Raw genomic sequence first — 144179 nt, 5'->3', positions numbered from 1 at the left:
GAGCAGAGCAGGAGCCGGCACCTCTGCACAAAGCCAGGCTCTCCAGCCTTTGCCAGGTGTCCCTTTCAGCTGCCCAACTGGGAAGGAGCATTTTGGCTCACTGGTGTTTTCATCCACTTCCAGGTGTTACACACATCTATTTCCAGTAACAATTGCTCACTTACATGAAAAAAAAAAATCCTTGCTCTGGAGCTGAAAGGCAGAACCATGACCATTATCCCAGGTCCATAGAGAGGAATTTTAATGAAAGTGGAATTAGCTGGTAAGGAGGACAAAGCTCATGTTACCACACAGATGGGCTGGCAGCAGAGCTGCAGGGCCCAGGGGCCATCCCAGCGTGATTCTCACTTAAAACTGAATTAACTGCACCCAAGGCCAGCTTAAAACTTTTAGAAGCACTAAGTACTGAAAAGATTACAGGCCCCCGATGATCTGTAATGAAAAAAAAAAAAAAGATTTTAAACAATAGTAAATTATAAAATAAGTTCAAGGATGTTAAGTAAGTTTCTGATTTTCCCCAAGACTACTCAGGTGCTTTTTTGGGCAAATAACAAATATCGAAATAACTTGAATTTTTTTCCTTGACTTTTTCTGTCACATTTGTGTTGCAAAAGCAGTATCACAATGTTAAAGGAAAAGATTCAAATAACGCTTATAATAACACAATGCTAACACAGCTACTTATTTTTGCATGCTATTTTTCCATATTTTGCCTACTCGGAGACTTTTTTGTTGTGGTAAAATACACATAATATACAATTTACCATCTTAATCATTTTTAAGTGTACATTTCAGTGGTATAAACACATCCATATGTTGTGTAACCATCACCAACGCCGATCTCCAGAATTACTCTTCTTGTAAAACCAAAATTCTATACTCATTAAACAATAATTCCCCATTTCCCCATCCCCCAAGCCCCTGGCAACCACCCTTGTACTTACTTTCTCTATGATTCTGACTATCCCAGGTCCCTCACATAAGTGAAGCCATACAGTGTTTGTCTTCTTATGACTGGCTTATTTCACTTAGCATGATGTCCTCAAAGTTCATCCATGTCAGAATTTCTTTTTTAAGGTTGACTATTTTGACATCTTTTTACATAGTTATAATCACAGTGTACACCTGCAATTTCTTTCAATCATTTTCCCACATTGTTAACCTTTATAATTATCATTTGTATTCTATTGGTTTGATAATCTGCTCAATTATGTTCCAAGTGTTAGATGGACATTCAGGTTTCCAGACTGGCTGTGGTGGTTGTGGTGATTCTTACAGACATTTCTATGGAAGTAGAAAGTTCTTTAGGATTATTTCTTTGCAGCGGGATTAGCAAGTCAAAGATTCTTGCTATGAATTTTTTTTTTTTCCAATCTACGTGAACCCGTCAAGTATAGGAGTCTAATAAATGGTTTGGAAGCAGGTGGAAGTTACAGAACAATGTCATGTCTTCTTTGAATACGAATGAGACTCCCTGCCCTGGACCGTTCACCCTAGATGGTACCCAGGCACTGCCCACACACATAGATGTGTTACAGCCACAGGCAGGCGCTGGTAATAACTACAGCTGCAGGGAATAATGAGTAACCCATAAATCAGCATGTTTTCAAGTGGCACTGTGAAGATAGTCATTTATAACTGGGTAGGCGTATCTTCAAAATCAGTCTTCCTTGATTTTAAGCATTTGTATGTGTGCGTGTGTCTTTGCCTAAACAAACCCAGTCTGACTGAACCCATTAGCACTGTGTCAAATGGAAACTGGTTCTTCCCAACAACCCTGTCCAGTAGGGATTACTTCCCGAGTGAGGAAACTGAGAACTAGTGAGTGTGGATATGTATCTTGTTTTACTAATGAGGATGCCTATAAAAATGGGGGTGGTGGTGGTGAAGCAACACCCTTTAGGAAAGGGATTTTGGCAAATGCAGAAGGTTGGACCTGGTAATATCTAAGATTTTGAGCTCACTTAGTTCACCCCTCTTACTCTGCCAGCGCAGACACTGGCGTCAGAGAGCAAAGCGACTTGCCCAAGGCCACACGCTGTATTATCACTACGGCAAGAACCCGAACACAGGCCTTCTGCTGGCTTTATTTTCCCTCTGTTCTGATAGTTTGTGACCTTCAGTTCATTCTCCAACTGACCTTTTTTCTGCCAAGCCTCTTAAACCTGATCCCAATTCACTAGGGCAAGTTAAACAAAATGAACTCTCCCCCCAAGGACACAGGTGGGGTCTCTTTAGTGCCCCTTTGGGAAGCCTGGTCTCTTCTGTATTAATGGTGCTAAAATTTACAGACTCTGGAATCACGTTTACAAGCCTCACTGACAGAGTCACAAGGCTAGGAACACCCTGGAAAATGTCAGGTGACACAAGAGTCTGAATTTTCAGAGCCCACGTATCTTCTACCCCCAACCATGGGACTGGACTAAAGGAAGTAGGTGCATTCTGGAGAGCTCGAGAAGGTCGTATTGGGATTATTTTCATCACAAGAGGGCAGCACGTATCCAGCAGTTAGTCCATTATGTAAGTGGCCTAAAGGATTCAACTGCTTAGGAGGCCTGATGACTGACCCAATGTTCTACTTACATAAAAATCCAAAGTACATGGTGTTAAGAGCAACTTCATTGTAAGCCCATTCATCCATGACTTCAAAGACAGTGTTAAGTTAGGGAGAGTTGGCCCCAAGGCATATAAACAGCAGAGTTACAGCAAGCTCTGTGGGTACTGAAGATCTGGGTTCAAATTCCAGTGCTACCAGAAGCTGTGTGACCTTGGACAAGTGACTTAGCTTTTCTGTGCCTGAGCTTACCATCTGTAATAATAGTGCTCCCTTTGCAGGGTTGTTTGGTTATGAGAAGTAATTAATATATGTAAAGCACTTAAAACAGTGCCTGACATGTAGTAGAGCTCCAGAAGTAGCAACGTTGGTTATCTAATCAGACCTTTCCCTTCTAGCATGACCTTAATGAGCATCAGGGATAGGGCAAAAGAGGAGACTGTGCTAGGCCATCCTTCCCACACTTAGGAGCCCCTCTGAAACAACACTGCCATTTTCGAACTCATAGCAAAGTCTAGACTTATATGCTGCTGAGAGACCAGAAGCCATTTCCAAGGCCAAATACCTGTGGGGTAAGAACTAACCATTCCCTATACCTGATATTGTCTTCATTTTTATTTTGTTAAGGACCTGCATGTCCAGGTCCTATTCAGAAGCAGGGATTAGGAAAGCTAAAAGTCTACTTGCATTTTAATCTGATTTCACAGATGTTAAGAGTGTACTATCTGGCTTTCCACACTAAAATTGTATGGCTGAAGGTCACTTCTTTCTTTGATGTCAGCATGTGGTTCTGTGTCTAGCATTCTTTTCATTCAACATTGCTACTGATCCCCCTGCCTGCAGCAGAAATGAATAATGGGAGTTTTGAGAGGTAGCAGGAGAGAAGAGTAGGGAGGGAGGTAGCTAAGAACAGAACACAGCAAAACAAATCGGGAGGGTGGAAGGTGGGTGGTTTAACTACTGGAATCCGAACTCCCACCCAATTCATACTGTCCTATTGCCGTGTCCAGGAACTGGCTGCGTGTGTCTGGGGCCATCAGCCTGGCCTCCTGGGCACTGAACCTGTATGGGGCCAGAAGCTCATCACCTACTGAGCAGCTCTGGGGGACGGCCCAGCTGCCCACCGCTGCTTTTAGATCTCCCAGTGGATACTCACTAGACAACATGTGAGATCTTTTTCCTTCTGCTGAGTCAACACGCATTTCCAGTTCGTCTTCCCAGGGGGACCCACTGGTGATCAACAAAATCCTTCCATTTGAATCAACAGGTCCAGTGTTTCTCAACTTTTTTTTTTGTTACCGCCCTGTAAGGAGACTTTTAAGACATATTTACCTAAAGCCCTTTGCCACCATGAAATTCTAATACCACAAATATACTGTATTTCTGTTTAGGTACCCTGGCCATGCAGGCCGTTTTTTGTCCCCCAAGAACCAATTTTTACCCCCTTGGGGTGATATCCCTCCTGTTGAGAGTCAAACCCTAGATAATTCTTGTCACTCTTGTCAACTCCAAGAACCCCTCTGTCACCCTAAAGGCTGTTTGCCTTTCTACACAATTATTCAGTTTCTAATTCTAGAAATCTTAATAGTTGTACATTTAATATTCTCATGCATTCTTTTCACTCTTTTTATCTGTCCTGAAAACAATTTTATCCTATGTAAAACTTTGCTTAGGTTACTTTAAAAAATGCTGTTTGTAAAAGGGGAACAGTCCATCCTTACAGGGACAGTTAAAGTCTGAAGCACTCTGGCACCAGCAGCTTCAGAGATGAACTTCTATGGTGTGTCCACAGCGACCGACAGCAGGCTTCGGGCAGATCTTGAGGCTGAGCAAGCGTGCCTTTGCTGTTATCCCACTTCTCTCTCTCACTTCCTGGTTCCCCCACCTGCACACCCTCACTTCCTGGTTCCCCCACCTGCACACCCTCTCTAAGAAACCCAGGAATATCCAGAATTCCCCCTTCGAAAGAGAACCCAGGCCTCTGCCCACCACAGGCTGCCGACCTCCCACATCAGCCCTCCCCACGCACCACCGCTACACTCAGCTAAATATTAGAACATTACGCCAACTCAACTAATTCAGAATAAAATGGAATTAATAGGATTACCTCTGTCAGATGGTTTACATTTCAGAAGAGACGCTGGCTGATCAAAATACTCTCCAATTAGACACATAAACCCAGAGAAACCTCAGATCAAATTAATGTTCGCGTTCTCTCAGCTGTCTCCCTCACAATCCCAGAACCTGGTTGGCTCTTCTGAAAGGTCTTATCCCTGCAATGTTTTGGCAGAGCTGAGAAAGTCCATCCGTCCATCCAGCCATCTCACAAATAAATACTGAACACCTACTTCATGCCAGGCACTGTGGGGCTGCTAGGAATATGATGGTTAGTGTCGAGTCTGGGACTGTATTTTAGTCCACTCACAAGTTATTTAATAAGTCAGACACTGTTTCATGGATGCTAGCATGAGACCTGAGACTCCTGGGTCAGAGACACAGTACTTTATTATTCACAGAACAACAAACAGCCAATGGTGAATAAAGAGGTTTCAATAAGGAGATTACAGTCGAACTGCTGAATGTTTTTGTAAGTCAAAGTAATAACGTTAGTCCTAAAAAATGCCCGAGGATTTAGTGACATACAGTTTATGGGTCACCTTAGTAACAGCTGTTTTGTTAAACTGACAGCAGGGAAGCCACTGGAGTGGGCTGAGAAGTAACTGGAAAATGAGAATCTCTTTCAAGAAATATCATGTGAAGCAGAAAAGATAAGACAGTAGCTCAAAGGGGAGATGGAATCTAGGGAGGGTTCCCTCGTCCAACTTAAGATGAGAAGGAGTTAAATGTTCATGGAAAAGACGTAATTGGGAGGGAGAGGTGAGTACAGAAGAGAGAAGGAGTAAATGAGAATGCAAGGTTCCTCAGAAGATGAGGAGGCTGGGATCTCCAGCACAGGTGAGAGGCTGACCTTCATACAGGAAGAAGGGCTGTGCCATTTCAAGAGTGAGAAAGGAGAAGACAGTGCAGACTAGATGGGCCTGTGAGGTTAAGGGTAAGGTGTTGATGCCACTACCAACGTCCAGGGCTAATGCAAGGTTTTACTGTTAAATAATTATCTTTTCAGGGGGAAATCAGAAAGCAAAAACAGAGTAGAACATATTTATTCTAAACGTGGAAACATTTTTCAGGAGGATTTTTGCCCACTTCAATTCCTTTTGTGTTCAGGGAAAAAAAAAAAAAAAAAGGTATTAAGTAAGAAGCATTTGCAGTCTTCTCCCAACTCCCTCTCCTCAGGAGGAAGGCTCCAGGGCCTATCACCACTGAACAGAAGGAAAGACGTGAGGGACACCAAGAGATTATTATTATCATTATGGCAAATTCCTACAGAGGCTGACAATATACCAGACCCTCTTCTAATCATTTATAGATACTCATTGTTTCTTTACTCCTTACGATAACCACAGGAGGAAACTGAGCTACAGAGAGTTTAAAGTAACTTGCCCAAGGTCGCACAATAAGTGAGATGGCAGATACTCTAACAGACAGTCCGGCTCCAGAGTTTGTATGTTTAACCACTTACACTAAGCTGTGGCTATTAACACGTACATAATAAAGAGATAACCTGTAGATGAGGAGAGACAAGGGGCCCTGCAAGGGAGAGATATGAGAGACAATTTGGGGGAGATAACAGAGGGAGGAAGAAGAAATGAAAAGAAAAATGAGACACTGAGAGAACTGGGGAAAGTATTTCCATCCTACCTCCAAGTTTTATTACGAAAGATTTCAAACCTACAGAAAACTTGACAAAATACAATGAACATTCATATCCTACATATATTAACAAGTATTAACATGGCACCATATTTAACGTTCTATATTTTCCACATATTTTTTCTTTTTGTATAGCATTTGAAAGTTGCTATACAACTTTCAAATGAGACTTTATCTCAATATTTTAGCATGCATCTCCTAAGAAAATAGGCAATCTCCTACAAACCTAAGTTTATAATGTATTTGTAAATATTTCATTCTCATATATAGGTCTGAAGAGTAAAAATAAAATTGTCAATTATACCTCAAGAAAGCTGAAATTTAAAAAGAAAATCAGTATGACCTCTTATAACCTGGGTTAGGCTCTGAACTAAGGGCTTTTTTAGATACTTTATCTCATTTAATCCTCACAACAGCCCTATGAGTTAGGTTGTGGTAATTATTCCCATTTTATAGGTGAAGAAACTGAGGTACCGAGTAGTTAACTTGGCCAGGGTCACACAACAAGCAGAAATGACAGGATGTGAACCTGCACATTCTGGCTCCAGAACTCAGGCCTTTAACCACCATATCAATAGCATTGTGGAGGTAAGGCACTGCAGAGTACTTTGCCCTGAGCAGTGGAGGAAAGCATTCTGCCCTTACAGGTGGTTAAATGTGGCCTAATAAAGGAAAAGTTAAGGAAAGTGAAGAAGTACTGAACTTAGAACTTAATCATTTTCTTACAAGTTACTCTAAATAAGGGTGAAACTAACCCTTTAAAGACTGTTTTAAAGTATGGATTTGGCTACAAATCCATAGGATCTTGATAAATTGGATTCATTAAACCTCAGGTAAATTTAGGCCATAAGCTACAACATCTCTGTTATAGTGCCAATGCTATGAATTTATCATGTATTGGTAAATATTTCACTTCTTATATATAAACCTGAAATGTAATTTTAAAACAAAATCAATATAATTTTTATTAAAACCAACCCCGATATTACAACTTGATTCAAGGGTTATGAAAACAGCCTTAAAGCTGCACTCTAGGGTTTCCCTGGTGGCACAGTGGTTAAGAATCCGCCTGCCAATGCAGGGGACATGGGTTCGAGCCCTGGCCCGGGAAGATCTCACATGCCACGGAGCAACTAAGCCTGTGCGCCACAACTACTGAAGCCCGCGTGCCTAGAGCCCGTGCTCCTCAACAAGAGAAGCCACAGCAATGAGAAGTCCTTGCACCGCAACTTAGAGTAGCCCCCCACTCGTCGCAACTAGAGAAAGCCCACGCACAGCAACGAAGACCCAGCACAGCCAAAAATTAATAGAAAAAAAACAAAAAAAGCTGCACTCTATTGTCAAATATGCGACTGAGCTGTTGTACATATGTGAACGATTTGCCTAATTTGTGCATTAGTACTGTTAGTATATATGGGAGAGTGCTGCAGTAAATGCTCCTTAATAAATTACATTTCCCTCTACCTCTGTGACTTGCATTGGATAATGGTACACTGGCAAACACACGCAAGCAGAAGCCTGAAAAGTACTTGCAGATCGGGGCTTGCCCGCTCTTGCTGCAGAGAACACTTCCACTACCACGTGAATAACCCCAGGCAAACCTGCTGGAGACACGTGGTCCAGCCAGCAGCCATTCTTATCTCCAGGCATGTGAGGCAGGCAATGCTAGACCAGTCAGCCCCCAGCTGACCCACCTGCTGATTGTAGTTGCATGAACAAGTATAGGCAAGAGCCTAAGTTTCTGATTCACAGAATCATGAGTTAAGACTGTGGTTTTAAGCCACTAAAATTTTGAGGTGTTTGTTACCCAGGAAAGCATAATTGAAATAGTACATAAAAATTAAGGAAGGCTAACTACTGTAATAAATAGACCCCTAAATACATAATGGCTTAAATACAACAGAAGTTTATCTCCTGCTCATATAAATAGTTCAAGGAGATTTGAGATTGGTGGCAGGGGCCTCTGTCAGGGACCCAGGCTGTCGGTTTTTGCCATCGTCAACATGTGGCTTCCAAGGTCACTTTAGGCCCCATAAACTAAATAGCAGAAGCAGAGCATAGAGGACAGCAAATGGGAAATTTTATTGGGCCTGGCCAAGAAATAGGGCATAACTCTTCTGTTCACCTTTTATAGGTAGAACTCAACCATGTGGCCAAGCCTAACTGCAGTGAAGGAGTCTAGTCATGTGCCTAGCAATAGGAGAAAACGGTTTGATGAACAACTCACAGCTTGATGCTATAGAACTGTATTGGATTTTTAGGAAACAAAAATCATGCCTGTCAGGTCCAGCATGGCAGAGTGGGAAAACAGACTGAGGAGTAGAAAGATCTGGGTAGGATTTTGGTTCTTATTAATTGTGTAACCTGAGCAAATGACCTAATCCATGTAAATTCTTATTTCTTCCTCTACAAAATAGGGAAATTACCGTCCTCAGTGGGTTGTTGTGAGGTTTAAATGTCAAGTATTTGGTAGAGTGTCTGGCACGTGATAGGCATTCAATAAATGGGAGCTGATGGCATTATTATTATAACTAAATTGAGTAGTGTGAGAAATCAAAGAATCTGGAGAGAAATAAAGAGCAACATTAAGGTATCTACATAGCAGGAGGACTGTCGTGACAGTTCCAAGTGTAAATCATGAAAGTCTAACAAATCAGTCTTATCACAAAAGGAGGGGATTTATTAGAAGGACAGAAAGACCGGGTGTAGCTCTCAACGTCAGACAGACCTGCTGAACTGGAACCTCTTCCAGGACTTTGGAAACTAAAACTTCCTTTTTCATGTTATGTAACTTTGCTTCATGCTCCTCGATTACAAATACACCTTTTGCATGTTTCAACAGCCTCCAGAATTGCTTATTTTTAAATGTGTGATAATGTTATTGTGGTTATAAAGAGTCTCTATCTTTTACACATACATATTGAGTACTTAACAGATGAAACTGTATCAAGGTTTTGCTTTAAAATAATGCATTTAAAATACATTTGGGGAAGGAAGGTGGAGAACATACATTGCAGGATTGGCCTTGGGCTGATAATTGCTAAAGTTAGGGGATGGGTACATGGGAGTTCACTATTGTATTCTCATTACTTTTGTATACATTTGAAAATTTCCACTAAACAAACAAATGAGGGAAAACAAAAGCCCAAGACCGACCTCATCTTGGCCTAGAGATTCAAGAAGAAAGAGGGATGGACTTGATTGGCCCACCTTACTGTTTTACCTGTGATTTTCTGCTTTGGTGAAAACTTTATCTAAAAGGGAAGCACTGCTATGCTATGCATTATCATCTACCTGGCTACAGTCTTTCTGGATTTTGAGGGATATGGCTAAAATGATGTATAGAAATCAAGACTTGATAGGCCTAGGTGAACTCAATTACAACCTCTCCTAGGCCTACTGATTGCTAGAACACTTCCCCATTCTCCTCACATCCTATCACCTTAAGAAAAGCAGACAGGGCTTCCCTGGTGGCGCAGTGGTTGAGAGTCCGCCTGCCGATGCAGGGGACACAGGTTCGTGCCCCGGTCCGGGAGGATCCCACATGCCGCGGAGCGGCTGGGCCCGTGAGCCATGGCCGCTGAGCCTGCGCGTCCGGAGCCTGTGCTCCGCAGCGGGAGAGGCCACAACAGTGAGAGGCCTACGTACCGCAAAAAACAAAAACAAAACAAAATTTAAAAAGAGAAAAGCAGACAGCTATTTTGGCAGTGCTTTCCTCAAGCACCATCATGTTTAATGGAGTCTCAGGAGAGAACAGGTTGGAGAAAAAAGCATGAGAACCACAAAAATTATGGATCTACTTTCTAGTGATGGAAACAATAAGCTTTCAGAATAGTCACATTGTGTATTGAGGGCATCGAATCGAATCAGAATATCCAGCACATAAAAGATCCTCTGGTCAGCAGCACAAAACAAAAGGAGAAAGCCTGAGAACTAGTTACTATTTCTTTCTCATAAGATGTATTTTCTGAAGGAAAAAAAAAATCACTTTCTCTTTATGACACCCAAGGTGTGCATAGGTTTTGTAATCATGTTCTAGGAAGTGGCTGATCTCATCTGTTACAATGATCACATAAAAAATAAGGACCGGGGGGAAAGATATTGATAACTTTAGAGAAAAAGTCTAGGGATACAGGGAGCAAGAGTTTGTTGGCCACAGTCTAGTACTTGGTCCAAAAGGAAAGAGTGTATTTGGACTATTAAAAAGTTGTATTTTTACAGTTAAAATCTTTGCTAATTAGTCTCAAAATCATGTTTTATATCCAAATCAGATTCTTAATTTTCACAAATGTGGCAGATTGTCTTTCCTAAAGATGGATACAACAATATATCCCATTCCACGTGCCCTTTTTTTTTTTTTTGGACTGTGTAACATTGATGTTTCTTCTACTGGGTGGTGGGGTCTACACCTTCTACCTGTGAACCTAGGAAGACCTCTGTGTCCTCCTCGACCAAGAATGTACAGTGGAAGTGACTCTACGTGACTTTGAGACAAGGTCACAAGAAACTCATGCACTCCTTTCTGCCTTGCTCTCTTAAGACAACTGCCCTTGGAACCAAGCCACCACACTGTGAGGAAGCCAAGCAGCTACATGGACATGCTATGTGTAGGTGCTCCGGCAAACAGCCCCAGCAAACAGTCAACATCAACCACCAGATGTGACTGAGCACTCAGTTGACTCCAGCCCCAACCAGCTGAGAAGCTCCCAGCACTAGCTAATACTGCATGGAGCAGAGATGAGCTGTCTCTGACAATCCTAGTCCAAACTGCAGATCTGTGAGTAAAATGACTGTCATTATCTTAAGCCACTAAGGGGTGCTTTATAACTGGAAGAATAAATATGACGAATTAAGTTAGTAAAGCTTTTGACGTTTTGTACTTGGTGAAATGATAAGAAAATGTCAAATGAATATGAATAAAATGTAATATTTTGAAGCAATCAGGAGATATAAATTAGTTTATGTAGCAGCACAGATCTCAAAAACACAGTAAAAAGTTAATAATCATTAATTTTCAATAATAATCATTGAATGATATACAATGAACATTTATTTACATTTTAAGAATGCACTCAAAGCAATCCTATGCATCTTTCAAAGATTCATAAAAATCTATAGAATCTAAATATATGGAAGGTAGATCTGAAGGACACATATTAAATAATAAGGTGTATGTCTTATGGGAGTGGGAATGGGGATAAAGAGAGAAAATATTGTTTTAAAAGAAGAACAACAAAAAGAGTGTTATGTAATTACTAAACTTAATTCACATTTCCTTCTGTCACACAGCTAAAATCTACTTCCCAGCCTCTTAGGTGTAGCCACATGACTGTGTCCTAACCAATGGAATGTAGGCAGAAGTGATAAATGCTGTCTCCAGGCCAGGCCCCTAGAAAAGGAAAAAGAGCCTTGGCTACTAATAGAAAGGCTAAACAGTCCCATCTAAATATAAACAATGGTCACAATATGTCAACAATGATCAGAAAAGGCAGCTCTGTGAACACAGTGGACTGAGACAGAGCACAACCACTCAGTGAACATGTCTCAAACAAGAGACAGACAAAGCCACAAAAGTAATTATATACCTCCTGCTTCTGACATGACTTTTCTTTTTTTTTTGCCAACAGTAACTCTAGCTCTGCTTTAAGTGTACTGACTCCTAGATAAAATTACCAAGGTACACAATCACTGAATAGCCCCAAGCTCCTGACAGCACCCAAATCACTACCAGCCTCCACTTTTATTAACCCTTCTTTGAATCACAAGTCCAAAACCTCTTATAAGGATGCCCCTCAGGTCCTCACCTAGCTAAAAAAACCTCACTTTGACCTCAGTTCTGTTCATGGTGGACTCTGGCTGGTGAGCTTTGACAACAGTGGATCTTCCTGAGATCTGGCTTAGACCCTTCCCTGACACAAACCATGCTTGACTTAGAAATAGTGTGGAAATCTCAAACTCCTTGAATCTCCAGTCTCAAGGCCGTCCTTGCCAAGACAACTGCAGCTGAATGTGAGTTCCAAATAATTTGCTGAGTCCTTCAATGTTAGCCTTATATTTGGTTCTTGGGACTTTGGAATTCTGATCTTGTACTGATCCTTGGTAAAATTCGGCTGCTAAGCATTTAACTCAGCATTCCTATTATCTGCCCAGTTGTCCACTTTTTTTTTTTTTTTTTTGGAGGATAAAGAAAGGGTGGCTTTATTCTTTGCCAGGCAAAGGGGAGAACACAGCAGGCTAGTGCCTCAAAAACTGTGTCCCCACTTTCTTGACAATTACTCCTCTATAAGAGAAAAGCCTATAGTGAGGGACACATACCAGATAAATTGTCAGTGAGGCTGGTTCTGATGGCTGCTAAGTTCAGAACATTTCATCTCATCAGCCCTGCATCCTTAGAACAAACTCTGCCTTGGGTCACTGTATTACTTGAATCCTTCTTAGCTTCTGGTGGTTGCTGCAATCTTTGGTCTTCCTTAGCTTATAGCTGCAGCCCTCCAATCTCAGCCTCTGTCATTACATGGCCTACTTTCCTCTTCGTGTGTCTCCAAATCTCCCTCTCCTTATAAAGACACCAGCCATTGGATTTCGGGCCCATCCTAACCCAGTATGACCCCATCTTAACTTCACCCTATTTCCAAATAATCTCACATTCACAGGTACCTTGGGGTTTAGACTTCAACGTAACTTTTTGGCAAACAATTCAACCCACAACAGTCACCTTTCAAGATATTTTAAGACTTACTTTCTATAGTTGTGTCTTCCTAGATCTGCGTTTTTCTTTTTCTTGTTTTAAAACCAGCCCTCAGTTGGCAATCTGGTCCATGACCATATTCTGGAGACATGCAGTTGCACAAGCACATAATCAATGCAATAATCCTCATGAGAACTTTTTAGTCTAAGTTTGCATTCCCTTCAGGCCAAATACCTTTTCCTTCATGATACCTGTTACATTGCTAAATCATGTACACATCTTTCCAAGTTGCATAATTTCATCAAGGACAATTAGGTATTGCAATGGTCACTTTGGAGAAATCTGACATAAACAATGTTATTCATCTGACAGGCACTTTAGCACGAAAAGGAAACAAAATCCCAACTATCCAATGGTCTGTTTCTACATTCCATTTGAAGTGGCATAATGCAGATAGTGGTAGACTGCTACATATAACTTATTTATGCAAATGTACAATAACCACCTAAAAATTATACAAAGAGATACACTTATTAACACTGTAAATCAATTTAAATGGAATACTAAAAAAATGTTCAAGTAACTCATAAGAAGGTAGGAAAGATCAATGAAAAACAGAAAGAACAAAGAGAATACAAACTAGCAGACTTAAATCCTAACATACCAAAATTACATTAAATGTAAGTAGTCTATACACGATTTAAAGGAAATTGACCCAATAGATAAAAAAGTATTTTTCTATCTACAAGAAAGAGATGAGACAAATTACCAACATCATGAATGAAAGAAGAAATATCACTACAGACTCAGCAGACATTAAAAAGATAATAAGGGAAAACAACTCTATGCCCATAAATTCGACAACTTGGATAAAATCAACAAATTCCTCAAAAGCTACAGCTCTCCAAACTCACCCCAAATGAAACAGATAACCTGAATAGTTTTGTAAATACTAAAAAAATTGAATCCACAGTATAAAACCTTTTGATAAAGAAATCTCTGGGCCAGATGGTTTCATTGCTTAATTGTATCAAACACTGAAAGAATAAATAACAGCAATTTTACACCATTTCTTCCAGGAAACAGAAGAGAGGAAAGCACTTAAAATTGAGCTTTACAGGTCTGCAAGATACAAGATTCACACACAAAAATCAATTGAATTTCTATATACTAGCAACAAACATATCAAAAATGAAATTAAAAACACAAAACCACTTACAATTGCTCCACAAAAAAATGAGAAATGCTACAGTCTAAATCCAACAAAAGATGCACAGGATTAGTATGAAGAAAATTACAAGACTCTGATGAATATATTTTTAAAGACCTAAATAAAGAGAGAAATCTACTGTGTTTATGGATTGAAAAATGACTTAACACATTAAAGATGTCAAGTCTCCCCCAATTGATCTACAGGCTTAATGCAATTTTTATCAAAATCTCAGAAGGATTTTTTGTAGACATAGAGAAGCTTTCTAAATTTATATGGAAATATAAAAACAAAACAAAAAATTTCAGAAAGAAGGGGACTTTCCTGGTGTGCAGTGGTTAAGACTCCACGCTCCCAATGCAGGGGGCCCGGGTTCAATCCCTGGCCAGGGAACTAGACCCCACATGCATGCCACAACTAAGAGTTCACATGCCACAACTAAGGAGCCCATGTGCTGAAACTAAGACCTGGTGCAACTAACTAAATAAATATTTTAGAAATTTATATATATATATATAAAAAGACAATGTAGTATTGGTAGAGGGACAGGACAGAAAAGAGTGCCAGAAATAACCCACCAAGTACAGATTTTGACAGAGGGGCAAAAGCAAGTCAAAGGAGAAAAAATGGCTTTTCAATAAATGGTGTTAGAATAACTGTACATTTTTAGGCTTCAACATAAACCTCACATCTGACACAAAAATTAACTCAAGATGGATCATAGATATAAATGTGAAAAGTGAAATCATGAATCTTTTAAAAAACAACATAGGAAAGAATCTTATGGGTTAGGTACAGTTCTTAGCCATGACACCAAAATCATGATCATAAAAGAAAAATACCAACAAATTGAATTTTATCAATATCAAATCCTTTTGCTATGAGAAAGACCCTGTTAAGAGGATGAAAATATAAGATATGAACTAGGAGATACATTTGCAATTCACAGTTCTCATGTGAGACCTGTTTTCATAAGATATAAGGAATTCTCTAAATACAAGAGTAGAAAACAAAAAATTCAATTAGAAACCTACTAGAATGGCATGAAAAAATCCACAATACCAACTGCTGGTGAGGATACAGAGCAACTGGATCTCTCATACATTGCTGGTGGGAATACGAAATGATACATCTACTTTGGAAAAATGTTTGGCAGTGTCTTATTAAGTTAAACATAGACTTACCATAAGAATCAGCAATCATACTCCTGGGTATTTATCCTAGAGAAAGGAAAACACAAAAATCTGTCCACACAAAAATCTGTACATGAATGTTTACAGCAGCTTTATTCATAATCTGAACTCTGGAAACAATCAAAAATGTCCTACAAAAAGTGAATGGATCAACTTTGGTACATCCATACAATGGAATACTACTCATCAATAAAAAGGAATACTACTCATCAATAAAAAGGAAGGAACTATTGATACCTGCAATACATTGAAAGGATCTCAAGGCTATTATCCTGAGTAAAAAAAGCCAATTTCAAAAGGTTATACACTGTATGATTCCATTTATAGAAATTATAAATTTCCATTTTGAAATGACAAAATTATAGTGAGAAAGAACAGATCAGTGGTTGCCAGTGGTTACAACTATAGAGAAGGTATGATTATAAAAACGTTAGCATGAGAGAATTTATTTGTGGCAATGGGAACGTTGTGTATCCTGATTGTTGTGGTAGGTATAGGAATCTATATATGTGATAAAATGTCATAGAACTATACATTTAAAAAAAAAGAATGCGTGTAAAACTTGGTAAAAATTGAATAAGTCTGTAGTTAGTTAAAAGCACTGTACCACTGTCAACTTCTTGTTTTTGATAAGGAACTATGGTTATATAAGGTCTTACCACTGGGCCATCTGGGGAATTCTGGGTGAAGAGACACAGGAATTCTCAGTCCTATTTTTTGCAATTCTTTGTGAGTATAAAGTTACTTTAAAATATAGCTAAAATTGGTAGGAGAGGCTTCTAAATACAGTCCACATTCTAAAATTTCCCTAAAAGACTCTTTCCCTAGACCAATAAAATGTAAAAAATTAAAAATCTGCCTCACCTGTGGATTCACCTAAACCCTGTTCTGCACTTTCCAGTTTGTTATCTTGCCTTTCTCTTCTCTCCTTTTCCATCTTTGGAATGATCCATAATAATTCAGAGTCCCTTAAAATTGCAACCTTTATATGAAGAAGTCCCTAATATGTCAACTTCTAATCCAGGTTATATTCAGATCATTGTGCCATCATTAAGGACTTCCCAAGTCCTGTCCTGGCCCATATACTCCAAACTTTCTTGACCTCATTCAAGCACTTCTTTCCATCGATGGGTCCAGGAGATGCAAGAACTTGACACTGTAAACCACTGGAAAATTCTCCCATTCTAGCCAAAAAGAGGAAGAACTAGAAGCCTCTAGGCGATCATAAAGGGGGCCCAAGGGAAACTGTAGCATCCAAATCCCAATGATTCTCTTGGCCCAACAAGATGATTATCTCTGACAGAAGGATAGAAACAATCCTTTCAAATGGACACAGGTTGTACTATAAATCCTACAGCTCTTTCTATAAATATAAAATTATACTTTTCAGAATTATATAATTACCAGATAGTAGATTAACTTTTCCCATCTCATCTGCCTATAGCTGGCTCCCTCCTCCCCCACCTCTTTTCCCTAGGAATTATTTTTTAAAAATTAATCAAAAAGTTATCTGTTGTTACTCACATATTCATCTAGTCCAGATAAAATTCGAGTAAAATTTTTTAAAGTCTCAAGCTTTACACATATTGCCTTTTCAATTTTTTCTTGCTAAAACTAATACAAGAGAAAAAAGTTAATTGTTAGTTTGAGTAATGGCATTAGATGCTAGCCTATCAGATTCAAAAAGCCAGAAAGTTAAAACTTTTGACATAATATAAATTTTTGGTTTATGGATGCAGAGGTTCATCGTATATCAGAAATAAAGAGTTAATACTAGAAAAGAGTTCACGTAATATTCCTGATCATATCCCTCTGGACAAATTGGAATGACTTCAGTTTAAAAACAGCTCTCGGTCTTCTCACTGATGTACCATCACGTAAAAATCATCTTAGTGCAGTGTACTGGTTTGTATAAGACTTGGATTTAACGTTTTTATGATTTGAACTTTTCTAAATCGCTTGCATTTTAGGTCAAGTTGATTTAGTCATGTGCAATTCTTATTATGCTACAAACCTTATAAAGACTTAATGTGTACACTTAAATTGCAACTTCCCAATCCATAGTTAACTTTGTTAATAACTTAGGATAATATTAAATTGAGCTAAATTAATAAACAATCTTTGGATACCTTGACAATTTCTAAGAAAAAGATACAAAATGCTGGTCATGTAATATGGTTTTAATTTATGCTTGTTTCCTATTTTTAAAATTATAGAATGACTAAAGAGTAAGTGCAGTTGCATTGGAAAATATTTATTTTTGCAAAATCTTAAAATCTGTAAAAGATACAAAATGTGCAGCCATGCATGGAGAAAAAAATTTAAACACTTTTTGGTTTTATGTATTCTAGTTGTTTGGAGGAAAATAAAATGAGTTATTTTGGTTAAGGCAGTAACTAATAAAATGGTTGAGACTATATTATAGTATAGTAACAAAATAATACATCTCATACACATCAGATAATGAATATGGTTTAACCATTTATCATTGAAACTGTTCATTTTACTAAGATGGTAAATTCAATGTAATAGGTAATCCTATTTTAAAGGAGAACTAACACTTTAAATTACATGTTTACATATGTCTTAACAAATATTTAGGAAGGCTTTAGAAAGTTGCATTAATGAAAGGCAGACAGAGCCTTCACTGTGAATCATTATTTGGGTGATATAACGCAAGAATCAAATTAAAATTAGGGTTTTCTTTCTGTAAAATGACCCAACTTATTTTGTGCCCAGGTAGTAGTTTCTTCTTAAAGATAAAAATATTGTGAAATCTATGTGTTTTTGGCATACTCTTAAATAATTTTTTCAAAAAGAAGAAACTGTGTTAAAGTTTCCTATAATCATCACTTATTGCTGCTGTTTTTACATTGTCAACTTGTAAAAACTGCAGTTAGATACTTCTTACTATGTTTCTATCTTGTCTCCTTGTCAATCTTCTTTATTTTTGCCTTTCCCAATTTGAGAATACTAAAACTTCCAATGTGTCTTTTACAACTCAGTGTTTTTTGGGTATCCTGTAATGATTACAAGGTAACTTGTGATTTGCTTCTTCACATTATAAAAGGAAGAAAAGTAGAAATAATTTGTTTGGTAATTTGAATTTTAACTAACTTAAAAGTATTTTGAGAGCTCTCTTTAATTTTCAAAACTAGGGCTAAAAGAACAAAAACATACAAATCATAATAGAAATTTTAAAAATGTTTTAATATGAGAAAAAATTATCAATACCTTTGAGTCCTGATGAAACAGACCTTTCCAGGAGATCTTAAGCTCGGGTCTTAACAATCCTCTAGGAGCAGATGATCTTCAGATGAAGACTGCCAACCCAAGGTCCTCAGATCAAAGAGATGACGACAAAGTAGACAGCCTCCACCCAACATGGTGGAATAAGATTAATTTCCTGATATCTCAGATTTTCTTCTTTACTGCTAATCTTATTTGTTACCGTACTTTGGTGCCCCCTAGGTATCACCTAATGTTTTCACAGAATGCTTTCACAATTCTTACTGCTGTATTTTCATTCTCCCACTGTCTCTGTGGTATAAGAAAAGGCAAAACCCCTCATGTGTTCTTCTCAGTCCAGTTACTGCTCTACATCTGATTGACTCCTAGATTATTTTCACCCCCAACCTGACCTCATTGACAAGAATTTAAAGCGACAGCTGTTACTTTATATGCATCGGATGGCAGGTCTTTTATGATATTTGAATTTTCCTCACATTTATTAACCCCAACCCTTCAGTCTTATAAAAATTGGAACCTAACCTCAAGTCAACAAAATACTTCTGCTGAAATCATTACTGTACAAACATTATAAGCTCATTAGGAGTGGGAACAGATACTGGCGCTATGCTGGTGGCAATGGTCAGTCTGTTCTCTTCAGAGACTCTTCAGCCTGCTTTGGAAGAATTCTTTGTCTTCACTCAGGGAATCTGTCTGCCTCGAGAGACAAGCAGTGGGCTCAAGTCTAATGTGATAAATGTTATTTATACTACCAATATAGTCTGCCCCCATCCTTGTTTTCAACCAACCTTGTTTTCAACCAGCATATCACAGTTTGTGGGATACAGCTAAAGCGGAGCACAAAGGAAATTTTACACCATTCTACACAAACTCTTTCAGAAAATAAAAGAGGAAGGAACACGTCTCAACGTCTTTTAATGAGACCTCCATTATCCTGCAAAGATACTGCAAGAAAACTATAGACCAACATCCTTCCTGGCCATAGAAAGAAAAAAACCCAAAAACAAACAAACAAAAATCCTTAACTAATATTAGCAAATTGAATTGAGAAATATATAAAAGGTTGGTTCAACATTCAAAAATCAGTGAAATTCATCGTATTAGCAGATCAAAGAAGAAAAACCTTATAATCATCTCAACAGATGAGAGAAAAAGCACTTGACAAAATTCAATATCCATTCATGATAAATTGTCTTAGGAAATAGGAACAAAAGGCAACTTCCTCAATTTTATAAATGGCATCTACAAAACACCTAAGCTAACGTAAACTTAGTAGTGAGACTGAAGGCTTTCCCTTTAAGTTCCAGAACAAGCGAGGTTCTCAGCTTTCAGCATTTTCATTCACATCACACTGGAGATCCTAGCCAATGTAATAAAAGGGAAGTAAGGAACGGAGAGAGGAGGGGAAGGAGGGAGGGAGGAACTAGAAAAACTAAAATATTTGGTGAAAAAAAAAGAACAAAGTTGGAAGACTCACACTACCTCATTTCAAAACTTACTACAAAGCACAAAGCTACAGCAATCAAGATAGTGTAGTACAGGGGAAGGGCAGAAACAGGCAGAACAGAGAATCCAGAAACAAACCCACAAATGTACAGATAATTGATTTTTGACACAATATAATCAAAGAACAGCCTTTTAAACAAGTGGTGCTAGAATAATTGTTCATATACAAAAAAAAAAAGTGCCTCAACCCATACTTTGTACCACAGTAAAAAAAAAAAAAAAAAAAAAAAATTGGAAATGGATCACAGACTAAATATAACACCTAAATCTTCTAGAACACGAGTCAGCAAACTAAGGCTCATGGGCCAAATTCGTCAAATATGTGATACAGAAAAAGAGTAAGGCAGGGTAAGGAAAACAGGAGATGTGAGGGTGAGGGGAGCTCAATGGGCTGGTAAGGTATTCCTGTTTTGTACTGTATGGTTAAGGAAAGTCTCTCTGATAAGGCAACAGCTGAACCAAAGCAAAAAAAAGTGGAAGAGGATGCTTGTGAGACCTGAAGGAAGGTCACAGGCAGAGAGATGAGCAAGTGCAAAGGCTCTGGTGCAGGGGCTTGCCTGCTGTATTTTACGAACATTAAATGATCAATATGGCCACAAGGGAACAGGAGGAAGAGCGGGGGAAACGACTTAAAGAGAAAGAGCCACTGGAACGCATACATCTGTGTATGCATGCACACACTCCAGATGTTATAGGGTCTTTTAGGTCATGGTAAAGACTTCAGTTGTAGCTTTGAGTAAGATGGGATCCATGGAGGATTTTCAGCAGAGGAGTAACATGATCTGATATTACATAACAGCATCCCGTGAACCTACAGGCATAGAGTAAGAGTCTGGAATGATATATACCAAAAAAAACAAATGATGTTTTCTCCTTTGTGCTTTACTCGTATTTTTGAAAATTCCTACAACAAATATCCAGTATTTTGCTGAAAATTTTTTATTTTAAAATATCTAAAGGATTAATTATTAGAACCATCACTAAAATAACCTTTTTCTTTGCTTTACCTTAAGCTCCAAACAATTATACACAGCCCATTTCAGCTCCTAGGACATTAAGCAAAAATGAATATTAACTAAGCAGCATGTATGTGGCTAACAAATATCTAGAATGAGCCACTGACATTCAGGAAGGGCTTAAAGAGAATAAGGTTAACTGTCCTCAACAACTGTTTTAACTTGTACTACTTTCCTTCTTGCTTGAATTTAGTAGTATCTTTATTGATTTAACTTTGCTTGCCCATTTTTGGAAAGTTGTCTGTACATTTCTTGTAACTGCAAGGATTCCAAGAGCATCAGGATGCTGAGACAAAGAGCAGCTTTTGTAAGAGCCCTGGTCAACAGAGGATTTAGAAAAAACACATGCCATGGGCACTGCTTGAGAAGCAGCCAAACATGAAGATGGTGGACCATCCCAGTGGATGTTCTCCAGTGTTTCTAGCAGAGGTCTCTGCTCTAGTGACTGCTGTGTAACAAACCACCCCAAATTTAGTAGCATAAAACACAAATATCATGTATCATCATCTCTCACAATTCTGGGGGCTGAATGGACTCAGCTAGGTAGTTCTCACCCAGGGTCTCTCGCATGGCTGTATGTAATCTGATAGCAGCTGGCGTTGGAGTCATCTAGAAGCCTTCCTCACTCAACTATCTGGCAGCTGATATGGCCTGGGCTTCCCCAGAGCATGAAAACTTGGCCCCATGGGAAAACTTCCTGAGAGAGCCAGACAGAAGCATACTGCCTTTTTTAACCAAGCCTCAGAAGTCCTACAGTATCACTTCTGCTGCATTCGTTAGAAATTAGGAGGTCCAGTCCACACTCAAGAGAAATGAAGTTGGTATTCTACCTCTTGATTGGGGACACACCAAAGAATTTGTGGACATGACTTAAAACTAGTTCACCCTCTGGCTTAAAGGCTATTAGATGGAATCAGACAAGAAAATAAATAACTAATGAAGGGCATTAGGCTAAGTGTGATGAAGGAAGTATTTATAAATTATTAATTATGGGGTGTGGTTCATAATAGGTTTTAGCACAATCAGAAGCAGCTTTCTCTAAGAAAGGACATTTTGAAAGGTCTTATAGAATGGCAGAATGTTCATAAGAAAAGATATGAGGGAAAAATAATCTAGACATCCATTCCCTTGGATTGCTACAAAGGTCTTTTGAAGATATAGCAAATGATTTTGTTTAACTGGGGCTTAGGGTACATGGAAAAGAATAGTGTATGTGGTTGAAAAGATAGAGTTTGGTTACAGTATTGAAGTACTGTATTTCAAATCTGAGGCGTTAAAAGCTCCTAGGCACACTCAGGTGAGGTTTACTAAGGGCCTTATTCTCCTCAGCTACAAATTAAGTGCCTAACTAAATCTGTAACCCTGTAGCCCCTACAACTTCTCCAAACTGTCCTTCAACTTAGGTCCTACTCCCCCTCATTGGGCTTTGAGGTTTCCAGTCAATCTGCCTTTGGAGACAGAGGATCCTCAAGGTCCTTGACACATCTGTTCTCTCTGTTTAACCTCTATTGAGGCATCCCATGACTAATCAAGCAACCTACTTACTATAAGATAGCTTCACTGATCAGCTCCATTAAGATAAAAGGGTTTGCTATTTCTGATACTAGGAAATCCTAGACTAACATCTTATCAACCTCTGCTTTTATAACCTCTCTATAATCTTCTGGTGGTACACTATCAAATTTCTGGAGCCAGGAACCCTAATATTCATAATCACAATTTTGGTTCAGTCACCTACCCATGGTTTTCTCTTGGTCAAATCACTTAACCTCAAGCTTCCTCATCTATGGAGATAAGGATGAAAATCCCTTTCTGACAAGGCTGTTGTAAGCATTAAATGAGGTATCTGTGCTTAGCATGACTGCTGGCACACAGTGAGTGTTCCAAAATACGAGATATCACTTTTATTAGCATAAGCTCATTACACAAAACCCTAATAAAAAGAACTATCAAAGGGCTGTTGTGAAAAGCTTAATTAATAGTTTTATTTTTATCATCATGTGTGGTTAACCTATGCCCCTGGCATTACACGACTCCACAGTTTCAATTTATACTCAATTATACTCTTCAGTTGCCCTCTTTTTAATTTATAATTTCAAGAGATATTGGTGGATTAGTGAACTTCTTTCACACAACATCTTAACAGAAGAAAATTAAACAGGGAAGAGGATATAGAACAATGGTAGATACAGCAAAGATAGAAAAATAGTGACAAAACTCAGTTTTGCCCAAAGTAAAATTTGCACTTACGTGTCCTGTTGGTGGGAGTGTTAAGTTGGATAAAACTTGAAATTTCAATGGACAGATCATCCAAAATGAAAATAAATAAGGAAACACAAGCTTTAAATGATACATTAAACAAGATGGACTTAATTGATATTTATAGGACATTCCATCCAAAAATAACAGAATACACATTTTTCTCAAGTGCTCATGGAACATTCTCCAGGACAGATCATATCTTGGGTCACAAATCAAGCCTTGGTAAATTTAAGAAAATTGAAATTGTATCAAGTATCTTTTCTGATCACAACACCATGAGACTAGATATCAATTACAGGAAAAGATCTGTAAAAAATACAAACACATGGAGGCTAAACAATACACTACTTAATAATGAAGTGATCACTGAAGAAATCAAAGGGGAAATAAAAAAATACCTAGAAACAAATGACAATGGAGACACAACGACCCAAAACCTATGGGATGCAGCAAAAGCAGTTCTAAGGGGGAAGTTTATAGCAATACAAGCCCACCTTAAGAAGCAGGAAGCATCTCGAATAAACAACCTAACCTTGCACCTCAAGCAATTAGAGAAAGAAGAACAAAAAAACCCCAAAGCTAGCAGAAGGAAAGAAATCATAAAAATCAGATCAGAAATAAATGAAAAAGAAATGAAGGAAACGATAGCAAAGATCAATAAAACTAAAAGCTGGTTCTTTGAAAGGATAAACAAAATAGATAAACCACTAGCCAGACTCATCAAGAAAAAAAGGGAGAAGACTCAAATCAATAGATTTAGAAATGAAAAAGGAGAAGTAACAACTGACACTGCAGAAATAAAAAAGATCATGAGAGATTACTACAAGCAACTCTATGCCAATAAAATGGACAATCTGGAAGAAATGGACAAATTCTTAGAAATGCACAACCTGCCAAGACTGAATCAGGAAGAAATACAAAAGATGAACAGACCAATCACAAGCACTGAAATTGAAACTGTGATTAAAAATCTTCCAACAAACAAAAGCCCAGGACCAGATGGCTTCACAGGCGAATTCTATCAAACATTTAGAGAAGAACTAACACCTATCCTTCTCAAACTCTTCCAAAATATAGCAGAGGGAGGAACACTCCCAAATTCCTTCTACGAGGCCACCATCACCTTGATACCAAAACCAGACAAGGATGTCACAAAGAAAGAAAACTACAGGCCAATATCACGGATGAACATAGATGCAAAAATCCTCAACAAAATACTAGCAAACAGAATCCAACAGCACGATAAAAGGATCATACACCACGATCAAGTGGGGTTTATTCCAGGAATGCAAGGATTCTTCAATATATGCAAATCTATCAATGTGATACACCATATTAACAAATTGAAGGAGAAAAACCATATGATCATCTCAATAGATACAGAGAAAGCTTTCGACAAAATTCAACACCCATTTATGATAAAAACCCTGCAGAAAGTAGGCATAGAGGGAACTTTCCTCAACATAATAAAGGCCATATATGACAAGCCCACAGCAAACATCATCCTCAATGGTGAAAAACTGAAAGCATTTCCACTAAGATCAGGAACAAGACAAGGTTGCCCACTCTCACCACTCTTATTCAACATAGTTTTGGAAGTTTTAGCCACAGCAATCAGAGAAGAAAAGGAAATAAAAGGAATCCAAATCGGAAAAGAAGAAGTAAAGCTGTCACTGTTTGCAGATGACATGATACTATACATAGAGGATCCTAAAGATGCTAGCAGAAAACTACTAGAGCTAATAAATGAATTTGGTAAAGTAGCAGGATACAAAATTAAAGGACAGAAATCTCTGGCATTCCTATACACTAATGATGAAAAATCTGAAAGTGAAATCAAGAAAACACTCCCATTTACCATTGCAACAAAAAGAATAAAATATCTAGGAATAAACCTACCTAAGGAGACAAAAGACCTGTATGCAGAAAATTATAAGACACTGATGAAATAAATTAAAGATGATACAAATAGATGGAGAGATATACCATGTTCTTGGATTGGAAGAATCAACATTGTGAAAATGACTCTACTACCCAAAGCAATCTATAGATTCAATGCAATCCCTATCAAACTACTACTGGTATTTTTCACAGAACTAGAACAAAAAATTTCGCAGTTTGTATGGAAACACAAAAGACCCCGAATAGCCAAAGCAATCTTGAGAACGAAAAAAGGAGCTGGAGGACTCAGGTTCCCTGACTTCAGACTATAATACAAAGCTACAGTAATCAAGACGGTATGGTACTGGCACAAAAACAGAAATATAGATCAATGGAACAGGATAGAAAGCCCAGAGATAAACCCACGCACATATGGACACCTTATCTTTGATAAAGGTGGCAGGAATGTACAGTGGAGAAAGGACAGCCTCTTCAATAAGTGGTGCTGGGAAAACTGGACAGGTACATGTAAAAGTATGAGATTAGATCACTCCCTAACACCATACACAAAAATAAGCTCAAAATGGATTAAAGACCTAAATGTAAGGCCAGAAACTATCAAACTCTTAGAGGAAAACATAGGCAGAACACTCAATGACAGAAATCACAGCAAGATCCTTTTTGACCCACCTCCTAGAGAAATGGAAACAAAAATAAACAAATGGGACCTAATGAAACTTCAAAGCTTTTGCACAGCAAAGGAAACCATAAACAAGACCAAAAGACAACCCTCAGAATGGGAGAAAATATTTGCAAATGAAGCAACCGACAAAGGATTAATCTCCAAAATTTACAAGCAGCTCATGCGGCTCAATAACAAAAAACCAAACAACCCAATCCAAAAATGGGCAGAAGACCTAAATAGACATTTCTCCAAAGAAGATATACAGACTGCCAACAAACACATGAAAGAATGCTCAACATCATTAATCATTAGAGAAATGCAAATCAAAACTACAATGAGATATCATCTCACACCAGTCAGAATGGCCATCATCAAAAAAAGAAACAATAAATGCTGGAGAGGGTGTGGAGAAAAGGGAACACTCTTGCACTGCTGGTGGGAATATGAATTGGTTCAGCCACTATGGAGAACAGTATGGAGGTTCCTTAAAAAACTACAAATAGAATTACCATATGACCCAGCAATCCCACTATTGGACATATACACAGAGAAAACCAAAATTCAAAAAGAGTCACGTACCAAAATGTTCATTGCAGCTCTATTTACAATAGCCCAGAGATGGAAACAACCTAAGTGCCCATCATCGGATGAATGGATAAAGAAGATGTGGCACATATATACAATGGAATATTACTCAGCCTTAAAAAGAAACGAAATTGAGCTATTTGTAATGAGGTGGATAGACCTAGAGTCTGTCATACAGAGTGAAGTAAGTCAGAAAGAAAAGGACAAATACCATATGCTAACACATATATATGGAATTTAAGAAAAAAAAATGTCATGAAGAACCTAGGGGTAAGACAGGAATAAAGACGCAGACCTACTGGAGAACGGACTTGAGGATATGGGGAGGGGGAAGGGTGAGCTGTGACAGGGCGAGAGAGAGTCATGGACATATACACACTAACAAACGTAGTAAGGTAGATAGCTAGTGGGAAGCAGCCGCATGGCACAGGGATATTGGCTCGGTGCTTTGTGACAGCCTGGAGGGGTGGGATAGGGAGGGTGGGAGGGAGGGAGACACAAGAGGGAAGACATATGGGAACATATGTATATGTATAACGGATTCACTTTGTTATAAAGCAGAAACTAACACACCATTGTAAAGCAATTATACCCCAATAAAGATGTTAAAAAAAACCAAAAAACAAAAAAACTTGAAATTTCAACAATAAGAGTATTAATGAAATTATAGTTACTTCAACAGTGGTATAATGCTATCATCAAAACTATGAAATACATCTGTATTTAACAACAAAGATATCTATGATATATTTGTTGAATGTGCAGACTGAAAGAAAACATGTATGGTATGACACTAGTTATGTAAAATTATGTTTGCACAGGTTGATAAGTGATATATTCACCAAATATTAACAGTGGTTTATACTGTAAGATCTGAGGTAGTATTACTTAAGTACTTACATATTTACTTTTGCAATTGTCTCAAAGATAGATTTTATTTTTTTATTCCACCAGGTATTTTTAGATTGAAGTATAGTTAATTTACAATATTGTGTTAGTTTCTGGTGTACAGCAAAGTGATTCAGTTTATGTAAATATATAAAACTGTCTTCCATAGTGGCTGTTCCCACCAACAGTGTAGGAGGGTCACCTTTCCTCCACACCCTTTCCAGCATTTGTTATTTATAGACTTTTTAATGATGGCTATTCTGACTGGTGTGAGGTGATACCTCACCGTAGTTTGGATTTGCATTTCTGTCCTAATTAGGGAAGTTGAACATCTTTTCATGTGCCTATTGGCCATGTGTATGTCTTCTTTGGAGGAATGTCTATTTAGGTCTTCTGCCCATTTTTTGATGGGACTGTGTTGGTTTTTTGTTTGGTTATTGGACTGTATGAGCTGTTTTTATATTTGGGGAATTAAGCCCTTGTCAGTTGCATCATTTGCAAATATTTTCTCCCAGTCTGTAGGTTGCCTTTTCGTTTTATGGTTTCTTTTGCTGTGCAAAGGAAGCCTGTAAGTTTGATTAGGTCCCATTTGTTCATTTTTGCTTTTATTTCTATTGCCTTGGGAGACTGACTTAAAACACTGCTACAATTTATGTCAGAGAATGTTTTGCCTATGTTCTCTTCTAGGAGTGTTATGGCATTATGTCTTCTATTCAAGTCTTTAAGCCATTTTGAGTTTATTTTTGTGTAGGGTATGAGGGAGACATCTAACTTCACTGATTTACATACGGCTGTCCAGCTTTCCCAACACCACTTGCAGAAGAGACTGTCTTTTCTCCATTGTATATTCTTGCCTCCTCTGTCGAAAATTAATTGACCTTAGGTGTGTGGGTTTGAGGCTCTCTATTCTGTTCCACTGATCCATATGTCTGTTTTTGTGCCAATACCATGCTGTTTTGATTACTTCAGCTGTGTAGTATTCAGCTTAAGTCTGGAGGGTTATGCCTCCACCTTTGTTCTTTTTCCTCAGGATTCCTTTGGCAATTCTGGGTCTTTTATGGCTCCGCATAAATTTCAGGATTATTTGTTCTAGTTCTGTGAAAAATGACATGGGTAATTTGATAGGGATCACATTAAATCTGCAGACTGCTTTGGGTAGTAGGGCCATTTTAAAAATATTAATTCTTCTAATTCAAGAGCGTGGGATATCTTCAAAGGAAGATTTTTTAAAAAGCTGTCCTGACTTGACTGTCAGCTAACAAATCAAATACCAGCAACCATCAACATGGTTTGAGGTCTCACCTTGCTAGAAAAGGTAAAGTACAGTATAGTATTTATGAAAATACTATCAAGCAAAAATTCGTCAACTCTAATAGTGGAAGAGTGCCCAATCAAGGATCTTCCTACCATTTGGATTACATCATCATTTACTGTGTACAAAAATGTAAAGCTATGCTAATACTTACAAACTGGTATCACCTTATCTTTAGGTCAACTGCCATGGGAAACTTCCTACATTTCTAAGCCAAGTACACTTCCCAGCTTCAAAACACATTACAAACATATAGTGATCAGGACTGTGTGATACTGGCAAAAGGACAGACATAGATCAATGGAATAAAACTGAGTTGAGAAATTAATCCATACATTTATAGTCAACTGACTTTCAAAAAAGGAATATCTTTTCAATAAATAAATAGTCTTTTCAATAAATAGTGCTGGAACTGGATGCTTACACGCAAAAGAATGAACTTGGACCCCAATACCTCATACTATACATAAAAATTAACTCCAAATAGATCAAAGACCTTACCTAAATGTAAGGGCTTAAATTATAAAATTCTTAGAAGAAAACATAGGTGTAAATCTTTCTAACTTTGGATTAGGCAATGGTTTCACAGATGACACCTAAACACAAGAAGCCAAGGAAAAAAATAGATAAAACTGTATTTCATCAAAATTAAAATCTTTTGTGTTACAAAAGTCACTTTATCAAAAATGTGAGAAGACAACCCAGAAAATATTTAAATATTTGCAAATCATATATCTGATAAGGGTCTAAGAATCCAGAACATATTAAAAAGAATTCTTGAAACTCAACAATAAAAAGACAAATAATTTAAAGACAGGGAAAGGATCTGAAGACATTTCTCCAAAGATATACAAATGGCCAATAAGCACATGAAAAGATGCTGAACATAGTCATGGAAATGCAAATCAAAGCCACAATGAAATACCACCTCACGAAGTCACTAGGATGGCTATATTAAAAACGATGAACAACATGTGTTGGTGAGGATGTGGAGAAATCGGAACCTTTATGCATTGCTGGTGGGAATGTAAATTGATGCAGCCATTTTGGAGAAAGTTTGGTAGTTTACAGAAAGTTAATCACAGAGTTGCCATATATATGACCCAGCAATTCTACTACTAGGTACATACCAAAGGTAATTGAAAACATACTTTTACAAAAAGACTTGTACACAAATGATCGCAGTAATACTATTTAAGATAGTAAAAAATGGAAACAACCCAATGTCCATCAAAAACTGTGGTATATCCATACAATGGAATATTATTCAACCATAAAAAGAAATGAAGTACTACTATGTGTTACAGCATGGATAAACCTTGAGAACATCATGCTAAGTGAAAGAAACCAAATACCAAAGAACACATATTCTATGATTCCATTTGATGAAATGTCCAGAATAGGAAGATGCATAGAGAGAGAAAGTAGTTTAGCAGTTACCAGGGGCAAGGGGGAAGGGGAAAATGGGGTGGGACTACTAATGGGCATGGGGTTTCCTTCTGGAGTAGTGTAAATGTTTTGGAATTAGACAGTCGTGGTGGTTGCATAACCTTGTGAATAAACCAAAAACACTGAGTAGTACCCTTAAAAATGGTGAATTTTATGGTATACAAATTATGTCTCAATTAAAAATTTAAAAAAAAGAACGATGGCAAACTTCTTGCCTGAAGCTATGTAAGAGAGAAGATGATGAAGCAGTATCTTTAAAGTACTGAAGGAAAAAAAAATTACAATGTAGAATTCTATGCCCAGCGAATTTTTTTTTCAAAACTGAAGGTAGGGCTTCCCTGGTGGTGCAGTGGTTGGGGGTCCGCCTGCAGATGCAGGGGACGCGGGTTCGTGACCCGGCCCGGGGGGATCCCGCATGCCGCGGAGCGGCTGGGCTCGTGGGCCATGGCCGCTGGGCCTGCGCATCCGGAGCCTGTGCTCCGCGGTGGGGGAGGCCATGGCAGTGAGAGGCCCGCGTACCGCAAAACAAAACAAAACAAAAAACAAAAACTGAAGGCAATGATTTAAGACTATAAATCTACAATAATCAAGACAATGTAACATTGGCATAAGACATATAGTTCAATGGAACAAAACAGATCCCAGAAACAGATCCACACATATCATTTGATTTTCAACAAAATGCCAAGTTAATTTCAACAAAATGCCAAATTAATTCAACAGGGAAAAGAGAATCATTTCAACAAATGATCTAAATAAGCTGGAGAGTCATATGGATAAACATAAACCTCAATACTTACCTTCACACCATATACAACAATTATCTCGAATTGTATCACAGATCTAAATGTAAGAGCTATGGAGAAAGATCTCTGTATTAAGCAAGGATTTCTTAGGACACAAAAAGCATAAACAGGAAAAAAATAAGGAAATTGAACTTCATCAAAATTGAAAACTTTTGCTCTTTCAAAGACACTGTTAAGAAAATGAAAAGGCAAGCCATAGACTGAAAGTATTTGCAAATCATGTATCTGATTACAGATTTGCGTGCAGAACATACAAAGAACTCTTGCAACTCAATAATGAAATGATGCACAACCCAATTTAAAAATAAGCAGCCCTGTGAGACTTTAGGAATAACTAGGTAAGAAGTATGGCAAATTTCATCCCCACAAAATAATGACAAAATTTGACAAAACTATCATTTCAAAACTGGAAACTGACCAAAGGCATGCAACAAACAGGCAACATTTACTTAAGAAAACCTACTGAATCTTGGCAAAATCAGTGGGAGCCCAGCACTTCAGCCTGGAGCAGCTCCACCTCTCCCCAGAAATCTCCCAAGTTGGTGGCACTGTAATTCGACCAGAGTGGGCAGGCTGTATCTGCAGCCTTCCTGCTGGAGGGGTTAGACTGATTTGGAGCAAAATGTAAGAAAACTCATGCTCAGGGGTATTGTTGGAAAAAGTATCATCTTGGGGGCAACCAGAGAAGGCCAAACATTACAGCTAGCCTGAGGATGAGACACTACTTGTGCCAAGCAACAGGTGAACAGAACAGCAGAAACTTAACATAGTGATATGCGAATAACAGTGAGCCTCCAACATAACCTCAGGCTGGGATGGGATGACAACTGCATGCATATAGCCCAACAATTCTACTTCTAGGTACTTACCTAAGACAAATGAAAAATATATATCCACACAAAGACTTGAAGGCGAATGTTTCTAACAGCATTATTCATAACAAAAAAGTGGGAACAATCCAAATTTTATCCATCAGTAAATGAACAAATGTGGTATATATCAATACGTACAACAGAATACTACTAAGCAAAACTAGGTAAAGAATAATACATGCTAAACATGTGTGAACCTCAGAAACACGTTAGGTGAAAGAAGCTAGATGCAAAAGACCATATTTTGTATTATTCTCTTTATATGAAATATCCAGAAAAGGGAAATTATGGAGACAGAATATAGACTAGTGGTTGCCTAAGTGCTGAGAAGGGGGAAATGAGGAGTGATTGTTAATGGGTATAAAGTTTCTTTATGGTGATAAAAATATTATAGAATTAGACATGTTGAGGATTGCACAACTTTGTAAATATACTAAAAGCCATGGAATTGTGCACTTTAAATGGTTGGATTTTATGGTTATGTAAATTATACCTCAACAAAACTGTTAAAAGTAATAGGATAAATATTTGAACAGACCTTTCACTAAAAAAATATGAGTGGCAAATGAGCACATAAAAAGATGCTTAACGTTATTAGTGGTTAGGTCAATTCAAACTGAACCAGAAGATACCACAACATACCCACTAGAATGGTTAAAATTGAAAAGACAGTGATGTGGCAAAATCCTCATGCTGGTGGAAATGTAAAATGTAAATGTAAATGTAAAATGTAAAATGGTACAGCCAACTCTGGAAACAGTCTGGTGGTATCTTATAAAGTTAAACAAATATTTACCATACAATTCAGTCATTCCACTCATAGGTATTTATTAAAGAGAAATTAAATCACATGTTCACATAAAGATTTATATATAAATGTTCATAGCCACTTTATTCATAATAGCCCCAAACTAGAAATAGCTCATGTGTCCACCAACAGGAGAATGGATAACATACTATATGATACTCACATTCATATACTACTACTCAGCAATAAAAAAGAACTGATTCAAGCAACAACACTGCTGCCTCTCACAAATATGCTGAGCCAAACAAGCCGGACACAAAGTACACACTGAATGTTTTCATCTAATCTATAGTGGCACAAAGCAGATCAACGGCTGTCCAGGCCTGAGGGTGGATGGGTGGAAACTGACTGCAAAGGGGCTTGAGGTAACTTTTGAGGGGGGATGGAAATGTACTCATCTTGGTTGTAGTGACAGTTTCAAAAGTGTATGTGTGTGTCCAAACTCATCAGATTGTATACTTACAATGGATGTTATTGCCCTATGTAAATTATAAAGTATTAGTTGCTTTTAATATGCTGAGAAGAAAAAAATTTGATTAGAAATATAACACTGTTCTCATTGAGGAAACAGGCCTCTAAAAATGGAAAGGAGTTAACAAATCTGTCTGCTTGTCTTTACTGTAATCCTAGTGTTTGGAGCACTTTCATCTGTTTTCACCTTTGTTTTAGCAGTACTGACACATACCCAGGTTTGGCACAGGGTACACAACTGTTACCAGATGCACAAATATTTTCTGATGACTTTAATAATCTTAGGCCTTGAAAGATCTGACACAAATGCTTATTTAAGAACCAGGCTAGAAGGTGGTCAAAAGGCACAAACTTTCAGTTATAAGATAAATAATTATTAGGGATGTAATATTCAACATGATAAATATAATTAATACTGATGTATTATATATGAAAGTTAAGTCAGTAAATCCTAAGAGTTTTCAGCACAAAATTTTTTTCTTTTATTCTGTATCTACATGAGATGATATATGTTTAATAAGCTTATTGTGGTAATCATTTCATGATGTATGTAAGTCAAATCATTACGCTGTACACCTTAAACTTACACGTGCTTGATAAAACTGGAAAGAAAGAAAAAGAGCTAGATTTCATGCATCCATGTTACTTATGCATCTGCTGTGCCATAGCTGATTACCAACCTCTGCTATAGGAATACTGAACCATAAGCTCCGTAAAGGCAGGATCTATCTTTTTTCCTGATCAGTGTTCACGCAGTGTCTCACACAGTATCTTCCATCTCTCAAATGTTCAATCAATATGTGCTAAATGAATGAACCACTTCAGTTTACCCTGCATTCTAGTTCAAGTAACTCCCACACATTCTTCATGGTGAGAAAGACTTCTGAAGATTACCAACATTAAGAATGAAAACTATACGAGACTATAGCTACTCACATGCCCACACAGTTACCACAGTGCTTTCTAGTGATTGATGTGAGTGTAATAAAACACTATCTTTGAATTATTAACTGCTACATTTTTCATTCCTTGCATTCCTGGTTGCTATGGCAGCTTACTCAGTGACTCACTGGCAGCTGCTGCTTCAGGAGGGAGAGACAATATGGATTAAAACAAAGACAATTTCAATTTCAAGTGTCAAAGCTGAGTTTTTGAAAGCCAAAGGAAGAGACGGGAGCCTGAAAGCCAAAGGGCTTTTGATTTATCAGAGCCGTGTTCTGGAGGCAGAAAGGGCTTTTAAGAATCTATAAACTTTGCTGTGCAAATCAAGGATGTAAGCCTGGCTGGATAAAGTAGTTTATTCTACGAACCACAGAGCTGGGAAGAATGCATAAAAATACAGGAGCAGTTTTCTCATTCAAAAGATCCAAGAGTTCCATCAAGCAGGAAAGAGAATTGAAGGGGATGAAGCTAGTTGCAGAGGTCTGAAACATGTCTGGCACTCTCCTCCTCAACAGCTGACACCCTATTTTGGGGGTGTGAGGAAGCCCTAGATAAGGGCTGTACACTGGCTACACAACAGGATCACACCAGAACAATCAACTCAAGAATCTCTGGGGTGGGATCTTTAATATCTTTAAAAAGCTGCCTCTGCCTTCCCTTCCTACCTTCTGAGTTGATCTAATGTTTAGCCAAGTGCTGAGAATCACTGGCTTATGAGGATCCCAAAGCAGAAGAGTATAATATCTGTCTTCCCTCGGTGTAGTCCATTCTTGCAGACAAACTCCCTGGCAATCCCACCCCGACTCCTTTCAACAGCACACTTGAGCACAGAATCCCACACAAACTAGAGAACATCTTACTGAAGAGAGCTTAGAACTGACTATTGGTGACTCTCAAGCTGGATTTTGAAGAGTCTCAGTTTTGTGAATGAGGGTCAGGTGAACAAGTTTAGAAGTTTAAGCATGGATGTGGTAAAAAAGTCAACTACTGGCTAGAAGGCCTGAAACTCATGAAACTGCCCCCACAGAGCTCAACACAGGGGACAACTTAGACTAGTGCTATCATCAGCACTGCTCACAATTCCTACTGGTCATTTGGCTAAAACTTCATACGCTAATTCCTAACTATCAAACTGACCAGTTATTCAGAGCCTGTGTGTGCTCACCAAGAAAACTGATGATGACAAAAGCCAGTGACATCTATGAGAGCACACAAAGAGGATTCATTAGACCATCGACCTTTTCAAAATATTTCCAGCCCTCTTCACTGAAAAAAATCTGGCAACTCTACCTCAATTTAGTAACAACATAGGACCAGCTCTGCTCATGCGTTGTAGCTACATTAACTTTGAGAAACTCAGGTCTTCACAAAGTTGGAATTACAAGGCTTTCAAAAATATTCAGGTTAAGGACAGAGTCGAAAAACAACCTCCCAGTCATCTAGACCTGTGCGTCCAACACGGTAGCCACTGGTCTCATATGGCTCTCGAGCACTTAAAATATGGCTAGTTCTGAATACAGATGTGCTATAAATATAAAATTTATATCAGATTTCAAAGACTGAAAAACAAAAAGAATGTAAAATACTTCATTGGTAGTTTTTAAACTGATTATATACTAAAATGATAATAGTTTGGATACTGAAATACCTCAGGAAGGCCTTTATAGCCTTTGCAATGTTTGAGTTCCAGCAATGGTTGAACCATATACCGTTCGACTTCCTTGACGGCTATCCTCTGAATACCTGGACATGAATATCCTTAACATTTACAGATTTAATAACATTTCAAATATTAATGAGTTACTCTGAAAGGCTCATGACATACAGTAACTTGATATTTTCCCAAAATACAAATTTACATTGCTAATACTGTACAGTTTGCTTTCAGTTATCCAGCTACTAAATGATCAAGACAATCCAAAAGCATTTAAATCTCAAACTGATTTTGTTGGAAAGATATTTTTTGGTCAGGTACTTTTAGAAATCTCATAAAATAGTGAACACGGAATTCATAAGTTTACAGGAAAGAACCACAGAAATAAGGCACTGTATGTATAACAACTCTGTCATTAAGGTACTTACTGCAGAAAAACTGTTTTCACTCTATGTGGGAAACCAAATTTTAAATCATGTGGCAATATTTATGAATATAAGCATTTTTGACATTTTAGAACAATTCCGTTTCAGGTGTTAAGCTTCTATTATTCTCACAGGCTTTCCTTGTAGAAACTCCTGGTCTAAAGTTCCAAGTTATCTTCAGGAGCACCTTTGAAACAATTTGGAGATTTTGTGAAAGTTCCCATGGATACGCCGTATTAGATTAGTGAATGGGGGGGCGGGGCTTGACTCCTTGACCTAATCTAATACAAGGATATCCCAAGGTACTTCAGGAACTAATAAACCTCTTCTGGCCCTCCTCTTGCATAGCCTAACCCTCTCATCCCAACAGCAATATCCATCAGGCAAGCAGGATTCATCCTTCCTGTCTATTACTAAAAAGACTCTGCTTCCAAGAGTTGTGGAAGACTGGTACAATGCACAGGGTATGGGACAAATGAATCAAAGAGAAAACCTCAAGAATGCTTCAGAAAAAAAAAAAAAAAGAATGCTTCAGAGTACATCTTGGCATTTCACTAAGCAAAACTACTTAGTGAAATGGCCCTACTCCAACAGGTATCTGAGGTTAAGGGAGAGATTAGTGGTGGAGGAGTCCAAGTCATCCAACCCAGATGTCGTTAAACTAGTTCAGTGTAGCCCACTTACCACGCACTTCTAACAGTGTTGGCCACATTTCTGTCTAGACACCCCTTGAACTCTAACACACACACACACACACGCACACACACACACACACACACAGAGCAAGCAAATCCTGTCTGGCTTCTCTCTCAAAGCTCTGCCTCCCATTTAAGATCTTTCATGTTAGAATTGTTGTTCTTTATCTCTAGCTCTCCAGCAGATACCTCTGGCATAATTGGCTTTTCCCTGGGAGAGACATTCTGTCCTTAAGTTCCACCCTTCAGGGACTTCCTCTAGTGGCGCAGTGGTTAAGAATCCGCCTGCCAATGCAGGGGACACGGGTTCGAGCCCTGGTCCGGGAAGATCCCACATGCCACAGAGCAGCAACTAAGCCCGTGAGCCACAACTACTGAGCCTGCGCTCTGGAGCCCGTGCTCCGCAACAAGAGAAACCACCACAATGAGAAGCCCGCGCACCGCAACTAAGAGTAGCCCCTACTCACCCCAACTAGAGAAAGCCCGCATGCAGCAATGAAGACCCAACACAGCCCCCCCAAAAAATAAATAAATAAAATAATTAAAAAAAAAAGATTCCACCCTTCAAGATGTGGAAAAAGTACAGCTGGGAGTTGTCTTGGTCTTATCTGTCATCCCTTACATCTAAATGACTACCAAGGCGAGTTAAGTTCTTCCATCTTTGCTTTCCCTATTGTCATTGCTTTAGTTTTGCCCCTCATCATCTTGCCTGAATTACTATAAATTTTCTACAGGTCTCTCTGCCTCTAGTCCCATTCGTCTCTAACCTGAAGGGTAAATCTGATTGTCTTTTTCCTGCTTAAAATCCTTCAATCATAGTTTGGCACATACATCTCTTCATGATTTGTCACCTGCTTACCTCTCTAGACATAGCAACCCTCCAAGAGTGCCATGCTTGTATGTGCTAAGCTTTCTGCCTGGGAATCCCATTCCCAGTCTCCTGCTCCACATGACCTTTTATCCATATCCCTAGAGCTATGATTATTTCTCCTTAAAGGCTTAGTCATTCTCTTCCCTAGTCTGAGTTTAATGACCCTTCTCATTACCTCCACAACAGCCTTTGTGTGTACCAATGGCTATCACGACATTTATTACTCCTTATTTGCATCACCCACTAAAGATTAAATTCCTAGAGATCAGTTTTCCTTGATTTCTGTATTCTTGGCTCCCTAACAGCCCAGAACCAAGCAGTGCTTAATATATAATTGCTGAAATAATAAATCTCTAGATTTCAGCAAGAGCAAGATCAGAATCTGCACTGTCCTCTGGAATACTTAGGTTTCTTCAACATATCAGTTAAGGTTTATGAATTACTCCTACACATCATGAATGAAGAGAATAACAAAATTTATTCACAGATGGGCACAAATATATTTATTGTTTATAAAAACTACTAACATTATTAAGTGCTTACTCTGTGCCTGGTGCATACATGTACTTTCCCATTTAATCCTCACAACAACCCTGAGGTAGGCAGAAGTATTACCTCTTTTTATAGGCGAAAGCGAGGCACAGAGTAGTATCTCGTCCAATGTCAAGGAGATGGCAAAACTAGGCAGTCTGGCTCCAGAACTCATGTGGTTAACCATTATGCTACAAAATTCAATACATCTTCCATCATGAAAATTGTGCTTCAAAAGACTAATAACTCTCCCTTTAAAAACATAATGGAATGTTACTAAAATACAATCTAAATTTTAAAAGTTATGATTGTGCACTGACAGACCATCCCTCCCCAAAACTTAATAGCTCTCCAGTAATATTTCAATTACAAATTTACAAAATAGGTTTTACGTTAGAAATTTCAGAGTACATCTTTCCTAATGGTTATGGTAAAAAGGCCTCTTTGTCCATTACCACTACAAACAGTCGTTTATTAAGCTATTGCAGAATTTCAACTAATATTTTTAGATCCAATTTTTGTGGTAATGGGTTAAACTGAAAAAAATCAATTTTTTCTGTATACAAAAATAAACTGTGACATCAGTTAATTCATGGTAACCTTTCAGCACTCAGGTAATTCTGTTTTACTGTAATGCACTGTCAACTTCTAGACATAAGGGTGGATATGATAAACTTCCTTGAAAACATTCTTCTCTTATTTTCTACTTCTAAATAATGGGATAATTTGGCAAGATCATTTTGAAGTCTTATTTATTAAAATATCAATAATGAATTGTTCCATTTTAGTTTAGAACATACTAATACAAGTTGTTCCTAACACATTTTCTATATTTCTTGTGATTGATGCTTTTGATACCTTATTTAACAGGAAAGTATTTTCTAATAGAGGAAATTATAAAGTATTACAGAAGAGTTGAGGAAACCATGAACAGAGCAGTAGAGGTAAATATCTATCATTATCATGATTTTCAAATAAGGAAACTCATATAGTCATTGGAAAGCAATAAAATGTAAGGGACTGCTATAATAAAGATCAATATCATCATCCAGTTCCAAAATCTCTTTTGTATCTCTCTATAGGGTCTGCTAACTGTATTACATGCACACAGATGCTCAAAATGCTTCTGACTAATAATGAAAGCTTTTCAAGATGCTGGCACCAGATTCACTGGTAACAGGATTCTGATAGAACTCTAAGTTTATAAATATAAATCATCAGTATTTATCAATCTCAGCATACCAAATCAAAAAGGAAGCCATGAGAATTTAGTAATAGAAGAAATTAATCACTTCTGATTCTAAAACTCGGGGTCCTGAAAGGTGCCTCACAGTCCAGGGCAGAGTTAAGAAGCACAAGGCTGGTTAACAGATACTATAATATCACTTTCTAAAATTTCATTTATTTCTGGGATGTGAGTTTATGCCATGCCACTCCTTGCCTCTCTATAAACAAGCAACCAACAATCTATCTTATTATTAGCTATTGGTCTAAAATTAATGATGGCTTAAATATCTGAAAATATGCCAACTCCTCTAAGTATAGTAATGTTGCATTTTCAATAAAACTCAAAATTAACGTATCTGGTTTTCATTGATGCCTTTTACTTCCCATAGAGAATCAGATAACTTAAAAGACAAGGTATTTCCCATTCATATAATACAGGAATTCTGTGATTTGAAAAGAACATCCAGTTTCTTAGCTTAAGCACAGCATTCACAGAATATGGTATTCGAAGTATTGTCTGGGTAAGTTATTACCAAAAAAATTTTACCAGCTGTTCCTGAATAAGGATCACTACTAGGAGCATACCAAGTAGCAATTTCCTGTAAAGAAAACAAGTAACAATTTAGTTTCAGAATGAAAAGATCTGGGTAGAGAAGGAAAGTGGACAATAACACAGATAATGTAACTACCATAATGTTCCTCACAGTATGTTGTAGCAAAGAAAAAGATCAGAAGCTACATACTTCAGAAACAAAGGGGAATGGGCCAAAGACAAAATATTGGCATGCTAGAATATTTTTTACCTTAGAAAATATCTAAGAAAGAACAAGGGACACTTCACATTTAACCACTCACTGTCAATATGTTCTGAGTTTACCTCAGGATAAATCAAAATGCAAGAAAATGGCCCAAATGAGTTAGAAAACTTCCTGCAACTAACAAACTGTTCTCATATTTAAAGCAATATTTACCTCTATGTAGTTTTATAAAATTCCTAATAATCTGATTTATATGGAAACTTTCTTTTTGAAAACATAAGGACTGGATATTAATATCAACATATAATGTGGATGTCAATCAGATGGTAAGTTCAATTATTCTTTAATTTTAAAAAAGAGTTTCATGCTTTGTTCAAATGTAGCTTATTGTTAGAAAATTTCCCTTCTTTAACTCTCTTTTAGTAAATAAAATTAGGTAATATTTACATTAAATTTACAGTCTTTTTTCATTTAAAGGAATATCCCTGTGACTTGCTATAATATGTTAAACAATTGCTCTTAAACTTCACTAAACCCAAATTTAGCAAGCGAACTAAGCTCTGAAAGAAAATCTGGTATTTTCATTAACTCATTTAAACTGGAATCTTTTTGAAATACATATTCCAAGTATGCTCCTCAGGCATTCTGGGGCTACATTCTAGTAGACTGTTTAGTAGGTGAAAACTGAAATAACTGTATAACATTTAAAAAAAATAGAAGACTTGCACTAAGAAACTAAAACCTACCCAGTACCCAACAGTTAACAACATGACTTTTTTTAGTTGTTTTGGCTACCACAAAATAATGAGTTACGGAAACCATTATTTATATTTCAATCAGACACTGCTATACACAATTGCTATATATAGATTGCTATACACAATCTGTATCTGATTTATAACCAGATCTGAAAAACACAGATTAAGACTATTCTTAGTTTATTTCTCTGGGAAAGAGCCAAAAGAAGACAATAATTGTACTCATATACATTCTTACACTCTCTTACACATTTAGGGGGAAAAAGCCAGATCACCGTAAGATGAGTCAAAATTGGCAATAAACCCATTATGAAGAAAAGAGCGGCACTGAAGTGAAATTTCAGAACACATTGCTTTCTATATACCCAACTGTGATCTTATTTGAAAACAAGTATTTACAAAGATTCTAGAAAACTATAACCAATTTGATAACTAGGGTTTCATTCTTTATTTTATCTCCATAATATTCAGTTGTCAGTAGTTTCAGCTACACGTTTAAACATGTAACGTGATTTTATGTCCTACTTACACTATGCAGTGTCTGTATATAAATTTACAAATATTATAAGTGACATTATGTACAATATTACTTATAATATTTTCCAGATTAGCAATTTTGACTTTAAATAAAAACTGGAGCATCTGGGCTTTAAAAAAATTTCAATTTCTAAATTCTTCTTTTTAGGAAGTCACTGATGGAGACTGAATTTAAAGTAAAAAAAAAAAAAGCCTACCTTTTGTAAATTTTAACAAAAAAGGGATCACTATAAACAGATTTAAGTAGATACTGTTCTAGACAAATAATCAAGTAGCACTTGACACTGACAAACACTGAACTTTCTCTTAAACTACAGGAGCTTCTACTGTAGGAGCTGCAGCACAGAACCTTACGACAAACAAAGGCTAAGTGAATACGATTGTGAGAGTATGGTACAGGATAAAGAAGGAAAAGGGAATTTAGGCCAATAAACTTTAAAAGTCAATGAGTAAATTATACCAGAAAATCAACTTCCAAGAGAATATCAATAGTTAACTACCACAGCTATAGTAAATCTTTTCCTTTAAGAATGGAAGACAATAATTCTTACCATAACAATATACCAGTAGAAAAAAAACTATTCACATTCTAAGAGGTTTTTCTTGTGTGTGTGAGAGAGAGAAAGAGGGAGAGAAAGCTTACAAAATTGAAAATGTGAACTAAAGTGTATTCATATTAAGATTTCGTGATAACAGAAAAAATTTAAGGAAAGAATATTTTCTTTGAGGGAAGAATATTTTCCGTAACTGGTTAAAAAAAGCACCTATGAAACTGTGCTGTCAGCTGTCACAATGGAGGTTTTGGACTCTTCTATCAACTGCAGCATAACAAAAGACATTTCACAGTAAAACTTTAGGGAAAACATTACCTGGTTTAGAATCACACTGAAAGCAATGAAAAACTCTTAATTGTTTATAATATACATATTTTTCTGGGTAGCAGCAGTTGCTCCTGTACGTGCCCTTTTAAAATATATGAAACAGAAGCAATAGAGTAGAAAAAAAATTGAGAAGACTAGCAGCAATAAACAGAAAAGCAAACAAATACATTAGAGTCAAGAAAGCTTAAAATAAGGAAACAGTACTGTGTAACTCTCAATTATACTGAGTAAAGTGCACTGCTTAAATTGTTCACTGATAATATTTTCCCTATGTTGAAAACATGAAATCTATTTATTGGTATTTTTGATATAAAAAAAAAAAGACATTCACTGTTGCAGCCCTGATAGCTCTCCTCCAGTATTTTTTAACCATTCAGATGTATTTTGTGGGAATATTTATTCACATAATTTTGCTTAATACATTTCTTTCTAAACAAGACTGAATTTAAAAGTCTCTGTAACATTTTCAATTACAGTAATAACACATTAATAAATTATAAATTAACAAAATCTTCATGTTTGCTTTAAAAAATCATTTATCAAATGCTAAACCCCAGATTACCTGGAAAATTAAAGATGCAAATTGCTATAAATCTGGCATCCCAATTAAATTCTGATTTTTAAAAGTATATAAAAATGTCCCTCAAATTATTCCAAGTTCCACTCAAGAAAATTTTATTTTACCCTTTTCATAAGTTATTAAGTTTACAACCTGCTAAATATTTTACCCAAATGTAGGAAAACTGCATGGAGATGCAAAGCACAATAAAATAATTACATGAAAAGAACAAAAATACCCGTTAAAACAAAGTTACTGTAGCTGGAAGCACTTAAAATTGGTAATTAGTATTTTTTTTAAGTTGCATAGCTGCAAAATGATTCATTGCTGATTAACTGTTGAGCAGTTTTATTTAAAAAGGAAACAACATATTTAATAAACTGCAATTCTGTAGATAATCCAAATTTAATTAATTAAAATGTAATTATGTAACTTGATTTTTTTACTCTTTGGAATGCATTCCGATAATTTTAAACCTTTAATTTAAAGTATTAACATACTTTAGCTTTCCTATGTAGAAGTCTATTTTCCACTCTTGGGGGAAAAAAAAAATCAAAGAACTTGAGATCACAGTCTACATTCAGAGAATGTTTTACTGCTTGATTACATTTCTTGGTTTCACATTCAAGACTTTAATTTTTAAGAAGTAAATTACGTCGTCTTCAATTTAAGAATAGATGAATGCAGGAACATCATATTGGGGAAAATAAAGGGACCCCAAACTAAAAACCAAAACAAATTAAAAACAACTAGTTGTGCAGCTCTAGAGAACTTAATAAAAAGTAAATCAACTTTTAAATCAGTTAACTTTGGTGTCTGAATATAAAATGTTCATCAGTATTACCTATGTAGATGACTATTAAGGGATGTGCAGCATTTTCAAAATCCCTGTGTGTCCTTTATTCATGTTTGGTACACTGAGTTCTGTGACAATTGTCCTCTCCTCAGCAGGATTTTTTTTTCCTGTATGATTGTCCATCTCTGCATTACTGAGTCTCACAGAACGTAGATTTCTGGCTGAGTGTGCCTGCATTTTTGTTTTTGCTTTTCCAGAGATAAATCTTCGTATCCTCTCAGTTTTTCAAGCATCTTGAAAAGACAAGGAAACCTGTGTAAAAGTGGATACATTTAGTTTAAGCAATGGTCCATGATAGTAATACAAATCAAAATACAACATCCATTTCCCCATGAACACTGCTTTAGACTGTAAATTTTCATACACTTACTTAGTATTTTAAAACTGATAAAATTTGTTTTCTGCAAAAGAACAAACCAAGGACACAGAAGGACCAATTAAATCTTAAAATAGTTACAAAAAATAGCCACTAAGTAACAGTCGTTCCCCCTCCACAATAAAGACTACACCGGACTACAGAAAACAAACACACACAATTAACTGAGCCCTCTCCAAGTAACGAAAAACCTCGAATTACAAATAGTGAACAATTTCCTAACTAATCAAGACCTTAGATATTCATGTATCTCTGTTTTGGGCTGACTATTAAATTAGTATGCTGAAGAGTATCAGAAGTGCTACTTACATGCTGCCTTAAAAAAAAAAAGTTTTAACAACACTGAATCCTCTTCAAACCTACACATTTTCTTTTTACATTTTTATTGGAGTATAATTGCTTTACAATGTTGTGTTAGCTTCTGCTGTACAGCAAAGTGAATCAGCTATATGTATACATATATCCCCATACCCCCTCCCTCTTGAGCCTCCCTCCCACCCAAACCCATACACTTTTAATCTAGGACAGCAAAAAGGGATAGGAAGAATTTATCATTTGACAAATAAGGGTAGTCAGAACAAAAGCAAAAATGTGAACGAGGTGAAATATTCCATGTCTTCACATTCTCAGAAATGACTCTTCAAGACCCATAGAGAAAGATTCCACTGGTTCACATTTCTGAGGGCAGCTGCCACCAAACTCAGGTTCCACAATGAAAAAAAAAATGAATAAGAAGATAACATTGATATATAGGGTAAGGAAACTGAAATACTGTTTAAAACCAACAGACATGCATATTGACCATGAGATGAGGTGCATGTTCCACATATCCCATAACCTCATTGTGACACTAAAAGAAAAATTTAGCTGATTAGACCATGTAATAAAATATTTTATATTATAAAATTCCATTTTCACACAAAAAAGTTTACTGACTAAAAAGATTTTATCTATGGGTGAAAGATTTAGACATATTATTTTGATATGTGGAATACTAAGATAAAAATTTCATTTTATTAGCATTGTGGTACGCGGGCCTCTCACTGTTGTGGCCTCTCCCGTTGCGGAGCACAGGCTCTGGACGCGCAGTCTCAGCGACCATGGCTCATGGGCCTAGCCGCTCCGCGGCATGTGGGACCTTCCCGGACCGGGGCACTAACCCGTGTCCCCTGCATCGGCAGGCAGACTCTCAACCACTGCGCCACCAGGGAAGCCCATAGCATTGGTTTTTAGTACTTAAAAAGCTTCTAAAATTTTAGCTATAGCTTTACTTTATGGCCCAGATGTAAGGTGACCCTGAAGACATTCCAAAGCATCCTCCTCTTCAAAAAACACTTTACACAGTAAAATAAAAACATACATACATGCATGTATCCTCAAAATACCACTCCATCACCACACTTCTCTTATACAGCAACCTAATCCCAATTCATACCTCAAATGTGTCAAGGTATGATCTGAATCATCTCACAGTAAAAGGTTCAAAAGCTGATACAGTTTACCCAGGCCTTCACATTTCACAGGCATAACCCTAATGTTATTAAGACAGAGGTCTCTCTCAATGTTGCAGCTCTTATTTCAGTTGCTATAGCTGCTATTAAGTTATCTCAAATATATTTTGTCAATATTCTAATCTGCTGCTATTAAATGACCCTCATTAAGAGGGAACAGAATTCCTTGAATGTGTTTATTATCTCAACACCTCAAATGTAAGACCAGGAGTTATTGAAATAAAAGGAAATGGGGGAACAGCACAGGACTAGATCTCAGGTATTATCTGCTCTAGTTTCCTGCCTCCGGTCTTAGACATTGAGAAAAGATTGTTGTCTGTGACTATCTTGAGTCTCTGAACACAGAGGTTCTAACTCCTTCCAAAACAATTCCAAGATTGGCTAAAATATTCTGCCTTCATATAAAACACAATGTTTTATATCATTTTTCAAATGATAAAGATAAAAAGCTTTTCATATACATGAAGATGGCAATTAAGTTAACTATTTTTTCAAAGCTAAATGATGGAATATGAAAAATAGCAATACTCAAGTGAGGTTTTCATTTCAATCTGCTAAACATTTTCAAAAAATGCAGAATCATGAATAAGCTACATCAATAGTGGAAAACAAATTCTGTATCTGGTTTAAAATTCAATTCAATTTTTTTTTGTCTACTGTATAGGTAGGATACAAAAGTGAAAGATTAAATTGAACGAATGAATACAAATGCAACTTTCTCAAGAAACTGTTCCTACCTAATAATAGCAAAATAGCAAAGAACACAATCTTTTGATTCAATTCCCAGCTCTACTAAGGAACTAGCTATGTGACCTTGACAAGTTTCTTACCCTCTCTAAAACTTAATCTCCTCATCATCTGCATAATGGGAGTAGTTAAGAGTACTGAGCTCAAAGGGTTGTTATACCAATTAGATGAGTTATAAATAGATGTAAAATGCTTAGACCAATCCCTGGCACATAATAATGCAATATAAATGCTAACTAATTATTACGATTAGAATTATATTATATTGCATTACCTAAAAACATACCTGGGAAGTTATGGTTAAGAGTATGGAATTTGATTCTATTGCTAACTACATGTCCTTGGACTGTTGGTGCAACGTGCTTCTTAATGTCATAGAACTTAATTACTCTGACCCTCAGGTTTCTCATTGGTAAAATGGGGTCATGATATTTACTTCATGGGGTTTTTTAAAGTATTAAACTAAAATTAAATAAGCTAAAGTGTTTTAAAGTACCAAAAATGTAGAGTTTACTTAATATATGACTCTCTTCAGGAAATGAAGAAAGTTGTTTTTATGTATCTTTTAATGTGAGTTTTCTACACAGTAGCCTAATACAATGTCTGGAACACATATACACACACACACACCTTAATTAATAAATGAGTGAATAAAAACGGTGGTTGAGAATGTATAACTCAGGTAACAGTTTAAAAAGCAATTAAAACAGAAAATGGGAGAATTACCTATAAAACAGGAAGCTGATGCTTAATCTGAAGGGTGCTCAGGGCAAGATCTATTTACTTCAAACCATTCATCTATGCAGCTAGAAAAGAAAAAAAACCAGAAAAACTGAAACACTTATGTTTAATTATTTATATCATAACAGTCTTAATAAAAATGCTTACTTCTTGACATTAATATATCTCTATGGAAAAAAAATTCAATATTTTTAATGACATATTTGGCATATAGAAATAAAAGATAAGAATATGTTTATTACATTCTGATTATTCTAAGCAGTTGGGAAATGAATCTTTGCAAAATTATACTATGAAGTACTTTAAAGTTTAAACAGAACAACCATTCCCAAAAGAGAACCTAAAGAACTACCACTTTACCAATATTCAAAATTAAAGGACAAATCTGGACAGATATTTCTCTCTTCAAACTAGTTGTTCATTTATGCAAATGTTAACCAGTTTATGCCATACATAGATCAAGCTTTTAAGCTTTAATTCTTGACAATACTGCATTACATTTTAAAAGACCATATTTATGTGATGTGAGTATTGAAAATTTAATTTAATTCTATCCCTTCCTTCCTGCAATACATATATATATACAAATAAATATACCATCATCCATTTGTATTTATAAACTATTGCATGATTTTATAGGAAGTTAAATATTAGGGTGCATATATAATTATCATTGTAGATCTGCACTGTCCAGTGCAGTAAGCCACAAGCCACATGTGGCTATTTAAATTTAAATTAATTAAAATTAAATAAAAGAAAAATGCACTGCCTCAGTCACACTAGCCACATTTCAAGTGCTCAGCAGCCACATGGCTAGCGGCTACTCTATTAGACAGCACAGATATGTAACATTTCCATCCCTGAAGAAACTTCTAATGATAAACTCAAGGCCTTAAGAAGGTTAAGTAACTTGCTCAACAGCTAGGAAGTTACCCAAGCGGATTTTAAACTGTTCAACATTCTCACTGTTGACACATTGCAAATTTGCATATGCCACAAAGCTAGAAGGCTTGGCTAATACGTTGAAGGGTAAAATTAATATTTATCCAACCTCATATCCTGACAGTTGGTTTGATAGGTAAAAATGACGGATAAATTTAAAAGGAAAGAAGGTAAAAGATCTCAACCATATGACATTCTTTCAATATCTAAAACAATTTCTGTTGTCCTTTTGCTGTCTAAATAAACATGCCCAATTTGGCTTATGACACTTTTTTCATTCGGCCTGCTCTCTATTCGACTCACCTGGCTCTAGACGTCCTCTGGTCTACCAGAATACCTCTTACAACAAAGTACTGAGAAATGAACAAAATACTCCAGATGTGTTAACAATTCCCAATACATCTGAATAGTACACCTCTGTGATCTAAAATGGGTACTTCTTATTTTACAATCATATGATTTCAGCTCATCTAGACAAAGAAACCATTTAAAATCCCAGGTCCTTCTTACATAAATTGCTATCAACCCACGTTATTTAAAATATTATATTCCTCTCTCCAAAATCCAGCAGAAAATCACTCTCCTGATTTTGGTGCTTTACTTCCTTCAGCATTTTCTTACTCTAAAACTATATATATGAGTATTCCAAAACAACGTATAGTACTGTTTCCATGTTTTAAATTTTATTTGAATACTACTATAAGGTATGCTTTTTTCTAGTGGCTTTTTTTCAGTCAATTTGAGGTTCGCAACTGTTAATAAATAAGGCTCTAGTTTTTACATTTTCACTGTGTATAATGTTCCATCGTATAAGCACACTGCAATTTATGTATCCATTCTTTTACCAATGGACACTTTCAGTGATGCTATGAACATTCTTATACATCTCTTAGCCAGTACTACTCAAGGGGTGGTACACACAGTGCTAATCCTTGAGCTATTTGTTACCAGTCCTCTAAACACACTGTTCTGATTGACTTTTTTTTTTTTAAGCACTGCACAGCTTTCTTAATGAAGACAGCACTGTATTGATTTATTTTCTGGTAGAAGCTCCTTGATCTCACCCTGTACCTGCACACTAAGTAGTAGTAGCAGCACTGTCCTGGAGCACAAGATCAAAAATCCCTCCAGAGCATACCTAGGAGTGGAATTACTGAGTTGTAGGATATGTACAGCAGACTCATTTGTATGCTTACTGGACACTTGCGGCTTTTTGTGAACTGGCTGTCAACAACTTTTGCCTATTTTGATTTGTCTTTTCCTTACAGACTTGTAAGAAGTTATTATCCAGATATTTCAGCTGTAACATAATATACACATTTTTGATGAACCTTGCTTTCTACAAAACTATTCACTAAAAATAACAGGGTTTATGAGAGGAAAAAAACAGGTTAAAGGCAGACCACTCAAATAATACAACCCTGTAATCGGAACAAAGCTGTGTTCCTTCCAAACAAATAAAATACCTCTGTAAATATAGGATTTCTTTTAAAAGGGTGAGGTTAGCTTGATATAAAGAGGATTAAGGAAGGACTGATACTGTTTGAGTTACGGAGACAAAAGCCAAAGCACAACATTTGAGAACTATGAAGTAAACAGGCACTTCCAAAATAAATCCCAGAGCCTAACTGAATTGGGTGTGAGACTACTTGGTGAATGGGCATCCTTAAAGTTACCTGTATTCTTCCATGGCTTGCTTCCATATTTGCTCTTATTTGATGGAGCAAAGCATTAATGTGCTGAAAAATATTATATATGAACCAGTATGATGTGATTATACTGTCGCCCTTCTATACCATTTACCAACTACAATGAGCTAACTGCATTACAGAAAGTTGCTGAAGGAGAGTACTGTTTCAGACAGCAAAACTTTGTTGTTATGAAAACACTCCGAGGTCTAGTTTTTAACTTTTTCACAGTATCATGACGCAAAAAAAGTTTTAAATTTTAACGTAGTCAAATTCATCAACTTGTCTTCTAACTTTTTATGGGGAGGTTATCTTAGCCCCCCAAATAATTCCTTACCATGAGGTTAAGAATGTCTCTCTATATTCTTTCCGACACTTTAGATTTTAGTTTCCACGGGCAGTTAATTTGGAATTCTTATTTCAAATGTAAAATAGGATTCAATTATTTTTTCATATCAATAACAGTACTTTTTCATAGCAATAACATATCAATCGATCCCAGTGCCATTCACTGAATAGTTCATTCTTATGAACTAATTGGGAAACTAATTTTTCCATTTATTCATGTCAAACAAACCTTACATAGCACCTATTATGTGCCAGAACTTTCTAAAAATAACTCATTTAAAACCTCAGAAGAGGGACTTCCCTGGTGGTCCAGTGGTAAAGAATCTGCCTTTCGGGCTTCCCTGGTGGTGCAGTGGTTGAGAGCCTGCCTGCCGATGCAGGGGACACGAGTTTGTGCCCCGGTCTGGGAAGATCCCACATGCTGCGGAGAGGCTGGGCCCGTGAGCCATGGCTGCTGAGCCTGCGCGTCTGGAGCCTGTGCTCCTCAATGGGAGAGGCCACAACAGTGAGAGGCCTGCGTACCGCAAAAAAAAAAAAAAAAAAGAATCTGCCTTTCAATGCAGGGGACACAGGTTCGATCCCTGGTCAGGGAATTAAGATCCCACATGCTGCAGGGCAACTAAGCCCGCGCACCGCAACTACTGAGCCCACATGCCTCACTACAGAGCCTGCGTGCGGCAAACTACAGAGCCTACGTGCTCTGGAGTCCACATGCTACAACCAGAGAGAGAAAACCTGCACACCACAACCAGAGAGAAGACTGCACACCACAACGAAGAACCCATGCCCCGCAACGAAAGATCCCACATGCCGCAACTAAGGCCCGATGCAGCCAAAAATAAATAAATAAATGATGATAATTAAAAAAACCTCAGAACAACTCTATGAAGTTGGTACTATTGCCTCATTTTACAGATTAAGGCAGAGAAAAATTAAGTAACTTGACCAAGATGACACAGTGAATTAACAGAGGGGCTGGAATTCAAACCTTAGGAATCCTGACTCCCAACAGTCCATGCTCTTAAACCTCCATGTTATGCTGTCTCTCCATATATGCATGAGTGTTTATGGACTCTATTCTTTCCCACTTACCCACCTATATCCTTTCCACACCGTCTTAATTAATAGTCCTATAGTGAATTTGTACAGGACAAGCTCCCTGTCCCTAGGATTGCTTTCTTCTTTATGAGTGTCTCGACTATTCTTGGCCCTTTGTTCTTTTATCTGTATATATTTAAGAATCAACTTGTCAAGTTACATGAAAAAATTAGTTGAGATTTGACTGGAATAGCATTAACTACATAGATTTGGGGTGAAGTGACATCTCTATGACATTGAGTTTTCCTAGCCACAAAAAGGTACCTGTATTTATTTTAAACCTTCTATAATATCTTTCAATAAAGTTTTAAAGTCTTGAATATCTTAAGATTTATTCTCAACATACTTTATTCCTGTTGTAGTTTCTGTTGCTGTTAATGTTTTTAATCTAAAAAAAAGTTATATATATTTTTTGTACTGGGATATGAATGCAGCTGTTTTTCATATGTTGAGCTCATATCTGGCAACCCAGCTAAATTCTTATTAATTTTAATATATTATCTAATATTCTTTGCTTTTGATTTTAAATTATTAATAATATAGAATTTATTAATCTGGTCCTCTTCCTCTGTTAATGTGGTAACTTATATACATAAATTTTCTAATCATACATTTCTTTGCATTCGTAACATAAATCCAATTGGGTTGAAAGGCATTACTTTCGATCTATATTGATGAATTTGGTTTGCTAGTATGTTTTTGGATTTTGCATTTATATTCATAAATGAGAGTTCCTTTTAATTTTCTTTCTTATCCTGTCCTTGTCTGATTTGGGTTATCAAGTTTATACTATTCTCATAAAATAAGTGGGAGAACCTTCTATCATCTTCTACTTTTGGGGGGAATTTACAACTGTTAACATGGTGTTCTTTGGATATCTGATAAATTTGCTGTCCAACTGTCATCATGGGCCTGTTTTTAGGTTTTTGGTTTGGTTTTTTAAAAACTATTTGTGGTTTTTCAGGGTTAGTCTTAATAACTACTTATAGTTATTAGTCTATTCAGGTTTCCTATTTTTGTGTCATTTTGGACAATATTATATTTTTAAGGAAACTGCCTGTTTTGTTTAAATTTTTTACTTGAAAAGTATAAAATTTTTCACAGAATTTTCCAATCGTTTTTAATTTCTGCCATATCTAGAGTTATGTGTTCCTTTTCATTCCTATACTGTTTATTTTTTCCTTCTAGAGACAATCTTGCCAGAGGCTAATCTATTTTATTATTCTTTTCAAAGAAACAACTTTTGACTTTGTCAGTCTCCACTCTAGTGTGTAATTTTTTCATTCAATCTTTCTTCTCTGATCTTTGTTTGCTTTGTGTTTATTGTTACCAATTTTCTAATTTCAGTAAGAACTTTGATTATTGATTTTCAGTCTTCTTAAAAATATTTTAAATTAATTAATTTATTTATTTTTGGCTGCAAAGGGTCTTTGTTGCTGCGCACGGGCTTTCTCCAGTTGCAGCAAGCGTGGGCTACTGTTCGTTGCAGTGCGTGGGCTTACTGTGGTGGCTTCTCTTGTTGCGGAGCATGGGCTCTAGGTGCGTAGCCTCAGTAGTTGTGGCGCATGGGCTTTAGCTGCTCCGTGGCATGTGAGACCCTCCCGGACCAGGGATCAAACCCATGTCCCCTGCATTGGCAGGAGGATTCTTAACCACTGTACCACCAGGGGAGTCCCTTTCAGTCTTTCTTTTAACACAAGCCTTGGTTTTCACTATTATTCAGTTCAGAGTATTTTCTAAGTTCCCTTATGACTTCTTCTTTGATCCCAGAATATTTATCTTTTGTCACTGACATCAAACTGAGCTCAGAGAACAGCTTTCTGTATGGTACCATCGTTTTGTGGTTTGTTAAGACTTGTCTTATGGTCTAGTACATGATCAATTTCTACAATACTTCATACATACTTGAAAAGAAAATGTACTAATTGCCGGGTGCAGACATACACATACATATCCATTAGATCAAATCTGTTAACTGTATTGCTCAATTTTTCTAGGTCTTAACTAATTTTGTGTATGTCTGCTTGACGCAGTGAGAAGTGTGTTGAAATTTCCCATTATCATGATGGATTTGTCAATTTTTTCTGACAGTCCTACGAATATTTTGAGACTGTGTTCTTTGGTACACAAAGAATTGAATTTTATATACTTTATCATAAAATATTAATAATATTTTCTGCAGTAAAGTTACTTTTGTCCAATATTAATTTAGCTTTGTCAGTTTTACTTTAGTTAATATTTTCCTGGATATAGTTTACTATCCCTTTACATCCATATTTTTCTATATCCCTTACGTTTAAGTGTGTTGCTCATCAACAGCATATCCCAATCTTTTGATTTGTTTTCAACTGGTTACTTTGATCTATTTGGATTTATTATAATTACTGATACTGGATTTATTTTTGCCTCTTTGTTTTGGTACTATTTACTATTTTCTCTATGTTTTCCCCAACCCCCATGCCCTGCTTTTAAATAAAATTCCACATTATTTCTTTTATTGCTTTTAAAGTTATAGTTTTCTATTCTGTTTGTAGGTTACCTTAAATCATCTTAAATCAAATTTTTCCTGAAACCAAGAACACTTTATGAGAAACCAGATGGGCTCTGGAGTCAAACAGACATGGCTAGAATCTCAGTTCTTCCATTTATTACCAGCTATGCGACCTTGGAGAGATTGCCTATGGTCTCCCAGCTTATTTCCTCAGCTGTACAATGAGATTGTTACAAGGCTTATATACGATAACCTATTCAAGAAGCTATGGACAACACCTTGATCACAGTAAATGCTTAACAAATGGTACCTTTGGGATGCAAACAGATATGGGCTTAAGTTTTAGTACTCGCAGGAAAAAGGTCATTTTTTTTTAACATCTTTATTGGAGTATAATTGATTCACAATGGTGTGTCAGCTTCTGCTGTATGACAAAGTGAACCAGCCATACATGTGTGTGTGTGTGTGTGTGTGTGTGTGTGTGTGTATATATATATATATATATATATATCTCCCCCCATATCTCCTCCCTCGTGTCTCCCTCCCACTCTCCCTATCCCGCCCCTCTAGGTGGACACAAAGCACCAAGCTGATCTCCCTGTGCTATGCGGCTGCTTCCCACTAGCTATCTAGTTTACATTTGGTAGTGTATATATGTCCATGCCACCCTCTCACTTCGTCCCAGCTTACCCTTCCCCCTCCCTGTGTCCTCAAGTCCATTCTCTACACCTGCGTCTTTATTCCTGTCCTTCCCCTAGGTTCTTCACAACCTTTTTTTAAATTATTTTAGATTCCACATATTTGTGTTAGCATACGGTATTTGTTTTTCTCTTTCTGACTTACTTCACTCTGTATGACAGTCTCTAGGTCCATCCACCTCACTACAAATAACTCAATTTTGTTTCTTTTTATGGCTGGGTAATATTCCATTGTATATATGTGCCACATCTTCCTTATCCATTCATCTGTCAATGGACACTTAGGTTGCTTCCACGTCCTGGTAGTGTAAATAGTGCTGCAATGAACATTGTGGTACATGACTCTTATTGAATTATGGTTTTCTCAGGGTATATATGCCCAGTAGTGGGATTTCTGGGTCGTATGGTAGTTCTATTTTTAGTTTTTTAAGGAACCTCCATATTGTTCTCCATAGTGGCTGTATCAATTTACATTCCCACCAACAGTAAGGCTATTGTTTTTTAAGAAATGGGGAAAGGGAGTTTCAATGAAGAAGAAATCTTTTCAGCCCTAACTACAAAAGTGTGAAACCTGAGAAAGGTCTTTTAGTCTAATATCAATTTGGTTAACATAAAAATAAACTTACCCTTTATGATATATGCATAGACAAGGCAGTCGTGCTATAGTATCTCCCTGCTGCAATTCTTCAAGGCATATTGCACATTCCCCAGCATCTTTACTCAGCACATCCTCTGAGAAAAAAGAAAATGAGTTTAGGACAATAAAACTGAAAGAATTATGTGAATGCTAACTTATGAAGAGTGCTGACTGGCATGTTTTGTCAGAAATACATAAAACTCAGCACCTATATTTGAAATGCTATTCACAAATCAGTGAATAATGTTTACCTTTACTTATGGACAGTGTCTCTCATTTCCATTTAGACTTCATTGAGGCACTGCAGTTAGTAATTAAGAACAGTATGGAATCCTCCAACTTGCAAATAACTTTGCTATAAAACTTTATCAGTAAGTCAGTTATTTGGAATTTGGAATTTATTGTCCTTATGCTACTAATCAATATTAATCTGGTGCCCAAGCTAGTTCAAAAAAGTGTATAGAGTATAACATGGCAGAAAAGACATGAAAATACTATTGTAATTTTTAAAATTCTAAAATAACAAAATTGCATAAGTTAAAGAAATCCTCTTTAACACAGGACTTTAAAACAATCTGCTTAATTCAAGAAAATACAAAGGTAAATCAAAGCTTTTGTGTAGATTCTGAAAGGGATTTTTGGAAACTTGAGGATTTCAGGCATTAGGCTCAACATTAATCCTTTTTTTTTCTTTTTAACATTAAATTTCCCAATTTTAATAACTGTACTATATTTAGGTCTTAATCCTTTCCCATGACAATGCCAAGTCTACTCCAGGCAGCAATTACACTAACTTGCAGGGTATTTTAATCACTTTGTTTAAAATATTCCTATGGTGAAACCCTTTATAAAGCAAAAATTCCTTTCGGGGGAAAGAAAAAAAAAAGGTTCTCTCAATTTATGTTTTATACTGAAATTTTAATTTAAATTACATTTTATTAACGTTAAATTTTAATTTTACAAGGATCTTGCCTAAAATAGAGTATATTAGCCGGACATACTTTGTGACTTTTTTTTTTCTTTTTCTGTACGCGGGCCTCTCACTGCTGTAGCCCCCACTGCCGCGGAGCACAGGCTCCAGACGCGCAGGCCCAGCAGCCACGGCCCACGGGCCCAGCCGCTCCACGGCATGCGGGATCCTCCCGGACCAGGGCACGAAACCGCTTCCCCTGCATCGGCAGGCAGACCCCCAACCACTGCGCCACCAGGGAAGCCCTGTAACTCTTTTTAAATGAGGAATAACTAAAACATGCCATTAAAACTGTTGAAGAGTACACATTCTTAGTAAGTTTGGAGAACAAAAAGCAAAAGCAGGAACATGCAGTATAAATTTATATCACAAATAGATAAATTACTGGTTTTGGAAATAAAACCAAACAAGCTAAAGGGGAAAGGCTGCATTAATCTCTACCTAAGTGCTTAAACACAGAGCAAGGTAGGAAAGTTTCCTAAAATTAAGTACTTATCTGCTAGTCCCATACCTCTTATAAACACCAACAAATTTAATTGTGCACATATCTGTAACAGTTCCTTCTAGAAAAATCCATTCTATAAGTAGTTCCCCCTTTAGTTATTCATTTTGAGATAGCACATTAAGATGAAATACAGACTCTATTTGGTCTACAGAAAGTAAGGTAGCAGCAGATGATTTACCCATAAGGCTAGAGGGGGTAAGAGGGCAACTTCCACAGAAAAAGGAAAGGCCTTAGCAAGAAGGCTTATGCTTTCAGAATCTAGGGAATATGGTTGAAGTAATTTAGCTAACTATTGGGTAGCTCACAAGCTAAAATATCACATCAAAGACTTAACCAGAAGATGATTTTTGGGCAAGTGGAACTGGGTAAATGGAAAATGATGCCTATTAACACTCCCCTCAAGAGTCCTCTCCCCATTTTTCTTTTCTTGACCCTGGAGGTCCCAACCACAACCCCGACCCCACCTGCAACCCCAAGTCTTTCCTCCTCCTCTTGATCTCCATTTTCCTCTTATTGTTCTGGATAGGTTTCCACAGATACGGAACCAGTTTAATGTAAAGCACCTAACTAGTGTTAAAGTTAATTGGTATATTGGAACCCACAAAATGGAAGTCATCTCAGTGGCTCTGACCACATCCCAAACCTATACCTAAGTCAGCCTAAACTACAGAAAATACCTCACTCTCAAGGAAACCCAACACCAATCACAATCCTCCAACTCAGCTTTAGCTAGCCTACTTTGCCCTAGAAAATAGAACCTGCTAGCCTTATAAGGAAACCCCCAGCCTCCTAGCCAATCATGTCTTGTTTTCACAGTGCCTCTTCTAAGGCCCCATAAAACTCACTCTTGTCCAAAATCCCCTGGGGAGGTGCTTATTAGGCACTGTAGTCCCCCAATCTATGGATTGTTTTTCCCTTGAATAAAGGACATCAAACTTGTTACCAAATTTTTTAGTTTTATTATTTAACATTAGGATGATAGCAATGAAAAAAAGAGGAAAGGATACGAAGGAAACACTAAAAGATCATAGTACAGGTATAATTCCAAATAATATGGAATTTTTTGTGGTATGTTCTCACCACTTAGATTTTTTTCACCACAAAGATATACCACATCATAACATAAATCTAAGTCGCACAACTAACTTCAAAAAATTAACCATCACTTTTTATCAAGCCTAAGACATCAATAATTATAAGATGCACCATGAGTTTTATATTTCACCAAGAAAAAAATGCTTCCGTTAAACTATGACACAAATCAATTTTAAGACATTTCTCATTTTTCAGAGCTGTTAAAATTTATAAGGTGTGTCTTAGAATTGATGGACTAGGGTATCAAATTTTCTACCTTTTGGAATATAGTAACAATGCATCTAGATTTAAGTATAAAGGAACCAAAAAATCTCTATTAACATAAATTAGATAGACCAGCTTTTAAAAAATAAAAAGTATTGCCACATTTTTGCCATATAAATCTATGTAACAGATTCTCAACACAAAATAAAAACAGGTAGAAATCCACGAAGTAAAAGCTTCTGAATTCATTGTTCACAGAAATGTAAGTGTCTTACACTGCTTTTATGTTGACCTATAACTACCAACTCTCATTTCTTTATCACAATAGGTTTTAAAAATCTTTTGAGTTGGGAAAATTTTAATATCTTAAAAGGCCTTGGTTATTCTGTTTACAAGAAAATTTATTTACAGTACAACAAAGACAAATCCAATCTGCATATATGCAAATCCATGTGCATAAATCTGCATATGTGCAAATCCATATGCATATAATTAGCAGAATATAGGGCTTCCCTGGTGGCGCAGTGGTTGAGAGTCCGCCTGCCCATGCAGGGGACGCGGGTTCGTGCCCCAGTCCGGGAAGATCCCACATGCCGCGGAGAGGCTGGGCCCATGAGCCATGGCCGCTGAGCCTGCGCATCCGGAGCCTGTGCTCCGCAACGGGAGAGGCCACAACAGTGAGAGGCCCGCATATGGCAAAAAAATAAAAGTAAGAAGAATATAATGATATGCTTTGCAGGTACTAATTAAAAAAAATCTTTTTAGTTTAATCTAGAATGACATATTAATGTCAGTCATTTTAATCAGAAGGTCCTAAAGCCCAAGTAATAAAAAATATGCAGAACTGTATTTTCTATGTTAAGATATATATATATATACACATACACATATATATATGTGTGTGTGTATATATATACATATACATATATAAGAACATTCCAAACACATTAATTTCAGTGCAGCCCAATATCCAATGTAAACAGTTTCTAATGAAATCATCTCTGCTCAGAAAATTAAAAGTTAACATTAACATATTATAGTCACTGCTCAACTGCATTTTGATAAGCAACTCTGAGTTAAAAGACAGTTCGTTCTCAACAGTTACTGCCCCAAGTAGCAAATGCTTAATTTTCAAATTTGAAAGTCTTATTTCCAATAGAATCTGTCTTTGTATGTTTGAAGGTAGTTTTTATTTTTGAAAAGTTACTATGAAACGTGATTAACTTTTGACTGGAGGTTTTCCAGAGTATGCCCCTCTCCTACCCCATTGTGACACTGTACTTTCTTTCAAAGGGAAATTTTCAGCTTAGTAATGAGATACATACAGAGTTAAATAGGGCCTAGAAATACCACTAAATCCAGGACACTGAAGCATCTTTAAGACAGCTGGGAAAAGGCTATTAAAAGTCTTTAGCTAATCAATTGAAAACATTCATGAAGAAACCATCTCAGGCAATAAGGAGTCAATGTTTTAGGACTAGAATACCTTAAGGGTAGACTACTAACTAGCCAAAATTAATATGAGAAAAGCAGAGAAGGGAACACAAATAGATTTAACTACCATGGTTGGCTAGTATGGAATTCCCGCTCTCCACAAGCACTGATTAGTGGACAGATACTCAAGACTGTGAACAGGAAACTAAACTTGTGTTGCTTTTTCAAAAGTGTTGTTGATGTCCCACCTAACAGCTGGAATCAGTGTATTCCTTATCAGTCTAATTCTTTGATTTATTCACATGGTCTATGCATTGATTTAGAGGTACCGATACAGGAAAAGAAGAATTAAACCTAGAATAGAACAATGATTTTATCAAGAAGTAGGCACCAGAATCACTTGGGTATGTATTCTGCTCAACAGAGAAACAAAACAAAAAAACATATACCTGGGCCCCATCCCTAGAGATTCTGAAATATACCCCTGCTTCAGAAAACAACTGCTATCAAGGAAAGAGCGTGCTGAAGTAGAAAGAGCGTAAGATTTAAAGCTGCAAACGATATTAGTTTGGTACATAACATCCAAAATGTTGGTCACCCTTGAGTTTCCTTTTACTCTTCTTTAATACTAGCACTAATAAAGGTATTCAAAATATTATAGAGATGAAATTTTAAAGACTCTTGTGTAAAAATTCATGTTATAAAAACACTATACAAAATATCAGTTTTTATCATTATCAGAAAAACCTTTATGGACTTCTTGAAAAACAAAGTTGGTCATTTTTCTCTTTCCTCTTCTCCCCATTCTGGTTATTCTAGTTGTTGCAATTTTATAAAATGTCATAAATAATCCCATGGCCAACAGAAACTTCTATAGGATACTCTTGACCCAGCCATTTCTAGAGACCTATTATAATTGCCAGACTGGTAACAACTCCATACAAACGATACTGCCTAATTAACTTTTAAACGTTTTGGCTTCACTCTATATTTAAAAGTACTATAAATGTCCACTTTGTTACATGCTTTTAGACGTACTTAAGTCTTTTATTAATCCTATGAGGTAACTAAGGTTACCTCCATTTTACAAATAAAGAAACTGAGGCTCAAATAAATTACGTAACTTACCAGAAGTTACTAAACTAGTAAGTTCTAGGGTCAGGATTCAAATTTAGGGTAAGTCTTTGGCCTTTCTACAACTTCATGAATTTTGCTACAAAACAATTTCACTTTAAGAGTATAAATACAGAAGCAAACTGTTTTAGGCAACGTTAGGTTTGAAATATTAAAGGTGAGGATAGCTACCTATTTAGAGGAAGTATGCTTAAGACTGGTCATATGCTTTATCTTCTGGAGTTATTAAACTGCTATAAAAACTGGTATCAGAAATGAGCTCACACTTTACCGCTTACTTCCTTCTATGGAACAGGAAAACAGCCCTGTCCAATAGAACTTTCTATGATGACAGAAATAATCTTTTAACTGTGTTGTCCAAAACAGTAGCTACTAGCCACATACGGCCTGAAAATAGCACTTGAAATGTGTGCAACTGAGAAACTGAATTGTAAATTTAATTTTTGCAAAATGTGAAATCTATATATTTCAATACAGTAGATAAGGAACACACATTTATAAACTAAAAACTTCTGGAAACTGTTATTTTACTTATAGCCTCAAGCTCTTAATTTGCATCACCCAAAGAAATTACTTAAAATTCAAGCAGCCAAATATGCAAAATTAAAATATTTAGCAAGTACAAGCACATATCCATATAGTTATTGCACATCAAGACAACATGAAAAAAAGCAGACAGCCAAAATCCTTTGGGGTGGTAGGGGAGAAAAACAACAAGACCAAATTTGTTAGAGGCAGCCAACAAAACTCCATGCGAAAATTTCATAATCATCACAACCTTATTTTCAGATCAAGCATCCAAAGGTGTATGATCTTTTCAGCAAAATACAATGCCAAGCACTATTATGGATCAGGCATTTTTACCTGAAGACTTATTTTTTGTTCTTGAACCCTCAATGATAGCAGTAGAAAACAAAAGCAGCTGAAATGTGAAATAATCCCTAGAAAAGTCAAGAATTAAAAAAATTCACAACATTAGTAAGAAGCAATTACTCAAAGAATGAAAAATTGCAGCTCACAAGGTTTATTAATAAATACTTTCAGATATAGAGTTATATCTAATGGACTTAAGAGAAGTTAACATTAATATTCTAGATTATAGATCCGTGAGATGTTACTGTACTCAAGTATCATTAAGGGGAGTTAGAAATGATATTTAACAAAGGGAAACAGTCATTTTCACTGTAAGATTAATATATCAATAAAAACATGGGGATAACCTTTACTAAACTGTCTAAAACTCAAAGTTCATGGTCAGGGTCAAATTTCACCCTGTTTGGAAACTTCTTATTCTGGTTCGATGAGAAATTGCGGGCTTCCTCTGCCTAGATGCTACTGACATTTACTGCATCAATGCTTTCTTTAGGTTAAATATAATTGAGAATTGGCTAAACACATAGCCACTTTTCATTTGCACTGTTAGAAATTTACTTTAAAATTAAGACTATTCTTCAAGAGGAGACAGAAGCTGTGACTCTTCTGATGACTTTTAAGGAAAGATGTGTACTCTTGGGAATATTTTGGAAATTGACATTTGGCACCTTCTCCAAGAAAATATAAGTAAAATAAAATGGAACCCAAAGTACATACTCCAAAAGGTAAAATATACAAAAACAACACTAACTAAAAACTTATAGATTTAGCTTTCTTGGACCTTTTTGTTTCTAACTTGCCTAAAAAAATAGCTCAGGATTAAGTATTTTATAAAACCAGATACTGGGACTTCCCTGGTGGTGCAGTGGTTAAGAATCCGCCTGCCAATGCAGGGAACATGGTTCGATCCCTGGTCCAGGAAGATCCCACAGGTCACGGAGCAACAAAGCCCGTGCGTCACAATTACTGAGCCTGCGTTCTAGAGCTGGCGAGCTACACTACTGAGCCCACGCGCCACAACTACTGAAGCCTGCACGCTTAGAGCCGTGCTCCGCAAGGGAAGCCACTGCAATGAGAAGCCCACGCACAGCAACGAAGACCCAATGCAGCCAAAAATTAATTAATTTTAAAAAAAGGTACCTAATAAGCTGCAAGAAGTTATACAAGTCATCTAAGAAATTTTTAAATTACCAACTTACTCCCAAATCTTCATACCAAATTAAGATGACTTTCCTTTACTCCGTCCCTGTAACAAATTGCTGATTTGCTAAACCCTGAATAAGTGTTTACCTAAATGAATTGTCCACATTAAAAAATTAATAAAAAGACCCAAAAACCAAACAAAAAAATACCCCAAAACACCCACATATAGAAAAGAAAAGAAAAGAAACTCCTGAATATATACAAAAATAGAATAAAATATACTTTGAACTAAAAGTTTCAGGTCCATTTTTGTTTTGAATCAATGCAGAGAGAAAAACATCAGTCCTAAAAAAACCAAAAAAGCTGATTTTCAAACTTAATTTATGATTGTATACTTTTAGAATTAGATTAATGTATTAAATTATAATGTAGGCTTTAATGGCAATAACAAAAGAGTCAAACAATCTGGGTAATATAATGTAGCAAATTTTAAAAAAGTGTTATTTATAGACAGTTCTAGGTTCAAATTCCAACTCTGCAACGGGTTTAGGAATATAATGGGGTAATAATACCTACTTCATAGGGCAGTGGTAAGAATTAAATAATATCTGTTAAATACCTACCACTGTACCTGGCAAGGAGCAGGTATGTTCTGAATACTAGCTATGTGATTACTGGCAAGAAAGGACACTTCCTCTGAGTTTGTTTTCTCCAATCTAAAGAAATGATGAAACCTGCTAGACTTGTCTCTTAGAAGTGTTATAAAGATCTAATGATATAACGCAAATGGAATGCAGTCTTACAGAAAAGAATAGGCCTGAACTTTGGACAATGCACAAAATTCTGAGTCTCATTTTCTTCAAATAAATTGCAAGTCATAATACCTGCATCTCACAGTCTTTCATATTGATGATTAAAAATAAAAGAATGAATGTAAAAATGCTTAAGGCTCTAAATGTTAGCTAAATTAAACAAAATTCTACTATCATGGGCTTCCCTGGTGGCACAGTGGTTGAGAGTCCGCCTGCCAATGCAGGGGACACGGGTTCGTGCCCCGGTCCGGGAAGATCCCACATGCCATGGAGCGGCTGGGCCTGTGAGCCATGGCCGCTGAGCCTGCGTGTCCGGAGCCTGTGCTCCGCAACGGGAGAGGCCACAACAGTGAGAGGCCCGCATACCTCAAAAAAACCCAAAAAAACAAACAAACAAAAAAATTCTACTATCATATTGAAACTGAAAAATGTCATTACAATGGTATTGTATTATAGCATACAACAAAACATATTATGTCAGAACTATTATCAGATTTATGAACTACGATTCTATCTATCATTCTGTTAGAATGAACATGAGAAGGCGTATTACTATGTGTATGTATACCTACTGAGGCTAAAGTGTGATGGTGTTTCCCTGCTGCTTCCCCGAGGCTACACGGTAATTAGCAGGCTGACTGGTAGATAAAGTACAGGGTCAAAACTCAAAATGCCTAAAGGGGGATAAGCCAGAAAACGTTCAAAAAGTAGCTCATCTTTTAACCTACTTCATAAGAAAAAAGAACAGCACAGTTGTGACAATAAATGCCAACTGAATTTGGCCTTAGTTTTAGGGGTTAACAGGTAATTGTGACAAACTGGTGCCCACAGTCCTATCTAAAGGGGCAGTTGCTACTATAGAATGCCATGTGGGAATAAAGAGCCAGTGTGGCTAGGTATATTTAAAGCAGCTGCAAATTTAGGTTTTTAGATGAAATTTCTTCATTTTCAAAATACTGACTCAAAAACATTTTTGATACTGTGTAAGCAAACAAAAAAAAGTCTGTGAGCCTAATGTAGCCAATACTTTGCAACCTCTGTATTCAAGAAGCAGTAAATTCCATGAGGGCAGAGAACCTTGTAGGTTCTGCTTACTCCAGCACGTAGCATAGTGTTTTGTACACAGTAACTGCTTGATAAATATTTTTTGAATAGCTAATGAAGCAAAAGATCTCCAAAGACTAAAGAAAGCACCAAGCAACAAATGAACCAATGGCAGAGAAAAGGCCCCAAAGCCAGAGGGTTGGTGTTTCAGTGACTTGGGCACTTCACTTGCAGTCTGGTGACTCAGCTGAGCTCAGACCTATTTTTTTTCCTATTTTTTTTTTAACTGTACTGACTTCTTCTTTATCCAGTGGTTCATATCAGCCAATCAACCAGAAAGCACTGAATATATGTGGAGTTTGCCAGTAAATAATTACAGGTTGATTAGCATGTATGGGTAAAGAATTAAAAGCACTATGTGTGCAAAGGAGAGAGATTTTAAATGTCCACTCCTAAGATAATAAAGCAAAGTGTGAAACTCAAATGTACCTGAAGGAAAAAGCAGGAAGGTGAGAACCAGTAGCTCTGACAACAGTCATGTAACATTAACAACTCAGAGTTCTTTCTTGATCCCTCTTCACCCTGCTACTAAATGACTAAATACTGTGACTAAACTACTAAAATAACTGTAACTAATTGCTGGATCCTGGAGAATCTAAATCTAGATTCATCTGAAACTTCAGATAATGAAATCTCATGAAAAATCAAGAGACAGCAAGTGTAAAATGGGTTTATAAAAAAATTGTTTTAAGAAGAGGGGAAACACACTGATTTTGAAACAGGTTTATTTCTTTCTGCTCAAAGTTTACCAATCCTTCAGTTGCCCAGGCAACTTCAGTACCTGAGTGAATCCCACTGGAACAAGGGAAGAAGGGTGCTCTGACAGTGAAAGCACTACTGAAAGAAAGAAGCTACTGAGTTGGCCTGAGGACAGAACTCTCTTTGCACCCAAGAACAGGGAAACTTCTTTCCTCACACTTTTAAACAAAAAGGGCTAGTGTGTGCCAAGCTAATGACCACAAGGCTCACAAGAGAAGAATATCCTACATTCTATCCACTTCTATTTGAGAAAGAAATAATAGTATGATCTACATGTGTGCTAACATTATGGAACAGAGAAAGGTCATACACTACGTATACACAACGATGTGAATGAAGGTGAAGCAAGCTGATAAACTGAAATAGACACCTACTATAATATCAGAACAAATGAATGAATGGAAGAAAGGGAAGGAGGAAAGGGATGATGACTTTACAAGTAGAAATTCCTAGAACCAAAACCCATTATTTTTTAATATTTCAGAAGGGAAAAAAGAAGGCCAATGCAGAAAACTAAGTTAGTAATCTAGAATAAATATCATGTAATTAAAAAATAAAAAAATTAACAAAAACATAAGACAGAGGATACATCAAGGAGCTCTAATGTTGAAATTATAGGAATCACAGGAAGAGAAAAGGAACAGAGAAAGAAATAATAATCAAAGAAATACTAGAAGAAAATAATCCCTGAGCTGACTAAACATTTGGGTTGCTAGACTGAAAACGTTTATAAAGTCTCAAGCAGGATTAATAAAGATGGGAGTAGAGTGAAAAAACACTTAAATAGATGCATCCTGGGAAAAAAAGAGAATTTCCAACCTTCAAAAAAAATTAACCTGTAAGCTTCCAAATGGAAAGAACAGGTAAGTTAAGATGAAAAAACAATGAGACCCAGCAAGACTTCACATCTGTAATACTGGGAGTAAGACAGTACAAAATTTTACAGACTTAAAGGGGAAAAAAAAAAAAGAAATAAAAATATCCTATATTCAGCAAAAGATAGTAATCATATATGAAGGTGAACAAGAAACACTTGGGAATCCAACAGCTCATTAAGTATACCATCCATGAAAGGCTTTCTAAGGAAATTATTCATGAAAATGCTTTTAACAAAAAAGAAAATTAAGAACAAAACCCTCAATATACAGAAAGTGAAAATTAAAGAGTACAGAAAACAGCAGTGAGCAATGAAATATGTTTAAGTGAAATTTAAATCTAAATAGATAATACTGTGACTGAAACTGTAATATAACTAAGGATTTTTGAAACAAAAGGAACATCCTGCCAGTGCAAAACTTAATATGTAATTACGATGTAAAGTCTAAATTATTTCATAATATCCAGGACTTGGAGATAGAGGGGGAGGGTAGTAGGGGACAGGAAAGTGAGCAAGAATAATATATTAGGGGGATGAGCACAAAGAAAACTCCTAATTTTGATAGAATAAAACAGAAGTATATGTTTAAAAATATATATTAAAGCAAGGTAACCAACAAAGGAATGAAAGATGTATAGTAAAAGTTCCGAACTAATCTGGAGGAAAGGGAAAGTAACTTGATCAATCCAGAGAAGGCTGGGAAGAACAAAGTAAAATAGACAATAAATACCAAATAAGGGAAAGAACAACACTAAATTTACCAGCTATAATGTAAATGTATGTGTGTTGAACAGTATAACAGGACATCATATAACTACTATCTAGCCTCAACAAATCAACTTATTTACTATGAATTAAAAAGAAAAAATAAACAAAACAGGGAAACATAGAGAAGCAACTGTCCTAGAACACATGCCAAGATATAAGAGCTCAGGAATGAAGATGAAAAAGAAGAGGGAAAAAAGCCTATTACAAAATGAAGGTGAAACTAGAAGGAGAACAAGAAAGAATAGACATACCTGATATCACAGTTAGGAACACAAGGGGTCAAAACTGAGAATAGTAAACTGGAAATGAAAAAAGCTTTAATAATTACAGAAAAAAATGTTACCTAAGGAAGACAAGAAAAGGAGATCCTATTACATACCTACAGTATTGTAAAAAATAAAATTACATCACAGAAACAAAAATAGATCTAGATCTATATACTTAAATCCTAGAATTGAATTGAATCCTAGAAGAAACTTATCATGAAAAATCAACACTATTTAAAATATATGCTAGTAGATATTGGTCAAAAAAAAATAGAGTTCTTTCGGCACCTTGGCAAAAAGACTGTCAATTCTAAAAGGAGGTGAAATCAGGCTGGTCTCAGATATCTCCAGAGAAGCATTTTACACTGTAAGACTGGAAGAAAGCTTATAATATCCTCAAGTAAAGGAAGCGCAACCCAAAGATTTCACACCCAAACTGTTATTCAAAAACAAAAACAAAAAACACAGACAACCAATATTAAACATGCAAACAGTCTAGTGAACTGTTTCCCATGAGCCCTTCTCAAAGGATTTATATGAGGATAAACCTCAGCTAACCAAGAGATGCCTGGAATAGCTAAAGCAAAAAGATTTGCAGTGAGAACTGAATCTACTTAAATGTAAGATTAAAACAAATGTGGGAATTATGATTAGATAATATATAACATATACCTAAAAAATTAAAAGTTCATTATTATCTACAATAATTGGGTGTAAAAAAGTATCATTTGAAGTTGACAAGGCAAATAAGAGAAGTATAAATATATTTAATAGCATAAGAGTAAAGATTAAGATAATGTAATAACTAAAATTGGGACAGAGCGGTACGAAAGGCAGAAAGAGGAAATATATTCAATTTCATCCCTGTTCATAGAAAGAAATTAATAGTGTCTAAAAATATAAACTTAAGGATACTATATAGTTATATTTATGAAAATAATCTCTAAATAAACAACAATAGTTCTTCCTAAGTAAAAGAGGCATATGGAACAGAAAAACTGGCCACTTGGTGAAACGTTTTTAAAAAGCCATAAAAACAGAAAGTATCAATACATAACGACAGAATTAAAACTAGCCATATTAATAAATGTAAATGGACTAAACCAACACAATAAAAAGGAAAGATCAGATTGGATCCTAAATGAAATTAACCCTGCATTGTATACAAAAAGCATATCTGAAACTAAAAGATGAAAGTTGAAATGAAGAGAAAACATTTATCAGGCAAATACAAACTATACAAACTAAAAGAAATAAAGAATTACAATCTTAACATTAGACAAGGCTGAATATAATGAGATGGCATTAAAGAAGACAAAGGACCGTTTATAGTACTAAAAGGTGCAACGGCACCTAAGTTATAATAGTTAGGAATAACATATTCATTCATAGCATCAGCATTCATAAAGCAAAAAAGTATAGGCAATACAGATAAAAATAGAAAAATTAGCAACAGAAGACTTTAATTTACCTCAGTCCATGACAAATAAAGTAAGAAAAAAGATGGATATAAAAGACCTTTTAAACTGAACACAAACATGGAACACTTGCCCAAAATGACCACATATTAAACTACACAAAGGAAATCTTAATAAACTAAAATATAGAAACAGTATAGATAACATCCACTGATCACAATATAGTAAAACTAGAAAATCGCAAAACCAGAGGGAAAAAAGCCCCTCAGCCCCTAACATCTAGGAATTTAAAAACACTCAACAACTTTTGAGTCAAAGAAGGTATTCCCCCAAAATACAGAATATCTGAATAAATTTTTAAAAAGTAACAATTTTTGCAAATATCCTGTATATTAGCAAATACACTCCAGCATTAAAATAAAATACTAGAAGTATTACCAGGAATACAAAGGTACATACATCCCTGACCAAGCAAGATTTCAAGGACTACATCCCATAGACATACCATACACATACAAAATACCAGGAACAACTTAAATACCCATCCACAAGAGACTGGTTAATTAACTGTGGTTCATCCACCTATAAAATATAAGGTAACTGAACATCCCTGGTGGCGCAGTGGTTAAGAATCTGCCTGCCAATGCAGGGGACACGGGTTCAATCCCTGGTCCAGTAAGATCCCATATGCTACAAAGCAACTAAGCCCATGCGCCACAACTCCTGAGCCTGTGTGCCACAATTACTGAGCCCACGCACCTAGAGCCCATGCTCCACAACAAGAGAAGCCACCGCAATGAGAAGCACACGCACCGCAACGAAGAGTAGTCCCTGCTTGCCGCAACTAGAGAAAGCCCACGCGTAGCAACGAAGGCTCAACGCAGCCAAAAATTAAAAAGATAAATAATTTTAAAAATATATACATATATATAAGGTAATAATAGTAAAGAGAACGATGAAGATCATTTGGAATAATTTCCAGGATATATAAAAAAATCTCAAGGTTCAGAATGTTTACAGCATGATTCCATGGTGTAAAGAGTGTGTGGGAACAGAACATATGTATATATTTGTTTGCATATGCATTAAATATCTCTGGAAGGATCACAAGAAATTGATAGTACTGGCCACCTCTGGAAAGGGTGACTGAGGGACTGAGGTGAGGGGAAGACTTCACAGTACATCCTTTGTACCTCTCTGCTTTGGCAAACGTGTTACCTATTCAAAAATAAAATTTAAATTAATTAAAGAAAAAAAGGAATAAGCAAAGATAGGCAAGTACAAATAAAAAGAAACTGTTGGGGTAACAATTCTCCATGGGTCTCTCCTGTTCAAGTCTTGGACTATCTTTTCAAGGATCTTTGTAGAGCAAACAGCCTTGAAAGATTCAGTGTCCCCTCCAGCGCAAGGGTGGACCTGCTTACTTCCCTAAGCTCAGGGTTCCTCTTGTATAATGCAAATCGCTGAGCATGCAGATATCCCCTTGCCCTCTTCACCATCACCCTGTGGGAACAGGGACTTCAGAAAGTGGCACAAAAAAAATGCTGATACTCTGGCTGCTGTTATGATTAATAATAATAGAAGTCCTTTGATTCTCTTTTCTGCCAAAATTCATGAAACTGTGGCAGACTGATATGTTAGCTTACAAGTAGGGTAAAATCTCAGACCCTTCACAGTTTCTGGTAAACCTAAGTCAAAATAATCTTGGAGAGGGCTTCCCTGGTGGCGCAGTGGTTGAGAGTTCCCCTGCCGATGCAGGGGACTCGGGTTCGTGCCCCGGTCCAGGAAGATCCCACATGCCGCGGAGCGGCTGCGCCCGTGAGCCGTGGCCGCTGAGCCTGCGCGTCCGGAGGCTGTGCTCCGCAGCGGGAGAGGCCACAACAGTGAGAGGCCCGCATACGGCAAAAAAAAAAAAAAAAAGAAAAGAAAAAAAAAAATCTTGGAGAAAGCAGAACAGAGAGAAGTGTACTTTATAACATAAAAAGATTCAACCCAAATAGAAAATAAGTCAAAAATAGTTTTTCAAATAACATAGCTATGAAAGATATAAAGCCAGAAAAAGATTGTTGCAAGGACACTATCACCAAAAGGAACTTAAAAAAAAATAAGAAAAAATTAGTAAAACCATGGCCACAGAGGGGACAGATACTTTAACAAACTTCTCCCCAGAGGACGCGCAAGCTCAGCGGCCATGGCTCACGGGCCCAGCCGCTCCGCAGCACGTGGGATCCTCCCAGACCGGGGCACGAACCCGTGTCCCCTGCATCGGCAGGCGGACTCCCAACCACTGCGCCACCAGGGAAGCCCCGAGAGCATTCATTTTTAAAGCCAGTTTAAATTCAGCGTAACCCAGCACAGAGTGATGGAAATATGGGTTAATCCCATTATAGTGAGAAGAGAAAAGGCTCTGGAGACAAACTTTCTACGTTTGAGACCCAGCTCTGCCACTTCCTAGCTGTGTTGACTTGGTCTCCTCTGTGATGGATGGCAAATGCTGAGCTGAAAAAACACAGATGTTTTCCAAGACCTTGACACAATGGGCTCCTGCCATTCTCTGGCTTGAATCCAGCAGCACCAGATCCATAGACAGCCTGTGAGAATCACACGGAGAAGCAACACGAGCCTTAAGGTTTGCATGGAAAACGAGGATGCCTGACTCCAAACATGAGGATTTCCATTTACGTCCTTGGTATCGAACTTAGGCAAAGTAGAATGCATGAAGGTGCTTGTTAAAGGTAAGAGTGAAAACGCTAAGGAGCATTTAAGTATGACTTCAGGATAGATTATTGTAGAAGCATGGGCCTACTCTATTTTTCAGGGTGATCACTCACTAACTCCACACACTTATTCTCGTGATGGACAAGCTTTCAGTTGTTATAAAGGAGAAACCATGTATGGAAAAAGTTAAATGGGGAAAGGAGGGAGAGGAGAAATGATAGTGACCATAAGCCTGACTTCTGGCTGTGTCAGGAACTGGCAGTGTGATGCTGGGCAAGTCACATTCTCTTGCTAGGCCTCAGTTTCTCCATCTTTAAACGAGAAGCTTGGTCTAGACCTGGAAGTGTGGCCCTGGACCAGCATTATCATCATCACCGAGGAGCTCGTTAGAAGTGCAGATTTTCAGACCTACCAATCACAAGCTCTAGGGGGTGGGACCCAGCAATTTGTGTTTTAACAAGCCCTCCAGGTGATTCTCAGAGGTGATTCCTCAAGTGTGATTCGAATTTATTCACACTCAAGCTTGAGAACAGCCATGAATAATCCCACTCTAAGAGCTTGACTCTCAGCTGCCAGAGCTAACGCTGCGGAAGAGTCAAAACAGCTCTCTTCTTGTTCCCGAGAGGTCACTTCCAAATGGTGAGTCTGTGATTCCAGTGTTTTACTTGGCTTTGTACATTGCTGCTTCCGTTTCTGTATCAATTTCTTGTACTTTCTGCCCGTAGAAATCAAGCATCTGTTTACCTTTCTGAATGCAAGGGTGTCATATTAAAAACCTTCCAGTACTATCAACATGGAGCTGTAGTTTTAGATCCAGAAAACCAAGTGTTTTCAGTCATGACTGTTCAGTGAGTGAGTGCCTTGGCTGGAGAATCAATGCTCGTGTTGGCTATCAATTCTTCCGGGTAGTCTTGGGTTTTTCTGGTCTCACCGAAATGGTGGCAGTACATCCTGATGGTATTTGCCGGGGCTCTGGCTTCCTTTTGCCTGCGTTCAAGTTGAGCTCTGCCACTTGCAACCTTTGCTAAGTTATTTTCTGCCTCAATCTTGGTTTCCCCATCTGTAAATAGGGAACCACACAGTACCTATTTTACAGAGTTTTGTGAGGATTCAAAAGGTTCATGTAAATATGCTTAGCATACTGGATTGCGTCCATTAAGTACTCCACGTTCAGCATTAGTCCACTTTTCAGTATTCTGCAGCTTTTGAATGAGGGTGGTGATGTTTTCTTGTAATAGATAACATGTAAATGATATGTAAATGTGAAGTAAAAGTAAAGTATTTGGAAAATTAAAAAAAAAAAACTTCTCTCCAAATTTGTCAGACTATGTAAACCAAACATAAGCAAGGATACAGAATATTTCAATAATACAACCAAACTCAATTTACTGGAAGTACTTATATACATATGAATTAAAAAGAATAATAGTAGAAGTAAATTTTTTACTCTACAGAAAACATATATGCTTCTCTTATATTCACGATTTACAGAGGTCAGTGAAGTACGTGGTCACAAAGAAAACAACAATGAATTTCAAAAACATAGTTATTATGGGCAGCGTTCTCTAATATCAAGATCAAAAAGACTTCCCATCATACATACCCCTCCCCTCATAAAAAAATTTATCTTCAAAATTAAGAAGGATTTTTTCTAGTTAACCTCTGAATCAAAATAGAATTAAAAATTGAAATGAGAAATTATCTAGACATTAACAAAAATATTTCATATTAACACCTCAGATACAAATAAAGCTCTTATAAGAAAATATTTCTATTTCTAAAATACTTTTATTAAAATTTAAAAATTGGGGCTTCCCTGGTGGCGCAGTGGTTGAGAGTCTGCCTGCCGATGCAGGGGACACAGGTTCGTGCCCCAGTCCAGGAAGATCCCACATGCCGCGGAGCAGCTGGGCCCGTGAGCCATGGCCGCTGAGCCTGCGCGTCTGGAGCCTGTGCTCCGAAACGGGAGAGGCCACAGCAGTGAGAGGCCCGCGTACCGCAAAGAAAAAGAAAAAAATTTAAAAATTGAAAAGAAATAAGTAGCTTTATTCAGTACATAGTACTAATAAATTAGTAGCTTTATTTACAACTCTAAAGTAGCTTCTTTAAAAATATCAATTAACATAAGCCCTTTTAACTAGCTTAAGGTTCAAAAGTACAAAAATATATAACATTAGAACGAAAAGGGCCATATAATCAAAAATATTTTAAAAATTAAAATATTTGTAAGAAAACGTTAATGCAATGCTATGGCAATTAATTAGGACATTTAGAAGAAAACAATTATTTTCTAACAAAATACAAATTCCCAAAATTGACTGAGGAAGTAGAAGAACATGAATATACTAATAATCACAGAAGTTATAAGGACTGTCAAAGATCTACCTTAAAAAAAAGGGGTTGGGCTTCCCTGGTGGCACAGTGGTTGAGAGTCCGCCTGCCGATGCAGGGGACGCGGGTTCGTGCCCCGGTCCGGGAAGATCCCACATGCCGCGGAGCGGCTGGGCCCGTGAGCCATGGCCGCTGAGCCTGCGTGTCCGGAGCCTGTGCTCCGCAACGGGAGAGGCCACAACAGTGAGAGGCCCGCATACCGCGCAAAAAAAAAAAGGGGAGGGGGGTAGATGGTTTTACAGTCAAATTCTATCTGATATGAAAAGAACAGTCCCTTCCTGGGTTTTTCAAGTTATTCCAGAGAAGAGAAAAGATGGAAAGCTTTCCCACTTATTTTACTAGCATAATCTTTAGCTAGCGCAAACTTGGTAGCATTGTTTTAAAAGATTAATAATCCATGATCAAACAGTTAAATCCAGCAACACTAGAAATCAACACAATTCAACTGAAACATCAGAAAATCTACCAACGTAATTTATCAACAAATAAAAAGGGGAAAAAGCATTTACTAAAATTAGGCTGTTTCTTGCCGTAAGTAAAAGAGAATGAGACAAGAATGACATACAATAAAGATGATTTACCAAAATTCTAAGCAAGCATCTATGAAACAATGAAACACTACAGACACATAAGACAGGCATGTCCACTGGCACCACTATTATCAACATCATTTGTAAGCTTCAAACTAACGCAGTAAGACAAAGAAACAACACATGTGCATAAACACTTGAAAATGTTATCTTCATTTGCAGATGAAGTCATAAATCTAGAAAATCCAAAGACTCGCCTACAACCAGCCTTCGTTTTCTACCAGCAAAACCAATTTGATATTCAAATGGTAAGCAAATGCCATCCATAACAGTAGCAAAACTATAAAATACTAGACAAAAATTTAACAAGTTTAACACTAAAGATATAGGTTCTCAATGAATCAAAACAAATGTAGAGATAAATCATGCTCCTTAACAGATAAACTGAAAACCTTAAAAAAAAAAGCATTGAGCAAGACAGTAAACATCTTTTCTTTGTAAGATTTAATAAAGTGTAAAACATGTACAGTCCAGTTGAGTCTTATGTTAATGAATAATAGGCTATACTTTATATTCACTCATCTGTATTCTGTATATAATAAACATAAAATGTCTGAAGCTAGAAAGTAAGACTTCATAATAGGAGCCCTTCACTATGAGAATTCCACAATATAAAAATACGAGAAAATTAACTCGCATTTTCCCTCTAAAACCTGAGGAAGAGAAAATTATGAAGTCTTTTGTTGCTGGGGCTTACAACAGTAGCTCTCATCCCCCTAAAAATCCCTTTCATCCATTACTGAAAGGGTGATAATAAACTAAGATTACGTATTTCAAGTTATATTTGTGCCATATACAATATGTCTTAGTGTGTCTTGGGGATACTTAAAATCAGAGAGCACCTACAGCCCATTAAAAAATTCTTTTAAATCACCACAAATAGGAACGTTAAATTTCTTTAAAAAAACACAACTTTTTTAAAAGAAATGTCTCTTAGGCTTAATCTCCAAGTTAAACTTTTACTCTTCTGTTTTACTGACTGATTGATGGAACCAAATATATTTATTTTATACTTTGAGTTATAATCCAATACCATGCTATATTAATTTTCTTGCTCAAATTATTCACTGGGAGCTCATTCAGGTTGGCTCCTATGCCCTCATCTTTTTTATTTTTGAACACTTCCTTGCTTTCAGACAACACAAGATCTCCAGGCTTTTATTTTCTCTGCTCCAGCCCTCGAATCAGCCATTTCTCCAAGAAGCCCTGTTTTCTTTTTACAGGAGAATGGTATTTAGAAACCAAGATTTGGGTACTGGGTGTCAAAGATTTTTCAGCTACAGAAAGGCCTCTCATACGAAAAAGCATTACAAGGAAAGGTCTAAGAACTGAGTACCAAGAAATACAGTTTAAAGGGAGCAAAATAAAAGAAATCCTAAGTAACAATAATCTAGGAGGTATTTAGAGGTCAAGAAGCCTAGAGATCCCAAAATCAGTCCAGCAAAAAAATGGAAGAAATCAAGCAAATCATAAATATTATAAATATTTAGATAGCAAAGGAGTGAAACTACCTAGAATATTTTTATTATTTTTATTGTTCTATTACCTAAATACACTGTTAAAATGTTAAGCGTTAAATACAATTCACCAAAAAGGCAAAGCCACTCTGTTAATACTGCCTTCCCTGAAACCAAACCACTCAGTATCTGGGAAGATATTTCTCAAGGCCATCTCTGAGGCAAATGCAGGGCAGTGCTGTGAATTATCAGGGCCAAGATGACTTAAAGGAGAGAGAAAAACCATTTAAAAAAAAAAGTTATACAAGTAATAAATGGTCATTGAAAAAATATTCACAAGCCATTTCTTCAATAGTCCTCTGTAAAATCTTTCTTGAAAGCAACAAAATACTCAGTGACCCTAATCCTAACCCTTACTCGTTTTGGAAAAATCCTTTGAAAAGAATCACATTTCACAATTTTCACATTTTGCAAAGACCAACATCCCTGGCACAAAGTTTAGAGCAGCTAGGTATTCTCTTACAATCTCTTTACCCAAAATTGAGTCCTCCACTGCCAATCCTCAAGTCACCTGTGACACCTCCCTCCCCATTTCCAGCACTCACTAAATCCAATTCATTCTTTCTTCACCTGTCTCTTTCTCCTCCTAATACATCATCTAACCACTTCCTACATAAAATACCACACCACTCTCCAAACTACTCTTTAAAGAAATTACATTCCTTACAAATATTTCTGCACATGAATGCAAGATTAATCTTCCAAATTCCAAATAATTTATTTAAAAACTGCCCTAAATTTATCTTCTCACCTACAATTCCCTTTTATCATGCTCTGCTCCCCTAAACTATACCTACCTAGTTGTTATTTCTGAGCTCACCCTGCATTTCTCTCCAAATCTATTAATCCTTTCAAGGTCTAGAATAAATACCTAAATAGACTGGTTTACCTTTTACTATGTACATACATATAAAATATTTTACGAAGGGGCAAAACTGTTGACAGACTTGAGCTGAGTCCTACGTTTGCTCTAATATAGAAGAAACTTAAAAATGAGATAAACTTGGAAATGCATTTTATTAATTTGCATTAGAATTTCTTTAAGATGAGAGTCTGCCAATACCACATCCCAACCAAAGTAAGAACTGGGACCAGAGGAAAAAATCATTTCCCTCTGAGGACAGCTCTAAAGGTTTACTGGGTTTTCTCGCACTCCAAAAGTCTTTTCAATGTCTCTGTGTTGTTTCTTCTGATTTCTTATGATCAGGAAAACTTGCCTTGAATGTTGGAATGATTTAAAAAAAATTATGAAAGTAATATGATAAGAAGAAAACAAAAGGCAAGACATAAAGATTTATGAAATGGAACTACAATCCTGCAGCCTGTGAAACAAAAACCACATTCACAGAAAGACAGACGAAATGAAAAGGCAGAGGACTATGTATCAGATGACGGAACAAGATAAAACCCCAGAAAAACAACTAAATGAAGTGGAGATAGGCAACCTTCCAAGAAAAGAATTCAGAATAATGATAGTAAAGATAATCCAGCATCTCGGAAAAAGAATGGAGGCAAAGATCAAGAAGATGCAAGAAATGTTTAACAAAGACTTAGAAGAATTAAAGAACAAACAAACAGAAATGATCGATACAATAACTGAAATGAAAAATATACTAGAAGGAATCAATAGCACAATAACTGAGGCAGAAGAACAGATAAGTGACCTGGAAGGCAGAATGGTGGAATTCACTGTCACAGAACAGAATAAAGAAAAAAGAATGAAAAGAAACGAAGACAGCCTAAGAGACCTCTGGGACAACATTAAATGCACCAACATTCACATTATAGGGGTTCCAGAAGGAGAAGAGAGAGAGAAAGGACCTGAGAAAATACCTGAAAAGATTATAGTCGAAAGCTTCCCTAACATGGGAAAGGAAATAGCCACCTAAGTCCAGGAAGCGCAGAGAGTCCCAGGCAGGATAGACACAGGGAGAAACACACTGGGACACGTGGTAATCAAACTGAGAAAAATCAAAGACAAAGAGAAATTATTAAAAGCAACAAGGAAAAAATGACAAATAACTAACAAGGGAACTCCCACAAGGTTAACAGCTGATTTCTCAGCAGAAACTCTACAAGCCAGAAGGGAGTGGCATGATATATTTAAAGTGATGAAAGGGAAGAACCTACAACCAAGATTACTCTACCCAGCAAGGATCTCATTCAGATTCCACAGAGAAATCAAAAGCTTTAAAGACAAGCAAAAGCTAAGAGAATTCAGCACCACCAAACCAGCTCTACAACAAATGCTAAAGGAACTTCTCTAACTGGGAAAAACAAGAGAAGAAAAGGACCTACAGAAACAAACCCAAAACAATTAAGAAAATGGTAATAGGAACATACATATCAATAATTACCTTAATGTGAATGGATTAAATGCTCCAACCAAAAGACACAGGCTCACTGAATGGATACAAAAACAAGGCCCATATATATGCTGTCTACAAGACACCCACTTCAAACCTAGGGACACATACAGACTGAAAGTGAGGGGATGGAAGAAGGTATTCTATGCAAATGGAAATCAAAAGAAAACTGTAGTAGCAATACTCATATCAGATAGAATAGACTTTAAAGAATGCTACAAGAGACACGGAAGGAAACTACATAATGATCAAGGGATCAATCCAAGAAGAAGATGTAACAATTATAAATATATATGCATTCGACATAGGAGCACCTCAATACATAAGGCAAATGCTAACAGCTATAAAAGAGGAAATGGACAGTAACACAATAATAGAGGGGGCACTTTAACACCCCACTTACACCAATGGAAAGATCATCCAGACAGAAAATTAATAAGGAAACACAAGCTTTAAATGACACAATAGACCAGATAGATTTAATTGATATTTATAGGACATTCCATCCAAAAACAGCAGATTACACTTTCTTCTCAAGTGCTCATGGAACATTCTCCAGGACAGATCACATCTTGGGTCACAAATCAAGCCTCAGTAAATTTAAGAAAATTGAAATCATATCAAGCATCTTTTCTGCCCACAATGCTACGAGATTTAGAAATCAATTACTGGGGAAAAAAATGTAAAAAACACAAACACATACAGGCTAAACAAAATGTTACTAAATAACCAAGAGATCACTGAAGAAGTCAAAGAGGAAATCAAAAAATACCTAGAGACAAATGACAACAAAAACACGGTGATCCAAAACCTACAGGATGCAGCAAAAGCAGTTCTAAGAGGGAAGTTTATAGCAATACAATCCTACCTCAAGAAACAAGAAAAATCTCAAATAAACAATCTAACCTTACACCTAAAGAAACTAGAGAAAGAAGAACAAACAAAACCTGAAGTTAGTAGAAGGAAAGAAATCATAAAGATCAGAGCAGAAATAAATGAAATAGAAACAAGGAAAGCAATAGCAAAGATCAATAAAACTAAAAGCTGGTTCTTTGAGAAGATAAACAAAATTGATAAACCATTAGCCAGACTCAAGAGAAAGGAGAGGACTTAAATCAATAAAATTAGAAATGAAAAAGGAGATGTTACAATGGACACTGCAGAAATACAAAGCATCCCAAGAGACTACTACAAGCAACTCTATACCAATAAAATTGACAACCTGGAAGAAATGAACAAATTCTTGGAAAGGTATACCCTTCCAAGACTGAATCAGGAAGAAACAGAAAATATGAACAGACCAATCACAAGTAATGAAATTGAAACTGTGATTAAAAATCTTCCAAAAAACAAAAGGACCAGATGGCTTCACAGGTGAATTCTATGAAACATTTACAGAAGAGCTGACACCCATCCTTCTCAAACTGTTCCAAAAAATTGCAGAGGAAGAAACACTCCCAAACTCACTCTACGAGGCCCACCATCACCCTGATACAAAAACCAGAAAAGATACTACAAAAAAAGAAAATTACAGACCAATATCACTGATGAACATAGATGCAAAAATTCTCAACAAACTACTAGCAAACAGAATCCAACAACACATTAAAAGGATCATACACCATGATCAAGTGGGATTTACCCCAGGAAGGCAAGGATTCAATATACGCAAATCAATCAATGTGATACACCATATTAACAAACTGAAGAATAAAAATTACATGATCATCTCAATAGATGCAGAAAAAGCTTTTGACAAAATTCAACACCCATTTATGATAAAAACTCTCCAGAAAGTGGGCACAGAGGGAGTCTACCTCAACATAATAAAGGCCATATATGACAGAACCACAGCAAACATCATTCTCAATGGTGAAAAACTGAAAGCATTTCCTCTAAGATCAGGAACAAGACAAGGATGTCCACTCTCACCACTCTTAGGCAACATAGTTTTGGAAGTCCTAGCCATGGCAATCAGAGAAGAAAAAGAAATAAAAGGAATACAAATTGGAAAAGAAAAAGTGTAACTGTCACTGTTTGCAGATGACATGATACTATACATAGAGAATCCTAAAGATGCCACCAGAAAACTACTAGAGCTAATCAATGAATTTGGTAAAGGTGCAGGATACAAAATTAATGCACACAAATCTTTTGCATTCCTATACACTAGCAATGAAAGATCAGAAAGAGAAATTAACAATCTCATTCACCACTGCAACAAAAAGAATAAAATACGTAGGAATAAATCTACCTAAGAAGGTAAAAGACCTGTACTCAGAAAACTATACGACACTGATGTAAGAAATCAAAGATGACACAAACAGATAGAGAGATATACCATGTTCTTGGATCGGAAGAAGCAATATTGTGAGAATGCCTATACTACCTAAAGCAATCTACAGATTCAATGCAATCCCTATCAAATTACCAATGGCAATTTTTATAGACCTAGAACAAAAAATCTTAAAATTTGTATGGAGACACAAAAGACCCTGAATAGCCAAAGCAGTCTTGAGGGAGAGAAACGGAGCTGTAAGAATCAGACTCCCTGACTTCAGACTATACTACAAAACTACAGTAATCAAGACAATATGGTACTGGCACAAAAATAGAAACATAGATCAATGGAACAAGATAGAAAGCCCAGAGATAAACCCACGCACCTATGGCCAGCTCATCTATGACACAGGAGGCAAGGATATACAATGGAGAAGACAGTCTCTTCAATAAGTGGTGCTGGGAAAACTGGACAGCTACATGTAAAAGAATGAAATCAGAACACTCCCTAACACCATACACAAAAATAAACTCAAAATGGATTAGAGACCTAAATGTAAGACCAGACACTATAAAACTCTCAGAGGAAAACACAGGAAGAAAACTCTTTGACATAAATCACAGCAGGATCTTTTTTAACCCACCTCCTAGAGTAATAGAAATAAAAACAAAAATAAACATATGGGACTTAATGAAACTTAAAAGCTTTTGCACAGCAAAGGAAACTATAATCAAGACGAAAAGACAACCCCCAGAATGCAAGAAAATATTTGCAAATGAATCAACGGACAAAGGATTAACCTCCAAAATATATAAACAGCTCATGCAGCTCAATATTAAAAACAAACAAACAACCCAATCAAAAAATGGGCAGAAGACGTAAGTAGACATCTCTCCAAAGAAGACATACAGATGGCCCAAAAGCACATGAATAGCTGCTCAACATTACTAATTATTAGGGAAATGCAAATCAAAACTGCAATGAGGTATCACCTCACATCAGTCAGATGGCCATCATAAAAATAATCTACAGGGCTTCCCTGGTGGCGCAGTGGTTGAGAGTCCGCCTGCTGATGCAGGGGACGTGGGTTCGTGCCCCGGTCCGGGAAGATCCCACATGCCGCTGAGCGGCTGGGCCCTGAGACATGGACGCTGAGCCTGCGTGTCCGGAGCCTGTGCTCCACACGGGAGAGGCCACAACAGTGAGAGGCCCGCATACCGCAAAAAAAAAAAAATAATAATAATAATCTACAAACAATAAATGCTAAAGAGGGTGTGGAGAAAAGGGACCCCTCTTACACTGTTGGTGGGAATGTAAACTGGTACAGCCACTATAGAGAACAGTATGGAGGTTCCTTAAAAAACTAGAAACAGAACTACCATGTGACCCAGTAATCCCACTCCTCAGTATATACCCAGAGAAAATCATAATACGAAAAGATACATGCATGCACCCCAATGTTCACTGCAGCACTATTTACAATAGCCAGGACATGGAAGCAACCTAAATGTTCAAGAACAGAGGAATGAATAAATAAGATGTGGTACATATATACGATGGAATATTACTCAGCCATAAAAAAGACCAAAATAATGCCATTTGCTGCAACATGGATGGACCTAGAGACTGTCATACTTAGTGACATCAGAGAAAGACAAATATCATATGATATCGCTTATGCGTGAAATCCAAAAAATGGGTACAAATGAACTTACAAAACAGAAGTAGAGTCATAGATGTAGAATACAAACTTATGGCTACCAGGGAGTAAGGGGATAAATCGGGAGATTGAGACTGACATATACACACTACTATATATAAAACAGCTAACTAACAAGGACCTACTGTGTAGCACAGGGGACTCTACTCAATACTCTGTAATGACGTGTATGGGAAAAGAATCAAAAAAAAGAGTGGATATATGTGTAACTGATTCACTTTGCTGTACACCTGAAACTAACACATTATAAATCAACTATACTCCAATAAAAATTTAAGAAAACAAAAAACCCAAACAAACAAACAGTGTTTCTCAGGATTTCTTCTCCCGCATTAGGTAGAACAGGATGGCTAGAGCGGGCCCGAGTTGAGTATTACCGTTCTCCCAGGTCAGTTAGGCTCTGGTTAACTAGTTTCCCTTGAGGCAAACCTTGTTAAGAGTCCTCTGGCATATTTCAAGATAGTTCATTTTCCCTTCCCCCTGCCAGAAGGAGAAGGGTATTTTTCTGTGACATTTACCATGGGAACCTGGTTCAGCTCCTAGTGGTAAATCTTAAAATATTGTGGGCATCTCCCTGGAGTTTTTAAACTCTCAGATTTGTCCATGCTAAGCCCCCAGCAATTCAACATTTACAGTCCAGGTTTTCCTTACCCTGGCACTGGTTCCCACTGAGTCTGCTGCAGTAAGCTGAAACCCGTGACTCTCTGTGTTTGCGTATCTCCACAATCTGCGGGGGCAGTGGTTTGCCCTGTGCCTTCCCATCTCTTACGGATCTAAGAAGAGTTGTTGATTTTTCAGTCTGTTTGGCTTTTTACTTGTTTTTAGGACTGAGTGGCTACTTCCAGACTTCTTACATGTGGAACTGGAAACCAGAAGTCAATTCCATCTCTTTTTAGGAGATTACTGTATGTATGGTAGATCTTTTGTTACAGGCTCCATGCCATGTACCTCTCTATTACACTCTGTGTAATTTCCTCAGATCCATCTTATACTTTACTAATTCTCCTTGCAGCTCTGTCTAATCTGCTGCTTAACCTATCAGTTGAGATTTTAATTTCAGTGACTAATGTCTAAAGAGTTCAAATCTCATCTTATTCACAATATATCTTGTTTTTTACTTCTTATTCATTTTTTAATGATTTAAAAACAAACATTTTGGGCTTCCCTGGTGGCTCAGCAGTTAGGAATCTGCCTGCCAATGCAGGGGACACGGGTTCAAGCCCTGGTCCGGGAAGATCCCACATGCCACACGGAGCAACTAAGCCCGTGTGCTATAACTACTGAGCCTGCCCTCTAGAGCCCATGAGCCAAAACTACTGAGCCCGCCCTCTAGAGCCCATGAGCCACAACTACTGAGCCCACGAGCCACAACTACTGAAGCCCACACCCCTAGAGCCCGTGTTCTGAAACAAGAGAAGTCACTGCAATGAGAAGTCCGCACACAGCAACGACCCCACTCACCACAACCAGAGAAAGCCCACGTGTAGCAACGAAGACCCAACACAACCATAAATAAGTAAATAAATAAATTTATTTTTAAAAATAAATAAAACCACTATTAAGGAATCCATATTTTGTGGTTAAAACTCAACCACAGGGCTTCCCTGGTGGCGCAGTGGTTGGGAATCTGCCTGCCAATGCAGGGGACACGGGTTCGATCCCTGGTCCGGGAGGATCCCACAAGCCGCGGAGCAACTAGGCCCGTGTGCCACAACTACTGAGCCTGTGCTCTGCAGCCTGTGGGCCACCACTACTGAGCCCGCGCTCCACAGCTACTGAAGCCCACGTGCCTAGAGCCCGTGCTCCACAAGAGAAGCCACCGCAATGGGAAGCCCACGCACCACACTGAAGAGTAGACCCCACTCGCCACAACCAGAGAAAAGCCCGCACGCAGCAATGAAGACCCAACGCAGCCAAAAATTAAAAAAAAAAAAATTAAATAATTTATAAAAAAAGAAAACCGTAAAGAACACTCAGCCACAAAAATTAGTGCAAACAGATGAACAGAGTCATCAGATCAGACAGTAGATCTTCCACAGAAGGCCAAGGTCACACAAACTTAGGCAATGATAACTACCTCCTTATTTAAAATTCTGCTCTGTAATTGACAAATATATTTTTTAACCTTAATTATAAGAGACATGCCAATTTCAGAAAGCCTCCAGAATTCAGAAAGATTAAATTGTGTGTGTTGGAGTGCCGGCGGCGTGGGTGGGGGTGGGGGGGAGGTCTTAAAACCAAGAAAATGTAGTATGTAAGGCAGAAAGCAAGTTTATAACTTAAAATGAGACCCACAACTGCCTGAAAAGCCAGAAAGCAATTACAGAGGGAGAAAACACGTACTTTCTTGCAAACATGCTACACGGTCATTAGAAGACTACATGTGCACACTGGAATCAAGCACTGACTGTCTGCTGCAACTTTTCTTCAACATCCAAGTAAGTAGATAAGATACACTCTCCCACCGACAGCACAGAAGATGAGATCCTTTTCCCTCACTTTTATTATAGCACAAGTTCGCTTCGAAATTGACTCAATCTTTGGGACTGACGTGTACACACTGCTGTATTTAAAGTAGATAACCAACAAGGACCTACTGTATAGCACAAGCAACTCTGCTCAATATTCTGTAATAACCTAAATGGGAAAAGAATCTGAACAATAGATACATGTATATGTATAACTGAATCACTTTGCTGTACACCTGAAACTAACACAACATTGTTAATCAACTATACTCCAATATAAAATAAAAATTAAAAAAAAAAAGAAATTGGGGCTTCCCTGGTGGTGCAGTGGTTAAGAATCTGCCTGCCAATGCAGGGGACACAGATTTGAGCCCTGCTCTAAGGGCTCCCACATGCAGCAGAGCAACTAAGCCCATGCGCCATAACTACTGAGCCTGCACTCTAGAGCCCGCGTGCCACAACTACTGAAGCCTGAACACCTAGAGCCCGTGCTCCACAAGAAGAGAAGCCACTGCAAGCCTGCGCACCGCAACAAAGAGTAGCCCCCGCTCGTTGCAACTAGAGAAAGCCATGCACAGCAATGAAGACCCAACGCAGCCAAAAATTTATAAAAAAAGAAAATGACTCAATCTTTCTTCAAAAATGATTACTTTAAAAGAGTAATATTCATCTTACTCTGTCCATAAAGTCAGTCTTCTTTCTGATGATTTTGAAAAGCTTTTGATTCACTATATAGGTTTATAATTAACTCTCAGAAGACAAACTTATTTCAAGTTACACCTCCTTTGGGTGCACATGCATACACAGAGTACTAACTACAAATAAAACAACACAAAGATTTCTTAAATACCGAGTTCAATCACAGAAGTCTAAAATGAAAACTGAACTTTATATGATGCAAAACATGCTATGATCCAGTAAAGTTTAAAGACCAAGAAAATCCAAGAGTAAAAATTTGCTATCAATATTTATTTCACATTTGTTTGTTCTGAGGAACAAGGAAATAGAGACTCTATGCTTGCAACATTTATATTACGTTTATAAGACCATACATCAAATTACTAGGTCCATGAACTAAACAGTGAAGCCCATGAAAGAGGGGAAAGTATATGAAGCAGGCAGTCTCTGACTTAAGGGCTATCTATCTACGAACACTCATTGTGTCATTCTGAACTTTTTTTCCATTCTGCCAAAAATACCACCTGCAAATACATAACCACTCACATCACTCTGAATCATTTCCTGCCATGATTGCTTTGGACCTCCTACCTGAACTTCTGCTGAGCCAGTTGCCTAAATCCTGAGAGCTTTCACCTGGCGAGTCAATTTTCTTCTTCAGTTGCCAGGACTTGGGTATTTGAATATATTACAGATTAAAAAACAATAAGAAAGCTTCTGTGGGCTAGCCTGGTAAATCAAACCAACATTCAGAATATCATCTCTGTGAATATGAATTTGAAACTCCGAATCACCAAGTTATAGTCAAATTTCTGGAATTCATCCTATTCAGGAGTTTGACTATAAATAATACCCAAAAATAAATAAATAAATAAATAAATAAATAAATAAATAAATAATACCCAGCCTGAAAAATAAGCCCAACTATTCTCCTTGCTAACTGTGAATGTCTGTAGACAGTTCAATTAATATACATTTAACAAATAAATTGAAAAATTATAGATCTAGCTACTTTAGGAAAGGCTGCAAAAGGTTTTAGTTGATAAGCACTACAGTGAATAAAATTCTTGTTTGAGTATTAACACAATTTAGAGACCCAATCTCTCTAATGCATCTCTCTCTACGAAATCAACTTTTTGGAATTAAAATATGAAGCTGTTAGGAGTCCAGCTGACTAAAACGATTCCATTTCAGGATTCTCCAGCTCACCTTGTTCTAAACTTCATAATAATCCTAGATTATTGCTTGGGTGTTAAAGGGGCTGGTTCTCACACAGGCTCATATCCTTGATAGATCAGATTTTGGTGACTGAAGGGTAGCAGAATATGCTACCCTAAAATATGCTTCTTTGGCATAAGGATTATTTTTTAAATGACTGAGAAATAGCAGACTCAAGAGAAGCTCTGAAAGTAGAAGTTACCCTTTAGTAAGGGAAATATACGATTTTAAAAAGCTCTTTATTTTATATTGGAGCATAGTTGATTAACCGTGTTGACAGTTCCAGGTGTACAGCAAAGTGATTCAGTTATACATATACATGTGTCTATTTTTTTCCCATTTAGGTTGTTACACAATACTGAACAGAAGAACTCTCCATTTGCAAGGGTGTCTTCCTTCTCACTACCAGGAAGAGGAGGAGGGCTGCTCTAAATCACAAAGTTTACTCCCAAGAGAATCTTCTCAGTGGAGCAGGCACTAACCTATATCCACATAACAGACCTCTTGTTTGTCATGATTTTCCTGGTGACCCCCCACAACTGGCCTCCCCACCCTCACTTTCTTCTTTGTCTTTAGCTGAAGATGCTATTTAAGCCCACACTCTAAATCACCTTGGAGATCAGCTCATTTTTCCCCTGGGTACCTCCTATGTACACCAGGAGGTATACTTGTTAATAAATTTGTATTTGTTTTCCTCTTGTTAATCTGTCTTTTATTACAGGGGTCTCAGCCAAGAACTCAGAAAGGTAAAGGGATTATTTTTTCCTCCCCTACAGGACTCTGCCTTCAAAACCTTAGAATTCTCCTAGTCTGTGATGGGAAAGTACATTACCAATCTGCCACCTCTATCTAACCTAAACCCGTCAATCACAGCTCCTCCTTTTAACTCACACTTGGCCACTGTCCACATTTAAAAAATTCAAGAATCATATATGTTTATAAAGAAGCTGTTTTTGCCTCTTGTGAATGTTTATGGACGTTAATCTATTGGTAACAAATTAAAAAATTTCAGGTCTAACTACCTTAAAGTAGGAAGCCATTCTTAAAAATGGCTGCAACTTTATTTACTTTTTGCATTAAGTTGACTAACTTCTAAATTGGAATACTGTCAAATATTTAAAACCTGAATTCTTGGATCACAGTATCCCCAAGCAGAGGGTTACATATTGCTTTTTAAGCCACCACACAAGTGATCTAGTAGAAAACTTTAATGACTTGAGCACAGTTAAATCAGGAAATTAAAAACTGCCAAATATCAACACATAAAAAGACTATATCCAAATACACTACACAAAAAGTAAATAAACAGAATACTAAGATTATATGCAAATATATTATATGGTAAAAGGAAATACACTTGGCTTTTAAAATTCAAGGCCAGAATCTTAAGATTTAAGGATATTTATTTTAAAAACACTTGTAATAAACAAAATAATTATGGAGGGTAATGATAAGATAATAGAGTAAGTATAAGAAACAAGCCCAATCAATTTTACCTCAAATTTTGAACCTGAATAAAAATGTCTTTTATTTCTTAAGTAACTGAATCTCAATTAGATTATGAAAAGTAGCCAATTCAATTTCCTAATGCAGAAAGGTTTATATATAATAATCAACAGGTGCATTTACTATTCAAAGGAAATGCTAAAAGCTACTTTTACTTATACACTGGAAAATGGGAAAAAGTGCTCAATTATTACTATTATAGTGTGGCTGAAGCACTACCTTATCAAGACAGAGATTCCTAAAACATTTTGCAAAAAAGCTACTCAAAATAACGTGTTCACTTCAGTGTTAAATTTTACCCCGACAAGATTTCTGTAATCTGAGGAGAAATCTCAGATTATTGACTAAGTGTTACTACACTGATTAACCTTTGGTTGATCCTAGGCTGTAGCATCCATCTGTTTTATTCATTGCTATATTCCAAGTTCCTAACACTATATACCTCATACCTGACAGGTACTGAAAAAACATTTGCTGATCAAGAAGTCGATCTTTCAATTGGCTTCATTGTTTACTGGTACTCTTCTTACTCATTCTATTTCAAACCAAATTTTACATTTGAAAAATCTAAAATTTCTCCACGGATTTTGAAGTTTGTCTTTTTATCTATGAAATTCTGAAAAAAGCTCTCATTTTTCCTTTATTTCATTCTATTCATCTAAAGTCACGAATGAACTGTTCCTTTTTTTTTTTTCAAGTCTATTTCAAAATGTACCAGGACTACATTGAAAATCTCTCCTACGGTTTTGAGTATCTGGAGATTGTGGTCAGGTGAGAATGGCACAGCCAAAGCACCAGACCTAATTAGGATACCAGTTAGCTCAAGGCTCATAGATAGCCCTTCCTGGCCTTTTAACTTTTACCTGAAACACGAAATTCATAAAATCTAAGATAATTCTAATTTAAAGTATTATTTTAAAGCACTGGACTTACCATTATAGGTTATTCTTGGCTTTGTTAAACACATCACAAGATGCAAATCCATTTCATCTGAGGGTACAAATTTTGAGCATACAGGACACTTAAATCCTAAAAAGTAAAAGAAATCCATGTTACTTCACTATTCTGAATATCCAACTATGCTTTTTAAAAAAGCAGGAAGAAGAATTTCAAACTTCAATATTACACTTACACTAATACACTACCTATGTGCAACTTAAGTTGGGAAAACAGTTTGTGACTATAATATCTGACTTAAATCAGTTTATAAACAGCATCTGATTTCAAATAAAACAAGCTTAAATGAGGAGAATTTAGTTCACTACAAAACTCTTGCACCCTTTTCTAATGTATGGGTCCAATCATTCTTGTTTCTAATTTTTTATGTTAATCTGAACTTACGATTTCATTATAATAGCTGTTTATTCTGACCATCCTTACGGAAAGTACCTTTCCCAGCTTATAGTATAATTTGAGTCGCAAGGTTTTATAGCTAGGTAGTACCTTAGAAACTATTCTACTCCACTGACCTTTAAAATATTTATCTAATGAAGAAAGTGAAGCCTTTCACAGAACAGCAAAATCAGGTCTAGAATCTATCCTGACTCCTAGTATAGTGGTCTTACGGCCATACCATGCTTCTGAAGTCACAATGCAAACAGAAAATAGCACCAAACAGCAGATTTCTCGTCAATTTTGATACAAATATTAGCTAGTTTCCTACAATATTCAATCTGTACTCACTAAGTATTTGCCTGAAGTACTCTATTAAAAATAAACTGGTAGACTGAAGGAGGAAATGTTATGCATTCAGCTCTATCCTGCTCCCTCACTTACCAAGAGTAACTGTCCATCCATGGTTCCCTGCTGCTTCCCTGCTGACCTACTGCTCCCTTCTCCAACATCCCCAACCTGCTTGAGAAGTGAACTGATCCAAGAAAGTCCATTTATGGTTTGGTTAGGAACAACAAACCAGGGTGGCACAAAAAGATGGTCTGGGCCAATTTGTTTTTAATGACTTAAGAAACAGCAAGAGAGTACACTGGTCAGCTGTAGACAGCTGAAGCAGAAAGGTCACATGTAGGTAAAGGTAAGAGAGACTTGGGTGGGGTGTCTATTCTGTAGTCTGAATTTATAAGAGAACAGAAACTATCAGTAAGCACAGGAAAATGGTTCACATGGAGATCTTAGAGCAGATGTGCAGAGAGGAGCAAAGTGCTGTGAAAGACAACAACTAATAAGAAGGGTGGTGAAAAAAAAAACCAGTCCCTAAAGCTGCCTCAGATTCTGGTAGCTCTCTTTCTAGTACATGTGTGTTCTTACAGACATTCTCCTCCCTTTGTCGTGACATGAAACTCACTGCAACCCAACATGTCAGATTAGAGTCATACCTCGTGCAAAGCTTTACTGAATAAGAAAAGGTTTTGGCATGGGTACTTAATCCAGTTATTCAACTTCTTAAATGAAATACATGTTTTTGAGCACGGTTTTTCACACTGTATTAAATACATTTTAAAAGAAAGGAATAAAGGTATGTTTACTTCCCACTTCTTCAAAACTACCAAAATGAGAAAGAAGAAAAAGCAAAGGGGATTAATCTAAAATTAAACTACAAAATAGCTATAATCCCCAAACACAGACTATTGCAATACTGCAAAATATAGATCAAATGGGGAGAAGACAAAGAGACTCTCAAGCAGCATTCCTATTTCCAGGACCAATAATAATCTTTTGCTTAAAATTGTAAAAACTTTCTTCCCTTGAAGTTACACAGGACTTAAAAAAAAAAAAAGGTACCCAATTTTCCAACTGCTGATCAAAATCATCTGAGTACTGGCATATAAACTCTAAATTATCAAACAAAAGTGAAATACCATGAACCATTGAGAGCCATCCAACTGCCCACAAAGTAGAGCCTAAGGAGAGAAACTATGTATAAAGAACCACTGCATTTCTAATTAAATACAATGAATTGATGTGTTTCTTTCTCCTTACACCTAAAATCTACTAAAAGTGAGAATAAATATAACAAGATAAACAACTTGAAAGGAGACAGCAGCAGATGAGAACAGATGAAGGAATTAACAGGACTGAGAAAACAGACATCCTAAGTGTCTGCAGAAGTAAGCCAATTCTCACTACATAATTCTCGAAGGACTCAGGAATCTATACCTCCAATAACTTCCCAAAACAATGGTGAGGTGTGTGGTTAAAATCTAGACTGACTGAAAGACTTAATAAAAAGGATCCCCAAGTCTCCAACCCATGACATATAGCCAAGCAACTACAGTTTCCCAAATAGAGCAGGAGAATGAAGGTCTACTACAGGGAAAAAAAAAAAAAGACCCAAAATAGATTGGCTTGAGGACACCAGGCACAGCAAGGTGAAGGGAAAAAAACAAGGGAATAAATAAATATCTATGTATGGAAAAGGGCCCTTCCCAACAATCTCCTTTTCTCTATCTCTACCAAGACACTGGTAGAGTCTTCTCTTAAATCAAAAGTTCCACAGAATGAAACAGCAAGAGATCCTTGTCTGTTCACAAGTCTTAGTCTTACATATAGAGCTTCCAAACAGCTTTTCAGGGCTTCTCTCATAAACATAATGCAATAAAAGAAAGAAATTTGCACATGAAAACACAGCAGAAACAAATTCAAAAGACTAATGAAAATATTTACAACTCTTATCACAAAAGGACAATATCCTTAATATACAAAGAACTCTTAAAAAAATGAGGAAAACCAAACACCTGTTAGAAAAATGGGCAAAAGTTTTAAACAGACATCTCACCAAAAAGAAAGATATGTAACTAACCCTTAAACACATGAAAAACTGCAGTGTCATAATGAAAGAAGCACTTTACTCTCAAGTTCTTCTGTTTATTTCTTTACTCTCATTTTAGTGTGTTAAGGAGGGAGGAAAGAAACACATGTGTTTATTTCACTGTTTTAACTAAAAATCCAGGTGGTTCTTTGTACATACTGTTTTCTCTCCTTGGGCTTTACTTTATCTCTACATTAAGATATCATTACTCTTCCCAGATTGGCAAGAACTCAAAAGTTTGACAACACATGGTTGGTGAGGCTTTGGAGAAACAGGTACTTTCATATGTTGCTAGTAGGAGTGCAAAATTGTACAACCTCTACAGAGGGTAATTTCACAACATCTAACTAGATTACATGTGTATTTACCTTCTGATCCTGCAATCCCACTTCTAGGATCTCTCCCTGAAGGTATGCCCCCACCAATACCAGAAAACACATGCACAGATAGAGGATTATGGGAAGATGGCAAAGTAGGAAGCACTAAGGGAATCTACCTCCCCACCTAGACAAAAATTGAATGGGCGGAATTTGTTTGAAGGAACTATTTTGGAAGTCTGGAATCTGTTGAAGGCTTGCAACTTCCAAAGGAAAGAAGACTTGGACAATACATTGCGGTTCATTTCACCTCTTAGCACAGAGGCAGTTATCCTTCCCCCCATCCCAGCCACATGGCAGGCAGTGGTGCACCTGTTCCTGGAGCACCTTGCACACAGATTACAGGAGTGAGGGTAGGCAAAAAGGACCCTGTGCTCCAAATACTGGGAATCTGCGCTCTGATTGCTGATTGCTGCTTCTGATCAAGGAGGTACAAAGAAAAAGGCAGTCACTGTTATTGGACCTCCCTCTATTGTTGTAAGCCCCTTCCCCTCTAGCTGAAGAGACTTCAAGGGGATTTAAAGGGATTGTGCCTCTCTGCCCCTCTTCGTTTTTCTCTTTTTCCCCTTTGGAGAGCCAGACATTAAAGACTAGCACATTTCAAAACAATTGGTTATATGAGGAAAATTAGAAAGTGACTATGCAGATTCAGGAAAGAGTCCAAAAAGACCTGAGAAGTTTATACCTCAGGCTGACGATCCTTAGCACAGAGACAGCCTACAACACCCCCAAAAAACAATAATAAAAAACAGCAGACCCCAGGGAAGGGGCAGAATCTGATTTCCAGAGTTACCACATTATTAGATTTAAATGTCCAGTTTTCAGAAAAAAACAAAAAATAAGGTATACAAATGAACAAGAAAGTATGGCCCATTCCAAGAAAAAAAAAAGAAATCAGCAGAAACTGCCCATGAAAAAGAACTGATGGCAGATATACTAGAAAATGACTTTAAAATGCCTGTCTTAGAGATGCTCAAAGAACTAAAGAAAGGTGTGGAGAAACTCAAGAAAATGATGTATGAACAAAATATCAATAGACAGAAAACTTAAATAGAAACGAAGAAGAAATTCTACAGCTGAAAAGTATAATAACTGAAATGAAAAACTCACTAGAGGGATTCAAAGGCAGATTTGAACAAGGCGAAGACAGAATCAGTGAACGTTAAGATAGGACAATAGAAGTTATCATGTCTGAGGAACAGAAAGAAAAAAGTTTGAAAGAAGTGAACAGAGTCTAAGAGAGACCTGTGGGACACCAACAAGCAAACGAAAATATGCATTTGGGAGTCTGTGAAGGAGAACAGAGAAGAGAGTAGAGAAAATATTTGAATAATAGCTGAAAACTTCCCAAATTTGATGAAAGACATGAATATGAACATCTGAGAAGCTCAACAACCTCCATGTAAGATGAGGCCACATCAGGATACATTATAATCAAACTTTCAAAAGACAAACAGATAATATTGAAAACAGCAAGAGAGAAGTGAGTCATTACATACAAGGGATCCTCAATAAGATTACAAGCAGATTTCTCATGATACACTTTGGACTCCAGAAGGCAGTTGGCGGATATATTTAAAGTGCTCAAAGGAAAAGACTGTCAACTAAGAATCTTATATCCAGCAAAACTTCTTCAAAAGTGAGGGAGAAATTTTGAAATTCCCAGATAAAACCTGAGGGAGTTTGTTACCACTAGCCCTGCCCTACAAGATATGTTCAATGGAGTCCTACAAGGTGAAATGAAAGGATACTAGATAATAACTCAAAGCTGTATGGAGAAATAAAGATCTCTGTAAAGGTCTTCAGGTCAAGAGAAACTGTTTACAAGGTGCTGTACTGGAGGAACTGCACCTAAGAAGCTTCAACCATATTTGGACTTGACTTAGATAACAAGATCCTGGACTTCAAATTGATCCCTTAATGGAATGAGACTGTCTGGGTCTTAGGAACAAAGTGAGTACGCTTTACATATGGAAGGGATGTGAGTTATGGTTGCTAGAAAGCGCACTAGCAACCTACCTATATAGAAATATACATACACACACATACACACACACACACACACACACACACACACACACACACACACACACTTATTTAGCTCAGTCCACTAAAAGAGCCTAGAAGCAATGACATTTCAGTAGCAAAAAGGATCCACCCCCAGATCTTGGGTATATCATTCCCCCCACAAAAAGCTATCCAGAGATAGCTGCTGTCAATTTCACGCGTCCTGTTCCTCACATTAAGGAGTCTAATTCTCCTCCCCTTGAATCTGGGCCAGCCTTAATAACTTGCTTGATCAATGGAATGCATGACTGATATTCTGGGATTTCTGAGATAAATCTTAAGATGGCTTGTAGCTCCCATTTGGGCCTTTTGGGATGCTCACTTTGGGGACATTCCCTCTCAAACCCAGCTGACACGCTCTGTGAATCCCAGGCACACAGAGAGGTCATGGGTAGGCATTCCAGCTGACAGCCCAAGCTGAACTCTGAGCTAACAACCAATATCATTAAGTTCCAGGCATACTGAGTGAGCTACCTTGAATGTTGAGTTACTCTGACTTTCAGATGACTCCAATCCCAACTTCCAACTGCAACTGCCTGAGAGATCCCAAGTGGGAAGCCCATCTACTGGTCCTACCTTACTCACAGAACCTCAAGACATAATACCTTTATGTTTTAATTAAAACACACACACACACACAGTAATTTACTGTGGCACTCTTTGAAATAGCATAATATTGGAAACACATAAGAGATTCGGTGAATAAACAATTATGCATTATGCAACGGAGTTACTACACAACTATAAAAAAGAAATGAGAACGGTCTCTATAAACTGATATGAAGAGATACCCAGGCTATATTAACTGGAAAAAACAATGTGAAAAAGCAGGCATATGTTATGCTAGCTACTGTGCAAGAAAGAAGATTAACTAAGAATACATGTGTACGTGTATACCTGCAAAGAGAAAAACAAGGAAGGATAAATTTCTAATTAAGGTTTACAGGGGCTTCCCTGGTGGCGCAGTGCTGGGAATCTGCCTGCCAATGCAGGGGACACGGGTTCAAGCCCTGGTTCGGGAAGATCCCACATGCCACGGAGCACCTAAGCCCGTGTGCCACAACTACTGAGCCTGCGCTCTAGAGCCCGCGAGCCACAACTACTGAGCCCATGCGCCTAGAACCCATGCTCTGCAACAAGAGAAGCCACCACAAGAAGCCCTCGCACTGCAATGAAGAGCAGCCCTCGCTCACCACAATCAGAGAAAAGCCTGTGCGCAGCAATGAAGACCCAACACAGCCAAAAACAATAAATAAATAAAATTAAATTTTTAAAAAAACTATATAAAAAAAGGTTTACATACATGTTACCTACAGATGGTAAATGAGAATGTAGTGAAAGAAAAACTTAAAGAAAGTACTCCTGAGTCCACCTTTTAATAAAGTTTTAAAAAAATATTTATAAATATTTAATAAAGTTTTTAAAAAATATTTATTTGGCTGTGCCAAGTAATAAAGTTTTTGACTTTTGAACAATGTTAATAATATATGTAGTCAAAAATTAAAAATAAAAAAGGATGAGGAAAGTCCCTAGTAAAAGTAAATATAAATGGAAACAAATGAACTTAACTATATATCAAATAGATACAAAGAAAAATACACACACACACACACACACACACACACACACAAACTTATTTAGCTCAGTCCACTAAAAGAGCCTAGAAGCAATGATACTTCAGTAGCAAAAAGGATCTACCCCCAGATCTTGGGTTCTAAATATCATTCCCCCCACAAAAAGGAACCAGGGATCCTTGAAAAAATGGCTGGTTCTAAGTCTGGGGCAGGGAGTAAAAGTTGAGCCTTGAATATCTTGTTGTGCCAGATTAAGGAAGTGCTCAAAAACTGATATGGACACACAAAAAGGCACAGAAGCCAGTTTCAAAGGGCTTCTCCCTGTCAAATTTGGACAATCTAAACATAAAAATGGATGACATAATAAATTAAATATTTTAAATTTAATAAGAATGTGAAAGTACAAATGGATAATTACACATTCTGAAATATCAACCCCAAATCACTTAATTAACAAAGATTAAAAGGTACTTTTAAAATGGAGAAACTGGCTGACATTACCTTAAACAAATGTCTAAACTTAGTATCACCAACAAAAGGGCAAGCTGACTATCTGTGCTCCCTGATATGACACACTGAGAACATGATACTTAAGTATATTACTGCCAAATATAATTTGAACCTAAGTATGAGGAAATTTAGAAAAAGCCTCCAACGTATAAGATGTACACCAAAACAAATTAATAGAAAAGGGAAACTATGATAAAAGAGTCAATGCAGAAAACAAAAAAACTTCAACACTGCTGACACCCCAAAAATCTTATAAGTAAAAGATTTCTATTTATTTTTGTTTCTATTTATTTATTTAATTTTGTTTCTATATATTTGTTTTGGTGTCCACCTTATATGTTGGAGGGTTTTTCCAAATTTCCTCAATTGTCCCAATAATTCAAGATGATACTACATCCATGAAATAAGAACAGGAGGCTGTAAAACTAGGAACAGAGAAGCAAACAAAAGCTCTGGAAAATTAAACTTTTGGTAGAAATTAAGAATTCGAATAGATGGTTAAAGTATTAACTTTGAGGTAATAATGATGCCAAACGATAATAACAATTAACATTTACTATGTACCAGGAAATTATCTAAGCACTTTGGATGAATTAACTTATTTATCCTCACATCCTTTGAGTTAGGCACTGCTATTCAATATTAACCCTATTTTACAGATAAAAAAGAGAAAGGGTAATTAACTTTTATAAGATCACAGTTAGAAACTGGCAATGCAGAATTCAAACAGGCCTTCTGGATCCAGAGCCTAATTCTTAGCCTAATCCATTACTCATCTTTTTTAATCTCCCAGGAAGTAAAACCAAAAGTCAAACAGGAGAGTAAATAATAAAATCAGAAGATCAATCCAGGTGGTCTAACATCTAATCAGCTAGAAACAGAATTGAAAAAAGAGGAAGAAACTATCAAAGACGTAATTTCCCAAACTGAAGCTCATGAGCATACAGACTGAAAGAATGTACCCATACAATAAATGAAAATAAAGAGCCATACCAAAGTACATTACCAGGAAATAACAGAGCATTAGGGAATAAAGAACAAAATCTAAAAGTTTTCAAAAAGAAAAAAGATCACTGTAAAGTATCTAAAACAGTTTCCCAGACTTTTATATTCTGTCTTTCATGATAGTAATATTTTTGGAGAGTCTAGTCCAATTGTTTTTCAAAATCAGAATGGCATTAAGTGTTCTCAACAGCAACAATTGAAAGAAGATGTGAAGCAATAACTTCAAAATTCTAAAAAAACTTTCACTTAGACTATATATACAAACTATTACATATTCACACTTGATTGATAAAAACATATTTTCCTGATTAAAAAAGCATCAAAAGCTTTCCTTCCCATGTGCACTCTTGAGAAACTTCTGAGAACATGTGATCCACTAAAACAAGGGAGCAAACAGAGCAGAGGAAAACAAGACAAAGACAGCAAGATCAAGGAAACAAGATCTCTCATAGGAGAAAGGTGAAGGAAAGTCCTTGGATAGTTGTATAGCAGGTCTGGAAGATTATTAGTCCAGATTATAAGGAGAGTAGACTGCTCAAGAAGCGGGAGAAGGCAGAGGAGAGGAGGACAGAGAAGGGGAATGGGGGGGAAGGGAGGAGAGGGAAATGCAGGGGAGGAGGGGATGGGCGAGGAGTAGGGAGTGAACTGATAAGGTTTCTTGATGTGTTTAATCATGTGGAAAACAGTACTGTACTTAGTTTTATAATTCTTTGGGCAAGGATGGGAAAAACTGATAGGAACTTAGAAAATTAAGTAAGCAAATAGATGAGGCAATTATTAACTATGAGACAAACACATAAAAGGAAATATAATCCACAGCCATAAACAATGAGCATCAATTTAAGCAAACTGTCATTTAAAAAGACATTCAAAAGGTGGAAAGATAAAAATAAAGCCAGGTGAGGTATGTAAATCCTCATCTTCCATAATAGGCAGTTAATACTTAGCATCTAAAGTAAATTAAAAACAGGAATATAGGCACATTATTTATAAATAGTAATATTCAGTAAATATAAATAGTAATATTTATAACCAACCAAAGTAAATGTTATAACCAACACCTTCAAGTGTTGAAAATAGGCGTCCCCAGAAATTAAAAACTCGGAGTTGGGGAAGGTTGACACAAGAGAACGATGATTTTTATTATAAGATTATTTTATGTTTTCAAAATATATACATATATTACATTAGTTTACTTTTTAAAACTATTTTAAAGGAAGAAAAGCATAGAACATATTAGCCAAGTGAAAATGTTTCTGTAGGAACATATCTCAACTGAAGCTGTAGGCTGCCCCAGATCACTTCCTCTGCCCCCTCTCCCCCTCCCCCACACACAATGTCTTCACTTACAACAGGCCCAACTAGAATTGGCTCCATTCTTTGATGAATAATAAGAAAGACTTCATTATGGGACCTAACCATTGAATCTACCACTTAAGGAAAACAAAAACATTAAAAAGGCAGATAAATTAGACAACTCAGAAAATTAACTCAAGAAACAGCTGTCATAGTTCAGGAAATAAATTAAATATAACAGTATACCAGTAACAGAAATAAAAACTACAGAAGAAATCAGAAGGAAGTAGAAATAACTAAGGATAACATCACTGACATGGACTGCAGACTTATGAAAAACAAAACAGAGACGACAGTGATTTGAAAAAAGATGAAATGTATGGAAAACAAAAGGCTAATTGGTTCTCTCAAAGAAGAGACTTGAATCCAAAGCACAGAACAAAATTACCAAAGATAGTAAAAGAAAGAATCCTAGTGAATATCTAGACAGAAAATGTAAGATGTCTACAATTGACAGTGAGGATGGCAGAAATAATACTGGTCTCAGAATTATCCACAGAATAATACACAGATTTTATTTGGGACACATTTTATGTGTGTGAGGGGATGGGGGTGTCTTCAGAACTCTTAAAAAGGGAAAAAAAATTAGGACTCAAGTAATCTATATCCTCAAAAGTTCAAAGACTCAAGACCCAGTCAAGATCAGAAAGAGAAAAACAAATATCGTATATTAACACATATATGTGGAACCTAGAAAAATGGTACAGATGAACGAGTTTGCAGGGCAGAAATAGAGACACAGATGCAGAGAACAAACGTATGGACACCAAGGGGGGAAAGCGGTGGGGGGTTGGGGGGGTGGTGGTGGGATGAACTGGGAGACTGGGATTGACATGTATACACTGATGTGTATAAAACTGATAACTAATAAGAACCTGCTGTATAAAAAATAAAATAAAATTCAAAAAAAAAGATTCCACATAAAAGTGAAAGAAAAAAAAAGACCCAATCAAGAGATTAAACAAAATAAAGAATTCAGGAATGGACAAGCTGTGGTGTTTTTTTTATATATATATATATATATATATATATATATATACACACACACACACACACACGCACATACATACACACACTTATATGTACATACACACATACACTGGTACTACACTAGACACATTATTACTTATTTAATTGAATAGTTATAAAGAATGGTAGGAATTATTGCTACAGTATATAAATATTAGGAATGTCAACAATGTAAAAATGATATAACTAACAAAAATTGAGATGAGAATGGCATGATCTTGTTGTGTATAAAAGGAACAAGAAAGACTGAGATGCAAGAAGAGAATGAACAGTAGAAATGAGCTAGATCAGGCTTCCCTGGTGGCGCAGTGGTTGAGAGTCCGCCTGCCGATGCAGGGGACACGGGTTCGTGCCCCGGTCCGGGAGGATCCCACATGCTGCGGAGTGGCTGGGCCCCTGAGCCATGGCCGCTGAGCCTGCGCGTCCGGAGCCTGTGCACTGCACTGAGAGACCCCACAACAGTGAGAGGCCCGCATACCCAAAAAAAAAAAAAAAAAGAAATGAGCTAGATCACCCTGTTCTTTTAAAGCTAAGTACAGAGGTATTGAAACACTAATGTTATTATTCTCTCTCTTCTACCCTAGAGAACTTCTAGGTTGTCATCAAAACCCCACACAGGAGTCCCCTTTCTCCAAGAGTCTTTCTGTAAAGGCTATAGAATGTTCCACCTCAATGCTGATTTAATCATCCCCTCCCTTTGTAGCTCTTCTGTACTTTGATGATACTTCCAATACTGCAATATAGCACATGGCACTCTAATTACTTACTTGTATGTCTACCTTCCTTACTAGCTTTAATAGTCTAGTGAAAATACAGTCTTTGAAGTCCAAAAGACCTGGGTACAGACATGGATATGTAGTTTCTACTACACACTAACTATGTGACCCCAGGGAAGGCAAGTACTTAAGCCCTCCACGTCTGATTTTTTCCCTATAAAACATTGATAATATCACTTACATACACTGGCAATCTGATGAGGATTAAAGATCACAATAATGTATATAAAGTGCCTAGAACATAGTAGGTATTCAATAAACAGTGGTTATTATTTATTGAAATTGTCCCTTTTCAATTTTTAGACAATTCACTTACTCTTCGTTAAGTTTTTAAAACAGTACTGTTCTAAAATGACATTCTTTAATGGCAAAATCCAGATTCTTTGAAGGAAAACTTCCTGTAACAATTCAGTGAGATGTACCTGCGATATTAAAGTTACTTAATATAGTAAAATAAACACCAGTAGCACCAGTAACTGTGAATACCTAACGTTTTCCACTTTGATGACTAAGGCAAAAAGATTCTTTATATTTCCTGTGGCCCAACCCTACATTTACTTAGTATTTGTACATTTCTTCCTTCCACAAGCAATAAAGGATTGCTCCTACACCCAAGTCTGGTAAATATAGTAGGCCCTCTGTATGAGCAGGTTCCATAGCTGCAGATCCAACAAACTGGGATCAAAATACTGAGGAGGGGGCTTCCCTGGTGGCGCAGTGGTTGAGAGTCCGCCTGCCGATGCAGGGGACATGGGTTCGTTCCCCGGTCCGGGAAGATCCCACATGCTGCGGAGCGGCTGGGCCCGTGAGCCATGGCCGCTGAGCCTGCGCGTCCGGAGCCTGTGCTCCGCAACGGCAGAGGCCACAACAGTGAGAAGCCCGCGTACCGCAAGAAACAAAAAAAAAAAAACACAAACAAACAAACAAACAAAAAATACTGAGGAGGAAAAAATATTCCAGAAAATAAAACTTGAATCTGCCATACCCTGGCAACTATTTACACAGCATTTGTATTGTATTAGGTATTACAAGTCATCTAGAAATGATTTAAACTGTGTATAAGTTATATGCGAATACTACATCATTTTTTATATAAGGGACTTAAGCATGGGTGGATTTTGGTACCCATGGGGGTCCTGGAACCAATTCCCCTGTAGTCACCAAGGGAGACTATACACCAATCAGCAGGAAAAATCTGCTACCACAGTCAGAATTTGTTGGGTAAGACCAAAGATGAAAGAATCAGGTCCTATTATGAGATTTAAATATCAAATCGTCACTCTACAACTGCAAACAAGTCATCTAAATGCACTTGCTTAGTTGATAGCTATAAAAATACAAAATAAAGAAACCAGCCAGAAAGGGTCATACTGGAAAAGCTATCCTCTCAACCACTACCAGAATTCAGGGGGAAAGAACAGGAAGATAAACTGTGCTGGCTGCTGTGGAGATAAAATAGATGCCTGATTTTAGTACTCTTCTACTTCAACCTTTATTAAAAATCCAAATATTCTGCCCCTCCCCAGGTGTGCTCACCCTTCTACTACCCCCAGTGGTTATCGATGTTCTCTACCCAAAGCTGGCACTCCACGTTACCCAAAATCAAATCTATTCATCTACACTTTCCCTTAAACAAAGCTCTATTCCTTCTAATCTCAATTAGGTGATTTAACTAATATAATTTCTAAAGAAAACTATAGGCTTATAACTCTCTTAGGTATATGTGCACTGAAAGTGACAGACAATGGAATGAATCAATGACAGAGGACTGTATTCTGGAGATTTTTACAGCAGGTGACCTCAATTTGCTACACCAATCTCTCCAAGTAATACAAAACAGTAGTTGCCATTTCCTATCTTCAATATCAGAAATGAAGAATATTAAGCTAAAGGAGTCTACAGACTGTCTTGGTCTAAACTGCTCATTTAAAGAGAAGAGCAGTCTAAGTGCAAAGAAATCAAGTGACAGAACTCAGCTCTTCTGATTCCTAAGCTATCAAGCTTTCTACCACAGCATCCTGACTTGTGATCTTTTACATTACTGCACACACACACATGCGTACTGTATTTTCCCCTACACTAGACTTTTTGCATAATCACTATTACCCTAATACAAACTTGGTGTAGGCAATTTAATCCTCTTCTTCCAAAAGAATACACCCATTCATACCTCTATGTCTTTGCTCTTAAGTCCATATCCTTTTCTCTTATGTATTAAAAATCTACTCCCGGGCCTCCCTGGTGGCGCAGTGGTTGAGAGTCCGCCTGCCAATGCAGGGGACGCGGGTTCGTGCCCCGGTCCGGGAAGATCCCACATGCCGCGGAGTGGCTAGGCCCGTGAGCCATGGCCGCTGAGCCTGCACATCCGGAGCCTGTGCTCCACAATGGGAGAGGCCACAACAGTGAGAGGCCCGTGTACCAAAAAATAATACTACTACTAAATAAATAAATAAATAAAAAATCTACTCCCATCCCTTCAAGCCCAGATTGTCTTACTACCTCAATAAAACCTTTTAAAAGAATTCAAAACCATGTCCTTCTCTGTCCTACTATATTCCATTTACTGATAACACTCATTTGATATATATCAGCAGCTACTACATTTCTTCTGTGTAGATTTTATCTCCCAAGTTTGATAATACCTGTGAGGCAGAAACTGTATATTCTTCTAAGTATTCTATACAACCACCCTGCCCCAGCATCCAGGTAGACCTATAGTCAAGACTTGATAAATATCTAAATGCATGTATGAATGAATTGCATAGTTGACCTAAGTTGTACACAGGCAACAGTGGTGCAATTAAAGGCAGATTAGGAAATTCTAATTACTGGTAACTCTAGCTGCAATTTAACAGTCCTAAGCATTGTCTGCAGGAATAAACTGCACCTCTTTTTTTTTAGAAATTTAGTTTAAAGGTAAAATTCTAAACATGCCAATAAAAAGAAACGTAAATAAAGCAACTTCCATAAGCAAAGTTTCATACAGTATATGACATACAGCAAAAGGTCTGTAGTGTAAACCGAGATCTCATTTGCCAGTAGGACATGTTCAGAGCTTGGCAAATATAGGATTATCTGATTTGAAAAACTTCCTCAGAAAATGTAAGCCAGTTTACCTAAAAAAAACCCAAGATAAGCTGTAGACTCTTTTCTCTCTATCACGGTTTTCTAATTGGTAAAACTTCTGCTACAAGAGAGAAGATGCTCAAGAAGTCAAAGGGAAACACTTAGGTAAAATCTATATTGTTTAAAAATGACAGCTACTTAATAAAAGACAAAAGCATCTCTAACAAAACTAAAATGGCAAGATAGCAAATGTTTCCACAAGATAGTAGAATACATTTTTTACCTTGCTCAATAGGCATATATCTCAGAGTAAATGTTTAAATATCTAATTCTATGAATCATCGAAAACAATCCTTGAGAACCTACAAAATAACATCAGTGTATATCAATTTGCATAATGAATGTTACTGAAGAGCTTAGTTTATGTCAGGATCAGATTTTAAGTCCATCAGGGAAAGTCATTATTTTCTACCATGTACCCACTTGTGATAATTCTGTTACTTTATTATTTTTTCATATACTATCTTTTTTTTTTTTTTTGAGGTACGTGGGCCTCTCACTGTTGTGGCCTCTCCCGTTTCGGAGCACAGGCTCCGGACGCGCAGGCTCAGCGGCCATGGCTCACGGGCCCAGCCGCTCCGCGGCATGTGGGATCTTCCCGGACCGGGGAACGAACCCGTGTCCCCTGCATCGGCAGGCGGACTCTCAACCACTGTGCCACCAGGGAAGTCCCATATACTATCTTTTTAAAAAGGACTATTTCCAATGAGAATGGAAAAAGGAAATGGAGCAATTTTAAGTGAAAATTATGATCTATTTTTTGTAGTCCCAAAGCCATTAGTATGCCTATTATGACACTGGCAGACATTCAAATACTGGATTGAATGAAAGGCTATCCAAAGAAGTTTTATTTTTTCATGTTAAATATGAGCACACTGAAATGTTTCATAAAATATTCTACAAAGGTACTTTAAATATGTCCTGAAGGTTTCTTTGTAGTTTAAAAAGCGGGGGAGGGGCTTCCCTGGTGGCGCAGTGGGAAAAATAAAATTATTTATTTTTCAGTATTTTATTATTTTTATTGTCTTCTAGCTTATCAATCAACTCTGTCAACTTTTTTCTCTTTCCCCCACCCCACTCCCCAAAATGTCCCATTACCTTTATTTCTCATCCTATATTTTGTCTTTTCTATTATCTAGACTATTTTAAATACATATAACCTACAAATGTGATAGATTAGAGTAACTATATAAGATCTTAATGGAGGGCCACAACTGACAGAGGACGCTTCTCTGTCACTATAATTTGTGTGAGCCCTATATTACAATATACATAGAAAGTAATTCTGTTATGGAAAATCACAGTTTTATTAGAAAATAAAGATCTTCAGCAACATGGATGTTTTCTCTGGGAAAACTAACAATTAAATCTTTCTCTTTTAAACCTGTATGACTGAATTAAGAAATTAATCTATCTTACATAAGAATGCCAAATAGGATACAATTGTCTGCTCTTTTTAAATACCTGGAAAGGGGAACAGAAGAACCAAACGATATTCAGAATGGTAGAAAAGTAAACAAACTACAGTAGTATGCAGGCAGGTCTGCTCCTGTGGAAAATTAAATAAATTCCATGTGGCGATATAAACAAGGTGTCCTTAATTTATAGTATGAGTAGTATGCCAATAACAGTATAAGGACCTAGGGATCAGTGGCTTAACTAGTACCAATGAGTCTTGTAAAATTCAATATATTCAACATCTTTGATCAGTGAACCTCAAAATGGCCACATATCCTCACTGGGGGAGGAGGGTAGTGAGACAGGGCACTGAATGACCAAAACACAGACAAAGGCCAAAGGGAGGTAATTAGTTTTTATCCTTCATTGATGGAAACAAGTCCACTATCAGAATAGGAGGATGCCCCAGTGCCAAGGGTAGCTTAGTCTCTGAATTCTCAGTTTTAGAAACTTTACTAGATACATGCCTTAGTGCAATCAGGCTACTATAACAAAATATCAGAGACTAGGTAGCTTATAAATAACAGAAATTTATTTCTCACAGTTCTGGAGACCAGGGTGCCAACATGGTCGAGCGAGGACCCTCTTCCTGATTGCAGGCTTCTCATTGCATCTTCTCATGGTGGAAGGGGCTAGGGAGCTCTCTGGAGCCTCTTTTACGAGGGCACCAATCCTTTCCATGAAGCCTCCATTCCCATGACCAAATCATCCCCCAAAGGCCCCATCTCCTAATACCATCATCATTAGGCTTTCAACATATTAATTTCAGAGGTGGGGGCCCAAATATTCAGATCCCAGCAGTATGCAAGGCACTTTTGGAACCGAGCTTCAACAGTAGTCAGAGTTTATTCATTTTTACAAATAGGACAATAATCTCTGCTCTGGAATTTTTCTGTCAGTTAGGGGAAGAGGGGAGGCAGGGGACAGAGTAATGGCATTTGCTCTGGGAATTCACATACTAGATGGAGAAATGCACCTTTGAGCCACAGCTCCTCATCCAAGACACAGTACCACTGCATAATGCCCACTAGCCTATGGCATCATATGTGACGTATAAGCCACATGTTAGTTTTGTCATGGCTCTAGATTAACAAAGGAATCAAATGAAGGGAAACAATTTAAATAACTATAGATTTAAGAATAATTATTACAATGAACTCTAACCACCACAGTTATAACTTTTTATACTCGCTGGCTTGAAGCAAAATACTATGAAAAATCTGTACAACTCAAATTCTCAATAAGCTCAATGTCCCAAAATAGTTTGCTTCTAAACAGACATGTTTCCAGTTCCCTTGAGTTGCAGAAATCATATGACCAAAGCTCTAGAAACAGTATTCATCACCTGTTTCATTTTAGGTTCTGCAAGACACACATATTGTTCCTATCATATTTACATGTTGTCTTACCATGTGTTAGCTATTCCAAAACTGATCTACTAAAGGTTCAGTTGAATTTACTGAGGCTCTTTAGGTCTTTTCAAAATGTAAATGAGATCAAAATTACTACTAGCATAGTAACCAGACTTCATTAGACAAAATTTTTTCAAGAACTACAAGCAGTTAATTATATTACAGTCTTAATGAAAGTCAAATGTCTTTAGAACTTTCAAATACAGATATAAAATATACAAAATATTCTGCTGAACTAAAAAAATAAGGAATGATTTTAAAATACATCTTCTTCATGTTTCATATCAAGATATGTACCTCTCAGCACCATGCCAAAGTACAGTAGACACTCAATAAATATTTATTGAATGAATGAACAGCAAAGTACTCCCTCTAATGTATCCTTCCTCTTGCCCAAATCTGACGATGAAGTGTGGAATTTTTTCTCTCTCCACAATTCTCTCCTTAGTGTTCAAGTTAACAATGGCAGCTCTGAAGAGCTAGCTAGATGACATTTTTAAAGCATGGCTCACTTATGTTTCTCTCTTTCTCTCCCACCCCCCCCATTCCTCCCTCCTCCCTCTACTTCTCTCTCTCCCTCCCTCCCACCCTCTCTCCCTCTGTGTTACACACAGAGGAACACCCACACACAACATGGACGTTTTACCATGCTGTCAACTATCAGAATTAAACCTAAATTAAAGACAACAAAATATGTGACACTTAATTTTCTAGAAAGTAGGAGAAGATGGAATGAACAACAGTTCACTGAATAACTATACAATAGTTATTTGGTGAACAATATCTGGCGCCTTTCTGTTGCTGTTTCAGGTAAAACATACATTTAAGTAGTTTAATGTTCCACTCAGCCACGAAACATGAGGGAGAAGCGGACACAATGAGGTACATATTCTTCTGATAAGTAATCATAGTATAAATTCTCCCTCATCGACCATAAAAACATGGTTTTCAAAAAAGATCAGGGAATGATATGCACATTACATTCTTAGAGGACTTAGTTTTAAATTTTATTTTATTTATTTATTTATTTTTTTGCAGTACGCGGGCCTCTCACTGTTGTGGCCTATCCCGTTGGGGAGCACAGGCTCTGGACGCGCAGGCTCAGCCGGCCATGGCTCACGGGCCCAGCCGCTCCGCGGCATGTGGGATCTTCCCGGACCGGGGCAAGAACCCGTGTCCCCTGCATCGGCAGGTGGACTCTCAACCACTGCGCCACCAGGGAAGCCCCCTTAGAGGACTCACTTTTTAATAAAATCCTAAAATTTTTAGTATGCACTTTATTTCTAAGGGAGATAATCTTTTATCACTCATCGTGATCAACTAAATTTTAAAATCTTTAATGATTCCATTCACTCACATGGAATTAGAAACTTAAAGAATTCCCCAAGAATAGCTACTTAAAACAAAGCAGCAAAAGAAGAAAGGTTAAGATCCAACTGGGAAGGCTTAAAGAGCAAGAGAAAGTATAAGAACCTGGTTCACTGGCTAAAGCAGAGCTGTTAGAACACAGGTGAGAAAATAGGAAGATAAAGTAAAGAATAAAAATATATCCTCTCTTCTCACTGTACTCTATACTGTCCAAAAATTAAAAAATAAAATTTTAATTGGAAATGCAAAAAAAATGTTGAAAGAAAAAATACTGGGGCACACATTATATACAGTGACAAAGTATTCAAAATATTTACATTTTTTAAGCTTCTAGAATTAGAGTTAAATTATATTTGTGCCATCACAGTTATGTCTTACACTTGAATGAGTAAACCTACTTTTCCCCATGTACTAATGTACTAATTTGAAATGTGAGACAAAAATAATAAAACGAAAATTGTAATTTAAACAGTAGCAGATATTTTAAAATATTTTAAATATTATATTGTTTTCTGTTAAAAGTAACATGGCTTTGACGTGTAGAGATTTCTTATCGACATAAATATTAATAAAGTAATTCACAAGTATGTGAAAATTTAACATAAATCTATTTATCACTTTCTTTACCAAATAACTATTTCTAGATACCCAACTGAATGCAAAATGTAGCTAACAAATTTGACAGGATTTTTAAAAATACTCTTTTGGCAATTGGGGCTTTAAAATCTTACATGTGTTTGGCTAAAAGTATTTTCTGTTATTGTCAATAATTTAATTTTTTTATGGCCACCAGGACAAGGAGGTAATTATGAAGAGGTAATTGTTAACATACATTAACAATTTAGTATTGGGAGTTCCCTGGTTGCCCAGTGGTTAAGATTCCGGGCTTTCACTGCCATGGCCCAGGTTCAATCCCTGGTTGGGCAACTGAGATCCCGTAAGCCACAACCAAAAAAAAAATAAAAAAGAGAAACTTTAGTATCAGAATTAAAATCAAATGTTAATTATAGCAGTTGGGCACCTAACTGTAATCAGTATTGCTTTTTCATAGGTAAAACTCTGCCCATTATGTTTGTACTCAAAAAATCTGACTCAATGTTGCCAGTATTTCCTAATACCATGCATACATAAATTAATTCTCATGATTTACCATGTCGAATTTGATTTACAATTAAAGGCTGATTCTATAAGCGTTTTCAAGTTTAGCAGAAGATGTGAAATCACTAGTGTATGGTATTCCAAGAAGAGCAAAGGCTACAAGAAATGCCAACTCCCAAGTACAAATCAGGTTCCTTACTACTACAATATAACCCAACTCCACTTTCTTAACACATCTGCAATTAGTCTGACAAAGTTACTGACTTTCTTTCCCATAAGTGCTGACCTCTGGAAACTACTTCTCATTGGTATGGCGTTAATTACCTCCTTAAAGATACACTTCTTCAGGGAATTCACTCTGCATTAAATATTTCCCCAGCTATACTGAGTTTGTTGGGAGTTTCCTTGTTGCTATGTGTATTCCCTGTCTCTTGGGTCCCCCCAACCCACAATGAAAGGATCAAATAATAGCATTACAGACTTAAGGATTTATGTATCCTCAGGAATGAAAGGAATTAACATCTTACAGCCTACTGGCTATTTATCTTAAAAGTTTCTTGTGAAGAAACCGCACCTGGGGTAACTGGCAAACTATGGGCCTATGAGGTAAATGCAGTCTGCTTTCACACAGCCCTTGAATCAAAAACAGTTTTATATTTTTAAATGCCTGAGGAAAAAATCAGAAGAATATTTTGTGACACATGAAAATTATGTGAAATTCGAATTTCAGTGTCCACTAATAAAGTTTTATTGGAACACAGCCATGTGCGTGCATTTATATATTTTCTATGGCTGGCTTCACACTACAAAAGTGACAGAGATCAAATGGCCTGCAAAGCCTAAAATATTTATTATCTGTCCCTTTACTGAAAGCTTGCTGATCCCTGGAATAAGTCATTAAAAATTGTTCAAAATGCCTGAATATTTGTTTCAAAGAGGGAGCTAGGAAAACCACTTCAAAAATTTTGGGTTACGACAAGAACTGTTTGTAAGCTGCCAGTGAACTTGATTAAAAAGTTTAGACTATGAAAGAATTGAGGAATAATGATGATATTCCAGTCAGGCCAATATTATTACTGCTTCCCTGAAGCCAAACCTAATTATCCTCAATCCATCACAAACCTGAGATTTTACCCCCCAAGTATCTGTCAAATTCAACCACTTCTTTAGACATCACTGCTCTGTATCTAGCTACTATATTTCCTGGACAACCGTAGTAACGTCTATACACATCTCTGCTCTAGCCCTCCCCTTCCCCAAACTGTTTTTATAGCCCATCTTCATAACGCAGACCCAATCCTGTCACTCTCCTGTTTAAAACACAGAGAGAAGGAATTCCCTGGCGGTCCAGTGGTTAGGACTCCACGCTTTCACTCAGGGGGCCTGGGTTCCATCCCTGATCGGGAACTAAGGTCCTGCAAGCCAAGTGGCGTGGCCAAAAAAAAAAAAAAAAATACAGAGAGAAACTTTCTATTCATTACACAAAGCCTGTTCCCTCCCACCTTCAGCCTCATTTCTCTCCCAACCATTAACTGGCACTTTTTAAAATAACATGTATTACATACTATGAATCTGTAGTTTCCTGATCAGCATGATTCAGTATTTAACTGAATCACAATAATGCAAAAATCAAGTAAATACTACTGAGCATTTTTTGTACTGAGTAATAACATACAGTGATCGAGTATCTAATTTTTGCCTTCTCACCTATCCTGAAAGTCACCTATACTTTCACTTTTATTCAACAATGACCAACAAACTAGACCCACTCAAAAAACACTCACTGCTGATTCATTATAAAACCATGCATGTGTTCTTAATTCTGCTATAAGTTTAGACTGGGCTATGCTGATTCAGGGTATAAACTCAGCACACCTCAACAGCAAGCCATTAGCAGATGTGGAAGATTGCATGTCTAGGCTCTTAAAGGGTTGCTTTTAAGATTAAAGAGTCAAAATATTAATAAAATTTCTTTTAGCAGCCTACTCTGGTCACCTACTAGGACACCATTACACATGTTGAGTTTTATCAGAGAAGTAATACATTTCTAAGCACTCAAAAGATTTTCTTATCCCTAAAATGATTAACTAGGTTTTACTTTTAAGAAAGCTAAATTTCTGACTTTATTGGTGAAAGAGACAATATTCAGTAAGATTATCTAATTGAATACATTAGAAGAGTGCAGAGAATTATTGAAAGACTGTAATTCATTCAAAATCTCTCACTCATAATATCCCAAATAATAACAGTTTATAAACTGTGCTTTGTCATTATTTTAGAATTTGTACACGTTTTTAATATGTTGTCTAACTTTTTAAAATAAAAAAATGGCCCTCTAAAGATAGTCTCATCATGTAAAGAAAATGGTATGTATTTCAGATATGCACATTTGAGTATATGAGGTGAAATGATACAGCATCTGGGATCTGGTTTAAAATATTTCAGAGAAAAGAGAGAGATAAAGCAAATATGGAAAAACATAATTAACTGGTAAATGTGGATGATGAGTATATAAAGCTTATTATTAGTTCACAGTACTATTTCTACTTCTAAGAATGTTTGAAAAGTTTTCTAATAATATTTTTAGAAAGTCTTCGGTAAATCTAAGAAGTCAATTTTTCCGATAAATCTGAAAAGGCAAAATTCAACTGCAATTAAAAGTGAACTCAGAAAATACTGAAATTTTAAGAAAAGCAAAAAACAAAACCCTAAAACTTTGACAATATTCTTACAGAGCAACAACAGGAGTTCTCAAACACCACAGGCCTAAGTAAAAACTGATACAACTACACTGGAAAACTGTTAAATAAAGCTGAAGGTATACATAGTCTCTAATTCAGCAATCCACTTCAAGGTATAAATCTCAGGGCAGTGATTCTCGCTCTAATGTGCATAAGATTCACCTGAAGGGCCTGTTTCAGTTCACTGGATACCAGAGATTCTGAAGCAGTAGGTGAGGGTGTGGCCCAAGAATCTGCATTTCTAGTAAGCTCACAGGTGACAACACCAATGCTGCTGGTTGGAGAGGACCACACTTTGCGTTAATACTGTCCTACAGAAATCTGTGCACATGTGCACCAGAATGCATGTTAACAAAATATTCACAGCAGCAGTGTTCATAATAATGAAATGGAAACAAATATCCAACAATGGAATGGTTACATAAATTGTGGTATATTCATAAAACAGAATGATGAAATTAACCAGCTACTGAAGGGTAGCAGAATATGCCACCTTGAAATATGCCACTTTGGTATACTGATTTTTGAGCTGTAGGCACTTGAAAAACAACCAACCCATAGAGAGACTCCCTCCGAACTCCTTTCATCTGTCTAAAGACATCCTCCAGAAGGAACTCAATTGGGGAGTTCCTTCCTCCCTCCCCCAGGAATTTCATCAACCAGAGAAGACTGACTCACAGGAGAGAAGACTAGAAGTTGACACCACATCCAGACAAACTTTGTCACAAACTATCATATCTTCCATCCATTCTTCTAAAAGCCCATTCATTTTTCTTAAAAATCATTTCTCTCCCCTGAGAGACCTACAATCCCTCTCCCCTTTCCTTATTAAGATTGACACGTAAGCCTCAATTCTAAGTCATCTTGGAGAGTTATTCATTTTTCCCTGGGTTCCTCCCATGTATACATAAAGCATACATGTTAATAAACTTGTTTGTTTTTCTCATGTTAATCTGTCTTTTATTACCAGAGTCTCAGCTAAAAACTCAGAAGGGTAGAGGGAAAATTATTATTCCCTCCATATACTAGACACAATATAAATGAATCTTACAAAAATAATACTGAGGAAAAGAAGATCCAAAATAAGAATATGATTCCACTTATACCAAGCCAGCAAAATTAAAGATATTCTTTAGATTGCATATGTAAGTGATAAAACACAAAAGCAAGGAAATGGTTATCAAAAAAATTATGATTATTCTAGGAGAAAGAAAAAGTTTCATAATCAGGAAGACACAGGGGAGGGTTTCTGGGGTACTGGCAATGTTCTATCTACTTCGGGACACTGGTGATAGCTGCATTGGTATTCATTTTGTAAATATGAATTATTCTACTTTATTCTACTATCTTGTGTATAACAAAAAAATTAAGATATTTTCTTTGATAGGATTTTATGAAAATGACTTCCCAAAGTTTACTATTTGAAGCTCAGTGCTCTAAATCTAGCCTCATCCTTTTAATCAATTAAATTATATTTCATAATCTAAGTTCAAAGAAATAAGTATTGGTCTTGGTGGTAAATGCAATGGTAATTTATCATTAAAGTACAAAGCTTTGAGGGAACAGCATAACAAATAGACATTGCTATGATAAATCCTAAAAAACCTATTTCTACCTTTTAAAAATACTTAAAAGGCTCAAACACCTTGAAACTTGAAATGAGAAATAAAGCAACACAAAATCTGATTGCAAATTTAGCAGTGAAGAGTCAATAGATGAAAGCAGTATCACTTAATGGATATTGCTCAATGGATATTGAGCAGAATCACTCAACCTATAACTCTGCCCAAAGATAACAGTAATTATGTTTTTAATTTGTATACAACAAACATCTTACAGATATCTAACTGGCAAGATTTGGAAAGATTCCAAATACTGTAGGAGGAATAAAAGTGCAAGTGTGAGAAAGATTTTTCTTCTTCCCACCCCAAAAGCCCCCCTCCTGCTCCCCCGCAACAAAACAAGAGAAACATCACTATGAAACACACAAACAATGGACGCCGTTTGACACAGCATGCAAGGATAGGAGTACCTCAAAAGTAAAGTTCATCAGTCTACACACAAACAAGGCAACAATGAAAACCTGGGAAACCACAGAGACCATCTGGAGTCTACAAAGTTTTCACCAACATAGGTGAGGGTAAAAAATTCCTCACTAGGTTAAAAACTTTGTAAATCTTATTTAAATACTTACCATTAACCTACTGGTTCCAGAAGGAATAAGGTAGCAGAGCAGAAAAAAGAGGGAAAACCCAATCAATACTAAGAATAAAAAGTGGCAACACAGTATCAACTCTAGGCACCTAGAATAAAATAGCAAATAAACAGAAAATATGAGGTTAAGCAGCCAACTTTCTAAAAGTATTGAGAGGTGGGTTATTGGTGCCCCCTTCTGCTTCTTACTCCTGTTTTGCTTATTATTTGGACACAGTTCCTTAGCAACTATACTAAAGAGCAGACTTGGGAGGGCAAAGAAGGTAAAGCCTGTAATTTTCATTAAGGCCAACAAGTCAATACGAAACTTAAATTACTAAGGGAACCAAGAATCCTTAAATTCTATTCTATAGCAATTGGGCTACCTAATATTTTTGGAAAATCACCTAAGTTTATCCAGAATGTATCTATACAACTAAAGTAGTGGTTTAACATTTCAGTGAATAAAATAGATGGTTTTCTTATTTGCTGGTATGGTTCATATCTAACCATTACACTGAACAAATGAAAGGTGACAACACTTAATCACCTTACTTACGTGCCATAAGACTGAATTTACTCACAACTTTGCTTCAACAGCTTTTATTATTTTATAAAGTATATCATATAATCTTTTACTTACTACTAGTTTTCATACCCACCATTCAAGGCAACTTGTAGATAGGAGGATTTATTATTTTGGTAATAAGCTCACATTGGCAGAGCACTTTACTATAAGCCAAGCAATTTGCTGAATGTTACATTACCTTATCTAATCTTCAAAACCACCACATGAGGCAGGTACTATTTATTATCACCACTTTAACTGAAGAAATAAGAGGCTTAGAGTATTTAAATGATTTGGCCAAAGTCAAAAAGGCCCAACTACAGATCCAAAAATGTAAACCACTATGCTACAGAATAATAAGCAACTTAGCATAGTATTTTCACAATATTTCAATGTTATTTTCTTATTCCTGTGAGTGCTGAAAATATGTATGACAGATCAATGTAACATGAATCAAAAGTTTTATGGAGAATTTTCTAATTCATTGATTTTCTGAAGTACCTGAACCTAAAGATACCAAATATACAAGTAGGAAATAACTAAACAACACTACTTTAATCTTATTTTAAAAAAATCAAATTCTAGTCATAAATAAAAATACTAGAGAAATAAAGTTTCTTAGTGTTAACTGGCCAACTTCATCCATAACACTGCTATAAGAATTAAATCTCCCAATCTCTCTCTCTCTCTCCTCTCTCTCTCCTCTCTCTCTCTCACACCCATGTTAAAAAGGACAAAAAAGTATATTCTTGCTACAAGGAACTCAATAAATGAAACTAATGGCTTACAAGAAAGACAAAGATTTATCAAGATACCTTTAAATAACGATTTTTAAAAGACTAGAACAAGTTTGCGAAAATATAGTCTACATATAAGTAAAAGCTAAATAAAAGAAGGCATATCTTCCTTTAAATTTAAGATACTTTTAAAACAATTGAGTATTTCCCTAAGAACAGTTAAAGTTTTACACATAATATTGGAAGGCCTAAAACTTCAGAAAGTAAGTACATTTACAGAGATAAAAAGCAATCGGTATCTCAAACAGCAAAATGTTATACCCAATGGTGTCCTGGTGAATGTGTAACAACTGCTTTCCACAGGGAAAAAAAAGCCCTGACTTTTGCTATTTGCTGATTTCCATGATTTCTATGTCTGATTTTAAGCCACTGAAGTGTCATCACTGAACACAGAATTGGTAAGAGATGAGCAGTAGCACATCGTTATATAGTATTTCCACCATACAGGTACAGTCAATAGATGTCAATAACCTCAAGAACACATTAATAGTAAAATGTAATAAAATAACTAGGAAGTGATGAGTTTTGATTATTTATTATCTTTCTTCAAAATGCAATTTACCTAATTATAAGTTTATATAATTTTAATGATGGCTGCCAAAATCCTGAATTTAACTATCAACTCCACGAAGAGCTGATTCCAGCACACCACCGGCATACAGTTCCCTTTTTAATTCACCCCAGTCCTTCGTTCATTTCCCTCACTTTCCTATTATACTTTTGATGGATTAGTAAGGAAGACGTAACAGTTTAATCCATCAGTGCTTTCAATTATTTCTTCCAAGCCTATGTAAATGTCTCCTAAGTCCACCTACTCTTTTTGTTCAGTTAAGCAAACCCCACCCCTAGGCCCTAAACATAAGACAATCATTCATTTCCAGTCCTCACCAAAGAAAAATGAAAGCAGTGGTCAGTTGCAATTGCTGGAAACATACTTCCCCCAACCTATTCCTTCGACATGATGGTTTTTGCCTGACATGAGCTGGAAACATACTTCCCCCAACCTATTCCTTCGACATGATGGTTTTTGCCTGACACGAGCTGTTTTTAAGTCAAAAACACCGGAACAATTTACATTTACACCAGTATCACTTACAACCCCTGTCACCTGCAATGTGTCTTGCTACTACTTTCCCTTCTGCCAATCTGACAGGAATAAAGTGCTATCGCATTACTACTTTAGTTTGCATTTCCCTAGAAAGCAATCTGGCAAAATCTATTGCATTTAATAGGGAATGCTGTTCCAGGAATATAGTAGAATAGGTACTTAGGCTAACCCTAACACCCACAAAAAAATCAAAATCCAGGATATAAAAAAATCTTAAAGATTTTTTTAACAAGCTGGCAAAAAAGATACAAATTCCTAGGCCAGAATATGAGAGAAGGCTGAAAACCCATAACAGTACAGTGAACAGCAATAGGCTTTTGCCTTGAGTAGGATACCCTCGAATGGCTACAACTTCACTATTACAGTAAATTAAAAATAACCTTCCTCTCCTTACCACCATCTCCCAAGCAACTTCAAGGAAAATCCACTGAACCTTGACACTGGGTGGGGAGGAGATGGCAAAATCACCACTGAGAATTTAGAACCACAAATAGAACTCTTGCTGCATTTGCTGTCTGAATTCATAATTCCTGGGTGGTCTAAAAACCCTACATTGAAATTCTCACACTTTAACATGCATCAGAATCACCTAGATGGCCTATTTAAACAGATTGCTGCTGCCCCCCTCCAACAGATAAATATATATATAAAATTGGTGTAATTTCCATGTTATTTTTGACCAACTGTCTATTATTATCAACTGCAATGTTTAATATCTAGAGCTTGATGGCAACATAAAATTTTTAATGAAATTTAAAGTATATTTAAAATATATTAAGTTTTATGTATAAGTACTATATAATATGCACATATGTGTACATAAATACATGAAGAGGAGTATGAAAAATTGATCAATGAAGACTCAAACATAAAAGTATGCTCCTCTGGGGTAAAATTCTGTGGGGGGAAATAAAATACAGATATGATTTCAAGGTGAAAAAGAAACAATGTAAAATATCCAGCAATTATAGACTAGATTGTTCATGGATGTTTTAAAGGATGCAAGCAAATCTCCAGACACTAGAGTATTTATATTTATATTCCATTGGATACATTTAGGAGTGATATTAATATTTTAAAACATCAATATTTTTAATATTCCTGAAATTACATCCCTGGCAACTAAACATTATGATAAAAAAAAATTAGATGCCAACTTAAAAACGTAAAAGGAGGTAGTTTAAAATTTTATTTGGGCATCAAAAAATGGGCAGAAGACCTAAATAGACATTTCTCCAAAGAAGACATATAAATGGTCAATAGGCACATGAAATGATGCACATCACTAATTATTAAAGAAATGCAAATCAAAAATACAATGAGGTACCACCTCACACCAGTCAGAATGGCCTTAATTAAAGTCTACAGATAATGCTGGAGAGGGTGTGGAGAAAAAGGAACCTCCCTACACTGTTGGTGGGAATGTAAATTGGTGCAGCCACTATGGAAAACAGTATGAAGGGTCCTTAAAAAACTAAAAATAGAGTTACCATAGGATCCAGCTACCCCACTCCTGGGTATATATCCAGAAAAAACTCCAACTTGAAAAGACAGATGCACCCCAATGTTCACAGCAGCACTATTTACAATAGCCAAGTCATGGAAGCAACCTAAATGTCCATCAACAGATGACTGGGTAAAGAAGATATGGTATATATACACAAGGGAATATTACTCAGCTATAAAAAAGAATGAAATAATACGATTTGCAGCAACATAGATGGACCTAGAGATTAGCATACTAAGTGAAGTCAGACAAATATATATCACTTACACGTGGAATCTAAAATATGATACAAATGAACTTATTTAAAAAACAGAAACAGACTCACAGACACAGAAAATAAATTTTGGTTACCAAAGGGGAAAGGCGGGAGGAGGGATAAATTAGGAGTTCGGGATTAGCAGATACAAACTACTATATATAAAATAGATAAACAACAAGCTCCTACTGTACAGACAGGGAGCTATATCCAATATCTTGTAGTAAACGATGATGGAAAAGAATCTGAAAAAGAATATATACATATATATATATGTACATATATATATACATATATATAACTGAATCACTTTGCTGTACTAACACAACATTGGAAATCAACTATACTTCAATTTTTATTTATTTTTATTTTTTTGCAGTAGGCGGGCCTCTCACTGTTGTGGCCTCTCCCGTTTCGGAGCATAGGCTCCAGATGCGCAGGCTCAGTGGCCATGGCTCACGGGCCCAGCCGCTCCACGGCATGTGGGATCTTACCGGACTGGGGCACGAACTCGTGTCCCCTGCATCTGCAGGCGGACTCTCAACCACTGCGCCACCAGGGAAGCCCCTATACTTCAATTTTAAAAAAATTATTTGGGGGATAAAAAAGCAAAAAGTTTTAAAGATCACTGCCCCAAAGTACTTGTGAACATGTGCAGCAGGAATCATGAATAAAAATGTTCACAGCAGCATTGTTTATAATAATGCAAAATGAGAAACACCACCAATTCCATCAACAATAAAAATGGATAAATTGTGGTATATTCATTCAACGAATACAATGTATCAATGAAGATGAATAAGCTACAGCTACAAACAGTAACATGGATGAAATGTACAAATAATGTCATATATTTAGAACGAATCCTATACTATTCACAACCAAGCCTATTATTTGAGGATGCTTATGGTTTAGAGATGCATAACTGAGTGGTGAAGCTATAAAGAAAGATAAGGGGACTTCCCTGGTGGCACAGTGGTTAAGAATCTGCCTGCCAATACAGGGAACATGGATTCAAGCCTTGGTCCGGGAAGATCCCACATGCCATGCAGCAACTAAGCCCGTGTACCACAACTACTGAGCCTGTGAACCTAGAGCCCGTGCTCTCCCAAGGAGAAGCCACCGCAATGAAGAGGAGCCCTCGCTCAACACAACTAAAGAAAGCCTGCATGCAGCAACGAAGACCCGATGCAGCCAAAAATAAATTAATTAAAAGAAAAAGTAAACACCTTAAAAAAAAAAGGTAATGAAAATATTTGTTTTTCTCAGAAGCAAGGATAATACAATAGAAGGGCACAGAGGGAGATTCTAAAAAACACCCATTCTATTTCTTAGAATGGGTGATGGTACAAAAGGATTCACTTTATTAGTCTTTAAAGATGTATATATGTTTTATATACTTTTCTATATGTAAAATATATTGCATAATAAAAATTATTTTTAAAAATTACCCTTTGATCCAGCAATCTCCACCTGGTAATTTATCCTAGGGATAACATCAGTATACAAAGAACATATGCACAATAATTTTTATTTGTTTGTAGTAGTAAAAAAATTGACCGTCAATAAAAACAGCTTAATAGTTTGTCCAACATCCCTACTATGGAATATCTTGCAGTCATTAAAAAGAATCTGAAGTATATTCCTTGAGGAATTTTCAAAATGTTTTAAGTGAAAAGAGCAAGATGCAGACAAGTATTCATAATACAATCCACTTTTATAATACAATCCGCTTTTATAAAACAACCACAAAATCCCTATATATGTGTATATATTATTATATCCATGCATAGCACAAAGGTTCAGAAGATAAACACCAGATTAGTTTATCTGGCAGGTAAAGGTGTGGGGGATAAAAATAAAAAGAAAACAAACTAACTGGTGTGCACATATATACATGAATAAAGAGATGTACCAACTAGTGTACCAAAGTGTCAGTGGTGTTTATCTTAGTGGATTTTCAGGTAATTTTTATTTTCTTTGTTATACTTTTATGTGTTGTTTCAAGATTTTAACAATAGAATTCAAGATTTATAAATAGCATACATTACTTTACAGTCAGGAAACACTAAAGTAGATATCATTTGGGACAAAGTATTTCTAAGCTCTAGAATAAGTAATATTCCAACTGGTAACATCTATACAGAAACAGCCGTGGATGGTCAGTTTATAAAGCGGAGAATAAGTCACATACTGCACTAGGGAAGCTTTTTTCAAGGTGTATGCTACCATCGGTGCCTCCCATGTGGTAATGTGCATACAAATCACCTGGGCATTTTTAAAATGCAGATTCTGTTTCAGTATGTCTGGGATGGGGCCGATATTCTGCATTTCTAATAAGCTCCCGAATGTAATGCCATTGGTCCACAGACCATACTTTGATTAGCAAGGTGCTGAGCACTTGGAATGTGAGCACTAGGTGGTGAGTACTAGGCACTTTTGCAAATATTACATCATTCAATCCTTACTACAACTTTCTGAGGTACGTTTAATCATTTCCATCTACAGATGGCTAAACTGAAGCTCACATAGTATCAGAAGAATACTGATGATAGAAAGGAAATAATGCCCTTTGGGTAATGTAGTTAATGAAACACCCTTTGAGGGCTCTTTCCATGCTAAACACAACTATTTCCGATTTTTTGATACCTTCTTTGATCAGGAAAACACTAGCATCATAATCTAACATAAAAGTTCTACAAGTTTACATCTCAAGGCAAAATGGGATTGCAAATCACCTAACAACGAGAATACTAGGTGTGATTCTCGGACCAGCAGCATCAGCAGCACCTCGAAACTCATTAGAAACACAAATTCTCAGACCCCATTGCAAACTTACTGAATCAAAAACTCTGGGGGTGGGGGTGAGTCTCATGCCCACTAAAGTTTGAGAGCCACAGAACATCAATAAAGGACTAATGAAAAAAAGAGTCAAATGACTGAACTAATTTGGGAAATACTGAATTAAAATGAGTTAACCAGATTTTTTTAACCGCAGAACTTTGTTATAAAACATGCTTGGGGGGCTTCCCTGGTGGCCAAGTGGTTAAGAATCCGCCTGCCAATGCAGGGGACATGGGTTCAAACCCTGGTCTGGGAAGATCCCACATTCCACAGAGCAACTAAGCCCGTGCGTCACAACTACTGAGCCTGCGCTCTAGAGCCCACGAGCCACAACTACTGAGCGCATGCGCCACAACTACTGAAGCCTGCACGCCTAGAGCCCGTGCTCCGCAACAAGAAAAGCCCCGGCAACGAGAAGCCCGCGCACCGCAACGAAGAGTAGCCCCTGCTCGCCACGACTAGAGAAAGCAAACGCGCAGCAATGACGACACAATGCAGCCAAAAAAAACCTCCAAAACTTGCTTAGCTACAGGACTGTCTCTTCCAGGAGAATCTTATGGGACCAGTGTTTAATAGGATTAAACTCTCAATGATACTGTCCCAAAGCAGATTTTGCTCCATGGGGCCTGAGGGCTAAAGGCACACACCTGAAGTCAGATAAACTGAAGTATGAAAATGAGCTCTGAAAGTATGAGTAATGGTAGTACAGGAGTAGTAATAGTAAGAATAGCAATGATGATGATACTACTACCAATACTACTACCAGTTCTTTTCTGTTTATAAAAGGTATACAGGTATTACTATAAGAAAACATATGACAAAACCTAAGAAGAAAATATAATAGCAGTATTCCTACCAGCCAGATAACCAATATTTAGTATATGGATATTACCTTCTGGTCTTTTTTCCTTATGGACACAGATATACATGAATTTGGTAACAAAATTACCAAAACAAAACCCATACTACTTTACACTTATTTTCACAGTGTTATATTTTTGTTTCCAAACAATCTGTCCACTAGACTTCTTGAGGACAAAGTTGTTTTCACCTTTGCATTCTCAGTACCAGAAAGCCTACCAAGCCTATTGCAGCTGGTACTGAATATTTTTCGACTGAGTGAATAAGAAACAAAGAAAAATCAGATGCACAGACTGTGTATGATAATAAGAACAGTTTGAGTTTCCTCCATACTCAATTTTAAAGCCAGCTAACATACAAAAGAATATCTAAGTGCTGTGCTTTGGCTTATAAAAGTCCACTGTCACATTTTCATATATAGTGTAAGAAATACTTTTTTTCTAGTCCTTGCCACTTTATAAAACTACTTTCTTAAAAAAAAACCCTTAAGACATTAAGTATGTGGATACATAGCAAAAGCAAGAATAACGTCTATGGAGTGATAGACAATTTGGTCCCCAACGGACCTCAACTTTCTGTGGCGGAAGCTTGTCAGATTTCTCAAATTCCTCCAGAGCTCTTGACTCTCCGACAGAGGAAGATTGCTTTCAGAACACCAAGGAATAATGCTGACAGAACTAGTTCACCACCCCCTCTGAAAAAAGTGAAACCACCTCCTTCTCTGAACGAGCAACAACATGCCCCTTTCTATCATTAGGACTCTCTTTAGTGAACTAACCTACAAGAGGATACTCCTCTAGGCTGTTGTCCTAATCATTTGTTCTTATACAGCAAATTTAATTACCTTTTTGGAGTTTGTAATAATGGGAACTGTCTGCACTAGTATATTCAAATCCAAGACATGGACATAATTGTAATTGTTTTTATAAGCCTCATTATTCTTTAGTCTATCCTGGAAATTGAAGCCCAAGAGAATGAAAGATGAAGGTCATAAAACAAGTTTTTTGACCTCAAAGTAGAACTTTTCTCACCATAACCAATGACCCTTCCAAAAATATTTAATATATAAAAAGTGAATGCAGCTAAGCATGCCCCAGATTGCTTTTAGGAATTTTAGTCAGGCCCCTTTACTAGCTTTTTAAGAATACTCTTCTCCATAGGTACTAAAGGAATCCCTAGGCTGAGGTTCTGCCATCCTAATCACCTTTCTCAATCCATGTAGCTTAACACATGCATCATATAAAAAATGAGCAGATCCTCCTGTTCTCATCCTTGGTGAATACGGAATCCATATTCAAGACTTGGTACATCTGTCTCATTGTCACAACAGCCATAAGAACTCCTTTTTCTGGTTCTTCTTGCATAAGACTGGAATTTCTACAATCTAGCTGTTATTTTAGATTACAGTTAAGTTGCACACAAAACTTAGTATGATCTTTGACTCATTTATACTTCCTGGACTCATATATGAAAATGAAATACATACACAGAAAGAAAAGTATGTGTCTAGCCATTGTCTACTTAATTTTTAAAAGATTTAGACTAAACCAAAAACATAATAAATTCCCAACTCCTGCATCTTTGTTCAACCACTTCCCTACATTCCTTGGACAAGTTAAATTTCTCCCATGCTTAGAAATACTGATCCTAAAAAAACAAAGTTTCCTGAACTTTGTCCTTTTCCTGAGAATTGACAATTTGCAAATAAATTAACCACTATATCCCACTTTGATATAGTGTATACCATCTAAAACATTTAGTATCATTCAAAAACTTTGCCAATGGACAAAGTATAAGGATAAATAAATTTAAGCATTAATTTTAAAATTGTTTCTCTTTGAGATATTTATACACTTAAGTATTCTATTATAAATCTATCATTAGTTAAACACTTTGGGTGTTCTTAGGCTTAGTGTCCACACATTACGGTGTTACTGTACAGTATCTGATTAGGGAAGGAGTAGCGTGAAAGGGATAGAGAAAATGTGAGTGGCAAGACAGAATTTTATTAACCTTTACAATGTCTCCCATTTTTAACTTACTTTACAATTACCCCAAACCCTCAACATGAAAAAGTACGTGTTATATGACTCCATTTATATGAAGTTAAAGTACAGGCAAAACTAATCTATGATGATAGAAATAGGTAGTACTAATCAGCCTCTTGGAAGTAGTGTGGAAATGACTGAGAAGGAGCATAAGAGAACTTTTGGGGATGAAAAGAGTGTTCCCTACTTTGATAGTGTGTTGGTTACACAGTGTATTGTCAAAATATTTGTCAAAACTCTTCAAATGCACACTTAGGATCTGTGCATTCCAACATATGCAAAATTTTAAAAAAGGGGGAAAAGTAGTTGCTTCCTTTCCACAGAGGTCAGTTCCCAACAATAATAAAATTAGAGAAGGCTCAGGGAAAAAAAAAGGAGAAAAAAGACAGAAAAGAACATGGCAATTACCCAGCTTGACGAAAACAGGGTCCATGTTACAATTACTACTATCAGCACCGAGTATATAACAGAAGCTCAATAATTTGTTTTACACATAAAATTTCAAGTATTATAATAATAGAACTATATAAAAACATCAGAGAGCTTTACAAAAAAAGTCAAGAATTTAATCAGAGATGAAAAAAATTCACAGACCAATGGTTCTTAAATCAATTTAGGATGACAGACCCCTTTGAGAATCTGATGAAATCTATGGATTATTCCTACTGAAAAATGAACATAAACCACAAAATTTTGTATGTAATTTCAAAAGCTTTATGGGCCATCTGAAGTTTATCCATGAAATACTCTGGGACCTACTGACTGTAAGCAAAGAATCTCTGTAACTAGACAATTTCAATATTTAATTTAATATGAATAAAAATTGTTCAATAGACTACAACAGATGATCACTGCATTTTTTTCTTTTGTTCGTAGGTTTTTAAAATTTTACCAGCTCACTCATTTTTATTGTTTCACAGAAGATTTCAAAAATACTCATTTAACCATCTTTTAGATAAAGAATTCTTTATAACTTTCTTTTAGGTACAATAGCTATCTCAAAGTACTTTCTTTACAGTTCTAACTCAATCATTGTTCTTTCTCTCCTATTGGTAACATATTATATAACTAAAAATACTGCATTTTCCTTAAACAATAAGGATATTCAAGACTTATCATAGTGTGGCAGGCAGAATAATGGCCCTCCAAAGATGTCTACAGCCTTATCTCTGGAACCGTGCTAGGTTACATGGCAAAGTAGAATTAAGGTTGCAGATGGAATAAAGGTTGCTAATTATGTTCTTAAAATAGGGAGATTATTCTAGATTATCTAGCTAGGCCTAACTTAATCACAAGGGTCCTTAAAATGTGGAAGAGTGACGCAGAAGAGTCAAAACCAGGGAGCTGGCAGTATGAGAAAGACTTGGCCCAATGTTGCTCACTTTGAAGGTGGAGGAAGGGGTCATAAGCCAAAAAATGAAGGTGGTCTCTAGAAGCCAGAAAAGGCAAGTAACAGGTTCTCCCTTAGAACCTCCAGAATCAACCTGCTAACACTTTGCTTTGAGCCCCGTGAGACCTATTGTGTACCTCTGACCTCCATAACTATAAGATAATAAATGTGTGGTTTTAAGTCACCATGCAGTCCCTGGTGGTCCAGTGACTAAGACTCCACGCTCCCAATGCAAGGGGCCTGGGTTCAATCCCGGTCAGGGAGCTAAATCCCACATACAGCAACTAAAGATCCCACAGGCTGCAACTAAGACCCAACGCAGCCAAATAAATAAATATTAAGTCACCATGCTTACGGTAACTTGTTACAGCATCCATAGGAAAATAACACACATGGTGAAACGAAAAAAAGCACTGAACTGATTCAGAGTCATTATGAACTAACTAATAACTTTTAAGTCATTATACCACTTAAAAGCCAAATTTCTTAACATCTCAGAGCTTCAGTCTTCTCATTTATAAACGGAGGAAATTATGTTCTCTGACTCTTGCAAAGTGTTACTCAAAGATATAGAGTACGTAAATATGCTTTTATAAACTATAAAATATCTACAGATATGATAGCAAAATTATACAAGATCAATATGAACATGATAACATTCATGCTATCATATTAAAATATATTCAATACATACACAACTAAGAGTTCTAGAAACAAAGCTTGATTAATATTTATTGGGGCTATTTATAATATGTGTTTTTCAAAGTTTTGTGCCAAAAAAAATCAGCATTTAAACTTCTAAAATATCTTTTCAGTGGTAAAGTTTTAAATAGGAAGAACTAAGTCTTCTACTACATACTTCTATATTCCATAAAGAACATACCACATAGCAATTTATAAAGATGCTATACATATAATAAATTATAATAGAGAAATTAATATTTATAGAATTATGTCACTTGGAGTTATGGACATTTCTAAATCATCTTTAATAAAACAGAAGAGGGATAATGTGGATAAATACCATCCACAGAATTTTTAAGAATTAGTGATTACTTTCGGACTTCTCCCATCATACTGCCACAATATTCTCCTCTTCTTCTTACTCTTAATTACTCTTTAAAGGAGTTCAAGTGTTCCAAAAAATGGGAAAGAGACAGCCAAGGGCCCATATAATTTAAATCTCTATTAAATTAGACCCAATATATCTAAGATATTTAAAAATCACCAAAAAATCTTGCCATTAATAAAGACCCTTTCTTCATTTATAGGAAGCAGTAGACTTTTAAGTACCATTTTAATAATTTAAATTCATAACCCTGCACCATTAGAATTGACACAATAAATCTAATTCATAAAAATTTAATCTTAGAAGTCAACAGCCTGGGAGGAAATATTTAAAACATATAAACAGCCAAAGACTAATCTGTAGAATATATAGTAAACTACAAATCAATATAAAATAGATGAACAACCCAACAGAAAAATGGGCAGTCACTGAGTAGGCAAGTCAAAAAATATACATGGCTAGTAATAAACACATGGAAAAATGCTCATTTTCACCAGCAATCAGGAAATGCAAATCAAAATTTTTCAAGTGAAATGGAAGAAAAAATAATAACATCTAACACCAGCAGAGCTATAGAAAATTTAGTACTGTCATACACTGGTGCAGAATATATTACTAATGCCTTTGAGGGGGGTTTCAATATCTATTAATAATTTTCAACCAGAAAATTCTACTTCTGGGAATCTGTTGTATAATAAAGAACCTGTCCGGTCTTGGTTCCTGGGTTCCTAACACAGAGCTTCTAAAACCCTTGGAATTTTCCCAGTGATAAGAGTGTTTTCATTATTCATTAGCCCCTTGGATGGCACCTGACTTTATGCTAATGAGATTATTCAGAATGGAGTTAATCATCAGAAAGACCAACCACTGGAGAAAAGGGATGGGGGCTTTGAGCCAGGTCAATCTCTGCAGAGGAGAAATGCAGGTGGCCTAGGGACCCCCAAAGAGTGCCTGACATCTGAAGTGAGGGCAGTCTTCTCAGGTCAGTGCCCTTAAACCTGTTGAGTCTGACACTAACTCCAGCTGGTTGGTGTCATTGTAGTATCCACCTGAGAAAAATCTGTACATATGTACATATTCATAAAGATGTTTATCCCAACACCGGAAAAGTATAAACATCCTAAATGCTTACCAATAGAAGAATGGTTAAATAAGCTACGGTTCGTGCATATTACGGAACAGTAAGTAGGTAGCAGTTAAAAAAAAAAGTTACATTTCCATGTCCTCCCACATAAAAACCTCTTAAACACATTAAAGAGAAAAAAGCAGGGTTTACAAGAATATAGTATGACCACATATTGTTATTCTTAACAATAACAGCCTCCCTTGCAAAATCATATACAAAACTGGTTTTCTCTGTACTTGTAAGTGAATCTGTCAAAAACGTTAGGAAGTATACATACAAAAAATGATAACAGTGACATTTGGGGGGAGAATGAGATCACCAGAGGAGGACTGAAAGGGACTTACATTTCATCTGAACTGTCTAAATTTCATAGAAATGGATTCATATTTCTTCTGCAATTAAAAAAGAGAACTTGCAGTTAATGGCTAAGACTCTGCACTCCCAACGCAGGGGGCCCGGGTTCGATCCCTGGTCAGGGAATTAGATCCCGCATGCTGCAACTAAGAGTTAGCATGCCACACTAAGAGTTTGCATGCGGCAATTAAAGAACCCACATGCCGCAACTAAAAAGATGCCATGTGCTGCAATTAAGACCCAGTGCAGCCAAATAAATAAATAAATATTGGTTTTAAAAAAGGATGACTGCCTGAACATGTTTACCAGCCTCTGTTCAGTCCAAACATCCTAACTAAAATCATTATAAATGTATTTTTTAAGGGAATAAGCCTGTAAAAGGATGGAGTAAATAAATTAAAAAAAAAAAAAACAATGCCATCCATTAGACTATAGAAAGAAAATAAATGAGTGGTAACTTTCACCACAGAACCAGGAAAGCAGAGTAGCAACCTAATCTACACCAAGCACGAGAATTTGCAGGCAGGCAGAAGAGGACAAAAAAGAGTAAGATTCACTGCAAGTCCATGTAAGAAGCAGTGAGAGCCCCCCAGTTGTCCTCCCTGACTTCAAACAACAGGTTTGAAGAGGGAAGTTTCTGGACTTGGGGACAACAGGAATAGCTAAAGGCAGAGGTACCTACTGATACTGAATATGAAGATTAAATGAAGTACCATATTGAGCATTAAGTCTCCCAACTTTCTTCTCAATCTGCTCCTAGAACACTGGTATAAAAAAGAATGTCGGGCTTCCCTGGTGGCGCAGCGGTTGAGAGTCCGCCTGCCGATGCAGGGGACGTGGGTTCGTGCCCCGGTCCGGGAGGGTCCCGCATGCCGCGGAGCGGGCTGGGCCCGTGGGCCATGGCCTCTGAGCCTGCGCATCCGGAGCCTGTGCTCCGCGACGCGAGAGGCCACAGCAGTGAGAGGCCCGCGTACCACAAAAAAAAAAAAAAAATGTCCTCCAGCTAAGAAAAGAGAAAAGCCATTTTGGAAAATATGACCAGCCAAGAGAAAAGACAGTAATTTACTATTCCTCAGAAAATGGCTCAGATAGATGACCTTACCTGCAGAGAGAGCTTCCAATCAGCTTTTCAGTGCCTTAAAGAATGAGTAACCAGCCAAAGACGATCAAACATTCGAAGAAAGAACCTAATGAATGACTGAAGCTAAACAAAGGGAAAATGCAACTGGCAAGAAACTGATCAAGAAGGAAAAAAAAAAGCATATGCATACACACGTACACAAAAACACATTTTAATATTCTTAGAAAAAGATACTGTACCCACAAAACAAAAATGGAATGTATGAAAAAATTCATTATAAAAAGAAAGCTTTTGGAAAGTAAAAAAGATTACAGAAACAAAAATTCACTAAAAGGTTAGAAATAAAGTTGGGGAAAATAATCCCCCCAAAAAGAGATTGAAAGAGATATTTTTTTTAAAAAGAGAGAAAAGATAAAGCAAAAGATCACTCTAGGGATTCCCTGGTGGCACAGTGGTTGAGAATCCGCCTGCCAATTCAGGGGACACGGGTTTGATCCCTGGTCCGGGAAGATCCCACATGCCACTGAGCAACTAAGCCTGTGCACCACAACTACTGAGCCTGCACGCCACAACTACTGAGCCTGCGCTCTAGAGCCTGTGAGGCACAACTACTGAGCCCACGTGCCTAGAGCCCATGCTCTGCAACAAGAGAAGCCACCGCGATGAGAAGTCCGTGCACCGCAACGAAGACCCAACACAGCCACAAATAAATTTATTTTTTTTAAAAAAAAGATCACTCTAAGTGTCCAACACTGAAATAATGAGAAAGGAAATTGGAAGAAGACATAATCACAGAAATAATTTTCTAAAAACTACCCAAAATGAAAGAGTTAGCAGATTGAAAGGGCCTGCCAGTATGCAGTGCAATGGATGAACACAGACATATCTTAAGGTATACAATAATGAAATTTTATAACCCTAGGGCTAAAGAAGATCCGAAATGCTTGGGGTGGGGGGTAGGGGGAGATGTTTCACAGAAAGGATCAAAAACCAGAATGACATGGGTGTGCTCAACAGCAACACCAGAAGCCAGAAAACAACAGAGCAAATTTAAAACATTAAAATTCTGAGGAAAAATAATTTCCAACCTAGAATTCTATATCAAGTCAAACTGTCAATCAAGAGTGAGGGCAGAAATAAAATATTTTCTTTCAGACACTGAAGTCTTAATGTCTTTTACTTTACACACATTCTTTCTCAGTAAGACACAGAAGAGTGTGTTCTACTAAAAACAGTGTAATACATGAAGAAAGAAAAGACATGAGACCAAGGAACTAGGAGATTTTAACCTGAGAGAAAAATGAAACTCCCAGAATGATAATGAACAGAGACCTCCCCCAATAACTAATTCAGAATGCGGTTGGTCAGAAGGCCCCAGAAGAGATTTAACAAGAACATGAAATTCACAGAATACATAGCTTATGAACAAATGTAAATATACAACTGAGGGAGGGTTTGGCGACTACATGCAAAACTAAACAAAAATTTTTTTTAAATTGTACAGGAAAAGAAAAGCAGCCAACTGTGAACAGGATGCTGAATTAGTAGAAGTTAATTACTAAGATACAGAATAAGTAACATTTAAAATACAACAAATGCAGGTAGTTCATCTAACTTGATTCACATCTGCAAATAACTAAGGAAATTATCTACCCTACACACTTCTTATGAGACGCAAATGAGTTAGTGCTTGTGAAATCACTTTCCAAATCCATAAATTAATACATAAAAGTAATAGTATTAGTTCTATGTTTAAAAAGACACTAGAAGTGGTCTATAATATTAAATATTCTTCATTTACATTTTTTCTTAAGGAAACTAATGACATCCCTCCGAAGAACTCTTTAAGTGGCAAGATGGTGGAAAGAGTGAAACATGGGAGTTACTAAGGAACTGAGATTTCAAGGTGACCAGATGTACTTTTTGAAGACATGTTATAATAGACGGGAAATTTGAAAAATTCCAAATCAAGACCTTAGAGATCTCAGACCAGAGCATGTCAAAAGACCAGCAAAGCAGTATATTCCTTTATCAAATGCCATGTCAACCAGGTTGCCTGAGATGCAGTAAATCATACAACATAAAAATGCTAAGTTTCTCAGATACTTCCCTGGAGAAGTAGCATACACTTAACAAAAGGACTGACCTGCCTTAACTTCTCACCAACCATCTCCCCCAACCATCTCCAACCACCCACAAAACATATTCAGACTGATTAAGAATGTTTTGTAGCACAGTCAAATGGTTATGAAAAAAAGAGCTATTATTAAGCACAGCATAATTTTATTTCTAAGACAACTTTATGATTGTCCCCATTTGTATAGTCCACATTATACCTATTTTCTTTGGCTCAAAAATTCAGTTTACACATACCTACTTTACACAAATAAAAATATAACACTTCTCTCTGGAGAAATAAGTTTTTATATATGATGTAAATAAACAATAATTGTGGTGATCATTAGCCTTGTTATCAAATACAAAATGTATCTTTAGAACACTGAATATTTACGAAGTTTTTACCATCTGACTAACACAGTAAATGCACTGTAAAACTTAATTCAGACATTCAGGGGAGATTCGTGGAAACAGAGACATATAGAAAAATTAAAACTAAAATTTTGGATTTTTTTTTACAAAATCTGAGAAGTTGAGAAGAGTAAAGGACATGGTCTTCCTGAAGAGGGTGAGAATGAGAAGAGGGATGTGAGTCTTGAATGTCTTCATTTTTGATGGAGGTTCAAATGTTAGTTTAAAATAATGATATACCTTATACAGATTACTTTAAGCCTCACAATACCACAAAACAAGATTTTTATCCTGATTTTAGAGATGAAAAAACTAAGGTAAGGAGGGATTAAATAACTTGCTTAAGGTCACACAGTATGGATGGACTTAATCCAGGCAGCCTGACTTGAAAACCCAAACTCTTCCCCATAATAACAGAATACCGCCTGCACATACAGAGAGAGCATTCCATCTCCTACACTTCGGTGACTGATTTATGGATAGGCACAGAACTCAAATCAGAGTCCTTCTGCTGGAGCTGGAGGGAAATATACCCTTCAGGCCACTCAGATAACATGTGGATGGAAGTAAGGGTGAGCCTTCAGGCCATCAGCTTAAAGAAGGCCTAATAATCAATACAAGAGGATAAAACTAGGTAACAAGTAAAAGGAAACCAGGGTGTGGATGTGCACGCACACACACAGAATTGCTCAATTTCAGCTCCACGGACCCTGGTTCCCGAACTTGTTCCTTTGATTCTGTGGGCTATTTTAGGATCCTTTCTAATAATTTGAGACAATATACTGTTTTTCCATTTAATGCTATTTTGCATTGTATATCTATCATGTGCAGTTGAAAAAGTCTTCAGAGTCTCTGACTACAATGTAATATTCCTAGTTAATACTAGAGCCATGCAGCATTGGTGATATAGTGGTGTGCACAGCTGCCTTCCTAGTTGACACCAGAAGTAACAAAAGGGTAGCAAGAACAACAACAGTAAATTTACCACCTAAAAATTTACCACAGCTACACTTTAAAATAACTCCCAGGTTAAAGAAAAAAATCTAAATGTAGTTAATATAATTATTCCTCAACAGAGCTGACTTAAAATGAAAAAAGTATACTTAATGACAATGAAAATACTAAATGTCTAAAGCTGTGGGAAGTAACTGTATGTATTGAAGAGTAATCATAGCCTTAAATGCTTTTATTATTTAAAAAAAAGAAAAATAAATGAACTAAGAAGCTAAGAGAAAATAAAATTAACTACAAAATGAGAAAGAAACTAAAAGATAAAACAACTAATGAAATAAAAATCAATAATAAAAATAGTAACACTTATTGTTCAAACCAAGACCTGGCTCTTTCAAACAAATTACATGTAACAACCCACTATATATATATATATATATATATATATATATATATATATATACACACACACACACACACACACACCACACACACAGATATATATATGGTTTCTTTGCTCTTTTTCTCAGCTCACATGTATACAAATAGGATAAATTAATGAACTATCACGGACTACTCACAATTCAAGCAAAAATTAGGAATTTATTAAATTCCTAATGGTCAAAATTTACTAAATTCAAATGATGCAATGTACTTACTCTTTTTTTTGATATACTAAATTTCTTTATTGTAAAAATAAAAACGAGAGAGAGAGAGAGGGAGCACACACACACACTGAATAAAATAATGGTTCTGACAGCTATTACTCGAAATGCACCTACCAATATGCACTTGTTAAGTACCAAAAACCTCATTTGAGTTTTCATGGGAAGAAAAAAAAAATGATATGGATAGTCCTAAAAATTATACCTTGAAGAAGCTGCCCCTTCTAAAGGGCAATTTCAGCAATAAAGATCAAATGCCTTGAACAAATGCATATCTTTGGTTCTAACGATTCCTTGTCTCTGATAAATTTCTAAGAACTGGAGAAATATAACAATTTGCATGCCAGGATTTTGACAGCAATAGTACGTTTAACAGTACCACCAAACTGCAAACTAACTGCAGTTGACCACTGAACAACACAAGTTTGAACTGTGGGAGTCAAATTATCCATGGACTTTCCTCAATATAGTAAATACTGCAGTACACCATCTGCAGTTGGTTGACCCCCCACACCTAACCGTGGATGTGGAGGAATGGCGATTTCAGAGGGGGGTACAAATGAAAATGGACTGCCCAGAGCACCTGTACCCTTAACCCACACGTTGTTCAAGGGTTGGCTAATCCTTCACTCCTCTGCATCTAATCCAGTTGGTTCCATCTTCAAAGAATCGGATATCTAGAGTCTGGCAACTCTTCACCAATGCCAGTGCCGCCACCCTGTCCAAGCCATTGTTATCTCTTGCCAAGAGTTTTTGCATCTTTGCTCGACTCTTGGTCTCTAGGGTCTACTCCCACACAGCGGCCAGAGCAATCCTTTAAGAGCCTAAGTCAGGTTACGTCAATCTTCTCAAAAAAACTCTCTAATGCTTCCCCATCTCTAAAACAAAACTCTAAAAACCAGGTCAATGGTTATGAGGCATTTCATGAGACTGCCCCACCCCACTCCTCTCATCTTCTACCACCCTCTGCACTCCAACTACACTGGTTTCATAGCTGTCCCCAGAACACATCAGGAACATTCATTACAATCACACCTTTGTACCTTTCTAGTTACTGTTCTTCTGCCTGGGTTTGCTTCTCCCCTAGAGATCCTTCATGGCTTACTCCCTAAGTCTCTGCTTGAATGTCACCTTATCAGAGAGGTTATCCCTAAAACCCTATTTAAAATAGGGACAAATCTCCACCCCACAATCTCCATCTACCTTTCCACTCCATTTTCTCCATCACATTCTACGCCCTCTGACACACTATATATCTTACTTGTTTGTTTACTGTCTCCCCCAAGCAGAATATAAGGCTCATGAAAGCACGGAGCTTTCTTCACTTCTAAATCCTCAGGACAGTGCAAGGCAAAGTAGGTCTTCATTAAATATTTATTGAATGAATTCTGGAGTAGCAGGCAGTCATTAAAAATAATGCTGTAAAAAAAAATGATAGAAGAAACTGATGAAGTAGAAAGAGCATTTTATCAAGGAATATGTAACCCATGGATCAAAGAAGAAATCACAAGGGAAATTAGAAAATATTTTTAACTGAATGTTAACAAAACACTTCAAAATTTGTGGCATTCAGCTAAAGCCAATTCTTGGAGGGAAATCTGTAGTTTTAAAATCTTTTATTAGAACATCAGTAAGGTTTAAAATCAAAAGAATATACAAGAATGACTTTCAAATTTTCTATCTAAGACATATATATGGAAAAAACAGACATCAGCAATTTATTCTGGTTATTTCTCATGGTAATATTACAAATGATTTGCAATTGCTTATATGTGCCTTTCTGTATTTTCCACATTTTAGTTTTGTCTAATGAACACATTATTTTAATAAAAAACATTTTAAACCACTTCTTTTCCTTGTGCTTTAATTGTAATCGCTGGCCTCCTACTCTGCCTGTATCTTAAAATTCTTCCTCCCTGGTGTTCCATGCTTGCTCCTCAATTTACATCCATCCCTCAGTATCCTACCCACTGTTCAGCTTCACTTATGATCTGCAAACTGACCATTTCTCAATTTTTTGTAATGTCCTAAATTAGAGACTTACAGTTCCAATTGTTTAAAAGATGCTTCTAGATGGAAATCCTCAAAATTTAACAAGCCTAAAAGGACTCATTATCATTTCCTAAAACTTGTTCTTTTCTTTATTTTTAATATTGGTTAATGACAACACTACACACCCCCGTTCTCAATTCTATCAGTTGTATATTAGAAATCTCAAATCCTCTTCCTCACCTATGCCATGATTTCAATTTAGGCATCTTCCACCAATTATATTCTAATAGAGTCCTAGCTTAGCTTCCTGCTACCACTCTCCCACTCCTAACAAGCAATTTAATCATCATCAGGGCAATTGTATACAGCTTTGAAGGCTGCCATCATATAAACTATGATTGTAATGGTGCCCCTGGCCTGATCATGATACCACCCTGCTTTAAAACTCAGTTAAGTAAAACAAACTTGTAGCACTGTAAAATCCTTCAACAACTGGTTCAAGGCTATTCTTCTAGCTTCATGTTCTCATCTATCATTTCTCTTTGCACCCTACAATCCAGACACACAACTTTTCAACATTCTGTATCAAAGCCAAGGCTTTTGTGGATTCTTCTTTAGTCTGTACTGTCCTCCCTGCAGAAAACTTCTAAATCCTTCAAAACACAGTTCAAATGTTATCTTCCTCTGTGAGGTATTCTTAGACTGCTCTAGTATTGATACCTCAACAAAGTATTTTGTTAACAGTCCTACTTATTATAGCACCTGTTACAAGTGTATAATCATCTCAAATTCAACTGAGAGCTGAGCAAGAACAGCCAGAAGCCCCATGTTTGTACCCCTGACAACTACAATGCCCAGCCCCTAGGAGGGGCTCGATTCATGTTTACTTAAACAACCCTTAGCACCTACAATATTACAACTTCTTCAAAGTAAATAAATAATGAGTTCAAAAATATGGTTAGAACAATTGTATGTTTAGCTGGTCAACCTAAGTCTATAATCAGTGTGGCCACACGTGATCCCTGCCTCCTGATATTTACACCTTTCTGTCATTCCCTCCCCCTTGAGTATGAGCAGGACCTGTGACTTGTTTATAACCAATGGAATGCAGCAAAGGCAATGGGCTGTGTGTGATTACATGTACATATTTACATAAGACTGTAGCACCAGCCCATCTTGCTAGTCTCTCCTTTGCTGGCTTTGAAGAAGCAAGTTGGCAAGAGCTTAACAACCATGATGAAATGAACTCTGCCAGCAACCTGAGGGAGGGAGCTTGAAAGCAGACCCTTCCCCAGCCCAGACTCTAGATAAACAACCCAGTCCTGGCCAATACCTTGATTGCAGTCTTGCCGAGGACCCAAACTAAGCTGCACCCAGACTCCTAACCCATGGAAACTGTGAGATCATAAAGATGTGTTGCTTTAGGCAGCTAAATTTGTAGTAATTTAATAAGCAGCATAGAAAACTATCCGCAACTGAATACTATCAAACCTAAGGTATTTCTGAACACTTTTTTTCATACAAAGGGCATGTTTGCCCCAATTTCTAAACACTTAAATAAACGTAGAACAAATTTAATTCATTAATAACACCAGTCAAGTACATACATGCAAAATTAAAACATTTAGGAGGTACTGTGCTACAAAAAGCAGTTCCTATACTTCTTTTTTAACTCATTTGCTAAAATACCCGGTTGTACATATACCCAGTATATACAGTAAGTATAACATTAAGGCAATTCTTACAAAAACAAGATAAATAATAAACTGAAAAAAACTGGTATCTAATTAGTGGTATTGGCAACCAGAAAATAAATAAGAACCTACTTACTTGTTACCAGGCAAAGCAATCAAATTGGAGGCAGACGGAGGACTTGCTGTAGACACTACCTGTGAGTAAAACAACAGAGCTCTTTCTGGCTACGTGGACAGCAAGGCATCAAAAGTACTTAGGTCAGGCAGCTCTCATATCAGATAATGCCCAGTGCAACACAAACCACTCCTCCCTCTGGCACACCTTCCACCTTGCAGTCAAGAAAACTCAAAATACTCCCAAAGCAAAGACTTCCACGGCAGAGTCCACACCTTAGCATAACAAAGCATACAACACAAGGTATCTCCCTAGAGTGTTTAAAGATTCTGTGAGATTACAAGTGAGAAACATTAACCATCAGAGTTCCTGTGGGCTGCTTTTTTGTGTGTGGGGCGGGGGGAGGGTGACGGGATAGTGGTTAGAAGAGTCATTTTTCTTAAGAAGAAGCAGACATTTCTCTTCTACCACCCCATAAAAGCCTTCAATTGAATAAAAGAACATTCAGGAATAGAAAGTAGATTAATCACAATATCCCCAGTTCAAACATTTTAGCACTAGATACTAGTAAGAAGTAGTAACTGAGTACAATTCAATACAGTTAATTAATGGAGATAATCTAACACCTGAAAACCCACATCCATCTTGAAGATTAAGAGAAATAAGTCTGCCAAAAGTACAAGTTTTATTTAACATATTGTTTTAAGTGATAACCTAAACTCCTTCAATAAAAGGAAGCATGTTTCCTAAGTAACAGGAGGCACCTGAATTACAATCAGACGACTGAAATACTCATAGGCACAACACGCCCAAAGAAACTCAAGCCAATCAATTAGGAGGAGGCCAAAAGCAACCCAGTACCATCAGTAAATTGTCTAGATTAATTCATTTCACCTTTTTACTTCCAAACTCATGGATGTAAGAGAAGCCCACATGGTTTCTCTAGAAATGAACTCCATTGACTGGTACAATTTTATAGTCCAATTTACCTCTGCCATCCTTGCTGGATCATTAAACACTATTTTACCACGCATATAATTGATTTTATGAACATTTAGCAACTTGATAGTGGAAAAAATGTAGACACACAATAGAGCCAAAGAAATCCTCTCTAAGATACCACCAAGTCTTTTAAATATTAGACTATTCCCTTAAAGACCTGTTTTAGAACAAACGTGATAAAGAAAAGGCTTTTGTTCACTGTAATAGTATTAAACTCAGCACTCTGAAAAGAATAACAAAAAGAAGAAAAACCTACTTGACCTAAAAACTCCTACATGTTTTATAATCATATTCTGATATACAATAATTCAGTCCTAAGAAGTTCTAGGAAATCTCTGTAAACTGAAATATGTGAATTAAGCACCTCTCTTCTGGTTCTCTAGAGGGAACTAAATAAGAGCGAATATAGCCAAAATACACGTCCCAAAGAGAGAAAAACATAAACCAACACAGAAAACCTCATTTAATTTGGTAATTCATTATGACGGAACTAGTGACAATTCAACTTGTCAGACTTCTAAATTTTTTTTTAGAAAGTGGTATTGTTTAGGTTTTCCTTTTCTGTAAATTACATGACACCCTCTAAAGAAAGATAATTTTGAATCTTATTAGCACCATATTTCCCTATTAGGAGACAGTAACAATACAAACCTCAATTAAAATAAGTTTTATAAACTTACAGAAATAACTTCCCACTAATTTAGAAATATCCCTTTTCTCAATTTTCAGATGGAGTTACTTTATAATGCCCAAACATCTGTACAACTTGTAACTGAATAAACACATTAACTCTATAATAGATAACTAAAAAATTAACTCAACACGGAGTATAATAAAGCCTAGGTTTTAAAATAATAAGATTCATCACCTGGTTCCCTAAATCTCAGAATGATGACAAACATGCTTCTATTAAGTTTCCCTAATGAGCCCATCCACTGAAATACAGGTAAAAATCTCATTAAAGCAAATGCTGCTGGAAAGGTGCTTTTTCACCTAAGTGTATTCCATCTTCCGGTCTTAACTAGGATTTAAGGTACGCACTTTGATCTGTTCCCATCATTTAATAAGAAAAAGTAATTTGTGATCCTCTTCCAAACTTTCTCAACTGGGGTTCCTCATCTGGATTACCAAACACAAGATTATGTGAATGACTGTTTTCTTAAATTTCCTAAGAAAGATATATAACTAGAAACATTCTAAATGCACAGGAGAAAAAAATTAATTGCATACAATAGATGCCTTAAGACATTAGGGCTCCATTCTCTAGAGACTTGGTTAAGAAAGGCTGCCACAGTTCTCAGTGTCACTGTGCTTCCACCAGGCCCCAGTCATCCTAACCCCCAAAATACTAAAAGGACTAAGTGCACAAATCTAGGAATTTAGATAAGAAAAAAGATAAACGCTTTACTTCTCCAACTTTCAGCAACTAGGTCTTCTTCATTTGCTCTTACTATGAATTAATAGCACAGGTGTCAACTATTTGCCCCTGCTCTGAATGAAACATATTTAAGAAAATAAACCCATACAAATATACTCTTTGTTAAAAGAAATTATCAGCGCTATAAAAAAAACTGAATTAAGACACTCCATCAGTATACCAAAGAAACAAAAACTACTAATTTAACAAACCCTTTCCTATTCCCCCTTCTTTAGCAAGCTTCTAAATATACATAACTGCTAAATGCAAATTTTAATCTTAAAAAGATAATCATTTTTTAAAAACCAGCTTATTAGCCTTTATTCTTGCACTAATCTTCCATTCTCAAGAAACTGTCTTTTGTTATTCTTCGATGTGGTGACTACAGTACCTTCAGCTGTGTTAATTATGAATCACAAATCACAGTATGGTCAGCACTAATTCTTTTTCTCAAAAACAAAAATTTTTTTTAAGGGCTAATCTTAGGAAAAGTCAATATTTTTAGTTACACAGCAGAAATCACTTTAATAACAATTAATTAAAGTAAGGTGACTAGAGAGTTGTTCTACATTTTGAATATACAAACCAGTATTAAGAAGATGGAAAAAACTAGACATGTCATTCCCATTTTTAATTTATGCAAAGGGGAATGCTGATAGTACAGAACAGAGCAGTTAAATTACATTATTGAATATTCCACTTTACCAACCACCTACTCAAATTTCTCACATTTATAAGCACATGAGTAAAAGGGGTACAGAAATGGAAATGATGGTGTTTTCACTATTCATCTGTGCTCAACTGTGAATGCAGATAATATGATGCATAACGCAATGATATGGAAACGTTTATCTTCTACAGTCTGCATCTCTAGCCAGAGTTAACTTCTACTTCTTTTCATGAACTGGGAAGCGAGGGTGTCTTAATTCATTTATCATTAACCGTTTTGACAAAAAGTTCATAAGCATAAAACATAACTGAAGAGGTAGAATTTGTTTTCCTCAGATCAGGGGCACCCTTACCCCTCTGTTTCTACATAAACACATATCGTTTAACTACTAAAATTTCCATTTTTCAGTGTCTTTCTCTGAACTCTAGTGAACATGGCTTTTCAAAAGCACCTAGGGCTTTTACTGCATCTTGCAGGCAGAGTTATGATAATTAATCTCCTTAAGAAGCTGTTTTCAATTTTTTAATGCTCTGTCCAAATTAAGCAGGACTCATATTAACCATTATCTAAAGTAGCAGTTTACTGGGGTTTAAAAACATACATTTCATTAACACATTCATCCAATTAAAGTGTACGCAACAGGTGGGACTATTTACACAGATATAAGAATTACAGTTTTATATATTAACAGTCACTCCAAAGACGATAACTCCCTTCTTCTTCAAATACTCATCTGTTCATTTCAGACTCTGACTTTTGGCCTTTAAAAACTGCTCACCACTCGAGTCACCAGATAGAACTACATTTAGCAACGGGTCTTCTCCTGACTTCCTGCTACTAAAACCCACAAGCACCAGGGCTGTTGCGTCGGTTTGTTTTAAAAACACTATTTGCTCCCTTCACCTCCGGGGGGCAAACAAGGTCCTTCTGGACTAAGGAGCCGCGAAGAGGTGAGGGTGCACTTTGTGTTAAAAACAAACAAACAAACACAAGGGTCGCGCGGCAGCGGCGCTGCAGGGGTTAAGAGGCGATCTCTCTCTCTCTCTCTCTCTCCCCCCCCCCCCCAAGAGGGGTGACCCGGCCCGGCAGAGCGGCGAACCCCCGGCGCCCAAGCTGAAGGAGAAAAGGAGAAGGGTAAAAATAAGCGCAGCCGCGGCCCACGTGCCGCCCGCGGGAGCCAAGGAGGGAAGGGGCCATACCTCCAAACATGTGCGGCGAGAGGTGAGCTGGTAAGGAGCCGATCACCAGGCGTGGGCCGCCGGGACCCCCGCCCGCCGGCCGGTCCCTGCCGCCGCCGCCGCCGTCCTCGGGGCTGCTGTGAACCGAGTCCTGGGAGCCGTACGGGCCGCTGCTGCTGTTGGGGATGCTGAAGGTGGACTGCGCCGCGCGGGCCCCCGCCGCCACGGTCCCCACGGCCCCGCCTAGGGAGCGGCTGCGTGGGGCCGCCGAGGCCGCCGCGGCGCCACCGGAGGCGCTGGGCTGGTGCGCGCCGGACACCTGAGCCGGAAACCTCCCGGCGGCCGCGGCTCGCGCCCCGCCGCCCGCAGTCCCGTTGGCCCCTCCGCTGCTGCTGGAAGGTAAATCCGAGCCCGAGTACGCGCGGGTGCGGCCGTTAGCAGCGGCCGGGCCGCTCTGCTTGGCGCCCATGTCCGCCCTGTCCCGGGCCGGGCCCGCGCGCAGCGCCCGGAGCGCCGGGAGGTGGGGAGCGAGCGCGTGAGCGAGAGGGCAGGGTCGAGGCGCCGAGGCCGGCGCAGACAGAAGCCCGCACGTCCAGGGCCGCAGCCCGGCGCCCCGAAGGGCGGTCTGCGCCCGGCGCGCTCTTCTCGGGGTTGGCGGGCGAGACCTGCTGCCTGACGGGGCGCGGGAGACGAGGAGAGACGGAGAGGAAGGAGGTCCCGGCTCCCGTGGGCGCCGCTCGCTGGCTCCAGCGGGAGGGGCGGCTCAGGTGGCTGCGCGGCTGCCGCTGCTTTCGGTTCTAGTGCGCCGCGACGGGCCGCTGCCGCTCTCTGCCGCCGCCGCGCTCTGCGCCGAGAGCCTCGGCACCGCCTCCTCCCGGGCGGCCGCCGCTACCGCCGCCATCCTCCTGCTCCCACGGCGGCTCGCGGGTGAGTGGGAGGCGCCCGCCCAGACTCAGCCAAGGCCACCTTCCCTCCTCCCCCAGCCACCCAGCTGTTATTAACGGAGAAGGAGGAAAACCGGGTGGCGCGTGAGGGGAGGACGCCGGAGGGGAGGGAGGAGCGGCGCGTGCTTCCCGGCAACCGTCACCGCGCTCCCCCGGTGAAGGAGGGGCGGGGGTGGGGGGGGAGGTGGGACACGAAGGTAGGGGTGCCCAGGAGGGGAGGAGGTTCAGCGGCCCTCTCACCGGAAGGCGGAGAAACTGCGCTGCTCCGGGATGCGCCAGGGCCGGAGTGTTTGGGTCGCGCGCGGTGACCCCGCCCCCTGGCGCCGCCCAGCGGATTGGCTCCCGCCAGCCTGGCCCCGCCTCCCCCAGCCGCGGCCTTCCCGCTTCGGCCTTGTCTCGCCTAGGTGCCTTGGTGTGGTAGGTGCTGCCACCCGCGGAATCGGTGATGGACAGGTCGCTGGCCCCGCCCTCTCATGCAGGGCGCGCGCCCTCTCCAGCGCAGGGCCTACGCCGATTGGAGGGACTGAGCCCCTCGGAGCGCCAACCAGAAGGCGGCCCCTCCTGCCGCACGTGGCCCTCGGACGCCGGACCTGACCGTGGGTCTACTTCAGCTTTTTCCAGCTGGGGCTGGGAATGGCTTGGTCCTGCGTCCCGAGTCATTTAGTTTGGGTGGGTGTCAACTTCCTCCTTGGTGTTACTCCGAGTGTGTCGTTTAAATAAAACAGAAGCTCACCAATGCTGATAATAAAAGACTGAAAACAAAAGAAAGAACAGAGGAGGCATAAGCCAACTTGATCTGAATTAGATCTATCCCATTTAAACACTCTGAGTGTGGAGAAAGCACAGAGTTGATAGAACTAAGGAAACTCCAGCCTGATCTTCAGTTGTAGGGCAAAAACTGTGGCACAGAGAAAGCACCCGATTCAGGAGACCTGGGGTCTAGGTCTGGGACCAAAACTAAGTTACGTGTAATAAGCAAATTATTTCACCTTTTTGAACTTTAGTTTCCTTACCTGGGATCTTGGTATCAAATCTCGAGGGTACCTGCTGTTTTAAAATCCTGTAATTTCTCTAAAATGGCAATTAATAAAATTCTCACTCCATTCATAACTGTAATGTGGTGTCTTGGTAGCAAAGCATGGTCTGGATACCCAGTGGACAGCCTGCTCTGACCCTCCCATTTTTAAAATGCCTAAAAGTGTCCTCTGTATGAAAATAATTGCAACGGGTGTTTTTTGTACAAAGTGCAGACGTAAATACTTTGTCGTTTTTCCATATTTGTAATGAGTCATTTATGTAATCATTTTTATCAAGCTTTGTAATGATTTTTATCACTCTTTGAGGTATGAGAATCAAGTTTTTAAACAGAAGTGAAGGATATATGTATAGATATTGATGTATTGTGTGTGTGTGTGTGTGTGTGTATATATGTATACACACACAAAGCTACTCAATTCAAATCTAACATTCTTTCATCTTGGGTATGAGCTTACTGAAACCAACGTTTACTTGGTAAGCAAAGAAAAGTTTGAAATGCCAAAGTGTTACCAGAATGACAAGCTCTCATTTAAGAAGGCATCTAGTGATTTGATCCGATTTAACTTTTATTGAATGAGGCCTTGGGTGCAGAACTGTGGTTCAGCAGGAATTTGTCACCAATATGGCAAGAACTTACTGTTAATAGAGAAAAGTAATAAACTATGATTTTTAAAAAGGAGTAAAAGACTTTTGCAAGTCTCTGAGGAGCTAACAACTGACAAAGAGTTTCATACTCATCATTATATACTCTATCATGTATAAAATTTTATACATCATTTATACATTATGCATTTTAAAAGTTTAGATAACTATAATATGGAATAAACCCCATTTATTAGTTAAAACTATTCAATGGAAATCTTTAACTCTGTGACTCTTACTCATATCCAGATTTAGTTATACTTTGCTTCATCACATCCAAACCTATATTTTTAAGTGATTTTTACCCAGACATTAATTACACCTGAAAAGCACTCAACATTTATTCATTTATTCCTACCTAGGAAAAAAATCCCCTTATAGTGCCAGGTTTCCAGCATTCACACCACTCACAACAGTTGGAATTTTACATTTGTTTGATTATTGATGTCCGTTCCTCACAAGACTGTAAGTTCCATGAGGGCATGGAA

General features: G+C 37.2%; 1 protein-coding gene and 1 long non-coding RNA gene across 5 annotated transcripts in view; both read right to left on the bottom strand.

Annotated features, from left to right (window-relative positions):
• Positions 1-23572, bottom strand: part of LOC117313602 (uncharacterized) — a 59318-nt gene extending 35746 nt beyond the window's left edge. For all 3 annotated transcript variants that reach the window (XR_004528146.2, XR_012334023.1, XR_004528150.2), the window contains exons 1-4: positions 18651-23572; positions 16941-17030; positions 4470-15443; positions 1-4439 (exon numbers count right to left, since the gene is read on the bottom strand). The exon at positions 1-4439 is cut by the window's left edge and continues 2925 nt beyond it. This is a non-coding gene — a long non-coding RNA (uncharacterized lncRNA). The remainder of the gene's footprint in view (positions 4440-4469; positions 15444-16940; positions 17031-18650) is intronic.
• A 14680-nt stretch (positions 23573-38252) lies between these two features.
• On the bottom strand, positions 38253-142156 carry ZNRF2 (zinc and ring finger 2). 2 transcript variants are annotated; one of them, XM_019926089.3, is made up of 5 exons: positions 141089-142133; positions 88926-89021; positions 55167-55272; positions 47261-47340; positions 38253-44152 (listed from the first exon to the last, which is right to left on the bottom strand). In XM_019926089.3, exons 1-4 carry the CDS (start codon positions 141534-141536, stop codon positions 47283-47285), a joined length of 708 nt encoding a protein of 235 aa, XP_019781648.1. In that variant the 5' UTR covers positions 141537-142133; the 3' UTR covers positions 38253-44152; positions 47261-47282. The 2 variants fall into 2 exon arrangements, with proteins under 2 accessions (XP_019781648.1, XP_019781656.1); XM_019926097.3 differs by lacking the exon at positions 88926-89021 and having other exon boundaries at positions 141089-142156.
• Positions 142157-144179: the final 2023 nt, after the last annotated feature.

This window comes from Tursiops truncatus, chromosome 9 (assembly GCF_011762595.2).
Source record: "Tursiops truncatus isolate mTurTru1 chromosome 9, mTurTru1.mat.Y, whole genome shotgun sequence".
In the NCBI taxonomy this organism is placed as follows: Eukaryota; Metazoa; Chordata; class Mammalia; order Artiodactyla; family Delphinidae; genus Tursiops; species Tursiops truncatus.
Note: the sequence above shows the minus strand (reverse complement) of the source record. Positions and strands in the feature narration are given on the sequence as shown.

Bases quoted from the DNA above. Each gene is read 5' to 3' on its own strand.
- ZNRF2 (XM_019926089.3), bottom strand. From the start codon at position 141,536: ATGGGCGCCAAGCAGAGCGGCCCGGCCGCTGCTAACGGCCGCACCCGC. The intron at 89,022-141,088 runs GTATGGCCCCTT...TTTACTTTTTAG, and splicing joins CTCGCCGCACATGTTTGGAG to GATTTAAGTGTCCTGTATGC. The intron at 55,273-88,925 runs GTAAGTCCAGTG...CTTTTTTCTCAG, and splicing joins GCCAAGAATAACCTATAATG to AGGATGTGCTGAGTAAAGAT.